The 117,047-nt window shown below is 41.8% G+C and overlaps 2 protein-coding genes across 11 annotated transcripts; one reads left to right on the forward strand and one right to left on the reverse strand.

The window, feature by feature from the left end:
* Positions 1–23,350: 23,350 nt before the first annotated feature.
* On the reverse strand, positions 23,351–115,652 carry NMT2 (N-myristoyltransferase 2). 3 transcript variants are annotated; one of them, XM_053665749.1, is made up of 18 exons: positions 115,474–115,594; positions 90,863–90,998; positions 90,444–90,486; positions 86,453–86,597; positions 79,436–79,554; positions 79,248–79,339; positions 79,024–79,140; positions 78,210–78,380; positions 76,734–76,842; positions 68,607–68,777; positions 53,770–53,937; positions 51,764–51,901; positions 46,389–46,489; positions 31,674–31,812; positions 31,119–31,319; positions 24,119–24,236; positions 23,949–24,011; positions 23,351–23,863 (listed from the first exon to the last, which is right to left on the reverse strand). In XM_053665749.1, the coding sequence occupies exons 1-18, from the start codon at positions 115,499–115,501 to the stop codon at positions 23,790–23,792; spliced, it is 2,133 nt and encodes a 710-aa protein (XP_053521724.1). In that variant the 5' UTR covers positions 115,502–115,594; the 3' UTR covers positions 23,351–23,789. The 3 variants fall into 3 exon arrangements, with proteins under 3 accessions (XP_053521724.1, XP_053521723.1, XP_036997180.1); XM_053665748.1 differs by lacking the exon at positions 90,444–90,486 and having other exon boundaries at positions 115,474–115,652; XM_037141285.2 differs by lacking the exons at positions 23,351–23,863; positions 23,949–24,011; positions 24,119–24,236; ... (2 more) ...; positions 46,389–46,489; positions 90,444–90,486 and adding an exon at positions 49,448–51,583 and having other exon boundaries at positions 115,474–115,649.
* Positions 43,278–48,314, forward strand: RPP38 (ribonuclease P/MRP subunit p38). Of its 8 annotated transcripts, none has more exons than XM_053665750.1 (3): positions 43,280–43,424; positions 46,862–46,934; positions 47,369–48,314. In XM_053665750.1, exons 1-3 carry the CDS (start codon positions 43,413–43,415, stop codon positions 48,226–48,228), a joined length of 945 nt encoding a protein of 314 aa, XP_053521725.1. In that variant the 5' UTR covers positions 43,280–43,412; the 3' UTR covers positions 48,229–48,314. The 8 variants fall into 8 exon arrangements, with proteins under 8 accessions (XP_036997184.2, XP_053521725.1, XP_036997183.2 ...); XM_053665751.1 differs by having other exon boundaries at positions 43,288–43,365; XM_053665752.1 differs by lacking the exon at positions 43,280–43,424 and adding an exon at positions 43,496–43,510.
* Positions 115,653–117,047: the final 1,395 nt, after the last annotated feature.

A 117,047-nucleotide genomic window follows, 5' to 3' on the forward strand; every position in this document is an offset into this window, starting at 1 on the left:
TCTTGGGATTGACAATGAGCTTGAATCACAGTGTGACATTTTTTACCCTAGAACACAACTTATTACAGATAAAGGTGTGGTACATATATACAATGGAATGTTACTCACTCATAAAAAAGGATGAAATCTTGTCATTTGTGAGAGCATGAATGGACCTAGAGGGTATCATGCTAAGTGAAATAAGTTCAACAGAGAAAGACAAATACCACATGATTTCACTTCTATGTGGAATCTAGTAAACAAAATAAATGAACAAAAAAAACAGAAACAAACTCATAGAAAAATTTGATGGTTGCCAGATGGGAGTGGGATTGGGGGGAAATAATGAAAAAGGTGAAGGGATTAAAAAGTACACATTGCCTGTTTAGCCCTCCCCCTAGCGACAAAAGGCAACCATACATTGATGTTTCTCTCCCTCTCTTCTTCCCTTCCCCTCTAAAGATAAATAAATAAAATATTAAAAAATAATAAAATAAAAGCAGTCATGGGGATGTAAAGTACAGCATAGGGAATATAGTCAATAATATTGTAATAAATCTGTATGGTGTCGGGGGGTACTAGACTGGGCTGATCACTTCATAAATTATATAAATATCTAATTACTATGTTATACACCTGAAACTAATATAATATGGTATGTCAACTGTAATCGTAAGGTAAAAAAAAGAGAAAGAAATGAAGCATCAAGTCCTGAAAAGACATGGAGGAAACATAGATGCGTATTACTAAGTGAAAGAAGCCGCAGCAAAACTATATAGTCAGCAAAAGAATCAGTGGTTGCCAGGAGCTGGGGAGGATGGAAGGAAAAAGAGGCAGAAAAAGAGGCAGGGTAGAGAGGATTTTTCTTATGGCATACAGTGACACCACTGTATGAAACTGTAATGGTGGGGACATGTTATTATACACTTGTCATAACCCATTGAATGTAAACACCAAGAGTGAACCTCATATAAACGATAAATGTTGGGTGACAATGAGGCATCAATATAGGCTCGCTGATTGCAACACTGTGTGTACCCCTGTGTTGAGGGGTACTGATAGTGGGGGGAGCTGTGCTTGTGGGGGGGCCGGGGGTGTATGTTAACTCTGTGCCTTCTGCTCAATACTGTTATAATATAAAACTACTCCAAAAATAGTCAACTAAGAAAACTATGCACCTAAAACGAAGGAAATGAGCACATGCTTGCTAACTGTGCATTTGCCCAAGGTGAATGGTTTTCACACCTGGCTGCACACTGAAATGGCACAAGGAACTTTCAGTGTTAATGCTGATGCCTGAGCCCCCCACCGCATTCCAGTTCAACCAAAATCTCTGGGAATGGGACACGGGCATTGGTTTTTCTTTTTAAGAAGCCAGAGCGAAAACTCCCCAGGTGGTTTTATCATGTGATCAAGGTTGAAAACTATTACCCTAGATTCTTGCTTTCCACACAATTCGGACCCAACTTTCAACCATCTCCGGACTGCCAGTGTCAAGCCTGGATCCCAGACGAGCACTTGGCACACGGAGGTATTTTCAGGTACGGCTGTGGAAGAGCTTCCGTGACATGTGAGGCTGCAATTCACCCTGAGCAACATTTCGTTGCCTGAAGGACAAATCAAAGTGGGGCTCACCAGGGCACCAAAGTAGCAACAACTTCACTCTTTGAGACCGGGCCAGTTAGAGGGGACTCTAGGAACCCTTAAACACTGCGGCTTTGCCCTGGCCAGTTCAGTTCTCAACAAGTTTTTCTTCTTAAAAATTCTTCTTAAAAAATTGCAGGTATTATATATATTTTATAAAGTGCATAATTTTCAGTATAGTAGTATGTGCATATAGTGTACAAAATAATATATACATTTATATATGAGGAAGAGTGCTCAGAAACTTTTTAATGAGTTTATGATAAGAAATTGTGGAGGCAACTGGTACTAAAACATTGCTCATGATATAGGAACCACACCCACTTACCCCGTTGCCCATCATATGATACGTCCTCAATATGGTTTTTAAATAAATGAATGCAGATGATTTACCATTTATTGAGCACATATTATATTCTCTAGTCATTAAGCTCTTATTATACAATATTTTCTTCAATAATATTTTAAAATTAAAATTACAGTTGACATACAATATTAGCTTCAGATGTATAACATAGTAATTAGATAGTTATATAACATATGAAGTGATCACCCTAGTAAGTCTAGTAGCCATCTGACACCAGACATGGTTATTATAATAGTATGGACTGTATTCCCTATGTTGTTCTTCACATCCCCGTGACTGGTTTTGTAACTGCCAATTTGCACATCCTAATTCCTCCCCCTTTCCCACCCATCCACACCAGCCCCCCTCCCACCTGGCAATCATCAAAATGTTCTCTGTATCTATCATTTTATTTCCATTCTGTCTGTTCATTCATTAAACTTTTTAGATTCCACATGTAAGTGAAATCAAGTGGTACTTGTCTTTCCCTGACACATTTTAGTTGAAGGAGAAAAATGATCACCCTCTCTGCACAGATCCTCCTCACTGCTTCAGCCGGTGCTCTGTCTGGTACCCCATGGCAGTCCCCCTCAGCGTGCAGTGGAGTGCCTGACTGTGTGGCAGGAGAGGGGCTGTGAGCTCTTCACAGTCTGGTTCCCTAAAGACGCTCTCAGCAAGAAGAGTGATTGTAGAAGCCCCCATCTACACCCTGAGTGGGTCGGATGCCTACTTCCAGCATGCCCTGGGGCCCTCGGCCCCCTTGTCAGGGGAAAGAATTTAGAGCTAGGAGGAGAAGATACCAGGTTCAGGCTGGTGACTCTAAGAGCCCCTATCTAACTCCACCAAGAGTAGAAACATATCATACACTCCCCAGATCTGGGAATTTCTTCTGGCTCCACCTCCTACTTTTTGCTTTGCATTGTCTCCCTTTCCCCCGGGTTTGATCCCACATTCTTCATCTCTGCACTGATGACCTTTTGGACTATGGGTCAGGCTCTTTTACTCAGAGTATCTTTTTTCCCTTTATGATACTGCTTCTCAGATTGCCCCATGGCTCCATGCACTCACTGCAGCCTGAGAGCTGAGATGGTCCCAAACCCTGAACATTACCAGGTCCTCTGATACCATGATGGAGCCTAGGCCTTACCTGTCCAGGGGGAAGAAGGGGAACTAGACCCTAAGCCCATGGCATGTAAGGTCATGCTGCTGAAGAAAGGGGAATCACCGGTAGACCCTGTGATGCCTAATTTTACGGTTAGCTATGGGTGCCCAGATATTTGGTCACACTTTACTCTGGTGTGTCTGAGAGGCTGTTTTTAGATGACATTAACTACCATATGAAATGGTAGACCGAATAAAGCAGATTGCCCTCCCTAATGTGGGTGGGCCTCACCCAATCACTTGAATGCTTAAATCAAATAAAAAGGCTGCTCTCCTCTGAGGAGGAAGGAACTCTCCCGCCTGACTTCTTGAGCTGGCACATCAGTCTTTTCCTTTCTTCAGGATGGAACTAGACCTTCGGCTCCCCCAGCTTTGCTGTCTGCACACTGTGGGACCGTCAGCTGCCATAAAGGCCTGAGACAATTCCTTGTATCTCCTGATGGTTCTTTTCTCTGGAGAACCCTGACTAATGCAGCCCTCCCAGGGCCACAGTCCAGTTAAGAAGATAATAAACTCATGTTGAAGGGAGTAACAGAGCCCAGCAGCACAAATAAAAAAAACATGAATTTTATAGACTGGAGAAGTTAGGGAAAGCTTTTCGGAAAGTTTTGGATGTGGGCCGAATCTCGAAGTACAAAATCTGAGCAGATTAAAACTAGTCATAGATGCAGAACTTCCTAGGTCTTACCAAGTAAATCTTAAACCAGCTGTATGGTCCCTTGGAGGCCAGGCGGCATACGGTTCAGCCGTGTTTGCGTCCAGTGCCCAACACAGAGCCTAATGTGGGTGGGCCTCATACGCACGGTAAGTGCCTGGTAAATGTCTGTTGAGTGAATCAAGGAAGGAAGATGCTGACTTTGCTGCTGCATTGAAAAATGCCACAGAAAGCTTTAGATTGTTAAAATATTTTGTAGATAAATCAAACAGGGTCTATTAATCTACAGGAGAACATGCAACCAGATTGCACAGTAGCCATATCGGTGATACATATGCAAGACTGACAAAGAGACACTTTTCTGAGTCAAAGGCTGTTCCAACAGTCACTCAGCTGTGGATGATACAAGTCGTAGATCACCACTGGGTTCCTAGAAGTGTCATTGCCTCCTTCTATCTCCAGCCGAAGTCTCCTGGAGCATTTCTGCATGTACCTTGTCAATAGTGCTGGCAAGCACCTCACCTGGACCAGGTGCACATCTTCCATTCTACATCTCTGCACATCCATACAACCTCAGCCCTGCCCAAGGTCATTGCTGAACTCATAGCTGAGACTGTGGCCCTTTCCTTGAACAGTAACTCTAGGCCTGCTGTCGAGCTCTAAGAGGAGCCCTGGGACTCATCTGCATCATGAAATCACCTCAAAGCTTTATCAAGGGCACAAGAAAAATCCTAATGACAAACAGAAAGGATCTTTGAGGGCCCAGGGAGTCTTCTTGTTGTTTAGTTATAGAAGAACCTCTTTATTATTATGTTAATTGAAAAGGAATAAAAAACAAGGTCAAGTTCTTTTGCCTTGGTATGAGTAGCTCTTCAAGGGCTTGTTAATACATCATTTGAATGTTACCTCAAATTTGTTTCCTCTTTGCCCTCGGAAACATTCAGTTGCCCACGCCCCAAGTCTGAGGGTCAGTTTGGATTCTGTACTCTTCCTTGTCCCCCAAGTCCTGGGGGAAGTGGGTAACTATCTCTCCAAGCTCCCCACAGTGTCCATCCCCACTACTGTCACCCCAGGCCAGGCTGCACCTCTTCCTTTGTACACAATCACACTAATGGCCACCCTGGTTTTCCAAGTCTCCACTCCTTTCCCTTCCAGTCCATTGTCCTCATTGCAGCCACAGCGAGTGTCCAAAGTACAATTCTGAAACTTGACCCATTTAAAACACTCCTCCCAAGACCCTATCACTCTTAAAATGAAGCTTAAATGCTATCCAGATGTCTTGTGTGGTTCTTTGTGACCTTGTCACTGTTTTTTCCCTTGGGTCTCTTTTCTGAGAGCCTCTTACCCCAGATGCTGCAAGGATTTCAGATTCTTATACCATCTGGCTTTCTCTCACCAACCACTTTTCTCATTGGCTGGCTCCACTCTCTCCACAAACTCTCTGTTCTTTTCCTGGCTAGGTCCCACTCTTGCTTCTCTACTTCACCTGGAGTTACCTCAGAAGAAGCCTTTCCTTATTTTCTCCAAGTCCTTCCCCTGACATGTTGTCAGAGCACTTTTATTTCAGCACTTATCACATGCTCTGTTGTAAAAATCTGTGTTCTTCTGTTCCCCGCCCCCGCCCCACCACAAAGTCTATGAGTTTGTGGAGGCAGAAACCTACAGTGTCCATCTGCCTGCATCTCTTGGCACTGTAGTTCTGGCGTGGATGGGTGGATAGGCAAATGAATAATAGGAATGCTAAAAAAACAAGTAATAATGTCACTAATGACTAACAAAATGTGATTCTATTATAAAAACTTTGATAGGGCCCTATGCTATAACGGTAGAAATAATTTATTACTGGGAAAAATTTGGTACATTGGAAAATGAAATCCAAGTAGATTCCAAAAGGGAAACATTGCATAAATGTTTTGTTTTGTTTTGTTTTCTATTTAAAAAATGGTGCACACTTTTTAAAGAACATTTAGGAAATTATCCTGAGTAGAAAAATTTAAAATCACCTTCGGTTCCATGCCCAAACACAAAATGTATTACAATTTTGATACATATCTTTCTGATCAAACTGACTATGGCTAAAATTTGAGGCTCACAAATTCTCGCAGTAACCCACTAGGGGTTCAGCACCTGCCTCCAGGGCACAGAACCAGCTTGACATGAGAGCCAGGTTATGGGCCAGATGTCTTGGGTTCAAAGCCCTCACTATGCCCTTTCTGTTTATTCTAAACTATAGCCAACTACACATTTTGCGTGGAGGAAATGTATTTTAATAATGCTTAATTAATTTTGTTATGTCTTTTGCAGAATGATTTTTATCAGTTTACCAAATTTCCTCTTATTATTGCACATAATTAATGAAAACCCCCCAACAGAGTCATCGGAGACCCATTGCTGACAGCTGCCCAGCACCTTTGTTCTATGGCCTATTGCCCTGCAGGTAATAGGCAGCTGGGGAGTGTCCTAGTATGAGACTTCTTGACCAGGCACAAATAAAACACACAAATGAAATCCACCCCACAGAGAATTTTGTGACTTGCTGATCGAAGTGCTAGATGCACAAGGTTTCCCAAAATCGCCATTCCTGGCACAGGAAGTGATTTCTGAAGTGGTCCTCAGAGGGCATGAAAATCAACATGTTCTTAAATTCAGACAGGTGGCAACTAAATCTTGCCCTTCATTTCTGCCTTGGGAAAAACAGCTTCCTTCCTTCCTACCTCCATCAAGGAAGGTAAGTATTGAACTCAGCAGTTTTACATCCTGTAATATTATATCTGTAGCAGGAATATTGCTAGAGATCAGTGGTTTTCTCATTTTTAAGATTTAGAAATTTGAATTTCCAGGCCAATTTAATCAAGATTATGTGTTAAATAATCTTGGTCAAAGATTAGTAAAGGTCAAATCCTTTTATGACTTCGAATTTAAACATATAAGCATGACTGATTCCTCTGTGTCTTTATCATTATTAGCGTATATATAGTAACAAAGGGGTAGGGAGTGAGGGAAAAGGAAGAGAAGAGGAAGAGGAAGAGGAGGAGGAGATACATGAAAGGAGAAAGGGAGGGAGAGACACGGAGAGGGAGACACACAGAGAACAGCAAGGTGGGGCTTGAGAAGTTCCTCGAGTTCCCAAAGTTGAGGTAGAAGCCAGTTGGCTGCTTGATGAGAACCGGAATGTCCCCAACCTCTTAAGTCAGGTGGAGGCAGAGACACCCGTGGCCCTAAGGGGAATATAGACCTTTCATAACCGCAGCAAGGCTGCCTTTCCCACTTAGCCCTCAGTGTGTGTAACTACCAGCGGAGAAAGAGGTGTTGAAATTCTTATATGATCCAAGGAGCCTCCCAGGAGAAAAGGTCAGGCTCCATATTTTCTGAAGTTCGACATTAGAATTTTTCTGATGGGCAAGAAAGGACACCAAGGAGCTCTAAAAGGAAATGCAGTGTTGGGGGGAAGCGCAGGGCTATGCTGGGGTCTAAGAATGGTGAGGGAAGACTAGCCCATGTCAGAGTGTGCAGGGGTGGAAGTAGCCTGCAGCCCGCCGTCCTAGTCCTGCAGCTGTGTTCCATGATGAACTAGTGAGTAATCACCTTGGGAGCCTACACTGGGCACCACTGTGGCCTTGACTAAAATCCCAGGGTGTCTCAGACTGCAGGGCCAGTTTTCCAAAGTGAAGCACTGATTGTTAAAAAGCTGGGGTTGCCCTGGCTGGTGTGGCTCAGTGGATTGAGTGCCAGGCTGCAAACCAAAGGGTCACCGGTTCAATCCTCAGTCAGGGCACATGCCTGGGTTTTGGGCCAGGCCCCCAGTAGGGGGTGCACAAGAGGCAACCACACATTGATGTTTCTCTCTCTCTTTTTTTCCCTCCTTTTCTCTCTCTCTAAAAAGTAAATAAATAAAATCCTGGGGGGGGGGGACCCAAAGCATGAATGTTTATTAAAGCCTACCTTTAATAAAACCTCTAAGATAATAATATAAGGATCTTTCTTTACTTGCTCTAGCATACATCATTTTTCTCTGGTATTTGAATTCTATATACATTTAAAAGCCCGTGAGACATTACTACTTCATGCAATCAATGATTTACACTTGTTCAAACATTTACCACTGTCTTCATTTTTTATTCCTTCCGACATCTCAAATCTTCCATCTGGGATCATTTATTTTCTGCCCAAAGTATTTTTTTTTAATTGCATTTAGACAGTATCTTCTGTGACAAACTTCATTTCCACTTGTCTGAAAATGTCTTTAGTTTACCCTGTAGCTTAGACGTTGTTGTGAAGCCTGGCTGGGTGGGGCAGTTGGTTGGAGCGTTGTCCTGTATACACCATGAGCTTGCAGGTTCAATCCCCAGTCAGGGGCATAGGGGAGGCAACCAACTGACGATTCCCTCTCACATTGATATTCCTCTCTCTCACTAAAATCAATTTTTAAAAAATCCTTGGGTGAGTATAAAAAAGTTGGGAATTCTAATTTAGCAATTTTCCTTTTAACACTTGAAGATGCCATTGTACACTCTTCTAACTTTTTACATTTCTGTCTAACTGCCATTCTCTCCGAGAACAGTCCATCCCCACTTCCTCACCACCTGGCTGCTTTGAATATTTTTTCTTTACAGAAGGTGCTCACAGAAGGTGGGGAATCTATCTGGCAGAAACTTCTTTCTCTGTTTTGCAGTTTTATTATAATGCATCTATATATAGATTACTTTTTTGAAAAGCTATTCTTCTTGGAATTCACTGGGCATCTTCTATTTTTGGACTGATATCATGCTGCAGTTCTGGAAAAATCTAAGCCATTTCCTCTTGAAGATCGATTCTCCTTGAATCCCTCTCTTCTCTCCTCTGGGACTCCAATCAAATAAATGCCTGTAGCAGTTTTCTCTTGAGAGGAGAGTCAATATTATTTTTGCATGAAGATACTTCTAATGTTGAGAAATGGAAGTATCTTCCATTTCCTGAGGCTCATAGGCCCTTAGGAAATGACTGTTAAATAAATTTGAACACTGAATAGCATTTTAATCTTCCTAGGTATAATTAATAACAAAATGTGCCAGGCAAACATAAACTGACATCAGAGAGATCTTATGGGTTTTACCTAATTCAGTTGGAAAGAATGGGAGGTAGCCTAATTTTATTGAAGCTTTGTGACTCAATAAGAGCCCTCCATTGAAAACACTGAGAGTGTATCGCTGCTGACTGCCTACTTTCCTTGCTAGAGGTAGACACCTTTCTCTGTATTTCGTATTATTCCCTAAGAAGGACGTACATCCAAAGTCAGCAAAAGCCTAATGAGTCACCCTGGTGGTTCTGGGCCATTATTACTAAGTTTCTGCCAGATAGATTCCCCGCCTTCTGTGAGCCTCTTCCTCTATTTAAGCAAGTGTGTCTTTCTGTCACTCCCAGTGTCCTGCACTGTGCCCTAAGGACTGTGGTACGCTGAGGGATCTGACTGGGTTCTTAGGCACAGTTGTGAGATTCACAGCTAAGTACTGAGACACGATTACTTCTTGGGATTTGAGGAGCTCCTAGGGTGTAAAGAGCTAAAAGCCTTTACAAATAGCAGAACTTCCTAGATATTTTCTTTTCTTTTCTGAATATTCTCAGCTCACAAAGTTGGAAATCTGGCACAGTAGTGAAGTATTTCTTGGGCTTGTTAGCTCTTCCTTAAGATTAAAATATACATGTAAATATTTAGGAAACCAAAGCATTCATATTTTAAAAACAAACTTCCCCCTCCTAGTGCAATTTTCTTGCCTGCAGCATTGCTTAGTTGCCGGTGGAAACCGATAGAAATTGAGTTGAATGGAAGTCTGACAACTACAGAATTAAAGAAACCATATCCATTCAGACTGGTAGCAAGGGCGAAGATGTGGAATGGGCTGGTCCCACATTCACATGTACTGGATAAAAATTCAGAAGGCATATCTCAGGAGTGAGGAGTTCCAGCCCCACACCAGGCCCCACAGCCCAGGGTTCCAGTGCCAGGAAGATAAGTCCCCACAACTTCTGGCTGCAAAAACTAAGGTGGGGGGATTATGAAGCCTCTGGCCAAGATGGATGTGTAGACAGAAACACTTTGCCTCTTTGCACAACCAATATAAAAACAAAAACAACCAGAACTTCCAGAAAACTGAACTGTATAGAAGTGCGACAACCAAGGAGTTAAACAAAAAACATTCATCCAGACTGTTAGGAGGGGCAGAGACAGGCAGCTGGGTGGAGAGGACCTGCAGTGAGGTGGCGGCTGGTGGACTGGGCAGTCCCGCATTCTTGTGCAGATAAACTGGGAGGAACAATAGGGGAGTGGGCAATCCCAGCCCAGGGCAGACTGCACAACCCAGGGTTCCAGCACTGGGAAATAATGCCTCAGAACCTCTAGCTGTAGAAACTTTCTGGGGGTTGCAGGGGCAGAAGAAACTGCCAGTCTCTCAGGAGAGTCCTTTTGAGGGGACCACAGGGTCCTAGACCGTACACAAGCCCATTCACCCCAGGAGTCAGCGCCAGGGCAGCACCTGGAGGGTGCCATTCACTTGTGGGAAGAGGAGGAAGTAACTGAAATTGGCCAAGTGCTGAGCAGGCAGCATTGTTCCCTCTTTGATCCCTCTCCCACATACAGCACCACAGTGTGGCAAAGTGAGTGGCCTTGCCCAGGCAACTACCTAAGGCTCCTCCCCTTACAACATAACAGGTGTGCTGAGACAAAGAAATATGGCCCAAATGAAAGAACAAATTAAAAATTCCAGAGAAAGAACTAAACAACATGGAGATAGCCTACTTATCAGATGCGGAAGTTCAAAACACTGGTAATAGGATGCTCAGAGAAATGACTGAGTATGGCCTCAAAATAAAGGAAGAAGTGAAGGCTATACAAGTGAAATAAAAATATACACAGGGAACCAATAGTGAACAGAAGGAAGCCAGGACTCAAATAAATGATTTGCAACAAAAGGAAGAAATAAACATTCAACTGGAACAGAAAGAAGAAGCAAGTATTTTTAAAAAATGAGGAGAGGCTTAGGAACCTCCAGGACAACTTCAAATATTCCAACATCTGAATCATAGGGGTGCTGGAAGGAGAAGAGGAAGAGCAAGAAATTGAAAACTTATTTGAAAAATAATGAAACAAGACATCCCCAATTTGGAGAAGAAAATAGACATACAAGTCCAGGAAGCTCAGAGAATCCCAAACAGGTTGGATCCAAAGAGGTGCATTCCAAGACACATCATAATTAAAAGGCCAAAAGTTAAAGATAAATAGAGAATCTTAAAAGCAGTAAGAGAAAAAAAAATTACTTACCTAGAGGGGAGTTCCCATTAGACTATCAGTTGATTTCTCAAAAGAAACTTTGCAGGCTACAAGGAATAGGAAAGAAATATTCAATCATGAAAAGCAGGGACCTATAGCCAAGATTGCTCTATCCAGCAAAGCTGTCATTTAGAATTAAAGGGCAGATAAAAAGCTTCCCAGTTGAGAAAAAACTAAAGAGGTTCATTATCACCAAACCATTTATTATATGAAATGTTAAAGGTACTTATCTAAAAATAAGATAAAAACTATGAACAATAAACACATGTTTATCAACGGTTGACTCTAAAAAACAAACAAAGCAAACAAGAAGAACAGAGACAGAATCATGGACATGAAGAACATTTTGATGTTCGCCGAATGGGAGGGAGATGTGGGGGAACTAGGTGAAGAGATGAGGGGATTAAGAAGTACAAATAGGTAGTCACAGACTAGCTCTGGAGATGTAAAGCACAGTATAGGAACTGGAGTAGCCTTAGAACTTATTTACGAGACCTGTGGTCATGAACAATGACTGCCTGGGGGAGTGCGGGGTGCTGGGTGGAGGGGGGCAAAAGTGCAAACATTGGAACAACTGTGATAGCACAATTGGAACAACTGTGATAGCACAATTCAAAATATAATATGAATAAGAAAATGAAATGAAATGCCAAGAAAAGCATCGAGGACCTTATAGAACTTTGTTTATGTGTCATATAATGTCCATAATTACTATATTAGAAATTAAAACTAAGAAATTTTAAATATATTTAAATTATGTTAGAATAATATTAATCAACCCATTTTGTATTGATATAAATGTTTTTTAGTAAAAGACTGTATTTCCCTCCCAAAGTAGCATTGTTTTATACTTTTGCAAGTCTTTTTAATGACTGGCTGGATAGAAAGCAGATGGATTCTCAGTCCTGCTTCTGCATTCAAACTGCCTACTATCCCAGGTCACATGGCCTCTGGAAGACTCGCCCAGGCACTCAGGAGACAGTGAAGGTAAAAGGGCATATAACATTTTGATGTTATCATGGAAATAGCTTTAACCTCATAGACCACCTGAAAAAGTCTCAGGAGTTCCCAGTGGACCCCAGACCATACTTTGAGGACTGCTACTAAATATTATCAAAGACAAAGTGATAGAGATCTGAAGAGAGAAAATTAGAGTTAAGTAAATTTCGAGACACTGTGGAAAGAAGTACTAAATCTTAGACTGAAAAAGTGTCTTAAAACACTTTTTTAAAAATGCTCACCTGAGCACATTCTTACTGATTTTAGAGAGAGGAAGAGAGGGAGAGAGAGAAGGAGAGAAACATCGATGTGAGAGAGAAGCATTGCATCTGTTGGACAACTGGACCAGGGACCAAGACCTGCAACCCAGGACACGTCCTGACCAGGAATCAAAGCTGCAATCCTTTGGTGCATGGGACGATGCTCCAACCAACCAAGCCACACCAGCCAGAGCTTAATACACTTTTTATGCTGTTATGAATCATTAACAGTATACCCTTTGTAAATACGTTTCTCATTCAATTAACTCCTGCTTTCCTTTGCCTATGCCATGATCATTGCCATGTTTATGGTCCTTGTTCTTATTGACTTTCAATGGATTATCATGACTTTTTTGAACAGTTATTATCATGTTTTCTTTCCAAAATTTAGTACAGGGTCCTATATTGCTTTTATGACTGCACTGCACCTATAAGAAAAACATAAGCTAGAAATGCACATAAATGATACATTTATTTGTGTACAGTATAGATGTTCCTCATGTAAGTAATTTCACTTTTTTCTAGGGTGGGGGGTGAGGAGGAGGGAATGGGGGAGGGGCCATGTTGTTATTTCCCTGTCTGGTGAATTCTGGCCCAGCATGAGGACAGTGGTGGGGGTCCTACTGGCTAATGAGGAGACTCTCAAATCTCTTCCAATATCATCTCCCCACTTCTCTGAAGTGCACCTTATCTGTTTCTTGGTCAGAGTCTGCAATGTCCCTGGTATCTCTAAGCTAATATCGATCCAAAGTATTCATTCTTCCATTCTGGGTCAGCTGGGAACTTAATCAACTTTCAGCAAGGTAACTGGATCAGAGCCAGGAAAGAATATGTGAACTCTCCAAAGGTGAAAATGACATGAACCTTTCTGAACCACTCACGCTTTTGATGTCAGTGCGGCTGTTCCTGCCAACCACGCTCCTGCCCTTTGCTCTCCCTTCCCAGCCAAAGACCCTGATTGCCATTCTGGTGGCATTATGACACTGGAATTACTAGTGTAGAGGACCTTTCTGTAGAAGTAAAGATCCTCTTCTTTTTAAAGGATCTTTTTGCAGAGGTCCTTTCTGCTTTTAAAAAGAAACAGGTCTCCTCCTGACACCTGTGGATGAGGAAGTCCACTCCCAAACCTGGACTTAATAAATTTCCTTTAGATAGGGAGCTTTCATTTTATGGACAAGTACATTATATTGAAATATTAGACTTATGTTTTTAAGGCCATGGTTCGCCATCAAGAAGAGAAAGAATTGTCAGACAAACAGCTTCATTCATTCCTTTTGAAATTCAGAGGCACACAGATGGATATTCTTAATGGCAAGGACTTCTCTGAATACTATATTCACATTATAAAGGCAGATGTACACATTCTTACAAATTACATGTAAGTAACTAAGTAATTTTTTTGGAAATAATTAAAAATATGTAGATCGGCATCCTCTGAGACTGCTCATACAGGAGGACAACATTCTAAGGGTTTGATATGATTTCCTTTGGGGCCACCAGTGATATTTTTAGTGGCTTAAAATGGAGCCTGGTAAGGTAAAAATGGTATCACTATAAGATGTAAAGGGCATATTTTTGTTTTAAACATGTTATGTATGTGTGAATATGTGGTTCAACATACATGTTTCATCACATAACAAATATTTGTTGAGTAAGTGGATGCCAAAGCATTCCCATCTCAGAGGGCTCAGAGGGGCAGAGCCGCAGGACGTGAGTTGCGTGGAGGTGAGCCAGGCCCGGAGGGGGGGGTTGGCTTTTCTGTGAATTGTGTTCCAGGTCATCTGGCTCCGTGGCATGTGACTGCTGCTCTGTCTCCTGAGATGTGTGTCCCGATGCCCGATTCTTCTGGTAGGACCAAAGTCCTCACATTCTGTAAAGCTCCCCAGTAAACTAAACCTAGCCATGGCTCTTCTTAGTCTAGTGTCCCCATAGCAGTGACTGTGGGGCCAGCCTTTTACCCTTAGTCACCATTAGAGTCTGTTACTTATGCGTCTAATGTTGCCTCGGCTTCGTCTCCCCCACATACATTCCTAGAGGCAGCTGCTGGGCCCTATGTCTCTTTTAGTTCCTCCACTAAGGCTGGAACGAGGTGTAGGGCCGCCACGGGCAGTGTGTGACAAGAAGTTTACACAAATAGCTCCACAAAGTGGAGCCTACTTGAAGCACCTTGAAGATAGACAGCCCTGCTCACTCACCTGCGGCACGTCCCTCAGTCGCTGCCCATCTCCAGTCTATCACTAGGTCCTCCGGCTGGGGCCCGAGTCCATTCACCTTTTGCCGTTTCTGCCCCGACCATCTTTGCCCAAGTGTGACTCTCACAGGGGTAAGTTGTCTGTATCGCTGGCGTAGCAGAGAGTCAGAATCCAAGAAACACCAGTCTGACCTCACCCCCCAAAATTGGAAAATTAATTCGAGTCCCTGTGGACATTCCGTGGAATGACAGAGTCCGCGAAAGCCTCGCACAGTGGTTAAAGGTGCCATCCGTGACCTCTACCTACCAGGACCAAAGCCCTCTGCCGGGGACTCGCCCACCGGGAGATTCAGAGCAAGTGCCTTGAGCAGTTTGTGTCAGAAGAGGGGTGAGAAAAAAACCCTCCAGGTGCTGTGGTGAGGACTAAATGAGGTCAGGTCGGCAACTAACCACCACAATTTTTAAAAGCAAAACTACCACTGGGTTATGACGCTGCTGTACGTGGAGGCGGGGTCAGAGCAGGGAAATGGCGGCGCGCTGTGCTGCCACTCACCGTGGGGCCTGCTCAGTCCCGTAGTCTCACTGCCCACTCCCTCGCTTGTCTATCTGTGCAGGAAAGCGCGACCACAGTCAACCCGCAGCCCTGCTCCCTCGCTGTTTCCCGTGGTCGCTCGCTGAGTCGCTTACTAGGTCCAACCCTGCACCTGGGTTCCACACACCCGAGTCCGTCCGACCGAGTTTTCCTGTGCAACCCCGCTCCGACAGCTGCTGGTTTCGCCCCTCTTACCGGTCAGGCTGAAGAATTTGTTGTTATCAGACTTCCGAAAAGTTCAATTTTCTGTGTTTTGGCTATGTTTTCTGTTGCTAATATTTAGTTGTCTCTAAACTTGGTTGTGAGAGAAGGCACAGCGTTTCCACCTATGCCTCCATCTTGGCGGAAGGGGTACCAGAAGGGGGAAAGGAACAGCCACCAGTGGAAAACTTATTTGAACAAATAATAAAGGAGAACTTCCCCAATCTGGCAAAAGAAATAGACTTCCAGGAAATCCAGGAAGCTCAGAGAGTCCCAAAGAAGTTCGACCCAAGAAGAAACACACCAAGGCACATCATAATTACATTCGCCAAGATTAAAATGAAAGAGAGAATCCTAGAAGCAGCAAGAGCTAAGGGGACAGTCACCTACAAAGGAGTCCCCATCAGACTGTCAGCTGATTTCTCAAAAGAGACCTTACAGGCAAGAAGGGGCTGGAAAGAGGTATTCCAAGTCATGAAATCCAAAGACCTACAACCAAGATTGCTCTATCCAGCAAAACTTTCATTTAGAATGGAAGGACAGATAAAGTGCTTCTCAGATAAGATCAAATTCAAGGAGTTCATCATCACCAAGCCCTTATTATATGACATGTTAAAGGGACTTATCTAAGAAAAAGAAGTTTAAAAAACATGAATAGTGAAAGCACAACAAACTCACAGTTATTAACAACCACACCTAAAACAAAAGAAAACTAAAAGGACAGCTAGATCAGGAGCAGAAACATAGAAATGAATATCTCAAGGAGGGTTGGCAATAGGGGAGTGGGAGGAGGAGAAAGGGAGAGAAGGTACAGAAAATAAGTAGCATAGACAGTAGATAAAAAATAGATGGGGGGGCAAGAATAGTATGGGAAATATAGAATCTAAAGAACTTGAGACACATGGTCATAAACTAAAGGGGGGAATGGTGGGGACGGGGGGGTAGGGTGGAGGGGAATGAAGGGGGGAATAGATCAACTGTAATGGCATAATCAATAAAAAAAGAAATTAAAAAAATAAAATAAAATAAAAAATAAAAGCAAAACTACTGAAGGCTGTTGCTGTGGCGTTGTTAACATTTGTTAGTACAGCTTCAGGGTGTTGATGGTGGATGGAGTTCAACAATAGTCCACCACAGACACTCAAAGAGAGGAGGTCCATGGCGCATCCAGAGGGCCCCAGAAGGGCAGGGCAGGGCAGGGCGTGGGCGGGAATGCAGCGGGACCCAGGGCACCTAGTGGCTGTGAGGGGAGGACTTTGGGGTCTCTGGGATAAGGCCAGGTAGGTCAATTCAAACCCAAAAGAGTGAGTTTGGGTGAGCTTCAGAGGGGTCTTCTCCTAGGGACAGACGAGGGGAAGGCTGCGGGAGTCGGAGAGATTGCTTCTCAGGAGGTGTTGGGGGAGTGGCATCAGGGAGTTACCGTGTTTGTGACTCTGCGACTGTCATCTAGCATATGCGCTCGCGCTAGTGGCAGTTCAAGCAGCCCCATAGGCTGTGTGGCCACACGGTGTGGATGGTGAGGCAGCAGTGGTCCACAGGAGCTTAGTTACATTCTCAAGAGCTCTCAGAAGAAAACTCCCCAGTGTGAAAATAAAAAAGAAATCACTCACAGGGAGGCTGCCTGTCTGCAACACAGACATTCTTCCTAACACTCCTCCTCCCGCCCCCAGTGAACCAAGTGCAGTAGCCACAGCTATGGGCTTCCTCTCTCCAGATTCAAATATTCTCCCCAAACCCTGCTCTCTAGATTCTTCTCCCCTCTTCACTCCTGCTCCTTCCACACTCTCAGCCTGTTCTCCCTTCTGGTCTCTGTGGCTCTCAGTTTCCAATTTAAATCAAACCAGGCCTACAGAGCACCTCTCAGTCCTCTCTGCTTCACCACCACCCAAGTCTGGGACCCTGGTGGCCAAAATGAAGATCGTCAACAGGCGGGAAAGCTTGCCTGCTCCCGACCCACGCAGGCTGCCCTCCGCCTCCCCTGCCCACACGTTGGTGCTGGTCTCCACTGTCCTCGCATCACCTTGGTCACACACATGCTGGGCTGTCAGAGTCTGTCCCACGGCACTAAGGTGGTCTGCCTTTTCAAACTTTTCTTCCTTTGCGTTTCGGTTTGGGTAACTCCTACCGGCCATCTTCAGGTTCACTGACTCTTTCCTCAGCTGTCTCCAGTCTACTGATGGGCCTGTCAGAGGAATTCCTCATTTGGGTTGCTGTTTGTTCATACAACTCCTATTTGACTCTTTCTTGTAATTTTCACTTCTCTAATGAACTCTCCCATTTGCGCATGCACGTTGTCCACCTTTTCCACAAAACCGTTAGACGTCTCATACGTAGGTGTTCGAAGTCCCTGTCTGACAGCTCCAACGTCTGGGTCCTATCGGAGTTGAGCCTGTTGGTTGCTTTGCCTCTTGACAATGGAGTTATTTCATATAACTATATATCCATTTTCATATATATATATATATATATATATATATATATATATATCCATTCAGATATGCATGAAGCAGAGAGTGCAGTACGAATTTTCTACACCTGGATTGGAGCACATCTCACCTGCTGCCAGGCCATCACCAGGGGGAGCTGCTGAGTCGATCCAGACTGGAAATGACCTGTGTCTGGCTTTTGTTGTTATCATTGTTACTTCTGGGCAATGGCAGCTTCCAAGTCCCCTGTGCTACTATGTGCTCAGCAAGAAGACTGGGTCACTGCACTCAATGTTTCCGTCTTTCCTGTGCCTTACAGAACACTCACTCTCCACTGACAAAGAGCTGCTGCTTGTTACCCGATGTGTGGGGTCAGCCTAAGACGGGGAGCTCTTAGATGCCCTGGGCCTCGTGGATGGGACTCTCCCCACATGCCTGCCCTGTCTCCCTGTGGTTGGTCCTATGCAGAAGTCCCTGCCCTTCCCAGAAGTTAGGAAATGTTGGTATAGACTTGCTTGGCTCTCACCCCACTTTCAGTCACTTCTCTCACTACACACAAGCAAATCAGGCCCTTCTGGTGCTCATTCCTGGGTGGATGGGTTTGTGTAGGTTCTTGGACCTTGTGGGTCTCTCCAACAAACTCTCCTGAGGCTGGGAGTTTCTCCCACTGCCATAACCCCCACAGGTCTTTGCAGAGATTTTGAGGCTTTCTTCTCCCACTCTGGAACCCTGGGTAGTGCAGTCTGCCTCACTCTCCAGTTATTCCTCCCAGTTTATCCGCACACAAATATGGGACCTCCCAGTCCTCTAGCCGCTGCCTTGCTGTGCATCCTCTGTGCCAGTCTCTGCCCCTCTTACTGGCCTGGAGGAATGTTTCTTCTCTAACTGTTTGGTTGTTGGACTTCCATACAGTTCGATTTTCTGGCAGTTCTGGTTGGTTTTTGTTTTTAAACTTGTTGTTGTCTTTTGGTTGTATGAGGAGGCACGGTGTGTCTACCTACGTCTCCATCTTGGTGGAAGTTCTTCCTGCCATCTTAAGGATGACCGAAATCCTAAGGATGGCCTTCATGAGGCCTAGACTTGGCCCTCATCTACCTCTTTTACTTCAATTTGTCCCAGTTCCTGCTTCACTCTCAGAAAGCCTCTGGTTTGTGCTCATTTTCTTTCCTCTTCTGCTGACTCCTGCCCCCCCCCCCCTTGCCAAATGTTGTCCTATTCACTCAGATCTCAGATCCAACTTTTTCCCCAGGGAGACTTTGCTTGACGCTGCCCCGCCCATTCTGTCAACTGTTCACAGGTCCCCTTGAACTCCAGCTGTCTGATCACCTCACTCATGTCTGTCTCCCCAGCCAGTCTCTAAGGAGCAGGAGGAAAGAGACAGTGCTTATCCGTGGGTTCCCAGTGGTGAACACGGCAGCCAGCACCAGCTCAGTAAATGTATGTTGTTTTGGGGATTAAAATGAGAACAGGTGGAGCCACCTCAAAGGACCTGCTCGTGTGAACCTGCTTTTATTCTGTTGGTTGTAACCATCTCTGGACCATGGATTGCTGGTCATTTCTGGGAATGGCAGTTAAAGGGACTAGTTGTAATCGGCCTCGCCCTGAATTGGACTGGGGGCCCAGGTGCCACCCAACTGTCACCTGCACTGCTCTAGAAGTTAGATGACCTTGGAAAATGGCCTGGACACAGAGGGGCTCACATGTAGAAGGACCTCTGGTTAAAAAAAAAGTTTGGATTGCTGGAAATAGCAAAAAAGAAAGAAGTGAGGACATACCATGTTTTATTCAAGCGACTCTAGTGACAGGAAAAGATCCTTGGAAAAGTAACTGACTGGTTCTTTTCTGTTTACAGCTTCAATGCAACACCTGAGCCTGTTCTATCTTGTGACTTCACATGCTTTCTTGGATCTGAAGACATAGCAAAGGATGTGAAAGATGAAATGACTTTGATAATTTTGAGTGTTTTATTGAGATATTTGTCTGATAGTTTTTCAGCTAAAGTTCAATCAGAAGTTACTGCAATAAGTAGAAAATGGGCCCAAGTTTTACTGAACGTAAATGGAGAGACGTCAGTCATGTATAAAATGAGAGAACGCAGGTAAGGCTCCTGGATACTGATAGGCCTTAAAGAAATAAAAAATACATGACGTATAGAATATGAGACCTTGAAAGGAACTCTGCTTCTGGTGCCAGATCTTCAAAAGGTAGTATCTGGAAGTAAACCTTTTGTTTTCAGTAAGTATCATTGTTATTAAACTTATCATTTTGTTTATTTTTAGCCAGGAAAGATGTAATCAGCTAAAGTCTTGATATTCTCGTGCATCCAGGAAATCACTTCCGTATCCAGGAGCCTGCCCACGAGACCTTCACCAGGAACCACATAACCAAGCGTCTGAAGCTGTCGATGTTCACCTAATTTTAGAGAATTTTCCTTTTGGTTCTAAAAAAGTCAAAACGATTACATGATACTCTTTTTAATTTTTCAGAAGTAGATTGTTAGTTTTATTCTGAAATTGGAAAGTTACGCATTTGCCGGTCAAGTGATCTGTTAGCCATGAACGCACGGCTCCTGGAGCGTGGATGTGCCTGGGGACAAGCGCCAATGGACCCTGCACTCTTCTGGAAGGGTCCTTCGTGTTTGCATTCAAATCTCACTTGAGTGTCCTCTGTGGGAAGTCTGTCAGCAAAGTTCCTGCTTGGTGAATAACCCACTATTCCTTCCTTCAGTTATTTTAACAGTGAAAATGACAGGGGACATGATTGAAATTACTGTTTCATCTGCACACTGGGGCTCAAAGCTTGACGTAACCTTCTGAAATACAAGGTTACCCCATTTAATAAGAAAATGTAACCTACTGCTTGGTTAAAACAAGGCAGTCCTAAACGATCACTGCTGTCTGTTCTGCTCTGTCCTGAGAGTGACTGCCTCTACGTCCTGGCCTCTTCCGGTGGGTCCCTCCTCTACTGGTTGCCTGTTGGCTCTTTGTGGCCTTGCTGCTGTGCGGGCAGTGACTGTCTTTGGCTCGGGGGGAGGGGGGAGTCCTCCCATGGACAACCAATCCAGAATCGGCATTTGGAGTGGCCAAGAATACAAACGCCACATCCCATAGGCTACCTCTAAAGGGCCAGCCTTACCTGCGGTCTGGGAACGTTCTGTGTCTTGACTGCGTGAATGGCAATGCCCTGGATGAGTTTTGTGCACTGTTACTATGAGGGGGAAAATGGGTATTCTGTATTATTTCTTGCAAACACATGTAAATTTACAATTATCTAAAAATAAAAAGTGTAACAACAAATCCAGCTTGATTTTCTAACCTGGAAAACTGGGGAAGTAACAATGATTCCCATTTCTTCTAAGTGTTCTGTAAGGAAGCCTTTTTCAGTGACCACTTGATGTGGACACGGGGAGGGAGCAGGACAGCTGGAAACAAGCAGGGGCTAAGAGGGCAAAGCAGCAGAAATGGGGAAGAAACGAGCTGGGCAGGCAACTAAGAACGCGACCAATGGGATCCACAGGTGCCTCCACAAGAATGAAGACGCACCTTGTCTCCCAGCCGTGTGCACCCTGCTGTCTCCGGCAGCACCCACACTGTCCATCTCTTGGAACCCTGGCTATTCTGTCTGACACCCCGGTTTCCTTACTTATTGTGGGTCTTCACAATAAACTCTCCCACTTGACTGATGTAACCAATGTCTGCTTTTTACAGCTTGAACTGCTTAGCCCAGTTTTATTGTGCATTAAAACATTAACTTGTAAAGCGCTGATATGTTTATGATCACATAATATGAGTTTGTTTTTGTTAAGAATTTTTAAATAGTATATAAAGAGTTTTAGTAAATAAGAGCAAGGGAAATGCATACAAGTATTTTTCAGAATTTACCATTTCTTTTTAACAAAGTGCAAATAATATAAAACCCATTATGAAGAAAGGGCTTTGACTTAGAATTCACATAATAAATGTGGGCTACAAATAGCCTCAAGCAAATGAAGTTAAATGTTTAGTACATGCTGTGTTGTGCTCTCCTCATTGGTATATGACTTCCAGGTTTCCTTACAGAATGATGGCTACTAAAGTAATTCAGATTCTCAATGAACAATTTTCAGTTAATATAGTACACAAGACCTCATGATGAAGCCAATGCCAGGCTTTTGAGGGGGGCTGTCTCCCCGGCCTCTCCCTGTGGCAGAGGTAAGGTCCACATGGGAACAGCTCTGAGAGTTTCCAAGCCTTGACTGGAAGGAAGAACCAGGCCTCTCACTGCTGACCGACGGTTCTTCTCACTGTTGGATTTGGATGTCAACTTCATTGTGAAGCCTTCTGACTGTCTTTAGGTAAAACGTAGTAGAAATGAGAATCACTGTTACCCTGATTTTCCAAGTTAGAATTCAAGCTGGATTTGTTGTTATACTTTTTATTTTGAGATAATTGTAGATTCACATGTGGTTGCAAGAAATAATACAGAGATACCCACTTTTCACCTTGTAGTTAACAGTGTACACAATTCGACCAGGGCATGGCCATTTGCACCGTCGAGACGCAGAACGTTCCCGGACCGCAGGACCCCTCCTGCTGCCCTTGTGGAACTGCACCCTTGTCCCTCCACCCCCCGGTCCCTGTTCTGTCCTCTAGGTCTATATCAAGAATGTTAGAGAAATGGGGTCGTCCAGTTCGTAAGCTTTTGGGATTGGCTTTTTTCACTGAAATTCATCTAGTGAGTCTAGTTTTTTTTAAATCCCATGAAATCAGCCTATCCCTCTGGTCATAACACACCTGAACCCCCACGCAGGTATAGAGGTACACTGCTTTGGGGAGGTTTGTAGCCTATGAAACTTCAAACAGATTTTCGAACTATTAATATGGGACTATCTTCTTTCAGAAGCTTGCACACCAGCAGGAAGGACAGTACTGAGCCAACGAGATGTTTCAGCTCTACACTCTCACTCTGATAAGACTCAACAGAAGAGTCCAGTGAGTCACACTGTTGACCACCACTAGACAATTTGATTTTCTGATCTGTCTTAAACATAAAAATTTAAAGAAAAATAGCTGTTAGTCCCATGATGGCTTTTTTTTCCCTTTGAAGAGCTATAGACTCATAAGCTTATTTTTTTGAAAATTAGCTTCTTTATTGTTAGGTTTTATGTAGCATAAGCTTTAAAGTACAAGTAGAATCATCAAAGTTATCTCACCCACTTCTCAACACCCTTCGAGACCCGTGTTTTTCTCCCATCTGTACAGATGAGGCTTAGCAAGGTGAAGTGCTTGCCTAGGTGAACCAGTAGCTGCCTCACAGGGTGAGGAAGGACTGCAACCAGGACTGGAACCAGGACTGGAGTCAGGCCCTGCGTTAGCGTGAACCCCACAGCCACACGGTGCAACGAAGGGACAGCTGCTATTGGTTCTTTAAAAACTGTTCATTACACCAGTAATACTAACCCCCAGTAGAAAAAGACAGACCAAAAGAACAAACACTTGTTAATGCTGCGTGCACGCACTACCAGATCAATAACTTTTTCAAAGAATATTGAAAATCACCTTGTTATGTTGATTAGTCTTTGATACGTGTGATGAATCCAAAAACTAAATAAAGATAGATTTTTAAAGATTTTATTTATTTTTAGAGAGAGGGGAAGGGAGAGAGAAAGAGAGGGAGAGCAACATCAATGTGCGAAAGAAACACCAATCTGCTGCCTCTTACACGCCCCCAACTGGGAACTTGGCCTGCAACCCAGGCATGTGCCTGACTGGGAATTGAACCAGCGGCTTTTTGGTTCACAGGCCAGCACTCAATCCACTAAGCCACACCAGCCAGGGCTAAAGATAATTTTTTAAATGTGAAAAAAATTTACCTTGTTTTAACAAGTAACATTTCCTTAAACATAGTTTCATTATACCTCTTAATTAAGGACTATAATTCATGTTACTAGCAAACACGTTCATGATATGTAGAGTTAACAGTGCATTTCTCCACTAATGTTAGGTCATGATACCATTACGAAGGCTTTGGAAAGTTTTTTCATAGGCTGGATTCTAAATTCCATATTTTTCTATGAGCTCTTTTGCTTTAGAAATATAGGCATTCATGGCATCTTCCTTCGATAATCCTGGAAAGATACAAATAGATTATCTCACTAATGGGTATACTGGGAAGCTAAGAAAATGTGTTGAACTTATTTAAGAATTCACGACCTTTTTGGAGGTTCCATGCTTCCCATTTAGCCTTGCCTTTCAAATCTAACATGCCTGGACACTCTGCCAAAAGAAGGGTAGACATATTTTCAGGATTGCTTTTTACTCTACACTTCTGTACACATTGCTCAAACAAAGTATATCACTATTTTTAGGATGACAGTAAATACCAATATTGATGTCTCCAATCACAGATTGTTTGTAGAGCCCGTACAGTTCTTTCAGTTCTTCATCATCCGGCCTTGCTTTCAGCTTCCTTACATCTTCAGCCGCCTGATCAAAATCAGCCTAAAGCAAAGGGGGGAACGGCACACAGTGTAATCACTAAGTTTGTGAAGACCTGTCTGTCTGGGGGCTTTTACCACCAAGCAGTGCCAGCTCACTGAGCAGCAAGGGAGTTTCAAGTAGTAATAAACTACCACTGCTCTGGCTCCACTGGAATGATTGTTAACTTACTCACGGACACACTCCTGGTACTTCCCTGATATACAGACAAGACATGGAGAATGAAGCATAATTCTGAATATTGAAACTGTTCAATTTATCTATGTTTAAAAATTGAAGGATGCACAAGAAAATGGAAAGATATCCTGTGTTCTTGGATTGGAAGAATTAATATTGTTAAAACATACACACTACCCCAAGCAACCAGGGAGCCTACAGATTTGATGCAATCCTTATCAAAATTCCTGTGGCATTTTTCATGGAAACAGAAAAACAATCCTAAAATTTTTATGAAACCATAAAAATGCCAAATACCCAAAGCAATCCTGAGAAAGAAAATTAAACCTGGAGGCATCACGCTTTCTGCCTTCAAACTATATTACAAAGCTATAGTATTCAAAACAGCATGGTACTATGATAAAAACAGGCACCTAGGTCAATAATGGAATAGAGAGCCGAGAAGAAACCCATACATATATGGTCCATTTAATTTATAACAAACTAGCCAAGAACATACAATGAAGGGAAGACAGTCTCCTCAATAAATGGTGTTGGAAAAACCAGACAGCTACATGCAAAAGGATGAAACTGGAGCACTATCTTACATCATATACAAAAATCAACAAAATGGATCAAAGGCTTGAACATAAGACTGGCAACCATAAAACTCCAAAAAAAATGTAGGTGGTAAGCTCCTTGACACTAGTCTTGGAGATAATTATTTTGGATTCCACACCCAAAGCACAAGCAACAAAAGTAAAAGTAAACATTATAAGCATTATATCAAACTAAAAATCATTATATCAAACTAAAAAGGTTTTCCACATCAAAGGCAACCATCAATAAAATGAAAAGACAATCTACCAAATGGAAGAAAATATTTGAAAATCATATAGCTGATGGGGGGTTATATCCAAAATATAAACAAAGAACTCATACAATTCAATAACAAAAAACAAACAACCCAATTAAAAAGTGGGAGGTTGCCCTGGCTGGTGTGGCTCAGCTGGTTGGAGCAGCATCCGGTAACCAAAGGGTTGCAGGTTCGATTCCAGTCAGAGCACATACCTGAGTTGTAGGTTAGTTCCCTGGTCCAGGTGCAAATGGGAGGCAACCAACTAATGCTTCTGCCTCAAACTGATATTTCTCTCTCTTCTTTCCTCTCTCTAACAAGTGTCCTCGGGTGAGGATTAAAAAAAGGGGGGGATGGATCTGAACAGACTTTCTTTACAGAAAAGACATACAGACAGCCAACAGACACGTGAAAAGGTTCTCAACATCACTAAGCATCAGGGAACTGCAAATCAAAAGCACACTGAGATATTACCTTGCGATCCTTAGAATAGCTTTGATCAAAGAGACAAGAGATTCTGTGCTGGTGAGGATGTGGAGAAAAGGGAACCCTTAAAGTATGTTGGTGGGAATGTGAACTAGTATAGCCACTATGCAAAACAGAATGGAGGTTCCTAAAAAAATTAAAAATAGAATGACCATATGATCCAGCAATCTCATTTTGGGAATTTATCTAAAAGCAGCAAAACTGCTATTGTGAAAAGACCCCTGCACCTTCATTTTCACTGCAGCACTATTTACAATAGTCAGGACATGGAACCAGCCAAATGCCTATCAGCAGATGAATGGTAAAGAAGATAAACACAACGAAGTATTATTCAGCCATAAAAAAGAGACAATCCTGCCATTGTGAAAATATTATGTACGCCGAGGGCCTTGTACTATGTGAAATAACCCCGACAAAGACAAATCCCATACACTCCAACTTACACGCTAATAGAAAAAAACAGAACTCAGAGAAACCAAGAACAGACTGGTGGTTATGAGAAGCAGGGGGTTGGGGAAGGGAGAAATCAGTGCAGGTGGTCAAAAGATTAGAGAAAAATGATAACACATATTTTTCCTGTAAGTGAAAAGCACATAAATAAGCTTCTATTACACTCAGTGCCCCTTTCTTCACTTCTTCCCAAACCTACACTTTACTGCACATAACAGCTTTGCTACCAATTGATACTTTGTTCAGGGTGTACCCCTCCCACATTCTTTAGACCTGGTTAGTGGACTAGCTAGTTTCTGAGGTCAGCATCCCTGATTTCATCGTGTAGGTTCCTGAAAACAAAACTTTTAAGACTTTTTCCAGTTGGTTCACAGAAAAGAGTTGTTCAGCCAATTTAGAGCTGACTAGTGGAAAGAAACGAGCTTCCTGGAAAGTCTGCACATAGGTATTCTCAGTAATAAACTGTCCTCCCCCCACGACTTAACTCTGAAAACTCTGACCTGCCTCACTCCCCTAGACCCTCAGGCTGGCCTGGGCCCCTCAGCTCAGGGCTGGCCAGCAGCCGCCCCTTGGCATATTCTTCGCAGAGACAGAGTGCTCCTACAAACTTGGTTCCTGTCCCCTCTTTAACTCCTTAGTGTACATACAAAGGCCATGGTGATTGTTTTCCTTAGTAGAATTTTTCCATTCTTTTTTAGTAGACTGTATTTTACCTAACGTTCTTTGTTTTAAACCATGGGTAAAAAGGAATTGTGGGGTATCAAACAAGACAGTCTCAGTGAGGTGTTCCAGCTGACCTCGTATTTTCTTTCTCCACAGCCAGAGCTCCCTTTTGACCCAGAGATCCAAATGCCTAGTAGAGAAAGCAGATAGCCCCACTGTAATTTCAGAGCCCCAGTGACCTTAGCAGAGTTGCCGGATAAAGTTTCCACCCAGTGCCAAAGACTTCAGTAACACAACTGAACAGTTGTTTTGTAACGAACAAAAATCACTTGCAAATGGGAGACCAGACTCCCACCTAAATAACCTTGAAAATGGCCCCACTTCCTAATTTATTCCCTACAGGAGTCTGAGAAGTATGGGTGCATGTGATGAGGGACAAACCCTCAGCTCATGTGAGTCTTTTTAGAAAATAGCTGCTTTGTACATAATGTCATGGTTAAGAACATAGGTTTTGGAGCTAGACTGCCCTGGTTCGAATCTCAGCTTCACCACTTCAGAGCTGTGTGACCTTGGGCAACTTACTTAACCTCTCTGTTTCTTCATCCAGACTACGGGCCAATGACAACACCTATCTACCAGGTTGTTGGGTGGATTTAAATGAACCAACACATGTTAAATATTTAAAATAGTGCCTGTCACATAGTGAGTGGTCAATAAAGTTTAACTACTATTATTTTTTATTATAAGGCTCTTTGAGAAAAAATAGTTCTAGAAAAAACTGAAAAAAGTATTCACAATAAAGTAAGACATGAAAAATACTTTTCTGTAATTTAACAAAGAATACAAAATTGTTTTTAAAAACTCAGCTTTGCAAATAATAAAAGAAGAATAGAAAGAAATATACTAAAATATACGAAAATTACCTTTGATTATTGGTAAGTTTTCTGTTTATTTAATACTTTCTATACTCTCCACATCTTCTACAATGTACATGAACTGTGTCTGTAACAAGGACAAAATAACAAGGAAAATGCTACATTACTGGCGGGGCTTCCTCAGGGCAAGGCAGGGCAGGGCTATTGGGAGAGGCGGCAGTGTCCTCCCCTTTGGTCTGTCAGGCATCTGGGGTGTTCCTGGTTCGTGTAAAGCCTCACGCCACTGTCTAGCGACAGCAACTCAATTCCTCTTGGCAAGCTAAGCCTTGATTAGAATTCTATGGCTTCTCAAAAACCACACTAGGTTACTGCCCTCCAAGAAGGAGTTTTGGGAAAGTTGTCCTCAGACCCTCTGCACAAAGGAGTCCAGCTCCACACAGCTTCACAGGCAGTGTCAGGGCTCCCGGTCCCTCCTCCCTCCCCAGACCAGTCCCTCTCCAGCTCGTCCTTCCCTGGCACCTTGATTTGGTGTGTTCCTGCTCTGCGGGGTGGTTCCCAGGTGCTGTCCTCTGTGAGGACTTCCCCATCCAACCATGATGAGCTCCAGGGGAAGAACACGCCCTGCGTCAGGATGCTGGATTTGAATTCCATCTCTGAGATCCACTACCAAGGGGTTCTGGGCAAGCACCTAGCTCCTCTGAGGCTGAGGTTCTGCTGAAAAAGACCCTATCGACCTGTGAGAAGGTGTAGCATTAAACACAATTAAGAATGTAAATTTAAAATTTTTATCCTGTTGACTCTGCCCACCCAGGGCTCATCACTTGCATCGAACTGTTTAACAGACACATTGGCTGGGCAGCCAGGGATGATGAGGGCAGCCAACACTCAAGGAGCTCAAAGTTTCCTGGGAGATGAGCAGACTGACAACGATCATGTGATATCTGGGTGCTCTGGGAACAAAGAGGAGGGAGCGGCCACAGATGCAGAAGATACGTTCCCAGAGGAGACAGAGCTTAGCTCAGCTGGAGGCCAGCACTTTTGGGATGGGCAGGAGCAGGAAAGGGTTCCTGGCAGCATGGACGGCCTTCAGAGGGCTCATCATCGATGGGGGACTGTATTTGTTGTTTCCCCATATATCCACGATAGAGGGCAGGCATAAATATCTTGGTAGTGGGAGTCGTACCTTACAGAGTGCTAGCAGGTGGTACAGCCTATGTAAGCCCCTTGTTGAATAAAGGAGTATGTGAATGGATATGAAGTTATCATAGATGAGGAGCAGCTTCAAAAGTACAGCTGTTTACATTTACTCCCAAAGCATTCTTGGCAAAAAGGAATGTTCTGTAATGTTCTTGTGCTACCGCAGAGCTGGGCTCACTGCTGGTGGTGAGGGGTTTCTACCTCTTTGGAGCTGGCTGTCCTGGAGCCAGGTCCCCAACACCCTGGCTGAATGTATGTGTGCATCATTCCCTGGCAACTGTGGTGGATTCTTCAAAACAAACTGCCTCCAGGCCCCTTTCCAGACCCTTACCTGTCCATGTGTATGCCGCAAGGACACCTGGCTACACCGCCGGGGTAGCAATGACCTCAGCATCTCCACTATCACTCATAGCGGGCAAGTCCTGCCTTCCTGGAGATGGAATCTATCTCTTAACCCCTAGGAGTGCTGACCACCCTGGCCTCTGTGTAGCTTTCCTTTCAAATTTCACCACAGCTGAAGGCAGCCCCTGATGGTGACTCTCGCCTATTCTAGCTTGACTCTCTGCAGCCAAAGAATGTGGTCATCCACACATGCAGCTGATGACACCTTTGTGAGCAATCCTTTCCCTCCAAGAAATTGGTTTAGGAAGATCATAAATTCTCACACTTGGGAACTGCAGTTCTTAGGTCAAAAAGAGATGTGTGTAGAGGGTAAGGGGTTCGTTAGGTCCCAACTGTAAAATCGCAAATTCCCTGGCCTCAAAAAGATGTGTTTTCTTGAAGAAGTAGTCTGCCTTTTATTATCATCATCTAAAAGAAATACATCCAGTTTACATGACTGTCAGCTGGCCTAAAAGCTTTGCTGTGGGAGTAAACACATTATAACTTTAAAATAAAATTTGGAGATTATAGCTGAATTAGAAATCTCATTTCTAATGAGATTAGAAACAAAATGAAAACAAACAAAATACTAAGCTAAAAAGGAAGAATGTTCTGACCTTGAAATATTTATTTGGGGGGAAAGTTCAATATGAATTATGTCAAACATAAGAGGAAAATGCAGACAACTGTAATTGAACAATAAAGAGTTTTTTTTTTTTAAAGAAAAATATCTAAAGGTTCCAGGACATGCTTATCCTTATTGGACAGTTAGCACGTGCCAGGCAGTTTTAAATGCTCCACACACGCAGCTCATTTAATCTTAGTCCCTCAATTCCATTTTCAGATCAGGAACCTGAGGGGTTAAGTATGTCACAGGCTAAGGGTTTTAAGTACAGAGGGGTTAAGTATGTCACAGGCTAAGAAGGGATGAGTTTGGATTTGAAACCTGCAGGCTCTGGAGTATGTGCGTTCGCCCATCATAACATTTTCCTTAAAGAATGCTCAATGAAGTGAGACGTGCTCATTCCATGAAAATTGTATGCAGATATTTTTTAAATTATATTTTAGAGTAATATTTAATGGTGAGAAAATACTGATAAAGTAGTATTACGTAAAGGAACCCAAGTATACATACATAATAGCTTCATCGGTGTGCCTATATATGCCCGCATATTTGCACAAGAACATGCCTGCGAGCGCACACACATGCGCAGGTACACATTTCTGGCACAGAGGAGACAGTAACCCATTATGTCAGTGGTGGTTATCACCTCATTGAAGGAATTCCTGATGGTTTTCATTCACTTTATGTTTGTTCGCCTTCGCAAAAAGTTCCACCCTCAACATACATATTTTTCACATATCAGAAAAACAGTATTTTTTTAAATCATATTTTACAGATACCTGTCCCTGCCCGGACGTGGCAAGAGCAAAGAGGCGCGAGTGGGGCCCGAGACGCCCTCGTCTGGGTCTCCAAGACGGAAAGAGCGGCGGCGCAGGGCCGCGTCGTCCTCCCGGAGTCCCCCCGCGTTCCCCCTCCCGAGGGCCTCCCTAATCTGCGGTTAACCAGTCCCCGGGGTTCACACGAGTTGTCACGGAGAGCCCCGGCTCTGCGTCAACAAATGGCACCTGTGCGGTCTCCCCTGCAATACGGGGGCGCCGCCGAAGGCGTGGGAACGTCCTCGGGGTCAGCGCGGACAGCTCGTGGGTGGCGAGGACAGCGGGCAGCCGCCGCCCCGGGGACGACACGCCCGTCCCACGCCCCCTCGAGCACTACCCTCCGGGGAGCAAATCTCCTGCGCCGCCCGCCCTCTGGCTCACCTGCAGGGTCATAGCAGCGCCAGCCTCCGACACCGCACTCCGATCACCGGTTTCCGAACGGCCCGCGGCCCGCCGGTCTTTAAAGCGCGGCGCTCCCCGCCCGCGGACTCCCATTGGCTGTGGGACCCCGGCGCCCCGCCCCGGGCGTTGCGGTGATTGGCACCCGCCGCGGGGCGTTGTGGGCGGCCAGGGTGGCTGCAACTGGACCAGCGAAGGGAAAGGAGTGTAAATGAGTTCCTCTCCGCTCTTGGCTCGCTCCCGAATTCATTCTCAAAAAGTTGCTCGCAGGAAATCCAAAGAGGTCGCCCCTGGTCACTGACCTCACTTGAAATTCTTTAAAATATATATATAAAATGTATACTTACTATATATATAATAATACATAATATATATATAATAATGTGTGTATATGTATACACACATTACACACACACCCACCCACCCACCACCACCACCACCACCCCCCCCCCCGTCCTCTCCATAATTCCCAGAAACCTGGGAGGCAGACAGCGTTTGTTCAGACCTCTCCCGTCTCCCCACCGACCCGAGACACACTTCATCAGTTGTGAAAAAGGCTGGTAGTGTGGGTCCTTCCTCCTCTCTGCAAAGCGAAGACACCTTCTGAACACGCGCTGCAACCACCCCAGCTAGTTTCCAAAGGCACAGGACTCGCCCATCCAATGTCACTCCAAGCCTGCAGGCACAGAATGGGAGGCTGTGACTCACATTTGATTAAATTTTCAAAGAACTAGAACTGCATTTCTCGGCCATGTGAGGAGTTCATTTGGCTCTTCACTTAAATAGAAACATTGTGCAGCAAGGTGACTGGAAAAGCCCACAAAGTTAGTGTCAAGAAGTTACTGATTCACTGGGATGGGAGAAACAGACAAAAAAACTGTACTTGAAAAATAACTAACTAAATTTTTTTTAATTTTTAATTAATTTTATTTAGTTATTTTCCAAGTACAGTTTTTTGTCTATTTCTCCCATCCCAGCCTTCCCCGCCCCTTGTCCCCTAAATAAAATTTTTAAAAAATTAAAAAAAACCCCAACCAAACAAAAAAATGTCAACAATAAAATTTTAAGAATATGGGTTCTGGAAAAAAAAAAGAAAAGAAAGTTACTGATTCGAAACGTCTAACGATTCAACAATGCTTCACAATGCCAGGGAGAGAGAGGCCCCAAAACATTTTACCTTGTTTTTCCACAAAACTACATTTAAAATTTTTTGCTACTTTTTTTCACATAAATCCCTTGGTTTCTTATTTTCTCCTCAAAAATATTTTCATAGTGATATAAGTGAATTTCTAGGAAAAGGACAGAAAAGCAAATGTTAGGAAAATGTACTGGGCATGATTTTTTCATTTTTATATTTTGATATTTTATATTCCTGGGCAACGGGCGATGCACACTGGGTTCAAAGACAAACGGCGGCTTCTCAACAGTGAGCATTCCTCTGCTGGGGAGAGCCCTGTCTCTGTCTGCACCAACAGGGAGGGACAACCATGAGGGCCGATATCCGTGTCCATATGCAACAGAGGCATTTCAGCTTCACAGTCATTTTAAGAAAATCAGGAGGAGAAGAGAGGGCAGGTACTCTTCTCTGTTGTATGCTTTAAGTCTAGAATGTCCTTTCAAGAACTCAGTTCAAAGCATGTTCTTCTCTTGAGTTGTCATTCCTAGACAGAATGTCAGAGCTATGGGTGTCTTATCTCCAGGAGCAAGAAGGAAGGAGAAAGAATGAAAATATTATCCTGTGTCCAAACAAAAAAATGTCAACAATAAAATTTTAAGAATATGGGTTCTGGGAGAAAAGAAAAGAAAAGAAAAGAAAGTTACTGATTCGAAACGTCTAACGATTCAGCAACGCTTCACAATGCCAGGGAGAGAGAGTGATAATAGTATACTAGGTACAGTGGAAACTGAGCTTTCTGGAACCCTGAGGAGTGAGTCAGTTTGGACAGAAAAATCAAGATTTTTTTTACCATTTTATTAAATGTTAATTTAAAACCAATATAGATATATGTATGATAAAATGTTACAATTATAGGGCATATTCCTGAAGCAACCCCCAGTTTAAGAAATAGCATATTACTTTTACCTTCATGACTCTCCCGATTCCATTCCATCCTATCTTCCTAGCCACTCATTAACTCAACAATGCATTAATTCCATTCTTTCATTCAAATAATAGTGCCTAATATAAGCCTGGCACTGTTCTAGATTCTTGAGAAACAGTCATCAAAATTGCAATAACCCCTATTCTCGTGTTACATTCTGGTAGGAAGTTAAAGATAACAAATGATATAACAAACAAATCATATAGTTTATTAAAAGACGTTTGGTGATCAGTGTTATTTTTTAAAAGAACAGAGCAGAAGGGATGGAAAGTCTCGGGTATATGAGGTGGAGCAGGTGACTTGGATTATAAATAGGGTGACCGGGGGTCTCTTTGAGAATATGACATTTGAGTAAAAACTAGTAGGTAAAGAGCTGACCAGGAAGATCCCTGAGGAAGAGTTTGCCCTTGCAAAGGCGGCATCCAGCACAAGGGCCCAAAGGAATGAGCTTCTCAATCCAGTGAGAGGACAGCACGGAGCCAGTGTGGCCGGAGCAAAGGTGGAATATGAAGGTCATATTCTCTTCTCAAGTAAGAGAAGAGGTCAGAGAACAGGAAAAGGAGACCAGGTAGTTCGAGGTGTTCTTGCACAAAGGCATTTGGTTTTATTTTTCATTTTAAAATTTTAATTTAATGATGAGAGAGAGGTCAAAGAGATCAAGTTGTTGTTGCACCAGTTCAGGCATTCATTGGTTGATTCTCACCTGTGCCCTGACTGGGGGACCAAACCTGCAACCTTGGCATATCAGGGCAATGTAACCCAGCCAGGGCACAAAGGCATTTATTTGGTTTTAGTGTGAGTAAAACAAAACTACTGATGGGCTTTGAACAAAGACTGACATAATCTGACTTACTTTTTAAGAGAATCAGTCTCATTGATGTATTGAAACAGACTACAGGGGAACAGGTTGGAAGCAAGATCTTTACTGCCATAAATGTCCAGGGAAGAACTTAAGGTTGTCCCACACTCGGGTGGCAGCAGTGGGGGTAGTGAGAAGTGGTTTAGATTCTAGGTGTATTTTGAAGGTAGAGTCAACAAGGGTCCCTGACAGAGTCTGCATGGGATGTGAAAGAAGAGTCAGGACCACTGTAAGATTTTTTGACCTGAGTTACTGGAAGGACTATAGGTTAAGTTAGTTCGGTTGGTGGCAAAGATCAAAAGTATAAATAACTGACTACAATGACAAATAACTGATCAGAAGTTCAGTTCTGGACTTGCTGCTTTTGGGATATCAGACATCCAAGTGGAGATGTCAAGTAGGTAGTTTGGTGTCCAAGTCCGGTCTGGGTTGAGTACATAAATTTGGGCATGAAGATGGTATTTAGAACCTTGAGGATGGATGGCCCTAAAAAATGGATGTACATAGAGGAGAAAAGGGAGGAGGACTAAGACTGAGCCATGGAAAATTCTAGCATTAAGAGTTTAGGTGAGCACACCACACACACACACACCAAAAACAAACAAACAAAGAGTTGAGGGAGAATAAGCAAAGAAGACAGAGAAGTGACCATTGAGGTAACAGGAAAACCAAGAGAATGTGGTGTCCCAGAAACCAAATCAAGAAAAAATAGCAAGTGAGAAAGTGTATTAGGTTAGATGAGGACTGAAAATGATTGGATCTAGGCCATTGTCAAGATCATTGATGACCTGAACACAAGTTTCAGTGCTGTGTTGGCTGGGGGGCAGGGGGGTGGGGTGTAAAGCCTGAGTGGAGTGGGTTTGAGAGAAAACATGAAGAGAAATTATGGAATAATGTTGGGGGGCTATTTGTTAGCCCTCCATCTACACACACTGTCTTAATTATTAAATCCTCCCCATTTTGTTCTTCTTCAAGAAGAGTCATTTTGGGCACTTAGCTCTTGCATGTAAATTTTAATATCCATGAGTCAACTTCCACAAAAGAAAAATATTTTTTAACTTTATTTTTATCATTGACACCATTACAGATGTCCCCATTTCCCCCCAACTTTGCCTAACTCCACCTGGCCATTCTCTCTGGCCACCACCACACTGTTCTCTATGTCTGTGGGTTACACATATACATTAAAAGAGAATTCTTGATTTTTTCTTGGAATTGCATTGAAACTCCACATCAGCTGGGTGGGGGGAGAAAGGTTGATACCTGTGTGGCAAAGAGCTTACTATTCATGGCTCATGCATCCTGTTCAATTTGTCTTATGTAATATTTTCAGATAAAGTTTTCTCATTTTCTCCACTGATGGTCATGCACATCTCCTGTAGATTTAATTTTAAGTACCTTTATAATTTTTGATGATGTTGATGGACTTTTAAAAAAGATTTCATCATTTATCTATTTGCAACTGGGATATAGAAAGGGAATTGATTTCTGTATACTGACTTTCCAGCAACCTAAATAAATCTTTTAAGTTTTAATTATTTTTTAGTAAATTATTTTGGATTTCCTACATAACAAGCATAGTCTATGAACCATGACAGCTGCATTTCCTCCTTTTTCTCGCTTTGCTGCACTAGCTGGGACGTCCAGTATGATGGTGAACAGGAGTAGTGACAGTGTGCACCCCCCTCTTGTTTCTCAGATGCAGTGATTTCAGCGACCCATTCTTAAATGTGATGTTTACTGCAGTGGTTCCTTCATTATTTGTAATTTGGTAAAAAATTGTTTTCATGAATGGATGTAGAATTTCATCAGAAGGTTTTTATGTCTCTATTGGGATAATCTCATGGCGTTTCTCCTTTAATCTTTTAAAGAGATGGCTTACATTACTGATTTTCAGTTGTTAAACCAACCTTACATTCCCTGTTAAATCCAACTGGATCCTGATGAAATTTCTTATCTAAAATACACTGCTGCCTCCCTGACCGGCTGGGTTGGCTGGGCATCAACCCATAAAGTGAAAGGTCACCAGTCTGATTCCCAATCACATCCATGTTCCTCTCCCTCTCTCTCTCCTTTTTGTAATTTTCCTTCTTGAAACTGTGTTTTTTAAAAAAAATGTTCATATCACCATTATGCCAGCACATAAACAAGTTGGGAAATCATCCTCCAGTTTCTATATTCTGGAAACAATTACAAATGACAGAAAATCATACAGCAGCCAATGACACTTCAGCTGATTTTCTCTTACTGCCTCTCATTGAACTGAGGTTAAAACCCACTTTCAAAGTACAAGGGAAGCCTAACTACTTATCTCATCCAATCTCCAACTTGCAGCCAGAATAAGTGCCCTACAATACCAATGGCCCCATTCAGTCTTGGTTCAGTCCACAGATCAGTGCTACCCAGCCCTCATATGGTAAACTGAAAACTCCCTTTGGCATCAGAGGTGGTTTTAATGCTGATGAAGCCCTAGTAAAAGTCACCTATGAGATTTTCCCCAGAAGAACCTGTTAAAGGTTCTAAAATGTTACCAAACTGCCATCTAGGAACACCCATGCCCCTCCCCATAAGCGCGGAATAGCCAGCACAGCAGAGCACAAACAATAGTCAAGGGGCCTCGGCAGTTTTGCCCAGGTTGGGGCACAGTGGCTGCCCGTCCTCTTGTCTCCCTGGAGGCTCTTAGCAGCCTCTTAAAGGTTGAGCTGAGGTGATTTTGGAAGCCACGCTTTTGAAGGTCGGAACAGTGCAGACTGTCCTCTTAAATGGAACTCCACTGAGAGATGGCTGTGACCCTTTGGACCCCTCGACCCCCCCAGTCAGTGAGGCTGGGTGCCCTGTGTACACAGCAGTGCAAGTTTCTTGCTCAGCTTATAATGCCACTGTCTGGTTCCAGCACCTAGCTGATCTCCTGCACCTTCTCACTGGGCTTTGTGAAGTTCATGACCTTCATATTCCACCTCAAGTGCAATGAGCGTGACTTGACCTCACCACGTCTTTTAACACTGACTGAGCTTCCATTCAGTGAGGTTTGAGTGTCTCCCCCCAGTCTCTGCTTTCAGATTCCTTCTGGCAAACCGGGAACACAGATGTGTCAGTATAAACTTGAACCTGAACCTGCTACAGAAGCTTCTCGTGGCCCTTTCTGGCCCAGGCTCTTGTCAGAGGGAGAGGCTGGGGTGGCTCATCTGTCCGAGATTGCCCAGGTGGATGGAGCAGCCTTTGGAACCCCCCGGGAGAAGTGTGGTAGGGGCGCGGGTTTCTTCTGTGGCTCTGCCAGTGCTTCTGATGTGTGGGCTAAAAAGGGGGTCAAAGGGACACAGCTGGGAGGCTGGGCTGGGCCGGGTGGGGGCATCTCACACATCCACTCTGTGAGGCATTCCACAGTCCACCTGATGGACTGGTCTTTATAACAGAATCAAAACACAATGCCAGCCAAATATATAAATAACAACAAATACTGACAATCCAAATAAAAGGGAAAAATGAGAAAAAAGATAGAAAAATAAAGAAAAAATGAAAATGAAAAAATAGTAAAGCAAAATGAGGGAAAAAGAGTAAAAATGAAGGAAACAGAGAAAAATAGAGTAAAAGTAAAAATAACAAAATGCACAAAAACCACACGATGTCAAGAGGAAACTTGGGTCTGAGTTTTTTGAAAACCAGGTTCCTGAGCCAGAAGAACCAAAAATGTAGGCCTAGCCAGGGACTTAAATAGAGGCCTGAAATTTCATGATAATGAAATTTATAAGGCCGGGCTAAGAAATTGACCTATCAAAGCTGGGATCATCCACTACAGATTTCTTACTTTTTGGATTCCAGAACACTTTACTCTTTTAAACAAATTACTGAGGATCCCACAGGATTTTTGGTCAGATGGGTTTTGGCTACCAGTATTTACTGTCTTAGAAATGCAAACCTATAGGATGCTTCAGTAGCCTTTTCTAGTTTGAAAAGCTATAATAATTTTTTGGCTTTGAAGATCTCATAATGTCTACATTTTTAAAAGTTCTATATAGGGGCAGACAAAAGCCCCTATCGAATTACCACTTTCAGTTCAGTAGAATGCTTTGTTACCTGCAGACTGAAAGCATCATCATCCTTAAAGCTGGATGAAAACGCCTGCACCTTTAGACTGTATTTAATACAAACAGCACATGTGGGTATGAAGAGGCACATTCTTTGCAACGAAGTGTTCCTCACTTTCCTCCAAGGCACGTGGGGCCTTTCCTGTGCTCCAGCCCCGGGCTTCTCATCAGGTGAGGGGCAGGCCACATCTGAGACCTCTGACAAGCACTGTTTTGTGTGTGTGGCAGAATGTATACGGAACACAAAGTTTATCATTCTAACCATTCTTAAGGGTACAATTCAGCGGAATTAAGTATGTTCACAATACTGCGTTACTACCACAGCTATCTACATCCTTTGCCCATTTTTGAATTGGGCTTTTATTGTTGAGTTGTAGGAGTTATTTTTATATCCCGAGTATTAATCTCTTACCAAACTATGATTTGCAAATATTTTATTCATTCTGAGGGTCATCTTTTACTCTAGATGATAATGCATGAAAGGTTTCAATTTTGATGAAGATCCAGTTTATATTTTTTCTTTTGTTATCTGTGTTTATAGTGTTGTATCCAAGATATCATTGCCAAATGTAATGTCATGAAGATTTTTCCCTGCTTTAAGAATTTTACAATTTTAGCCCTTATGTCTAGGTCTTTGATTCATTTTGAGATAATTTTTGTATCAGGTGTAAATGAGGGTTCAACTTTCTTTGGTTCGTGGTTGTCCAGTTTTCCCAGCACCACTGGTTGAAAAGACAGTCCTTTCCCCATTAGCCCCCTTGTTAAAATCAATTGACCGGATATGTAAGGGCTTATTTCTGGGTTCAACTGACAAATTTTCCTGTTGAGACTTCCAAAATTGGCTAATAACATAACTTATCACCAGGTATCTTCAACCACTCTTACATCATGCCAAATATATAAATCTAATAGCAGTCCAATTCTAGAATTAATATAAAAAATGCTTTGTTATTCAAAAACCAAACTGAAGCTTTCCATGGTAAAATTGTTAGGTAGCAGCTAGGAATGAGTGTCCAGGGGGGAAATAAAGGCACGGTCCTCACCATTACAACCTAACAAAGAACTCAATACAGGAGGCTAGAAGCAAAAGGAAGACGTGTCTCACCAACTGACTCAGCAGTCCTGACTGAGCTCAGTCTAATAAAACTGCTGGGTGTCCCGAGCATTACAAGCAAAAAGAGCACAGGGGAAGCAGAGTCCTTGAGCCTGTGCAGAGAAAAGGGGGGCTTCCATAACAATCTCATGAAGATTGCCTGGTACAGGAAGGGGGCCAGACTGTTGGGAACCACCCTGCCTGGTTTCAGAAGCTGTAACCACCCCCCCACACCACCCCAATGGCTAAGGCTGAGTGAGTGACCTTCGGACCATAAGCCACTGAGGAGACAAAGCTTATCTCCCTGGCAGGAGTGCTGCTTCTGCTCCTTTCACTTTATCCATGACTGGCCCCCAATGCTTGATCAGTTAGCCAATGACAGGTAAGATTCCTCAAGGGGGAAACAACCTAAGACAGGCACGATCACAGGGAGGCCCCATGGAAGGATGGAGAAAGGGGGTGATGGACCCTCGCCCCTGGGCTTTGACATAGCCTGAGTCCTCATTCTGTCTTTGAGAAGTCTCCTAATTTCTTGGCTATCTTGCCTCCTCTGCCTGACTTAAGCCTGAAACAATTACAGAGGGTGGGCTCCCTGAGAGATCAGGCCTGAGAAAAAATATGTAAAATCCTGTAAAACCTGCTTTGCTAAGAATGCTCTTAATTAAATGATAAGGGTCCTAGAAGGAAATGAATTTGTTTCCCAAAGTTTTGTAGCCCTTTAGCTAACAGACCCTGACTCAGAATAGGCCCTCAGAGTTCTTTGTATGCTATCTATTGTTTGATCCTTACTGCCTGACAATGATTAATGAACTTTACCTGTATTCCTATGCTACTTGAATCCAATAAAAGCCTGTCCAGGCAAGGTTCGGTGCACTCTCCCCTTGAGAGAGTGGCTAGGCCACTCCAAGTTGCTCCCCCCTTGAGGGAGTAACCGTGCCGCCCCTTTTCCTCCACAGGACTCAGTAGTCTGTGTGAATTTGTCTCATGTCTATAATGCTGTGGACACTGCGGGCTGGTGTCCGCATCACCAGTCCTTGAGATTCAGTGCTGGGAAAGGAAGCTCCTGTAACAACTTCACAAACTAAAACAAAGAGCCTTTACCAAGTGAGAAAGAAGGCCTTTGTAGCTGTACATTATTCCCAAGGAGGAAGGAGGGGAACCAAGAAGCCAGCTAAGGCACATAACCACTTGTAGGCCAAGTGAAGCAGTCTGGCTTTCTCCCCTGGGTGTCTGGGTAACTAAGGGAAGCAGGGGTCTCATAGCCTTGAGACCAGGTCCGATAAAACTGTTCCCATAACATGAAGTGAGCTCACATGTGCAGAGTTATGTTATGTTATGTAATGTTCCAGCAGTTTTCCGACTTTGTTCCCCTCTAGTACTTAAACAGGTAAAGACTCCCTGCTGGGGGCAATGATGGGAGACATGCAAGTGGACAGGTGCCATGATGGGTGACATGCTGGGGAGCAAGGACCATGACGTGTGACATGCAGGGAGACACGCAGCTTGCAGCGTGCGTGGCTCACCCACCCAAGAATAAAGGCATGCCAGACATCCCATGGCTCCACGAATATTTTTCTGTCTGCACAAATACCATGAACCTGCCTGGCCTTGAAGGGTCACAACACACCCCTAAACCTCAAGTGCCGGCATGCTTAGATTAACTAAGTATCTACTTGTAGCCTCAGCTCAAGTGTATAGAACACACTCACTAACTTACTCACAACTTTATTTTCTCTATACCTGCAACATTCACACTAGCTGGGTGGCTGCTTGCGGCTTTGTGCTTGTGTGTGTTTCATCAGTAAACTTACTGTCTCCTTTCCACTGTATATGTTGTTGCTCACTTGGATTCATCTCTTGTGGAGAGACAAGAACCAAGAACCAAGGCAGGGAAAGAAGCCTCCTGACCCGCGTCTCTTTCTCTACATCCGTCACAAAATACTGTAACAGCTGCCACTGAAAAGTAAAACAAATCATTCGATACAGGACACCAGGAAATAAGAGTTAGAGTGATAATTTGAAGACTCTGAAAAACATGGAAAATGTTATATATGAAACAAAATCGGAACACAAAATTGTACCTACATTATTATCATTTTAACAATGTAAATGTATGCATAAATATGAAACAAATGAGAAGGGAACACTGAAAGGAAATGTGTTTTGAGGTAATTGAGTCATGGGAATATTTTTTCCTTTTTACTTTTTTGTCATGTTTGCATGATACAAATAGGAGAGAATGTAGTCATTAATTTTAGCAAAAATTCTTGTGGAAATTATATGATTAGTCTTAAACGAGAACACAAGCACTAAAATCATAGAGGTACAGTTAATTTTTATTAACTTAATTTTTAATTCAGCTTGGCACTAGAGTCAGCATAATTATCGTAATCAAGCACTTTTTATGTGCCAGGGACTGTACTAAGCATCTAACACAGACAGGTTCTTCTAATGCTCGCAACAGGGACTATTCTGATCACTTCATAGAGGGTTAACTAGGTTGCTTTATGGTTGCAGGCTTACTCAGTCATAGAGTCAGGGTTTCAGTCTAGCCAGCCTGGCTCTACAGCTGAGGGAGGTAATGGCTGGTACGGTAATCTTCACCCAGCAAACATAAACTGGGATGACATTATAACTCTAAAACCTGGAACCTTAAGGAGGCAAAACATTATACACATTTCCTCCTTATTACTCTAGTACAGCAATTTTCAACCTTTTTCGTGGCGTACATAGACTAATTACTAAAATTCTGTGGCACACCAAAAATTTATTTTTTGCCAATCTGACAAAAATAGGTATAATTTTGGTTCATTCACACTGGACAGCTATTGTTGTATTGACTGTTGTCATATTTTTTATTTGACAATCTAAGGGAAAAGAGGTCAGTGCCCCGTACTAAACAGTCAGGCATTGCATGCTTTAAAATGCTTGTAGGCAGTTGAAAATCACTGCTTCACCATTGCAATTAGACATGGCGTCTGTTTGTTTTAAAGCTTCAAAGTAGAGATCTATGTCTACTTTAGAAGTGCATGTTTACAGTTGATCATGATGAAGTAAGATAATTCATTTTATTAAACAGGGTCTGTTGTTACACTCAGACTCGCCGTAACTTAGTTCTTTCTGATCTTTCTAATTATTTCTAAAGATCACATTGTACTCTACCCTGTGCTCAATAATCTTTGACAAAGGGCAACGCAGCTCTTTGTTTTGTTTAGTTTACAGCCAGTTAGGTACATGTAGGTGATGAAAACTGAATATACAGAAACTAGAACAAAAGAAGTAGGGGGAGGGGAACAAAACGAGCAGTTAAGGGACTGAGAAAAACAGGAGGAAACGGAAGAGGGGGCTAAATTAAACTGGAAAAGAAAAGAGTGCCTGAGTAGGAAAGAGGCTCGTTAGATCAGAATCTGCCTGTTTTCCTGAATTGTTGACCTTGAAAATATTCTCAGCTGGTTTACAATCGTCCGTACCTTCCACGCGACTCCATTTCTAACCATTCATCTCCATTGTTCGGAGTAGCCACAGCAGACATTTGGAGTTACCGAATTGCTGTCGCAGAACTCAAAGCAGCCTTTACTCCCTTTCTTTGGGTGTGGGGTGGCGGGGAAGGAGGGCTCAAGATTGCCTGTAGGAATGTTATTTCCTCAAACCGCTCCCCATCCTCCATTTATCTCGACTTTTATGGCTCTGGGATTTTCTCGGGGATTCCACGAAGATGGGGGCTGGGTGGGGCTAGGGTTTTGCGTTCCTTAGGCAAGCCAAATGTAGAAAAGCAGGAAAAGAGAGCGGGTCGCTAAGTCCGCCAGGCTGAAAGGTAGAAACTGAGTCAGAAGGGAAAGGGTGCCAAGCGAGAGGGCGAGGTTTCAAGAAACGTAGCGGTCTGACAGCTTCGCAGACCTTGCATGCCAGCCAGCTTACAGCTGGTTACCGTGGTAACTGCGAGATCCCGCGAGACACTCTGCGCCTGCGCACTGCTGCCAAAGGGCCCTGAGAGACTCCTCCCCACCCGCCAGTGCGTAACCCAGACGCTCAGGTCTGAAGGGTCTTTCGGATCCGTCCAGTTTGTGTAGCTTCCGCCATCCGCGAAGCAGTAAGCAGACTTTTTCTGTTGTGAGTGAACAAACGCAGAAGGATGAAATGTCAACTTTTGTGAGCATTTAGGAGGCGGGGCCGGGAGGGCGGGGGCTGTGCGCACGCGCGTGGCGGCTCACGTGGACCCGGCGCCTGTGACAATCGTGAGTGGATGGGGGTAGGGTGGCGGAGAGACTGGAGGGTCCACGCGGGTGGAATTGTGGCTGGGACTCGCGGGGTGCCGAGGTCGGGGGACACACAAGGTCTCCCAGGCCTAGTCGCCCCTGCCCGGCCGGCGTGTTTTCCCGTCTCTTTAGTTCATGCTCTGTGCTCTGTTTAGCGTCTTTGGGTGCCAAAGATACTAAGATAAAGCCCCATCTTGGCCCTTCAGTATTCCACAGCCCGGAAGTGGAGCCGGACAACAAAATAACTACATCCCGTATGTTCAATAATAAAGTACTGAAGGTCCTAGATACCAGCGCGGTATCCAAAGAGAGGGATTAACCCTGGGTCAGGACTGCAGCCTCTGGGAACTGGGCCTGTTCACCTTTTGCTGCTGGATCTAGAAACCGGAAGGCATCCCTGAGTCCATTCTCTGCTTTACTCCCAGTTGATCGCTATGTTCAGGAGATTTTACCTGCACTTATTTTAACTAGCCTGTATTTCTGTCCATCCCCTCTGCAGTTACTCTACCATCATTTCTTACCAGCACTTCTTCGGAGCCTGTTGTTTCCACTCCTGGCAGATGATCCTTACACTCCCAAATCCATAAGGATCTGCCATGCTTTCCTCATCCTGCCTCTCCTCTGCCTTATAAGGCAGTTGCTTCCCATTTAAGGTCTTCAAAGACCTTCACCATGTGGTTTTTACCTATCTTTCCTAATTTCTCACCACTCTCTAGCCTCTGCCCCAGTGAGTTGACTTCCTTTAATGCTGTTCCCTGGGCATTGTACTTGGGGTTCCGTTTGGTAGGCATTCTTCAGATATTTAGTTAAAGGCCACCTCTACCAGGAGGCCCTTCCTGACTCCCTCAACTAAGTCAGGCCATATGTTCCTTTAGTATCCTGTAATTCCCTGAACTGAGTGTTTTATTATGTTGTTACTGGGTTGGCCAAAAAGTTCATTTGGTTGTTTCCATAAGATGGCTCTAGAAGTGCTTAGTTGTCTTTTAACTTCATTCGAAACAGTTCTGTCAGATTGTATGGTGACAACTGTCATATCAGCATGCATTTAAAAAATTTATCAAAATTGGTGATTTTTGTGTAGTCATTTTAATATTGAAGATGGAAGAAAGCACACAACATTTTTGGCATATTATGCTGTATGATTTCAAGAAAAGTAAACGTGCAACTGAAATGCAAAAAAAGATTTGTGCAGTGTGTGGAGAAGGTGTTGTGACTGATCGAATGTGTCAAATGTGGTTTGTGAAGTTTCATGCTGAAGATGTCTTCCTGGAGATGCTCCACAGTCCAGTAGACCAGTCAAAGTTGACAGTGATCCAACTGACACCTTAATTGAACAAGCAACGTGATACCACTCAGGAGATAGCTGACATACTCAAAATATCCAAATCAAAAAAGGTATTTGTGAAAATGAAAAATGTGTCTTTTATTTTACAGAAAGTAGATGGACTTTTTTGCTAACCCAGTACCTACTTATATGCCTTCCTCATAGATTCACTGCTCAGTGAGGTCAATGAATTTTTTTCTGTAATACTTTACTGGTTGATACATTGTGGATAATCCAGAAATACTTGTTCAAGTGAGAAGCGGGGTCAGGAGGCTGAGGGTGGGAGTAATATTCCAGGCAAAGGGAATAGTATGCATGAGGACATTGAGATGAGAAACTGGTTCAGTGGTGGGGTGTAACGTGTGGCGGGGCATATTAAGGAGAAAGGCTGGTGGAGAGATGGGGACAGAGTGTGGTGGGCCTTCTGTGTCACCTTAAAGAGTTTGCACTTGATCCTATAGGCAGTAGAGGCCTTCAAGGCATAGCTCAAAAGGTATCTCAGCAAGAGCTTCCTTTTTCTCTTTTCCAAAGTCCTTATTTCTCCTGTACTAGTGAGTACTTTGTTTCTGGATTATAGGGCATGGAGATTTTGCTTATCTGAATTTTTTGGTTCTCGTCTCCCCCAGCTGACTCTGAAGATAGGAGGAGTTAATGCACACCGTGCTTTCTCTGCAGAGCACAGACTGTATTTACTGTGTTGTTTGAATGCTGACACACTGACTTGTAGTTTGGCAAGAGCTCTGTCAGATCATTTTTGTCTTGTCTCCTGAGCACCTTCAGTCTGATGCCAGCCTCTGCCAGTCACCCTTGGGTTTGCATGAGCTACTTCCTGATTCCCTGAGCTTGAGGGGAACATGGAGATAATGGGGTATGGGGAGGGCTGTGCAGTGGGGCTGGATCAAAGGCCGCAGATACTGAGTCTCCCTATCTCACAGATACTGTGATATGGACAGAAATGAGGTCTGACCTTTCACCTCATGGAGCTGTGGAGAAGAGGAGAGGTCCTGAGGCCATTTTTTAGGTCCAGTGTGGGAAGGCCTCCTGTCCCACACCTGCAGTTGCTAGTTCCAGTTCTGTATCACATTCACCCAGGCAACTTTTTGCAAGTCCAGATGCTATAGGCCTGTTCTCAGTGATTCCAGTTGAGTAGCTCGGATATAAGGACCAACTGTCTGATGTTTTAAAGGCTACAGATTATTTATGAGGTGCAGCCAGGATTGGGAGAGGCTAAAAACTTAGATTTAGAAACCAGCTGTGACTTGGAGCAAGATATTTGACCCGATGCTGTTTCCTCATCCACACATTGGGCAATTATACAGTTCTTTTGTGAGACTGAAGTTAATAGATGGAGAAAGTGCTGTATAAATTCTGACATTCCACAGGGACACTTGATTGTCAACATCAATAGACAGCCCAGTAAGTGGGTGTTTAATTGGAGAGGACTTAATTCTTAATCCTGCATGGGGCCTTTCAGAGGGGGGCAGGCATCAGTGGAGTGAATGAGGGCATATCTAGAATGAGAGCTCTGGTTACCTGAAAATAAGGACAGTTCCGATTCCAGACTTCTCCTGGGCTGCCTTATTTACCTTGAGTTTTGCCACATGGGTCCTTATGGTGGAACATGAGGAAGAAAACTGAGAGAAGAGAAAGGAATATGCAGTTAGCTCTGGGAAAGAGAAGCAGAATATGCCCCCAGACTACTATTTTATAACATTTTCCCAGAAAGGCTCCTTCTGGTTATTGTTCCTTAGTAGAATAGTGTCTTTAAATTTCATGACAAAATTTCCCTAGTTTTCATCCATTCCTAGCTGGAGGAGCAGTTGGCTAATTTAGGAAAGGGACTGTCCACCTGCATATGTATTGAATGTTTTAGGAAGGAAACACAAGAAGCTCAGGGTCCAGAGAAGGGGAGAGTACTTACAAGAGGACATAAAATGAAAGTGTCATTTGAACTTTAAATCATGTACATATGTTACTGTTCATTTTTTTTTTTAAATCACATCTAGTTAATTATAAAAGCAGAGGCTTCCAGGGCCCTCATGGATTGTGAGCTCTGTGTAGACAGACACAGGGACTCAGGTGAGTGGGTTGGGGACTTTTCACTGCTGACCCCAATGCCTACAACACTGCATGCATGTCGAATATTTGTTGAATGCACGAATGGAGGCCTAACTAGAGAGGAATTTGGGAAATGGTAACAAATCTATAAGATTAATACAATACAGTCATCAAAAGGGTCATTTTGAACAAGTAGAAATGTGGAACAATTTTAAGAAATAAAATTTCACTGTGATTGCAGTAATGCAAAACATTCATTGTATTGCCTATATATAAATAAAGACAGTCATATGAAAAAATGGGGAAAATTATTTAATCTTAAAAGACAGATTAAATGTATGGTCACATAATTGGTTCTCTATAATTAGGCTTGCTCTGGCCTATCAAGAACCAGGATGTTCTTAAGACATGCATTGCCAGTTAGCACTAACTTTCCTTTGTCATTTGCATCTTAGGAAGGATTTTCAGAATGGCTGCGGCTCCTCAGGCACCAGGGAGGGGCTCTGTTCGGAAGACAAGACCTTTAACTGTAAAGACGTCGTTGAACAACCCATATACTATCTGCTGGAGTGCTCTGGAGAGAGAGGATATGCACTTCATCTTACAAACACTTGAAGATAGATTTAAATCTGTTGGGCTTGAGAAGATTGAGGATAAGAGGAGAAATAAAAAGCAGCATTTTTCAAAAAAACAAGGCAGAGAGAAATGTAGAATAGATGTCGGTATGAGTGAGGATCTGGAGGAAAAACCAGAAGATAACCAACAAGTGTCAGGGTGGACTTCTGTCCACGTCAGGAAGCAGCTTGCCATTGGCGTTAATGAAGTGACCAGGGCTCTGGAAAGGAACGAACTGCTTTTAGTTCTAGTGTGTAAGTCAGTCAAGCCCACAATCATCACCTCACACCTGATTCAGTTAAGTGTAAGCAGAATGGTTCCTGCTTGTCAGGTTCCCCGTCTCAGTGAGAGAATTGCACCTGTCATTGGCTTAAAATGTGTCCTGGCCTTGGGATTCAAACGGAACACCACTGACTTTGTCGATGCAGTAAAAGCTATAATCCCCAGAGTACCCAGTTTAAATGTACCATGGCTTCAAGACATAACTGCGGACTCCAAGGAACATTCAGAGTCTGACTCTTTGGAAAATGAAGACAAAGAGATTTTGGACACCTCCTTTGAAGACCTCTCTAAACGTAGGAGAAAGCCAGTGGAAGGTCAGCAGGCTGTAGTGCTGCAACCCCTTAAAATAAAGAAACTGATTCCAAACCCTAATAAAAAGAGGAAACCACCCAAAAGTAAAAAAATGACTTCAAAGTAATCTTGTGTAAACTTGTCACTTCATACAATTGGAAAATGACACCTTGTAAAAAAAAAACCTTGAATAAATTGTTACTTTTACATAGATTCACGGAAGATTGGTAATGTTCCTTTCAAATGTGTAAGACTTTTTAGCACAGAGATGCTGAAGCTTAAAAACACTTAAATGCAGAAAATAGGAGTATGCATATCAAAAGTTTATTGCAACCAGTTTCTACGCTTGTGTAAATTCACTTTTTAAAAGGCAGCCACAGTGCTTGTGAACCAGAACATCTTTCTTTCAAACTTGGAAAATGTACCACAGTAAACATGATTATAGTTAGTAGGGTAGATGAAACTGGATTGCAGATATGTCATCAGTTTAAAGAAAAGATAGTAAATGCCAAGTAATGCCAAATTGTCTTTAGAAATAATACATCAGTTTTTATTTCCTGCCTGTTTGACTTTCTTTGGGTGGGTATATTGCATGGGCCTGAGAGAAAGGCTTGATAATTACCGAAGAAGACAGTTAAGGTTTGACGGGTTAGAATTCACCCTTTTACATGGTTAACATTTCCTTAGAAATTTAACATGTATAAAAAGTGTGACGGTAAGCCCTGGCTGGTGTAGCTCAGTGGATTGAGCACAGGCCTCCGAACCAGAGAATCGCGGTTCAATTCCCAGTCAGGGCACATGCCTGGGTTGCAAGCCAGTTCCCTGACACACGAGAAGCAACCATACATTGGTGTTTCTCTCCCTCTCTCCTAAATAAATATTTTTTTAAAAAAGTGTGATGGTGATCAGATGAAATGAGGCAGGAACAGAATTCAAAAACTGAAGAGCTTGGATTCTCAGAGGTGGGTCTGCAATGATGGGTGCCCCCCATGTTGGGAAATGGGTATAGTTAACACTGTGGTGATGTTACAGTGGCTGCTACTCACAGTGTGTTTGGAAAAGTTACTTTCTCTAATTTAGGGGAAAGGCTGGCCAAGTTTATTTTCAGCTTAAATTCTGGCTGACACTTGGATTATGCTGCTTCCACTCATTTAAATTTTACTGAATGCCATCCTGGCCCCTTCCCCCCCCCCCCAGAAGAAACAAAACACTTATGAAATAGAGCATTTCCATTTTTGAAAAAAGGATGCAGGGCGAAGACAAATGCAGTTTTTTAAAATATATGAAACACTGCATGTTACACTGAAATTTAGTTCTAGTAGCTCTTTAAAAAACAACCAGTTTTACTGATTATTTTAAAATGTTTATTAATAACCTTAAATTACAGAGGCAACTGCTATTTTTAAATGAGAAAAAAAATAGGACTTCTATAACAATTGGGATTTTATAAACGAATAAAGGAACAATGCCACAGTTTCATCATGAGGTAAGCTCGTGACAAGATTTCTGACTGGCAATTCGATTACTTGAAAACCTACTTCATATGACTTCCATAAAAAACTAAACATAAATCCCAACTGAGCCTTGACTCCAGATTAAATTAAAATTTCATTTAATGCTAGTTTCTTTAAAAAGTTTGAGTGAATTGGTTCAGTTTTCCTTCTTGAAGTTTTCATCTTCTATTAAGAAATATAGTTATACCATTGGGTTGAATCATCCTGAGAGGAGTCTTTCCCAGCTAAGAAAGTACATGGTGCTGTCCTAAGTGGCACTGGTACATGTGCGCCCTCTACTGGTAGCCTCAGGGATAGCACAATCCTTGGGTTGGTTTTTAGGGTAATGAATGGCAGGCTGCAGAAAGTGGCTTTTGGCTTATTAGTGTAAATCAGGATCAACAAAATTTTTTTGTAAGGGTCAGACAGCAAATATGTTAGGCCTTTTGGTCTAAATTGAAACAACTCTGCCTTTTGTAGCATGAAGCAGCCACTGGCAGTGGATAAATGAAGGAGTGTGGCTGTGTTCCAGTAAAACTTTATTCATTCATGGATGCTGAAATTTGAATTTCATACAATTTTAACATGTTACAAAATGTTATTTCCCCCCAACAACTCAAAAACTAAAAGCCATCCTTAGCTTGTGGGTTGCACAAAACAGGTGATGGGCTGGATTTAGCTGCTAGCTGGATTTAGTTTGCTAGCTCTTGCCTGTTATAAGACGTGACCGGTTTTACTTAACTATTCATAACATGAAGGAAAAGGCATAATGTCTGAAACAATTACATTTTTCTGGATTAAACAGCCTAGGCACTGGAAGAGGGAAGTCAGGAAGAAGTATCTACTTTGTGATATTTGAGTCAAGGCCAGTCTATGTGGCCTCATTTAGCATCTTTTCCCCCTTGGACTATTGACAATATATGTATATATGTACACTGTGAAACTTGGTTTTTCAATTCTGGATAAAAACACCATCAGTAACAAAATTATGAATACTTATTTACAAATAAGACATTTTCCATTAGCATGACAGCTTTCATGATAAATTAAAGTCAGCATAAAGGAATATGTGCAATTTTGCATAAGTAATAAAAACATTCAAACTACCAATATCCTGATAGCACTAATAAAATCCACTAGGCATTTCCTTTGACTTTAGCGCTTCCATTTCTCACCTATCCTTGCCGTGGCTGAGAGGAAATGAATTTGTGCAGCAGCAGAAGTCTAATCAGTTACGGTGCACATACTTTCAGAGAACACAGTTCATGTTTGCACAAAACTTTGTTTCTGAACTAATCCACTGACATGTTGAAAATTAAAATACAAATTTATGTGTCTATTGATTTGGGAACTTTGCTTCTGGAGAAATAAGTGTACTAGTCACCAGTACATTTTTATCTTGCTCTACAAGTAAACATCCACCACTCATCACTGAGTTATGGAAGTGCTGATTTCAGAACTCTTCCCAATGATAGCGTGGAAGGTGATACAAGGACAAATTTCTCAAATGGATCCTTTATTCTGTTACACAGACAGACCACCACTTGATAAAAAGAAATGCAGCAGTTTATCTCCACACCTTAGCAAAGATTTTCTTATATGAGTCTGTGACTTCTGTTCCAACTATTAAAAGGGTCTCTTTCTAGAGAATGGAAAAACAGCTTCTCTTCATCAAGAGACAGCTGAAAGTTTGAAAATTAAAGGAATGTGCTCTTTGTACCCTTTCATCCCTCCTTCAAATGGGCAAGCCATGGAAAAAAAGGAAGAATGTTAACATTCTAGTTGGAAATACATAGTACTGCTTATGTATGGATGCTTTTTCATCTTCTCCAATTGTTACCGACTACATCGATTTCACTGAGGTTGTGCTTTTATTCTTCTTTGGAAAGAAGTTCCAGGAATCATTAAGTAGAATATTAACAAATGATGGTGTCAGAGTGTCAGAGTTCTAGAAATGGAAATATTCACCTATTGTAATACAAGTCCAACCTAAAGGGAGGGAAGAAATGGAATAGTAAGAACAGGTAAGCAAGAGGAATTAAATTATAATGTGGTACGATAGATCTGTATTTTTAAAAAGCTACTAAAAAACTTCACAATCCTAAGGGCAGTATGGAATTTCCTAAGTAAATTTATTAAGTTTACAAAGGGTATATCAACTTCTCTTACCTTTTCAGAATCTGTTCCTGGACACCTCCAATTGTACAAGTAATACTGTAAATTGCCATCTCCTATACCAAACTTGAGCTTTTCCAAGAATGTCTTATTTTCCATCAAATCTAGTGCATTGAATACATCAAATCCTTTCTGCCAATGTAAAAAGGATTTAAAATTGAAAATTTGAAAAGACTAGAGTGTTTTCTGTATTATGTACTTCAGGGTAACATTGAATTCTTCTAATAACCTGAATATGCATTTATAATAAGATTCAGTGTCTCTCACATATGGGTTAAGAATTCAGTTCAAAACTGTCTCATACAACTAGCAGTGAATCTGATGGAGTCAGCAAGATTGTTCAGAAATGCTGAATCAAAATGCAGTGCACTGCTAACAATGACATAACAAAATCTATGAAGAGTTCCGAAAATATTCTCTTCCTGTTTTAAAAGGAACTGTTGCCTAGATGTTTCCATCTCCAGAGCTATTAGTTACTAGTCTTTCTAAATTCTGACTTATCTTAAGTTACAGCCAAGAAACCAAAGCTGTAAAACCTTTAAATAGTATATTTGTCTTTGGCTGATAGTGGGAAATAAATTTAGTGAAATTTAATAGTAAAAATCTAATGCCTTTAAAATGTTAGATAATACTATGCAAAGTAATATATTGAGTTGGCCAAAAAAGTCCTTTTTTTTTGGTAAAATGAAAGACACACTTTTTTTTTCACCAATAACTTCATTGATTTTGATATTTTGAGAATGCTGGCTGTCTCCTGTGTGGTAGAACAATGATTTCTCTCAATGTCTCGATTTGATCACATCAACTTCAACTGGTCTGACTGTGGAGCCTTGTCCCGTGAGAAATCTCCAGCATGAAACTTCACAAACCACTTCTGACACATTCGATCAGTCACAGCACCTTCTCTATACACTGCACAAAACATTTTTTTTATTTTAGTTGTGTTTTAACCTTTCTTGAAATAATAAGGCATAAAAAGGTTGAAAATGTTCATATTTATCCATATTAAGTATTAAGATGGACACACAAAAATTTGCCAATTTTGAAAAGTTTTCTTTTTAAATGCGTGCTGATATGACAGCTGTAACAAAAAAGATTAACAAAATTGTTTCAAATGAAATTAAAGACAACTAGGGCTACTAGAGCCATCTTACAGAAAAAAAACCAAATCAACTTTCTGGCCAACCCATTAGATGAAGCACCTAAATTTCTATTTCTCAAGCTTTTTACCTTAAATAATTTATAGGACTTTATTGGGAAGTAGTTGAAAATGAGTAGTAGGATCAAAGAATCAGGATAATGTTGATTATAGGATCCACTAGTTAATTAAATTTTTTTTTTAAAAAATCAATGATCAAGTACTAGATAAATGAAAGGAAGACACTTTTGATGTGGTTTTCCCAATTTCTCATGAATGATATTTTCTCATATTTAGTAAAGTGCATCTGTTTACTGATTTCAATTTATTTTTCAAAGAAAATGTTTATTTGTAGCAAGAATTTAACAATTATCCTAACTACTACACCAAAGAAATAAAAAATAATATAAATATAGTAAGGCATATTATGAACTTAATTCCTTTTAAATTATTTTAATTTGACCAGTAATCCCCTTAATTTTAAAAATACAATCCTTTATTTTTACAATTCAGAGGCCATTTATTTAAATCAGAAATCTTACTGTTGCTAATTATTGACTGTAAAACAAACACTCATGTATTTTCCTTATGTCATGGGGTCATATATTCCTTATGGGTTTTATATATTTTTATGTAAGTGTTTAAATTATCTACTTTATACAAAATGTCTTTTTGGTTAAGTTGTAATAGAATTAATGATGAAAAGAGCCACTAAATTCTTCTTTTGACTGATGGTGGAAAGTAAACAAACAAAAAACTCAAATGATTCCTTCCTGTGTACAAGAAAATACAGTGATGCTTTATATACTTTGACACGCATACTTGCAAAAATACATAGGACAAAAAGCAGTGAATCACTTACCAATTTAGCTATAATGAGCGCATCGTTCATGAGGTCTAGCAGGGGCGTCTCTGTGTGAATGTTGTAGAAGGAGTAGGCAGCTTTGAGGCTCTTGTGAGCAGGGTGGTGCATGACTGTGGAGGGGAGTGTGTAGAAGCTCAGGAAGTCAGTAAGTTTACCACTGGAGTTCTAAAGAACAAAGGGAACATCAGGTAAATACCCCCTAGAAGAAATTTTATCCATGCATTTAAGCTCACTTTTTGACTTACACCATAACTTTCTGTTAGAACAAAAAAAGCAACAATTCATACTCCTCCCTCGGCAGTCTGATTTGGAGGCCTGTAGGGCATGCTATGAGGATGCTGAGAAGGGCATGGCGTTGCGACCTTAGGCTAAGTGCTAGTTTGTGATTTGAATAAAGATGTTGATCAGCAGAAGGTTTAAAAGGAAAGCTTCCAGTGGGATGACTAATGAGTCTCTCTGGACTTATGGAAAAGTGATCAGAGTAGAATCATTGTTTTTGCAGAAATAAGAGAGAGCTAAGGATTTGAAGGCTGCCTTTTCCAAGTAACAGACACTACATAATGGTTCACATCATCTTGGCACAAAGTGAGAATTTTATTAGCTTAAAGCAAAGTTTGATACAGTTTGAAGCTGTTTTTAGAAGCTTGCAAAAGGCACTGGTACTTCACCAAAATATACATATGTGAGTAACTGAGAAAATCCAATGCTATCAAAAATCAGAAGGGATGCAAAAAGTGGTATTGATTTCATTATCTCTGGTACACTTTTCAATACAACAGATTAGCCAGTATTATTGGGCTGTTTTGGCCTGCACAGGTTGCATATAATTCAAACATATCACAGTTTGAATTATACAGCTGAGGCAGCTAGTCCAAATGCATGCTATTGTTACTGTTTCTTTCAGCAGAAAACACAATTCCATAGGGATGGATGACTGGCTTTTGAGTGTTTCTGACTCATTAAAACATCCTTTAGACATTAAATTAGAGACATTAAGCTAAAGTGATTGTTTATTGCACAAGTGGCAAACACAAAGCCAGGGGGCTGAATCCGGTCCTCCACCTTGTTTTATCTGACTGGCACCTTGTTTCTACCTGGCAGCAGCGCTGAGCTCCTTGCCCCTAGTTAAGGAGCAGTTACATTTCTACAGTCCTAAAGTTACATTCAGCCCTTTGTAGGCAACCAGGAGGCTGATGTGGCCCCTGGTGAAAATAAGTTTGACACCCCTGGTATATTGTCTTGTATTAGCAGCTCAGTATTAGAGATGAGTGAAAAACCTACCTTTCAGCATTAATAAAGATTTTTAAATTAAAAAATAATACAACAAATTAAAAAACTCACTGGATGGGCTTAATAATAGAGTGGAGATGACAGAAGACAGAATCACTGAACTTGAAGAATTCAGTAGAATTTACCCAATCTGAACAAAAAAAGAGAAAACAGACTGAAAAAAATATGAATGAAGTCTCAGGGATCTCTGGGACAGTAACAAAAGAGCCAACACTTATTGTCACTGGAGTCCCAGGAAGAAAAGGAATGTGTGGAGCTGAAAGAGTATTTGAAGAAATAATGGCTGACAATGTCCCAAATTTGACAAAATACATACAACGGGTTCAAGAAGCTGAGTGAGTCTTAACAAGATAAGTGCAAATAAATCCACTCCAAGGTGCATCATAGTTGAACTTCCAAAAAGACAAAAGAAAAATCTCAGAAGTAGCCATAGAGAAATAATGCACTACCTATAGAATACCAATTCAACTGACAGAAGATTTTGCAACTGAAATCATGGAAGCCAGATGAACTGACATTAATTTTTAAGTGCTGAAAGAAAAGAACCATTAACCATAAATTCTGTATCTGGTGAAACTATCCTTCAGGAATGAAGGATAAATAAGGACATTTCAGACAAATGATAACTAGAAGAATTTGATGCTAGTAAACATACCTCTAATATTGGCCAAAGGAAATTCTTCAAATAGAAAGTAAATAATAAGGAATCTCGGTGCATCAAGAAGGAAGAACAAACAACAGAAATAGCAGAGCCCTGACCAGTGTGGCTCAGTTGGTGGGGTGGCATCCCGTAAAGCAAAAGGCTGCCAGTTCTACTCCTGTTCAGGGCACATATTTAGGCTGCAGGTTTGGTACCCAGTTGGGGCATGCACCAGAAGCAACTGATCAATGTTTCTCTCTCACATCAATGTTTCTCTCCCTTCCTTTTCCCCTCCCTTCGCCTCTCTGAAAGAAAGAAGAAACGAAAGGAAAAAAAGAAATACCAGAAATTTTGTTTACAGTTGACCTTTGGACAACGTGGGATTTAGGGACGCCAATTCCCTGGGCAGTTGAAAATCTGCATGTAACTTTTGACTCCCCCGAAACTTAACTACTAATAGCCTATTGTTGACTGAAAGCCTTATTAATGACAGAGTCAGTTATATATTTTGTATGTTATATCCTATATCCTTATAAATTTTAAGTATTATATCCTATATCCTTACAATGAAGTCAGCTAGAAAAAAGAAAATGCTATTAAAATCATTAAAAATACATTTATAGTACTGTATGTATGTATTGAAAAAAATCTGCATGTAAGTGGGCCCACACACTTCAAACCTGTGTTGTTCAAGGGTCAGATGTATACTACAAATTATGCTTCAACTCTTAAGTTTTACAAATTTACTTTATGATGGAAACAAAAACTGTAACACCATCTGATACTCAAGACCCTGATATTTAAAAGTTGAGAATGTAGAGGGACCTTAATGGAAATGAAGTCACTGGAAGTGGTAAAATGTTGGTGATACCAGCAGACTCTGAGCAGTCCCACGTATGTATGTAATATACCCATCATGAAAACTATACAAATACACTGCGTGTGCTAAAAGTAAATCAAGACAATCCTAAAAAATTCTTCAAATAATGCACAGGAAGGCAAGGAAAAAGAAACAGAGTAACAATACCAGAGGGATCACCTAGAAACAAATAATAAAATGGCAGAGTTAAGCTCTAACACATTAATAATCAAATGTAAATGGTCTAAATATACCAATCGAAAAAAGACTGGTAGCCCTGATAGGATGGGTCAGTTGGTTGGAGCATCATTCCATACACCAAAAAGGCTGCAGTTTCAATCCCCGATCAGGGCATATACCTCGGTTGCAGGTTCGATCCCTGGTAGGGGCGTGTATGGGAGGCATCCAGTCAAGGTTTCTCTTTCACATCCATATCTGTCTGCCTGTCTGTCTCTGTCTCCCTTCCTCTCTGAAGTCAATAAACATATCCACAGTGATGGTTAAAAAAACAAAGACTGGCAGAGTGGATAAAGAAACATGGCCCAACTACATGCTGTTTGTAAGAAACTCGTTTCAAACTCAATGACATGGATAGATTGGAAGTAAAAGGACTATAAAAAGATGTATGCAAACATTAATGTTTAAAAGTAGGAATGGCTATATTAGTATCCAATAAAATGAAGAGCAAAGAAATTACTAGAGACCAAGAGGGATATTATATGATGATAAAAAGATTGATCCACTAAGTAGACATAAAGGTCTGAAAGGTGTAAGTACCAAAAAGACCTCTGAATACATCAAGAAAAACTGACAGAGCTGCAAGGAGAAACACACAATACACGATTGTAGTTGGGAACTTTTACACCTCTTTCATCAAATAGAACTACTAGAAAGAAAATCAGTAAGAATATTTAAAATCTGAACATAATCAACAGAATCTAACTGGCATATATGGAACATTCCACCTAAAAGCAGCAGAATATACATTTCATTAGCACATGGAACATATTAGGTCCATAAACCAAATGGGCCTAAAAGAAACCTCAAGAAGCCCAAGAGAATAGAAATCATACAGCCAATTTTCTCCAACCATAATGGAATAAAACTAGAAATCAACTGGAATTCCCTAAGCACATCAAAATTGAACAATGGAATTTAAGTAATCCATGAGTCAAAGAGTCTCAAAGGAAATTTAAAAATAGACAGATGTGAACAAAAATGAAAATAGAAGATACCAAAATATGTAGGATTAAGGGATTAAGTTAAAGCAGTACAGAGAGGGACACTCACAGAAATAAATGCTTAGATCGTATTAGGGGAAGGTCTGAATAATCTAGTCTCTCCCTCAAGGTATGAGGAGAAGAGGGAAACCGCCCCCCTCAAAATCCAAAGCATGTAGAAGAAAATAATCAAAGAATCAGAAACCAATGACACTGAAAATAGGAAAATAATAGAGAAAATCGATAAAACAAAAGCCTGCTTCTTGGAAAAAATATCAGTAAAATCGACCGAATGCTAGTAAGACTAATAAAAATAAAGAAAAACTATAAAGCATCAACAGAAAGAATGAAATAAGAATTACCACTATAGATCTGGCAGCCATTAAAATAATAACAAAAGACTAGTATGAATAAGTTTACTCTAATTTGACACTTTTGAAGAAATGGACCAATTCTTCAAGAACCGCCAACTATTAAAACTCAATCAAGATGAAACAGATTATCTGAATAGTCCTTATTTTAACAAAACACACTCCCTAAGGTTAGATGGTTTTAGCTGGAGAATTCTAGCAAAAGCATTTAAGGAAATATCATCAATTCTACACAATCTCTTCTTGAAAACATAAGAGGAGGCAATACTTCCTAGCTCATCTTATTAGGCCAGTATTATCCTGATGCCTAAACCACATAACCAGAGTAGCAAAAAACAAACAAACAACCCTCAAAACCCCAGTAGACCAACTATCTCTCATGAACTCAAAAAATACTCAATAAAATATCAATAATCCAAATTCAAAAATGTATAGAAAGTACTATACACCATAATCAAGTGAATTTTTTTCTAGTAATGTAAGGGTGGGCAAAAATTTGAAAATCAATCAATGTAATATATCAACAGACTAAAGAAGAAAACTCATGATCATAGCAATTGAAGAGTGAAATGCACTGGAGAAAATTCAACACCCATTCATGATAAGAGCTCTCAGGAAGTTAGGAGTAGAGGGGGATAATTGCAAACTGGTAAGGTGCATCAACAAAAATTCTACAGCTAACATCATACCGAATGGTGGAAGTCTGAATGCTTTCTGCCTAATATGAAGATCAAGGCAAGGGTGTCAACCTTCACCACTCTTATTCAACAAAGTATTGGAAGACCCAGACTCTAAATAAGGCAAGAAAAATGAATAAAAGGAATACAGATGAAAAAAACATAAAACTGTTCTAATTTGCAGTTGACATGATTGTGTATGTAGAAATCCCAAAAAATCTACCAATTGATGTCTGCCAAGATGGAGGTGTAGGTGGAAACACAATGCCTTCTCACACAACCAAGTTTAAAGACAACAAAGTTTTAGTAACAAAATACACAGCCAAAACACAGAAAATTGAACTATACGGAAGTCCGACAACAACGAACCTTTCAGCCAAACCTGTAAGAGGGGCGAAGCCAGCAGCAGAGCAGGGTTGGGCAGGAAAGATCCACTGGACCAACCTAAGTGCACGACCCAGGCGCGAAGGCAGCTGTGGGCAGATCGCAAGTGTGGAGTACCAACGGGCGGACCCACTGAGGGCACAAGGCAGCAGGCTGACCGCAGTCACACATTCGTGCGCAGATAAACCAGCAAAGGAGCGAGCAGTGAGACTGTGCAGGCCCCAGCGGCGGGAAGCAGCAGAGGGAACCTCTATTGCCCCCACTTTGACCCTGCGCCCACCTACAGCATCACAACCCAGCAACCTGGGTGGTCCCACCCTGGTGAACACCTAAGGCTCTGCCTCATACATAACAGGCACGAACAGATAAAAACATGGCTCAAGAACAACTCAGAGCCCCAGAGTCCATAACTCTAAATGACCAAGAAATAGCCAATCTATCATATGCACAGTTCAAAACACTGGTGATCAGGACGCTCACAGAACTGGTTGATTTTAGTCACAAATTACAGGAACAAATGAAGGCTAAACTAATTGAAATGATAGGAAATGCACAGGAAACCAATAGTGATGGAAAGGAAACTGGGACTCAAATCAAGGGAGTGAACCAGAAGGAAGGAAAAAATGACCAGACAGGAAAATATGAAGAAACAAGAATTCAAAAAAATGAGGAGAGGCTTGGGAACCTCCAGGACATCTTTAAACGCTCCAACATCCAAATTATAGGGGTACCAGAAGGGGCAAAGAAACAGCCACCAGTGGAAAACTTATTTGAACAAATAATAAAAGAGAACTTCCTCGTTCTGGCAAAGGAAAGAGACTTCTGGGAAATCCAGGAAGCTCAGAGAGTCCCAAAGAAGTTGGACCCAAGAAGGAACACACCAAGGCACATCATCATTATATTAGCCAAGATTAAAATGGAAGAGAGAATTCTAGAATCAGCAAGAGATAAGGGGGCAGTCACCTACAAAGGAGTTCCCATCAGACTGTCAGCTGATTTCTCAAAAGAGACCTTACAGGCCAGAAGGGGCTGGAAAGAAGTATTCCAAGTCATGAAATCCAAAGACCTACATCCAAGATTGCTCTATCCAGCAAAGCTTTCATTTAGAATGGAAGGACAGATAAAGTGCTTCTCAGATAAGGCCAAGTTCAAGGAGTTCATCATCACCAAGCCCTTATTATGTGAAATGTTAAAGGGACTTACCTAAGAAAAAGAAGATAAAAAAGATGAACAGTGAAAGGACAGCAAACTCACAGTTATTAACAACAGTTATTAAATGGAATATATTGTCTAAATCCACAAACCCTCTAAATCCAGGTAGCATTCCTTTTGTTGTTACATTCTGTCCCAGAGATAAATAATTTACAATTCTTTACAAATGCTGAGGAAACATCTCTCACAGCTGCTAATTTGTCCACTTTCAGGAGTTCTAAGCAGGTAAGTTTGTCATCAAACTTGATATAATTATGAATAAATCTAAATCTCTATAAAGATATCATAAGTCTAAAAAGTTCAATCCCACTACCATCTGTAACCCATAAATTCTGTAAATTTAGCCAACTGCTGCTATATAAACCAGCTAGAGATGAGCCTAAAAATGCTTTCAATTTGATTTTGTCTATTCATTTAGCATCTCTTTTTCATGAAAACCAGCTCAGGATAGAATCAATGTATTTATTTGTATATACTAAGATTAGATCTAAAATATCAATTGTGATAAAGCAGTTCCAAGTTCAAGTTCTGTCCTGGCTTTTTTTTTTTGTGTGTGTGTGTGTTTGGCGAAACTAATGGGAGCTGACACAAAATATTCTGTGACTATTTTCTAATTTGTCGTCTTATCAGATTTTCCCTCCATTTTTAATCTTTTTCCTTTCCAAAAAAATACTTGTCATTCACGTCTAATTAATCTTTACTTTCTACACTAAAAATATCTTGCTCAGTATCTAAATCTTCTGAACAAACTTCCACATAAACTTCATCTTCTAAATCACTTTCACTTTAACATTCAATTTTTACCATTCTCATCATCAGACTCGAGTAGCATTTGCCGAAGTTCTTAAACATCTCTTGGATTATAGAGTCAATAGATTTTTCCAGCCATTTTCAACAGTAAATAATTTTAAAAAAAAAAAAAACACTACTTCAAAGCTCATTTTTAAAAAAACCACACCAATACTGACTTTGAAGTTTGTGGTATCTTTCAGATACAATTTACCATCAAATATCACATGCTTTTTTACAAAACATGTGTTATAACCAAACTGATGGCTTAAATGTATGGCTTAACGTTAGTCACGTACAAATGTGCAGCTACTCATGACCTTAAACTTATGCACCTAATATATGTAATAATATTTAAGACAAGAGTTTGTATCTCTTACATCAGCTGCATCCTTTGCAGGGTTAAAAACAGAATGCCATCATACTCACTCCAAGGAAAATGAAGCACTTAGGTATACACTTAAGAAAATATGGGGGATGGAAATGGGAGGGAGGGGTAAGGGGTGGGTGGGTGGGTGCGCTGGGATGGGAGTAAAAAGACAGAAAACTGTACTTGAACAACAATTAAAAATTGTTTTTAAAAGAAAAGAAAATATGAAGCCTACACCAAGACACATTATAATTAAAATGGTGAAAGTTAAAGGGAAAGAGTCTTAAAAGCAGCAAGAGACTTCTGGTCACGATGGAGGTATAGGTAGACACACTCTGCCTCCCTGTGCAACCACAAAAAGAATCATACCTAAATCTCAAATAATACCCAAAACTGTGAGAAAATTGAACTGTATGGAAGTCTGACAACCAAGAATTTAAAGAAGCCGTATCCAATCAGATGGGTAGGAGGGGTGAAGACACAGAGACAGGGCAGGGAGGCTAGTAGACGCAGTGTGGTTTGGACAGGTGGTGGTGAAATGGCCACAGGTGATCTCACATTCACATGTGGGAGATAAAAATTGGGAGGGACACCTTGTGAGTGAGCGATCCCAGCCCCAGGACAGACCACAGAGCCCAGGGTTCCAGCACCAGGAGATAAATCCCCATCATTTTTAGATGTAAAAACCAGTGAAGCGGAAGAAACTGCTGGATTTTTAGGAAACTCAATTCAAAGAACCCACACAGTCTTAAAATATATGTAAACCCACGCACTGTGGAATTCAACACCATGGCAACAGTTGGAAGGGCACCAGTTGCATATGGGGAGTGGGTGAAGTGACTGGGAACAGGGTGAATGCCGGGCAAACCTCCAGAAGCCAGGTAGCAGCACAGTCCTCTTTCCAAGTCCTCTTCCCACACAGAGCACCAAAGTGGTAAAGTGGGTTGCCCCACCTGGTGAATACCTCAGACTCTGCCCCATCCAATTATAGGTGCCTTTTTTGTAATAGGCTGTGCTACTAAGATGGGGACTCAAAGCAGCTTTACCTAATACATGGAGACAAACACAGGGAGGCTGTGAAATTGAGAAGGCAAGGAAATGTGGCCCAAATTAAAGAGCAGAACAAGATCCTGGGAAAATAACGAATTAAAACAGAGATGGCCAACTGATCAGATGCAGAATTCAAAACACTGGTGATCAGGATGCTCAGAGAATTCATTGAGTACAGCCACAACATAAAGGAAGAAATGAAGGCTACATTAAGTGAAACTAAGAAAAATCTATAGGGAACCAATGGTGAAGGGAAAGAAGCTGGGATTCAGATCAATGACTTGGAACATGAGGAAGTAATAAACATTCAACCAGAACAGAAAGAAGGAACAAGAATTCAAGAAAACGAGGATGGTGTAAGAAGACTCTGGGATATCTATACATGCCAACATCTGAGTCATAGGGATGCCAGAGGAAGAAGAGCAAGAACAAGAAATGAAAAACTTATTTGAAAAGATAATGAGGGAAGGCTTCCCTAGTTTTGCGAAGGAAATGGGCATGCAGGCCCAGAAAGCACAGAGTGTCCCAAAAAAGTTGGACCCAAGAAGGACCACACCAAGACACATCATGGTTAAAATGACAAGGGTTACAGGTAAGGTAAGGAGAGAATCTTGGAAAGAGAAAAGCAGAGAGTTACCTACACAGGAGTACCCAGAGGACTGTTGGCTGTTTTCTTGGGAGAAATACTGTAGGGAGAAAGGGACTGGCAAGAAGTATTCAGGTGATGAAAGGCAGAGATCTGTAGCCTAGATTGCTCCATCCAGCAAAGCTATCATCTGGAGTGGAGGGACAGATTGAGTGCTTCCTAGACAGGGTAAAGCTGAAGAAGTTCATCATCACCAAGCTATTGTTACAGGGGATATTGAGGGGACTTATTTATGAAAAAGAAAAAGATCAAAACGATGAACATTAAAAAGGCAAAAAATTCACAACTATCAACAACTGAATCTAAAAAAACCCCCAAACCAAACTAGGCAAACAACTAGAAAAGGAACAGAATCATAAGTATGAAGATTGTTTGGTGGGTTATCAGCTGGGAAGGGGAATTTGGGAAAAGGTGCAGGGGTTAAAAAGTGTAATTGGCCCTGGCTGGTGTAGCTCAGTGGATTGAGCATGGGCCTATGAAGCCAAAAGTCGCCGGTTCAATTCCCAGTCGGGGCACATGCCTGGGTTGCAGGCCAGGTCCCCATTAGGGGACATATGAGAGGCAACCACACATTGATGTTTCTCTCCCACTCTTTCTCCTTCCCTTCCCCTCTCTCTAAAAATAAATAAATAAAATATCGTGTAACTGTTAGGTACAGAATAAACCAGGGGATGTTAAAAATGGTATAGTAAGTGAAGAAGCCAAATGGCTTATTTGCATGATCCATGGACATGAACTGAGGGGTGTGCTGCTGGAGAGAAGGGTGTACCAGGTGGAGGGCTGCAAAGGAAGAAAAATTGGGACAACTGTAAAAACATAATCAATAAAATGAACTTTAAAAATAGCAGTAAGAGAAAGATGGTTAGTTACCTATAAGGGAGCTCCCATAAGACTTCCAGCTGATTTCTTAACAGAAAGATTTCAGGCCAGAAGAGACTGGTATGAAATATTCAAAGTAAAAAGGAAGGACCTACAACTAAGGCTACTTTACCCAACAGGGCTATCATTTAAAATTGAAGGGTACATAAAAAGCTCCCCAGACAAAAACAGTCTAAAGGAGTTTGTTATCACCAAACCATCATGACAAGAAATGGTAAAGAAAGAAGAGAAAGAAGAAGGAAGGAGGAAAAAAAAAGGAGAAGGGGAAGGAAAAGAAGATGAAAGAGGAAAATACTTAAAAGAATAAAATGGCAATAAATATATATCTCTCAAGATCACTTTAAATGTAAACGCCTAAATGCTCCAATGAAAAGACATAGGGCAGCTGAATGGATTAGAAAACAAGACCCATACATTTGCTGTCTACAAAAGACCCAACTCAGAAGGAAAGATATAGACAGAATAAAAGCAAAGCTAGGGTAGCAATACTTATATCTGACAAAACAGACTTTAAAACAAAGGATATAGTAAGAGACAAAGAAGGACACCTCATTATCATAAAGGGAGCAATCCAACAAGAGGATATAACACTTACAAATATTTATGCGCAAAACACAGGAGCACCTATATATGTAAAGCAAATACTGATGGACATAAAGGGAAAGGCTGACAGGAACACGGCCATAGTAGAAGATTTTTAACATCCATAAACAAATAGAAAATTTTCCAGACAGAAAATCAACAGCAGCCTTAAAATGACACACTAGACCAGATGGATTTAATTGATATCTTTGGAGCATTTCATCCCAAAGAAGCAGAATACACATACTTTTCAAGTACTCAAAGGATGTATTCTAGAATAGAGTGCATTAGGACACAAAAACAAGTCAATAAATTTAGCAAGATTGAAATCATATCAAACATCTTTGCTGACCATTATGGTATAAAACTAGAAATCAATCGCAAACAAAAATGAAAAACACACAAACACTTGAGAGCTAAATACATGTTACTAAACAATAAGTGGGTTAACAGAACAAGGAAGAAACCAAAAGATACTTTGAAACAAATAAAAATGACAACACAACAACCCCAAAATCTATGGGACACAGCAAAAGAAGTCCTTAGAGGAAAATTCGTAGCATTACAGGCCTAATTCAAGAAACAAGAAAAATCTCAAATAAACAATGCAACTATACAACTAAAGGAACCAGAAAGGGAACAAAGCCCAGGGTCAGTAGAAGAAACAAAATAATAAAGATCATAGCAGAAATAAACAAAGTTTTAAAAAAATAGTACAAAAAAATCAATGAAATCAAGAGCTGGTTCTTTGAAAGATAAACAAAATTGACAAACCTTTAACCGAATCATCATGAAAAAGAAAAAAAACAGAACCCAAATAAATAACATCAGAAATGAAAGAGAAAGAGTAACAACTGATATCACAGAAATACAAAGGTTTGTAAGAAAATACTAGGAATAATTATATGTTAACAAATAGAACAATCTGTATGAAGTAGATAAATTCCTAGAAACATACAATCTTCCAAAACTGAATCAGGAAGAGAGAGTATTTAAATAAAATACAACTCATGAAACTGAAGCAATAATCAAAGACTCCAATGAACAAAAGTCCTGGACCAGATGTCTTCACAGGAAAATTTTACCTAACATTCAAAGAGGAACCAACACCTCTCCTTAAACTATTTCAAAAAATTCAAGAGGAGGAAAGACTCCCAAGCTCATCTTATGAGGCCATCATTATTCCAATTCCAAAACCAAATACACTACAAAGAACATTACAGGCTGATACCCCTGATGAATATAGATACTAAAATTCTCCAAAAAAAATCAGCAAACTGGATCCAGCGATACATTAAAAAGATCATACACCACGATCAAGTGGGATTTATCCCTGGGATGCAAGGTTTGTACAATATCCTCAAATTAATGAATGTAATACACCACATAAACAAAATAAAGGATAAAAACCATATGCTCATATTGATAGGTGCAGAGAAAGCATTTTTAAAATCCAGCACCCATTTATGATAAAAACTTTCAGCAAAGTGGAAACAAAGGGAACATACCTAACCATGATCAAGGATATATATGGCAAACCCACAGCCAACGTCATACTCAAAGGGCAAAAGATGGATGTCCGCTTTCACCTCTCTTATTCAACATAGTACTGGAAGTCCTAGCCACAGCAATGGCTAGGGATGAGCTGAACCAGCCATTGTTCCCTGCGACTTCACCATGGGACTGGCACACCGGTCACTCAGACATGGCTGTCTGGCACATCCTGAAAGTCAATGATGCCGAGTCTTGCACTTCAGGGGAAGGACTGGCAGAATTTGTTGCCAATGATAACATCTGAGCTTACAGGTGCAAGTTAAAGTTTGGAAAAACCAGTACCCTCCACCAGGAGGTAGAGTTTGTGTTTTCTGATGATGACAATGGTGGTAATATCAATGAACGTGATTTTTTTTATTACCTAATGAAATGTCAGTCTTTGGAGACCTATGTAACTCAGTGAACCAATATTTTCTAAGTGACTGATATATGATGTTCCAAACTCACTGGTAAAAGAGTCATTCAAAAAATAAGATAGGCCTGTGGATTTTAATCTAACAGAGTATGAAAATTCATTAATATGATTTCAGATACCCACAACTATCTGAAGAGGCTATTAAAATACTCATTTCTTTTCCATACTCCAATACTCTATGTGAAGGATTTTTTTCATATACTTCAACCAAAACAATATATCACAATAGATTGACTGCAGAAGATGTGAGAACGTAGTTGTCTTCTATTAAGTTGTACATTTAAGAGATTTGCAAAAAGGTAAAACAATACCATTCTTTTAACTAATTTTGTTACTTTAGAAAATAGTTATTTTTCATATAACATATGTCATTTAGATAAAATGTAATGGGCTTATTGTTGTTATATGCTTATTAAGTAATATATATTTTCCAATTATTTTTTTTAACTGAGCTGTAATTGACACATAACATTACATTAGTTTCCTGTGAACAAAATAACTTGGTATTATGTGTACACTGTGAAATGATCACCACAGGAAGTCTACTTAACGTGCATCACCTCACAGGGTTGAGTGTTTTTCTTGTGATGAGAACTTTTAAGGTCCACTCTCTCAGCAAATTTCAAATGTACGACACAGTATTGTTAACTAAAGTCACCACGCTGTACATCACATCCCCATGGCTCCCTTATTTGATAACGGAGAGTTTACACCTTTGACCATCTTCACACACAGATCACCCCCAATCCCCACTTCTCGTCTCTGGCAACCGCCAATCTATTTTCTGTATCTATGAGGATTTTTTTGTTAAGATTCCCCATAAGTGAGATCATATGGTAGTGGCTTTGTCTAACTTACAAAATAACATTTTAAAATTTCTGTTTTAAGTTTGAATACAGTAAACATATGTAGGTATAATCCACAAAAATAAAAAGTTCTTTGGGGTCCTCAATAATGCCTAAAAGGATGATGGAGTCCTGAGATCAAAAACTTTGGGAACTGTTACTCTGGAGAAACTTACACAAGTGCATACTGATTTGTACACAAAGATATCCACTCCAGCACTGTTTCAGAAATAAAAGTTAAAAAATAAAGACTGCTCAAACGTTTTTCAGAAATGCTGTCTGAATTCACGCTGTCTGCTCCCACCATCACTGCCTCCCTCGGCCACCACCTTGCATCCAGGCACTGCCTGACGACGCTGAAAACACACCTGCAGCTCAGTTCTCACAGCTGCAGAGTGAATGGGCCTCTGCGGCAGCGTCTACCTGACCGCCTGGCTCCTTGCTCCCTTCCAGGTACTTACCAGTTTAAATTCTAACTTCTCGACTCAACCCAACTTCAACCGAAAGAGCTTCTAAGTGAAACTTAATTTGTACAACAAATTCTAAGCTTTTTAAAAAATGATTTACAAAGACTCTACTTTCAGGGATCATTTCTATAGTTCGTTAAAAAATGGTTTACAAATCACTATGTTAAACTCATCCCACCAACAATCAGGAGTGGTAAACTGTTACTTTCCTTCCTTCCTCTAAACAGGGTTAAGTAGTTGAGTCTGAGACAAAGGCAGTTCAGTTCCAGTTTTGCAAAACCAAAGGAGTATTAAACTTTGGCCTGTATCCAGACTGGATATTTTCAAAACTAAGAAAAGCAATTAATCACAGAGCAACAGAAAAGTATCATGATTTCCCATTCACAAGCAGTAGAAGTAAGCTTTTATCCAGGCATGGAAATTGTAAGAAAACTTGGTTCCAGAAGGGTGAGCAGAAATCCAGTAGAGAAGCAGTAATTCATGGAGGAAGAGGAAAGAGATGGCACTCTGATCTTTCTGAAAAAGAGACTCAATGGCACAGTCTTTTCACACTTCTCTGCACTATCATATCACCTTATCTTTACCTCCACTACAAATGTGTCAATAATGTGCTCCTTGGGGAGGAACCAGTGGGCTACTTCTTCTTCATCCATCACTGGAGCAAGATGAAACCGCTTCAGGTAACTGTTGGTTAATTCTCGAACTGCTTTGATATCTCTTGGTTCCATTGGTCTTAAGCCTGAAGTCTTTGTCACCTTGTCAGAATGAAAACAAAACAAATTGAAAGTTTAAATATGGAGGAGTAAAACATACTTTACACTAAAGTGTGGTCTGCAGACCTGGCTGGTCTGCTTGTTAGAATTGCGGACTATGGGATCTGTGCCAGACTTACCAAGTCATAATCTGCTGGTTAGCAAGATTCCCTGGTGATTCGTACACACACTGAAGTTTGAGAAGCACTGAGTTAGAATATATGCTAGACAACATGTTGTGTCTTATCTTTGTGTGCCAGGTCTTTGGTGAATATTGCCCATGACCCAGACGAAATCAAAGGAACACTCCAAGTTGATCTATATACTTAATGGCAAGAATTCTAACAGCCTACATGACAGGGCAGAGCAATCTCACATGTGTTCTGGGCACTGTGCTTTACAACCGCCTTGTCTGACATTCTGAAAGCACAATGGAAAAAGTTCACACACTTATTTCAATGGTCTGTGAAAAGGATATAGCTGTTTGTTCTCATAAGCAACAAAAGTGAAATCCTATTATCAGAATGGGAAGGCAAGTGTTTAAATAGCCAAGATTTTTCTAAAGACAAGTGGCTGGCTCCCAAGAACTGGCCCTGGCCTCTCATGCTATCTTTTAAATAAAGGTGATTGGAATAGGTATTTGAGTTCATTCTTCCAAAGCATCACAATTTTTTCATTAAGTCACAGGAATAAAATAACCTAAAGGCCAGGACATTTGGATTTGCCCAACCTCCTGTCCTGAAAAGAGTTCCAGACACCACTTAGCTCTCTAGGCACTGCCTACACACCAGCACACCAGAAGTGAGGAAACCCCCTCCATGTGCTTGTTTGTACAAACAAAATACCAAAACCTTAGAAATGCAATTTCATTTTCCCAGTTAATTTGATTTTTTAAAGAAATATTAGATACATTTAAGTGGAAACTTGTATATAAACACTGCTACTCTACCTTTTCTGTCCTAATTATTTCTAAATATATTAAAAGCTGCGTCTGAAATTAGATCATTATGATCCCTGCATACTCAAGACTAGTAGAAAATAGGTTTTCATCTTGTGTGCTAGCTCTGCTTGATGATGGCAATTGTGCTGAGGTTTCCAAGGTTCTGTGACAAAGAATGCTGACTGATTATTGACTGGTGAGGGGAAGGAGATGGGAAATATGTTCTTTGCGTCTACAGACCCAGCAGTTCTTAGTTAAGTATTTACTAAGTAAAACTCAGTTGTGACTTAAGCAATCTATAAAGACACAGTTATGCAGCCAAAATAGTTTTATGGTCTAAATTGAGAGAATCTAAGTTCTTAACATTTATAATAATAGAGAAATCATAGTTTAGCTTTTGTGGATCTCAAAGTGAAAGGATAAGAAATCTCCAGGTCTTTGTTTCCATCCTAGGCTAACCCTTCAGGCAAGCAGGGCAATACCATCCTGAGTATGTATTGAATGAATGCCTGTGTTTTGTTCCACGATCATTTATAAAGTGAGGTGAAGGCTACAGACATGGAAAAAAGTCACTGTGGGCTATGAAAAGATGCTGCTTCTGTGGCTTGACATTTATATGCAAGCCAGGCGTGAAATTGCAATTTTATTCTGTTTCTCCTGAGTCAGTTTTAGTATTGGTAGAATTTTTATACTGCATTTCATGGGAAGAGGGAACCTACGTGTTTCTAAATACTGTTAAATGTAATGAACATGAATTTTGGAATGCTACTCAGAAGACCCAAAACCATATATGTTGCATACTGGAGTCATTAAAAAAGACTGTTTTTTTGCTATGAGGATAATCTTGATAAATTTTAAATAGCTTTTCTGAATGTTAGATTTTTTTCTTTTGTTACTGGCTCTGTAACAATCAACAATATCAAGCTATTAGATTAATCAATGAAAGCAATAGGATACACAATGTGTTAATACAAAAAATTCAGAAATGGAGAAAAGTCTTGCCAACTTCCTTCTAAAGCAAAAAAAAAATATATATATATATATATATATAATTTATATTTTATATTTTTAGAGAGAAGGGAAGGGAGGGAGATAGAGGAGGAGAGAAACATTGATGTGAGAAACACTGATTGATTTGCAGCTTCCTGACCGGGAACCGAACCTGCAACCCAGGCATGTGCCCCAACCTGGAGCCGAACTGGTGAGACCCTCTGCCCCCTGGCCTCGGTGTGGGGGACGATGCCCAACAAGCCGAGCTGCACCACCCAGGACTAAAGCAAACTATTCTTCTGCAGCACAGTTCCCATGAAGTCAATACTCGTAATACTGCCCAGTCACCAAACCAATGTACTGAAAGCAGCTGTTCTCAAGCTCAAATACTAGGCTCTGAAAAGTCATCGAGTACTTCCAGGGAGCTTTGCTAATGTGCTTATAGCCATCCACACTTGTCATGTTAGAAATTAGACATTTAAAACAAAAGAATATATATATCTATATATATATTGTACTCATACACACACACACATGAACACAAATGTCACACAGCCTGTGGGAAGACTTCATAGTACATTTGTAAGGTAATGAAAGTAAAAAGTGAAAACTATGTTTTAGTATTATTGTAAAAAGTGGGGACTTCTTGCAGTGCCTGAAAGGGCCTCAGGGACTCTGAGAGCTGCTATATCAAGTCTCCGAAGGCCGCAGACACAGGCAGTGGGATGCAGAGGAGGAACACTTGGGGAAATGTGTGTTTGGGCAAACAGACAGGGAGAAAATATATAAACTTAGCAATGTACAAGCACTTTGAGTTTTTACAGAAGCATTAAAGCAGAAAAGAACAACAGACAATGCCTACTATAAAAAATATAAGGCCCTAGAAAACAAGGGACAAATATTTACTTTACTGACCGACAATGGCTTATGTATCTTGGGGCCTAAACTTGCTTCTTTTTGACACCGTGAAGTCACATACTTTTCAAAAAGTCTGCAGAAGCATGAAGTAAATTTTAAAATGTAAAACAGAGACACTCAAATTATAGCTGTTGTCTTCAGAAGGTGATGGGAAGAACCTAAAACTTAGGTAAAAATGGTAACTTTGGCATAATCTGGAGTGAAGTGGTAATGTGCTCTGAGTATTCAATAAAAAGCAAAAAAAAATTTTCCAACAACTGAGAAAAATCTTAAATTTCATAAGCAAACTCTGTATCTCGATGAGACTTACTTTCCCACAGTCCAACTAGAATGCGTTCCTCACTGGACTCCATGTATATGGAAATGTGTGTGCAATCTGTGAATAAGGTCATCAGGGAACAGAGCTCAGAGTGCACCAAAAACAGAAGCAGTGCTGTGTGTCCAACTATGTGGCATGAATGTTGCAGGGGTGTCCAGCCTTTGGCATCTCTGGGCCACACGGGAAGAAGAGGAGTTGTCTTGGGCCACACATTAAATACACAAACAGCCCTGGCTGGCGCAGCTCAGTGGATGGAGCACGGGCCTGCGAACCACACAATCGAGGTTCGATTTCCAGTGAGGGCACATGCCTGGGTTGCAGGCCAGTTCCCAGCAGGGGACTCATGAGAGGCAACCATACATTGATGTTTCTCTCCTTCTCTTCCTCTCTAAAGATAAATAAATAAAATCTAACAAACAAATAAATACACAAACACTAACAAAAACTGATGAGCAAAGAAAAGGTTTTAAGTCAATGTACAGTTTTGTGTCGGCCGCATTCACAGCCATCCCGGGCCGCATGCAGCCCACGGGCCGTGGACTGGACACCCCTGTAAGCCAAGGTTCCAGAGTGAAGATGTAAGCAATGATTACAGTTATTTATTTGATTTTAAAAAGGAGCAGCAGGACAATAAACACTAAAAAAAATCATCTACGGCCAGTAAACCTAGAATACGTCATGTGTCTTAGCAAACCTTCATAAGCAGCACAGCAGGAATGCTGGGAGATTCATCTGACTCCTGCTCTTTGTCTGATTCCAATTTTCCCACTTTTAAGAGCATTGACCAAAAATCCCCCAACTTTCTTTTGAAATGCTCAACACCAAGTTAAAAACAAACCAACGTTAGGGTTGAGAAACACATTACTCTTGGAAAAAACCCTAGTATCTTAGATAGCAGTAGCCAATGGTGTGGGCTTTGGCTGTTCTTCCTGATGTTAATTTAAACCTCTGGGTAAATGAGCCTGGTGTTTCCACATCCTCTTCTGTGAAGTGGGGAAAATGACCTGCCCATCTATGATTGTTATGAATAATAAATGAGGCCAAGGAGGCACAATGTCTAGCATGATGCTGGCCACAATAAGGGTTATCTCATATTTAGGAGTTCACAAAGAAGGTAGAAAGCAAGCACAAGAAGCAAAAACAAGAATAATGAATCATAAAATAAGACATGCACAGAGCAAAAGTTGCATCCACTGAGGTTCTTCTCTTTGTGCTTAAAGACACAAAACTGTTCTAAAAAGACTTGACTGCTAGAGATGGCATCACCCCTCTGGGCTGCCATGGGAGGAGCAGGTGGCCTGGAGGAGCCGCAGTGTCCAGCTCCTAACTCAAGAGGTTGCCGTCGGCACCTTCCAATTTTCCGGTACAGTGGGACCTCAGTTCTCGCAATTAATTTGCTCTGGAAAACTGTTCCAGAAGTGCTTTGTTTGAAAACTGAATGTCCTTTGTTTGTCACCTGAGAGATGCATGACTGGTCATACAGGTATCAGCATGAAAGGGTTGTCAGGTAGAGAACCTGGACCCGAAGTTTTGTTAGACAATGGAGGCATTTTTCTTCTGTGAACAACTTAGAAGAGAATGGAATTGTTCAAGACCCAAGATGTTTGAAGTTTGACTGTATCTGTACCTTCATCTCTTCTACTCTTTTTTATTTCTAATTTATTCTTTATCTTTCTTCCCTTCTCTATGACTTAAAAGGGGGAGGGTAACTGGAACACGCCAACGAGAGCTGTCTGGACCCTAACATTGTCCTTTCCTATCTTAGCCTGAGCTCTAATGACTGTGCAGCAAGACAGTTGCTGGGCCTGGGCCATGACGCCCGCCCAACAGGTGTGTTAAGAGTTGATGGCAGAAGCAAAGGAATCTAACAAGCAAAACCTGGGATCTGGGGCCTGCATCCCAAGACCTCCACTTATGAATGACAGGCCCCACCTAAGTGTCAAATTCACAAGCATTAGTCTTTTCATATGAAAAATTAGGATAAGAAGTGCCAAATTCAAAAGGTTATTTTAAGAACATACTGAATAACATGTGTGGGAGTACTTTATAAACTTTAGTTCATTGGGGAAATAAAAACCAATGCCTGACCAGTGCCTTATTACCAACTGTTACCTCCCTGGACTGGTTCTTGTACAAAAACATAAAGGTTGATGGATACGGTCAAGCCAAAAATACTTTTAGCAGCTCTGATTCTAATTATCCTGAATAAACCAGTGATAAGTACTAAAACTCCTTATTCTTCATTCCATTTTGGGCAAGGTACATGTAAGTGGATACTTTCCTTAGCTACGGGCTAGACTGCCTTAGGTTCAACATGGTAAAACCTGGGGAGGCCAAATCAGAACAGCACTGGGCTCTAGTGAGGAAGGCAGGCATGCTTGAAGTTTCTAATTCAACTCACAGAAAGCAAAGCAGCTAACAACTGGTAAGGAAGACACTGAGAATAAACAGTGCCTACACAGGGCGTATTTCATCTCAGCGGTGCTGTGCCCTGTTTTTCTCACTGCCGTTTGTGCCCCTGTGACTCTGTCCCTCTTGACTGCTCTGGGTCTTGGCCATTAGCAGAAATTGTTTCTGGCTTCGACAGAACCCATACCTAATGACTGGCATGATGACAGTGTGACCTCTCTGAACATTTTCCTATTTTTTCATTTCAGAGCCCTGCCTTGAGAGGACTGCTGCTTCTTCCCCAGATTGTGTGGAGGCTCCTTCTTCATATCACTGCACTTTCTATATTACCATCTGCTCTGCTCTACGTTCCCCCTCCCTCCCTGGCCTCCCAGAGGGGCAGGGAGCTGATCAGTTTGAGCCCCCACTTCTGCAACAACAGCTAAGACAGAAGGGAAGAACGTTCCTACCGTTCCATTGGCCAGGTGGCGAAGCCCAAGAATGATGACCCCAGCACCTCCAACATCTGTTTCCTTCCCCTCCACTTCTCTCCTTATTAAATTCTGTCTCCAGTCAGACATAAGGTGATTCTCATTTATTATCAGAAAAACACCTCAATTCATGTAGCTACTGATTACACTCATTTGACAAACATACAACTGGCCAAAAGACAAAAGGAGCTGGAGTGTGCTGCACCCAGAACGGCCACAGGTGGGGCTGCCACCGCGTTCGAGAGGAGCATGGCTCCATTCTACCTGTCTCCCTCAACCAAGCTGAAGTGTGTACTAAGACTATGTTGTAAATATCCTCCAAGTAAAATAATTCTGAAGCAACCAAAACTCCAAATATCTCCTCTGTGGTGGACACACTCTAAGCTGGCCCCCAGTGAGGTCCACCTCCTTGTGACCCACTCTTCCAAATGAGGGTGGGACCCGTGACTTGTATGTAACTGATGAGATATGGTGACTGGACGTCACTTTCGTGAATTGGGAATAAGGTTCTAACGTCTCTCTTGCCAGGAGATTCTCTCTAGGACTCTCTCCTCATCGGCTTTGATGAAGCAAGCTGCCATGTTGTAAGCAGCCCCACGGAGAATCCCGTGTGGTGAAGAACTGAGGTCGGCTTCGCCTGACAGCCCAGAAGGAACTGAGGCCCTCAGTCCAGCTGCCCACAAGGAACTCAAACCTGACAATGGCCATGTGCACTTGGCAGTGGATCCATCCCTGTCAAGTTTGCAGATGAGACATGGCTGACACCTTGATGGCAGCTTCACGAGAGACCCTGAATCAGAGGCCTCGGCTAAGCTGTGCCTTCATTCTTGACAGATAGAATCTGGGAGACGGTGAATGTGTCATTTTAAACTGCTACATTTGCAATCACTTGTTACAGAGCAATAGATAACTAATACACTATCCAAACCAAGAATGGTAAACACATTTAAATTTTCACAATAGAATACTACTCTGCAATAAAAAAGAATGAATAACAAAGTAAAAAATATCTTCCTATTTACAACAACATGGATGGACCTAGAGAGTATTACACTAAGTGAAATAAGTCTGAGAAAGACAAATGTCATATGATTTCACTTATATGTGGAGTCTACAAACAAAAACAAATGGAAAAACAAAACAGAAACAGACCCACAGATACAGAGAACAGGCTGATGGTTGCCAAAGGGGACGGTGTTGAGGGAATGGGTAAAATAAAAAATATTTTTTTAAATGATAGAAACAAATGCATTTTCCCCTATTAAAACAGAGACAATTTTTTATATTGGGAATTTGCTACTTTAAAAAGGTGGTAACTTGGATTGAGCGCGGGCCTGCGAACCAGACAATTGAAGTTCGATTCCCAGTCAGGGCACATGCCTGGGTTGCAGACCAGTTCCCTGCAGGCCAGTTCCCAGCAGGGGACGCACGAAAGGCAACCATACATTGAAGTTTCTCTCCCTCTCTCCTTCCCTTCCCCTCTAAAGATAAATAAATAAAATATTTTTTTAAAAAGGTGATAACTTATTAAGACCTTATTTCCTCTCCCAGGTCTCTCCTCTAAACTTTACGCCTTAGTTCTATTGAGTTAAGATTTCATCAGAAGCCTGAAACTTTTCTTCCCTCTTCCTTAACAGACCATAAATACTCAAAATTCCAAAACTTATGTGTCTTGAGATCAAGCCCAAGCAACCCAAACTGAAGAACTTAAAAAGTCTTCAAAACAAACAAACTGGTATTTCCCAGTGAACTCCCTTACTTCTCCGAGCCCCTCAGTTCTATGCAGACCTTGCAGCTACCCAGTCATATCTTTAGACACATAAGTCAGTTTTTAAGACCCCTGCAAGTAATTCTTTTCTACATTAAAAGCTTCAGTTGTTAGTCTTGAAAAACTGAAAATCATTTTTACTTACATCTGGAAGTCTGTACAGCTTCATTGTTCTCTGTAAAGTCATGTTTCTACTCAAGTGAGAAAATTTCACTTCTACCAATTTTCTGGGGTTTAGCGATCGATGCCAGTATCTGGAATACAATAAAGGTTTGAAAATCAAACTGATTTCTAACTCTCCAAATCTTTACTCTGTCTTAGCTCAGCTGTGGTAGGACATTTAATGAACACTTACATTGTGTCTGGCCCATTGCTGGATGCTGGCTGGCTCTCTTCCAATGCAGTTATTTTATAAGGCCTTTTTACCTCTACAATATATCCTACATTCCTAATTATGTTTCTTTGCAGTTTGTGATCTTTCATCTTTCAGTAAAGAGGTATCTTAAAATTATAAGTCATAGTAATAATAAGCAACTTGCAAGTATTTAATAACCATTGCTGATTCTACAGAAAGCAAACCAAAAAGTTTAAAAACCTGAAAGTAGCCCTGGCCAGTGTGGCTCAGTTGGTTGAAGCATCATCTCATAAACCAAAAGGTCCTGGATTTGATTCCCAGTCAGGGCACATACCTCGGTCGGTCCCCGGTCAGGGCATGTATGAGAGGCAATGGATGTTTCTCTGCCGCTCTGCTGCCCTTCGCCCCTCTCTAAAATCAGTAAGCATGTCCTCAGGTGAGGGAAAAAACCCAAACATAAAAATATTCTCCCTAAAGTAGTAGCCTTCATGTTTATAACACAAACCCCCAAAAAACAGCTTTTTGAGAAACTAGCTTGAATTTCTTAAGTGACTCTAATTTATGTACTGTGATGAATGATTTCTATTAATATGTACTTGTGAAATTTTATTTACTATTTATTAATAATTTAATAGGACATAGTAATTTTACAGATTTATTTTTAATACTATGTCTACCTGATGTTTCATTTTACTTGAATCAATAAAAACAGTGGAGGGAGAGAAACTCTGATTCCTCAGAAATAGATTATCCAAGTGACAACCTGATAAACAACTTTCTCACTGGCTTAACCTTTGAAAGCTTGATAAGAGCAGAGAGAGTCATAAAAACAGAGCTTAAGCCTCTTGAACAAGCATGTCTGGGCTTTTCAACTGATGTTTATCAAACTTTTGGAATAGCACCGTAGAGCTCGGTATAAGACTGAGTGTTTAGAGAAGTGGAAAATGGTACCACTCTGGATATCTCCACCTCACGATGCCCTGGGTTTCCCCGAGGTGGAGACAGCACTGGTCTTGCACAGGGAGGACACTGCAATGCAGCTCCAGACCACTGGGGTACAAGTGGCTGCATGGCGCTGAAAAGACTGGGCTCACTGGTTCTTGCTTCTAGTCCCCATCTCTGCTACCAGCCAACTACATGACCACGGGTAAGCCAAAATCCCTCTGGCCAACATGTGAGGAGAATAATATTGTACTTCTAGCAACAGGGCAGGGAGGCTCAATGCTTAGGTGCAGGTAAGATGCAAGGTAAGGGTGTTGCTATTACCTGCATGTGGCCACTGGCTTAGGGAGAACCACACCAGCGGTATAAACAGCCTGGAAAATTCCTTCCAGGTTCACTCTTCTAGTTATTTCTCGAATTAACACTGGGGCAACCCGTTTGGATCTCAATTTCTTATGAACACAAAGAAAGTTGATTTCAACCATCTTCTTCACACTAAGAAATAAAGATGTCAAAAATCAGAGCAAATATAAGATGAAAACATCTTTAAATATAAAACAATACACATAAAATTTCAAAGAATAAGAAACTGAAAGTCCTCCTTAAATATAATATTTAAGAAAAGTATTAAGAAAAACATTCTATCATGTAGACATTTCACAAGTTCAGATCAATACACTATTTCCCATACACGTCTGACGAAATGATTATAACTCTAGATCACGGAGATACAATGTCCCTTTTCCCCCCAGAAATAAATCTGAAGCACCTATTTATAACTTTATTTATTCTGCTATACACACATATGCATGTATATATAATGTGTGAATATATACACAAAACATATCTGTGTGTGTGCATGTATGAGACTAAGAGACACAGGAAAAAAGAGAGAGTTGTCTTTTTTTGTTGTTCACAGGCCAATGTTTTTAAAAACTAATGAACTTTATTTCTTGGAGCAGTTTTAAGTTCACAGCAAAACCAGGCGAATGCACAGAGTTCCCATTTGCCTGTGGCGCCCCCCCCACTCTCTCTCTCTAGCAACAGCCCGCAGGAAGTACTTTTAAAAACCTATTATAATGACAATTCTTGAAAAAGCAACACACCAAAACTGACATGGGCGAGCTTTAATACGTACCTGTCATAAATCCGAATGTTGGCTGGAATGGCACTTATGAATCCTACCAGTTTTTTGTTTGAAGACACTCTGACTCCACAGTGCCACTGCAAAAGCCAGCCCGGGGGACGCAGAGCCCTGAAGGCAAGGAAAACAGGTGCCAGTTAGCGCCCTGGAACACAGCGACAGACGGGGCCATGCCAACCCCCACACTCTGCGGCTCTCCTGGCCCGCCCCAGACTCACCACAGCAGGAACTCCGGCGAATAGTCAAAGCGGAACATGTTGTCGTCATCCTCCACGTAATTCTCGTTTAACAAGGTGTACAACTCCTTGAGCTACAAGACCAAAAGGGCGTCCTGTCTATGGTGCTCAGAACCAACTCAGAAGCAATCCGCATGAACGCGGGTGTTGAATTTAAGACTTTTACTCACCACTTCCGCATTACCCAGATCTAAAGTGTCCCACATAAAACCCTGTGGCAAGGAATATGGTTCTTGACGCACGTTGTCTTTATCTGCTTCAATTGCACCATGAGACGTTATCACTTCATCTGCAGAGAAAGAGAAAAGGCAAAAAGAGGATATTCAGTTACAAAGCACTCCGACAACCCAAAATGGTCCATTACATACAACATAATCATATTTGGGGTCCACGGGTTTAATATAATCTTTAAACAATTCCTCACACCACAGTTCACACCTAGTCTTTAAAAATAGACTATTATTTCAGCTACCCGTAGAGTGAAAAAGGGTCGCTAGGTAGTGGTGGAGAGTAACTGCTACTTTCACCACTAAAAGGAGAAATACTCTGTCATGCAGTGACGAAGTGTATCGTGAATTGGTAGTGGTTTCCCAGTCTCAACCCTGAAATTACAGCACCATGGGAGACAATACAAGTCTGACAACAGACTTAGAGATGCTCCCTTTGTATTCTGCACTTCAACAAGCCAGGGGTGGGGGGTGAAAGGGGAGCTGGGGAGGAGGGCTGCAGGGATCTCTGACCCCTTCCAGCAAAATAAAAAATTTTAGTTTTGCTCATTCCCTCCACCCCTTAACCCCGCCCCCTGCCCGCTAGCTGTCACCTGATCTCCATCTATAAGCCTGTCTCCATTTTCCTCGTTAGACAGTTTGGAGAAAAAACACTCATGGACATGGACCACAGAGTGGTCCCTGCTGGGGGAAGTGGGGCACAGGGGGACTAGATGGTAATGAAAAAATGAAATAAAGATTAAATAAAAAAATATAAAACAGACACTATCTAAACTGAAGATGAGGCTTATCCATTAGGACTAAGATACTTTAAAATTAAACTACCTATTATTCCCTAGATGCATCTTCCCAGAAGCTGCTAATCTTTGCTACCATAATATTGTGACAAACTAGCAGTCATAAAGGCAAAGTTTAAAAAAATAAAACTGGAGAGTATAACTATGAGTGTGTGTTTACACAGTGAACCATGGATTCATGACCAAACATACTAAATTAGGAATTAAGTCTAAAATGTGTTGAACTATTCTAGAAACATAATAAACAATGAACCAAGAATATAGCTGAATAATCTGACACTATAATATGAAACCTTAAAAGTTCTATAACCTTATTTTTTAAAGATACTCAAAATATTCTATTTAACACTGAGTTTTCTTTCTAAAGAAAACAGGAGGCTCAAATATATGATACTCTCAGAAGTCAAGAACTATTGGTGCAAAATAAATGCCAAATTGTTGGCTAGTCAAATAACAAGTACCACTCATAGATTTTTAAAACTCATTCCTGCATTACTTTTAGCAATGGTACATGCAGAAATTACAAGGTGAACTAGAGGAATCATAAATTATATTTGGCCACAAAAACACAATTAAATAGTTGTGATCAAGGACTGAAAACATAATTATAGTTCAATACCAGAAACAAAAAAAGGTCCCACAATAAAAATTAAATTGTCTCTCCACCTGGATTGCTGGCAGAGGAGTTCAAGTCATCAACGTCTCTAGCAATTTTCCACAAAGGTGCACTTTTTCAATTTCTTCTCTGCAGCTTCCCAGTGTGGCTGGGATAAAACCCAGACACACCCGCTCTACCCAGCTCCCCAGGCTTAGCCACACTGACCGCCCTCAGGCTGGCCCCAGCTCAGGGTTGTGGCGAGGCCCTCCCCATGCTCATCAAGGGGCTGGCCACTTGAGTTTTTTTCAGGTACAAGCTTCCATGTATCTTGCCCTGACTAAAGCTTTTTCCTACCTAGAGAACATCCTCTCCTCCAACCCCTACCTGGCCACCACTATCCTACTTTCAGACCAGTTTCACCAGTACGTACCTCAGCATCTGGCACTTAATAACAGACACTCAACAAATCTCTCCTAAATATAACTCAGACAAGGAAAATGAAGGAAACCCTGCCATGTGCATAGCATGGCTGGACCATGAGGGCACTATCCTAAGTGAGATTAGTTGCACAGAGAAAGACAAATATATGATCTCATATGAGGAATCTTAAAAAAAAAAACAGAAAGAAAAAAAAGATGGAGAAAATAGATGGCTCTGGTGGCCATCAGAGGCAGGAGGTGGAGGGTAGGGAAGTGGGTGAAGGAAGTCAAAAGGTACAAACTTTTGGTTATGGTAAGTAAGTCCCGTAACGTACAGCATGGTCACTATCATTAATAAAACTGTATTGCATATTTGAAAGTTGCTAGACAATAAATTTTAAAAGTTCTCATCACGAAAAAATTCTGTAACTGTGGTGACAGATGTTAACTAGACTTACTATGGTGATCATTTTGCAATATAGACACATATTGGAACATTATGTTATAAAACTGGAACTAACATAATGTTGTATGTCATTTGTACAGATAATAAAACAAACAAAAAAATAAAACCAGGAGGAGGGGGAGCCCTGGTCTCTGCTGATTACAAACAACCCTCAGGTTCTTACCATCACAGACCTTTTGATAGATGGAAATCATGGTGTTTGTACCAGCTCCAAGGGGTTTCCTTTTCTCTTCTTTCTAAACCCTGACTTTGTTTCATTCACCTTATCTCCACTCTACTAGCTCATCTCCATAGGAATGCCTTAGGCTTCCTTAAGTCGACCCAAGTGGCAGATTCCCAGCTGCTCCCTTAGACTCCCTTCAGACCTTTGCTTAGGGCTTCCCCATCCACAGGGGACTGTCCCATTCAAGCAGCTGCAAAGAGCTGATTGTGTTTAGACTGAACTGGGACATAGCTCTGAGAGAAACAGTCTCCCTGACTTTCACACATTCTCCCCTACCTCAGGCTCCCTCTTCAGTACCAGGGGTTCTAGGAACAAGAGAACCCTGCGAGGATTTAGGGGAGCGGACCCAGGCTACCTTCCCAAAGAGGTGTACTGGGGTTAGGGGCCCTGCAGATGGCTTTCTTCTCCCCAAGGCAGTGACCTAAAAGCTACCAACAGCTTGCCAAGCAGCATTCAGCCAAACCCATACATTCAGATCAATAAAACACATCCTTTTAGCTAACAGTCACTCAATTCAATGTCATTTAAAATCCTGTAAATTCATTTCAAGAGAGTCTTCCTCCATTACCATATACACTTCTAGAGCCTCAAAGAAAAGGGAAGGAAGAAAATTTCCTTCCTTCACACTCTGAAACTATTCTTTTTAAGCTGCTTGCGGTGGGCATGGGTGGGAGACAAATGGTAACTTCAAAAAACTTTGCAAACCATTATTTGAAGGCACAGAGAAGAATTCTTCCCTAATTCATAGAATAAAACAGATCATTTGTACATAACTGGGCAATTAAGAATTTTAGATGGCAATTAATCATTTATATTACACGGATTCTGGAACCCAAACCAACCAGAAAGAAAAAAATAGAAATAACTGAGACTCCTGGTCAAGGTGGTAGCATAGATAAACACAGCTCACCTCCTCACACAACCACATCAAAATTATAACTAAATTATAGAACTACCATTATTCAGAAGTGGCAGAAACTGAGATGAATGGAAGTCTGACAACTACAGAAGTAAGGAGACCACAACCATCCAGACGGGTAGGAGGGGCTGAGATGCAGAACAGGCTGGTCCCACATATGCATGTGGTGGATAAAAATTTGGGAGGGATATCTTAAGAGTCAGGAGTCCCAGCCCCACACCAGACACCCCAGGCCAGGGTTTGAGTGTCAGGGAGATAAGTCCCCATAACTTCTGGCGGCAAAAACTAGTAGAGATGGAGTTGGTGGTAGAAACTTCTGGAGCTTTAAGCAGTTCCTCTTAAAAGAACCCACACATGAACTTACTCGGACTCTTTCCCTCTGAGCTCCAGCACTGGGGTAGCAGCTTAAAAGGCACCAGCACCAGTGGCAGACAGGGAGGAACTGAAGTGTCTGGCATCAAGGAGACAGCTGGGGGACAGCTTTCTTCCAGACAGAAAGGTAGGAAGAACCAGAGCCAGCAGGTAGGTACCATATCTGAGACTCCACCAACCTGATTAACACTGCCCAACCCTGGAGATCCCCTGAGACTCTGTCCCACCCAACTTACAGCTGGTAACAGAATCTTTTCCATATGAATGGCTAGTCTTGGCTTAACTACACAACTTCCTAAATCCTCTCAAATAAGCAACAGCTGGCCTCAGTGAGCCCAGATCCCCCAGCTCCTGTACTTCTTGCTAAGTGGCCCCAGGCACAGCACTAGCAGCAGTCAACCTACATTCATAGTTTGGCTTCGCATGGGAATCTCCAAGCACAGCACAAGTAGCAGCCATCCCAGATTGCTTAATTATAGCTCAAGCAGGGTGCCCCAGGCAAAACACAGGTGGGGGATGACCTTGGCCTATACCACCTGGGAAACCCTAGGACTTGTGCACCCAGCAGCCAGCCACAGACCATGTCAAGCACCACCACCCTGCCCCTACACAGCTGATCCTCCACAAAGAGCGGAGATTGGTAGTCGGTGGTCACAGCCAATCTTTGCAGCTGAATGGCCTGGCTAAGTCCCTCCCATTGATCTGCCAGCAGCAACCAAGACTTAACTACAAGAGAAGGGTGTATTCAGCCCACATGAAGGGCACTCCCTGAGTACCCAACTTAGGTGATAGGGGAGGCCGTGCCACTGGACCACACTACTGAACCACATAAGGCCACACTACCAAGACAGGGAGTCACAGTAGCTCTACCTAATACACAGAAACAAACACAGGGAGACTGACAAAACAAGAAGACAAAAAAACATGGCCCAAATGAAAGAACAGATCAAAACTCCAGAAAAAGAATTAAACAAAATGGTGATAAGCAATCTATCATATGCAGAGCTCAAAACATTGGTTATAAGGATGCTCAAGGAACTTAGTAAGGACCTTGAAAGCATAAAAAAGAGCCAGTCAGAATCCAAGCATACACTAATTGAAATAAAGAACAATTTACAAGGAAACAGAGTGGATGAAGCTGAGAATCAGATCAATGATTCGGAACACAATGAAGCAAAATACAACAAATCAGAACAAGAAGAAGAAGAAAAAAGATTCCAAAAAACAAGGTTAGTATAAGCAGCCTCTGGGACAACTTCAAGAGGTCCAACATTTGCATCACAGGAATACCAGAGAAGAAGAGAAAAAGCAAGAAACTGGAAATCTATTTGAAAAAATAATGAAACGAAACTTCCCTAATTTGTTGAAGGAAACAGACATGCAAGTCCAAGGAACACAGAGAGCCCCACACAAGATGGATGCAAAGAGGCCACTCCGAGACACATCATAATTAAAATGACAAAGGTTAAAGATAAAGAGAGAATCTTAAAAGCAGCAAGAGAAAAGCAGCTAATTACCTACAAAGAAGTTCCCATAAGACTGTCAGCTGATTTCTCAAAAGAAACTTTGCAGGCTAGAAGGGATTGGCAAAAAATATTCAAAGTCATGAAAAGCCTGGACCTATAGCCAAGATTGCTCTACCCAACGAAGCTATCATTTAGAATCAAAGGGCAGATAAGGAGCTTTCCAGATAAGAAAAAACTAAAGGAGTTCATCATCACCAAACCATTATTATATGAAATGTTAAAGGGACTTATTTAAGAAAAGAAGATCAAAACAATGAAAAACAAAATAGCAATAAATATACATCATCAACAATTGAATCTGAAAAACAAACTAAGCAAACAAGAAGAACAGAGACAGAATCACAGATAGAGAACATTTTGATGGTTGCCAGATGGGAGGTAAGTACAAGAAAATGGGTGAAGAGGTAAGGGAATGAAGAAGTACAAATAGGTAGTTACAGAACAGTCCTATATAAAGTACAGTGTAAGAAATAAAGTAGCCAAAGAACTTATATGACCCATGGACATGAACAGTGGTGTGGTGATTGCCTGAGGGAGTGGGGGATGCTGGATGGAGGGGGACCAAGGGGGAAAAATTGGAACAAGTGTGACAGAATAATCAATAAAATACAATAACATTTTTTTAAAAGTAGAAATAATTATATAATGAGATATCATTGTTTAAAAATAAAGCAAAGCAGCAGATTTAGCTTTAATATATTTATAAACATTTATGTGGCATTCATATCATCCTTTTTTTTTTTTGCATAATGTGAAAGGGGAACAATTAAATGGCATTTATTGAAACTGAAGCAGTAAAAGTCTAAGTGAAATGTCCCAGGGTAGGCAAAGTGCTGAGGAAAGAGGCCTATTATAAAGGTTCTTTCCTAACCCAAAGTCCTTCATGAGGTGCCCAATTCTCTTGTTATAATGGAATACTATCACACTGGTTATAGTCAACACCACTAGTGAGTGTTTAGGGTCTTGGTGTTAAATTGTGCAAAATTTTCCATTTTGGTAAGATTTCATAGGTCAAATTTTCTGTCTTTGAGAATAACCGAGATGTGAGACTGCTAAAAATTCATGTATAGGAAAAACAGCTCCATGAAGCTCAGAATAAAAAAAACAGGGTGTGGGGGAGATGCCTTCTTTTATAGGTTTTTTAAAGATGCTAATGCTTCAAGTAAGAGAAAACTGGATTTTTTTATAGGGGTAGAAATTGGATTAAAATTGCTCTTACTGAAGGCCCTGGCTGGTGTAACTCAGTGGATTGAGCGCGGGCCTGCAAACCAGACAATCGTGGTTCAATTCCCGGTCAGGGCACATACTGGGGTTGCAGGCTGGTTCCCTGCAGGCCAGTTCCCAGCAGGGGATGCATGAAAGGCAACCATACATTGATGTTTCTCTCCCTCTCTCCTTCCCTTCCCCTCTAAAGATAAATAAATTAAAATAAAAAAAATAAATAAATAAATTGCTCTTACTGAAAACCAATGTCACTACCCAATACATATCTATATTTTAAGAAGGAAAGTATTATGTTTGTGTAAAGTTCTAATTGTGGTCTGAAACAAGTTATAAAAGAGAAGTAAAGCCTCTTTCGTATTTTTTGTTTGTTGTTAACCCAGCTTTGTTTGGGGAGGTGGGGAGGCAGAAAAGCTTACTTAGTTTGGGTACCGGCTGTGTGTCCCAAAACTGGTATCTGTGTTTGGCAGCCTCATCGATGTTCCTGGCGGGGCCCTGGCACGCCGATAACAGCTCCATTGCTCTCTGGATATCCTGCAACTTCTGCATTGGAATGGCAGGATTCTATAACAGCAAAGACACACAGACACGAACTATGAGGAAGCTGCCACCGCTCCAAAACCTGGGGCGGAGACATGTGCATCTATCTGCCTTAGAGACTACAGCACCAAAAATTGAACAGTCCTCCTCTAAGCCTGGTCAGGGCCTTGGGTTCATGTATGCTAACACATTAAAATATAAGCAAACATATGATGTTAAAGATAACCATAACTCTATAGTTTTTCTGGGGCTGTGATAGTTCAGAGAATTTAAGGTAAATCGAACTACCCTTTGCTTTAGTTTCCCACCCATAGGCAAATGGTCTCCACCATGACTCATCTGAGCGGAGCAGCAAAAGGAAGTGACATGCAAAGCATGCATACTGTCGCACCAGCCAGTTAGCCACTAGCCTCAGTTTCATTGTTAGGGTTATGCTCTGCAGTAGCAATGTGGGGACAAGGGAAATAACTTCCAGGATGGGAACTAGGCAGACAAGGGAAATTTCAGTTCATTAAGAAGAAAGAAAGAAATCTGAATTTAGTGCTGAGCTGGGAAGGCAGTGGATCAGGAAAGGAAACCTCTAAGGATGCCTTCCTCTGGGGCCACCTCCTCTGTCTCCTAACCCGGGCCCCCCCCCCCCCCCCCAAGAAATAAACCTTCCAACAGGGACCAGCAGTTCCCTCTGAGCTCAACTCCTTGGCAGCCCTGGCCTGTTCTCCCCAACCCAAGTGTTCAAAACTAACTTCCTTTTTAAAATAAAATACATTCTCACTCTATAAAATTGAGACTACCTTTTAATTTATAAAGTTCCTTCCTCAAAGCCAATATTCCTGTCATCAGTGATGATTCCCCAGCTCTTTTTTCTTTTTAAATCCCTCAAATTAGGTCATACTGCATGGAAAATGAAACTATCCTGGAAATGAGGGACTGAAACTGAAAAATGGTGAGTTTTTTCAATACACAAAATTACTGATTAGTGTTAGCATGTTGATGCCATCCAAAGAATGCTCTTCACGGCGGTTCAAAGTGGTCAGAAGGAATCTCAGAGCCCTCGCGCTTCCTGCAGCCAGCACACCATGGGCAGTGAGGAGAAGGGCCATCGGCCCTCGACAGTCTCTAAGCAGCAGCTCTGAACTTCTCAACTTGGACCCTTAATAGTGTGATCTGGGGCAAATCTTTTAACCTGGAAGCTCAACTTGTTTGGCCAGGTACAAAACAGAGTTATTTAACACAGACTGTCCTGTGGATGCTTTACTCACTGGGCTCCCTGAGGATTCTTGCCACTAAAATGATTCAAGGAAACAAAGCGCTGGAGTTCAACCAGGGGTAGGTTAAAGTCTACTGTCTCCCCTCACAAGTCCAGCAGAATCACCCGGGGCTGCCGCAATTTCTGTAAGCTGTTTATCTCCTATTTTGATTGAAGTCCAAATTGTAAGGGTCATATCTCCATTACACATACTCAATTAACAAAATACTTCTGCTGTTCTAAAAAGGCTAGTGCATTTTTAAATTTCCATTTGTGTCTCTTTTGAACCTCCAACATAAAATTAACTGGTTTCTAGCAAAATGAAACTTACATCCAATTGGAGCCCCCCAACACCATCTGTTAGGACACCTACACCTCGAACAGGAAGCATATTCCCACTAATCACGTTTGAACCCTCATCCGCCAATCTTGAAAAATGGAAAGCAGAACCCACTCTCTCAGAAATACCCCTACAGTGTCTGCACTGAATGTGTCATGGTAATTCTTCTTCCCTAACAGGCGTTAAGTCCTCTAACACTAATATCTCGAAACTAAACTATTTTGTAACAAACACAAATCAGCTTGGTGCCAAAGGAGCCAATGACATCCCAATCCGAGGAAGGGGCACGCAGAGCGCTTTCTGCTTGACTTCCTTAGCCTTGACAGGTTGACCAGCAATGTTTACACAAAATCACCATTTATACACTTACATCCCACTGGGACTAGTTTATATCCCAATAGCATATAACTAATTTAAATGCTTTCTAGAAGTAGTTTTGAGTAAGCAGAATTTTCAAATCCATGTTGACAAGGCAGAAGGAAAACTCAGCTATGATAAATTCTTAAACCTATCCATCCACCTTCAGTAGTAGCACCACCTGGGGAGAAACAGATAGTGTTAGGAAAGGTGAGAATGTACACCAGCTCGGCACGAGCTTCCCACTACATATTCCTATTAAAGAGTCAGGCAGGCCTCTTTTCTTCCATATCTGCCACTTGTGATCTAAGTACCTCAGCTGTTCTCTTTACTCATCATTTCCCAAATTTAATACTTTGGAAATCCACAAGAGTCCAGACAAATACTTCATTTTGGTTTTTTATTGTACACTAGAATATTCTCTAAACAGTGTCCACTATAGCCTGGCTGGGTGGCTCAGTTGGTTGGAGTGTCATCCTGCACACCAAAAGGCTGCGGGCTTGACTCCCGGCTGGGGCACATACCTAGGTTGTGGGTTTGATCCACCCACTGGGGTGCACGCAGGAGGCAACCTAGCGATGTTTCCCTCTCACGTTGATGTTTCTTTCCCTGTTTCTCTCTCTCTCTCTCACTCCCCCCTGCTTCCTCTCTCTCTAAAATTAATAAACATATCCTCAGGTGAGGATAAAAAAAGCAATAAACAGGGATCACTATAATATATGGTGTTATCTAGAGCTGGCATCAGCTTAAAAGAAAGGAGCTTAAGTTTTTAAAAAATATGACAGAGAATAGCCCATATTAAAACTATTTTAACTTATTCTTAATAAAAAAAGAAAATAATTTTTCTACCACATAACACTAACAGTTTCTCCAGCCTTGCTTGGCTCTAGTTTCTTGTAAGTGCCCAGAAATGGGAGGGGTTAAAAATCACCAGGTGTTACAAAGACAGCAGAAGCTGAGGGTGACAGCAGAAGCAATAAGGAAATGGCCACAACGGAATGTAAGTGACACCTCACTTATCTGATGAAGCAACGTTTAGAAATGGAGAAAGAAAATCTTGCAAGCTTATGGTGTACCTTATATGAGTTACCTTGGAAATTATGTCCGGTGGATAGAATATTTATTACCTGAGAACCAAGGTGAAAAGCTAAGGAGGAAGACTCCATTTTCTTCTCACCCCACAAAGGCAGTCAAGGGAAAATTGGGGCAAGTAATTTTCCTTCTCAGTGATTCCTGGTCCTTATGTGTAAAACAGGCGACAATAACAAAACTACCTGCAAGATTCACTTCATGCGATACATACAATGCAAACTTTGTACAAGAAAAAATTTTAATTCCACGAAACTTGCATAATAGTTATAACTGCCATGTAGACAGAGTGCTTTACAATACAAAAACCATTTAATAAGAATGATCTAATTGTAGACTCATAACAACCCTGCAAGTTGGGGAGAAGGCATCGTCCCCACTTTGCAGAAGGGGACACAGGCTTAGAAAGGCAGAATCCTGTGCAAAGGCCAAGCTCGAGAGCCATGGGGCCAGGTGAGAGCCCAGGTTCCCCACCCCACCTCCTGAGCCCTTCACGTGACACATACTACAAGCATCAGAACAACTCTATTTCATTAAACTTCTACTTCAAACCCTTTTTGCTGTGAGTGTTGTTGCACGAAGTAGGCTCTGTGCTTCCCTGGGCCCAGCACACAAGGCCTGTGCCCACAGCTGGGGTGACTGGGGTTGGCCCTACAGAAAAGGGGCGCCTGCCGTCTGCTCCACCAATCTACCAACAGTGCCCAGCCAGATAACTTCTGGTTTGGTTTAAATGGGTGTTTCTTCAGGGGAAACATCAGGAGCTAATTCCCACCCCTGGCAATGGAATTAAGAATGGCCACCGAAGACTGGACTGATTCAAAGTCAATGTAAGACTTACCCGTGGCTGCTCCCGCTGAAATCTGCTGCCAGATGGTGTTGTGCTATTCAGATAATTAGACAGACACCCAGAAAAATTAAAATGTGAATATCTTCTAAACTAAAAGTCATCAAATATTAAGTGTAACTTCAAAAAAACCCCTAATAACTCACATTGAAACTTGGTTCTATGATTACAATCTGCATACTAACTTACTGAGAAATACACAGGTGGCGTCCTAGCACACCCAAAGGCACAGCATGTACCTCTTAGTTACTGGGTGCTGACGTCGACCTAAGGCTGTAAGTACCCTCCGGTTACTATCAGTGCGGTCACAGCAAAACCCTAACTACTCCGCTGATCCGACAAGGGCTAAACTGCACAGGCCTGCTCTCACATGCATGAGCAACCACACGGACTGAAATAAACACGGCTCTCACTTTTGAAGGCTGTTGAATCTTGATCTCCTGGGAATCAGATGCAGAATCTGACTTGGTGCCTCCAGAATTCGGTTTCTCCTTTTTTCTCTTCTGTTTCTTCTTTTTCTTTTTGGCACCCAAGTCGCCTCTGGGACTTCTGTTAGGGAATTCACAAAGGGTAAAACAACAACAAATCATTATATAAAATTAATCATTTAGAACAAAGTGTGCCACACATAGAAAAAACACTATGTTAGGATGTATGATACTGTGATTTATAAGAAACATATATATTTGATCATACAGATGACCAAGTACATATTTCTAATATATATTTGGTTTTCATTAATGGTTCCTGGCTGACAGCTCCTGAATCCCTTGGAATTTCCTACATGATAAGAGCTTAAAGATGTCTCTTATGTCAATGAGGTGACTTTTGGAAGCACCTGAGGGATGGCTGCCAGTAGAACCAACCATGTGAATAGACGGTTGGAACTTTCAGTGTCAACCCCCAACCTCTGGGGATGCGAGAGGGGCAGGAGAACAGCTAGTGATTTCATCGCTCAGGCCTGTATGAAGAAACTGTCATAAAAACCCGTAAGGACAGGGTGTGAGGAGCTCTCAGGGTGGCGGGGGCGCTGGGGTGGGAGGGGCGTGCCTGGAGAGAAAATGGGAGCTCTGTTTGCTTCCCCGTGCCTCACCCAGTGCATCTCTTCCACCTGACGAGCCTGAGTTACTGTATTTTGCCATGTACAATGCACACTTTTTTGCCCAAATTTTTGAGGGGAAAATAAGGATGCACATTATACATGGGTAGTACTAATCTGTATCCATATAAATGTTTTTATCTCTTCTATTTGTGCTTATGCATTAAAAGTGTAACTCTAGAAAGCAATAATGGCATCTGTATGCAAAATATCCTGGAATATGATAATCAGTTTTATTTCTAAACATAAATACATTTAAAAAGTGAATTAAAAAATTAAAAGAAAAAATTTGCGTCCTGAAAGTTTGGGCCAAAAACATGGGTGTGTATTATACATGGCAAAATGCAGTATACCCTCTGATAATACACTAACGGTCTAGTAAGTAAAAGGTTCCCTGAGGTGTGTGAGCCACTCCAGTAAATTAATCTAACTTAAGGAGAGGGGATCTTAGGAACCTCTGGTCTGGCAGAAGTGGGTGTAAAAACCTGGGCTTGGGACTTGTCTGAACCCTTACCCTGGGAGATCTGAGGCTGTCTCTGGGTAGACAGAGTCAGAATTGAGCGGAATTCTCAGATACTCTACTGCTGCCTGAGAACTGCTTGGTGTTGTATGGGAGGCGCCCCGCCGCCACACGGTCACATCCGAATTGGGTCCAGGAACCCAGAATAGGTGTAAGTGGGAAATGAACTTCAGTCAGACTAGGAAATTAACAGGACAAGTAACTCGGGAGAGTATTAGTCTGCATGCAGTCATCTTGCAGGATGCTTAGATGTCATCTCAGCAGGAAAATCGTAGATATAAACCACATTTTATGACAGAAGTCAAATTGCTTTCACAGTCATCACTGCTGCACTGATCTACTTCTCAGTCAGCTTTTTAAAGGGAGAGATATATGTTGTAAAAATTCCATTATAAATATCTCTTGGGTAAAACAAACCACTAATCTTGATACAATAGAACCAAAGAAACTGCTTCTGCGCAGAGGGGGCAATTTTTCTTGAATAAAACTTTTACTAAATGGATTAGCAATAAAAAAACTCTACAGGAAAGAAAAAAACATTCACTGGTAAAACACTTCTGTTTGGAACCCTGCCATCTCCTGACGAGCAAACAAAACATGAGATTTTTTAAACTTCCACTCATTGGGGCCTGTCCTTGCCTATGCTTAGGAGGTAAATTAAAATTTAGAGTCAGACTATTTTTGAACTTCTGCCTGATGTAGGGGAAGGTGATAGAAATAATCAGATCCATTCCATGGTTCTCAATTAGCTATACTGGTCCATTATCCTTCTTGAATTTTTACCTAATTATAAAAATACATATTCATTATAGAAGATACACATGTCATTAATATTTTAACATCCTTCATATAGCATTGTCCCTTAAAGACAAATCAATAGTTGTTCTGGTATATATTCTAACTTTGTCTTTCTTCTCTAAGGATGCTTTCATTTTTATTATAAATAAGTTTTAAGCAAATGGTGAATCCTAAACATACCATTTTGAAACTTCTTTTTTTCTCCTTCCACTTCACAATATAACTTCTTTTCATGTCACAATATATTGAGCCACCTCATTTCTTTTTAGCTACTGGGTGGTATTCCATCGTGTAAATATATCATACTTCATTCCTATATTAAAAGTGCTCCAGCCCAAAAATATTCTGGTACTTACATCTTTGTTCATTCATGATAGTATGTCTGAAGGTAGACATGCTAGGTTAAGGGGCGTGTACAGTTTTGGTTTTCGTAGACAATTGAGACTGCTTTAATGAATACTGTACCAATTTCCACTCCACCAACAGTAAATTGGACAGTTTCTGGCTCTGCATGGAAGGAGCTCGAAGTCATCATTTCATCCTAACAGACTGAAAAATCAACATTCTTTAACGTGTAGAAAGGTGGCACAGGAAAACTGCTGCCCCAAAGGCTGCAGGGACGGAGAGGCAAACAGAGTCACAGTCCCAGCAGCGGAGACTCGCCAGCTGAAACCAGCACAGGAGCCACTACCTGGGCATGAACACCTCGACTGCACCTGCAAGACTGCACGTGGACAAGCCTGAGAGTAAAGCAGTCCAGGGGGGCCCACCAGAGGGGTCTCCCACCCTTTTTTGAGTTTTACTTTCAGGAGCCCAAGAAGGTTCCCATAGTAAAGATTGGAGAAAAGTCCCCTTGGGCTTCCACCAAGGGACAGGGAAAGAGAATCATTTGGAAATAGCCAGAGTACTCTGTTCTTCCTGACAAGGTTTGCCCTCAGGAGAGACCAGCCAACCACAGCTTAGCTGGCTGGCGGATTATCAGAGCCTAACTGACCTGGGGAAGGAAAATACCCAACTCCAGCCCATTCTAGCCATTCTGTGCCAGTTAAGGGGGCTGGAGAAAACTGAGAAATGCTTTAGTGAGGCACAGCCTCACTAAAGGCTAGGGCCTGATCACAGAACTATAGAACACGTCCCCTCCCCCCACACCTCACCACCACTAAAAACCTATTTATAGTAGTTCCTTTACTCAGTATATCATGTCCAGCTAACAAGAAAAAATTACAAGGCATACTCAGAGACCAACAATACAACTGGAAAAGACAAAGCAAGCATAAGAACCAGACATGGCAAGGATGTTGAAATTATCAGACCAGGAATTTAAAACATCTATGATTAATATGCTAAGGGCTCAAATGGACAAAGTAGACAGCATAAAAGAATAGATGGGCAAGGTTAACACAGAGATGGAAATTCTAAGAAAAAACCAAAGAGAAATGCTAACGATCAAACAAACTGTAACCGAAATGAAGAATGCCTTCGACAGGCTTGTTAGCAAACTGGGCACAGCTGAAGAAAGAATTTCTGACTTACAGGACACAGCAATGGACATCTTCACAGAAAACTCCCAAACTAAAAAGCAAAGAGAACAAGGACCGAAAAAACAAAACAGAATATCTAAGGACCATGGGATACCTAAAAAGGTATAACATACATGTAATAGGAATAACTGATGGAGAAGAAAGAGAAAGTACAGGTAAAATATTTGAAGCAGTAATAACTGAGAATTTCCCAAAATTAATGTAAAACATCAAAACACAGATCCACAAAGCTCAGAGAACCCCAGACAGGATAAATGCCAGAAAAAAATCCCCCCAAACAATCAAACAAACGAACAAACAAAAACAACAACCCTACACCTAGGCATATAATTTGAGACTACAAAAAAATCAAAGATTAAAAAACATCCTGAAATAAGCCCAAGGGGAAACTAGAGGAGGCAGAAAACACTTTGCCTAAATAAAGGAACAAAGAACAGTAAATACAAATGTCAATTTCCCTACTTCTTTGCCAGCACTGAAATATTACCATTCTTTTTACCTCCTGCCCACAAGTCTTTTTTCTTCTCCCCTCAAGTCTTTGGGTAGGGAATAAACTTGTAGCTTTAATTTTCTCTATTTAATCAGGTGTGAGGGTACACATGCTTATCGACCATTTATGTTTGTCCATGAATTGCTCAGTCTTATCCTTTTTCTCTCAGCCATCTTTTAAAAAATTGATCTGTAGGTGCTCTTTATTAAAAGCATGAATAGAATCTATCATGTATTAGGTGTTTTTACTTTGGGCACTTTAAACTCATTCAACCCTTGCAACAGCCCTTGGAGATACTACTTTTTGCTTATATTACATTGTCTAGTTTGTTGTGTATTACTGAGATTACAAATACTTTACCCAGTTTATTTTTTAGCTTTCAGCTTTACTTATGATATCTTTTCCTGTACAGACATTTAAAATTCTTATAGAGTCTAACACTTACATACTTCCCCTTGTGGCTTCTTGGCATTTAAATCTTGCTTAGAAAGGCCTTCCCTATTCCAAAATTACATAAGCACCCTTCTGTACATTCCTTTCTATATGACTTTTGGAAAAAATATTTCACCTCCTAATTCACTTAGAGTAAAGGGTATATAATGTGAGGTATCGTGTCATTTTTTTTTCTTTTATTGATTCCAGAGAGAGGAGAAGGGGGGAGAAAAAGAGGGAGGGAAACATCACTGTGAGAAACACTGACCAGTTGCCTAGTGAAGAGACCCTGGCCAGGAACCGAACCCACAACCCAGGCATGTGTCCTGACTGGGACTCAAACCTGAGACCTTTTGGTTTGTGGGATGGCCCAACTAACTGAGCCACACTGGCCAGGGCTCGGGTCTGTATTGCCCAGAGACAGATATAATAAGAGAGGAAAACATGCCTACTTCGTAGATGCAATTACAAAGTGAGGTTCTCTTTCTGCCTGGCATGGCTCTAAGTCCAAGAACTTTCAAAATGTCTAAAAATTCTTTGATACTTCTCCCAACAAGAGGTCAGATCCCTTCCCCTCCCCTTAAATCTGGGCAGGGTTGTCACTTTGCTCTTAACACAGAAGAAATGACACTATGTGACTTCTGTGGCTAGGTCACAGAACACAGTTTCCACCTGGCTACTTTGGGATGTTCACCCTTGGGGCAGCCTGGAGCCATGGGAGAGGTCCAACTGCCCCAACCAGCAGGCCGACAGTGCTGCTGAGCATCCAGGCAGCAGCTGGCACCAGCGAGCGGCCATGGGAGGGAGGACTCCTGGACGATCAGCGTGGTGTGGAAGACTCCCCAAGGCCATGTCTGCACCTGCACAAGAGGCCCCAAGTGAGAAACTGCTTTTACAGTGTCCTTACCTATGAAATCCTCAAGCATGATAAAAAAGTGTTTTAAGTCACCAGATTGGAAATAAAAACCAGAACAGAAATTGGGAACCTGAAAATGGAGTGCTGCTCTAACAAAACCCTGGAACACAAGGCAGCGGCACCAACACCAGGTGGAGAGACCCTGAGGAGACTGTGGGCAGAAGTCTAACGGCCTCGAGGAGGCTACTGGAGAGGGCTTGAAGAAAATAGAGAAAATGTTTCAGTTCATGTTTATTTCAATGACTTCTTCATTTTCAAATAGAGGAAAGACTGAGGAAAATGACCCTTGTTACGCAGTAGAGGGGCATTTATAAAACTGTTGCAGGCAATAATGTGGAAAACAGAAGATATTCCTAACGAACTTTAACTAAAGGGACCTCTGGGCAGAGGGCGGAAAGTGCTGACTCGCTGACCATTGCCGGCGGAAAGCCTGGCAGGTTTCTGGGGGAAGTGCCTTGTATATCCTCTCTGAACCACACGGCTCCCAGGCACCTTTGTGTCAGGGCAGCTTCACCGGGAGCCCAAGGAAGGCAAAAACCTACCTGGAAGAGATCTGTGAGTAACTCTCATCTGAGGGAGTGGGTTCAAAATGGAATCACAGAGAGCTCATGACGTTTTTAAAAGTTACATTGGCTTGGCAGACACGGAACAGAAGAAAATGAAAAGAGGACTTTGGACCCTCTGTTTTTTACAAAGCGGGAAGCAGACAGAGGGGGTCACTCACTCAGATGCAAAGTCAGTTTTGTTTTGGAAGGATGTCGTAAAGGGCACAACTAAGAGCCCAGAGGACAGTGGTCAGAGCCAGCGAGGACAGCTCCCAGAGAACAGGGCTGAATTTGAGTCAAGGAACTGGCAACACACCACTAAATAGATTTCGGAGCTGCTATGAACCAGACTGGGGTGTGCTCCCTATTTCCCCCTTTCAGAATAGTGGCTCTCCTACCTCTGTGCGCCATTTCAGGATGGGTGTGTGGAGAGCAGACGACGTATCTGCTCAGTTCACAGGTACTCAAATTGACTAGGAGAGGGGCCTCGCCCACACCTGGACTTGGTTTAGATGATGAGAGCCTCTACTTGAAGCCTGAGCCTGATACATAGGCTAAAACACAATATGATTTTGGAGAGGGCCTTAGGGAGGGTAAATGTATGCTGCATGTAGGGAAATGTAAATAACTTCCAGCCAGAAGGACTTGTGGCTCCTACTTTTCAACACGTACTCAAAATTGTTAAGACGACTCCCAATGAAAAATGGAATCTAGACCCCCTCCCTTTGAAGGTGACTCACAGCGAATCATTCACAACAAACGCATCAATACATGACTTCTGAGTCTAGGTGAGAAAAGGCAACAAAGCTCCTACCCAGTTCCCATGAGATCATGTTCTTTCCATCAGATGACCCCGAGATCCACCAGGCTGGTGAGACCACAGGCAGCCCTGCCGGGTGAGAAACCAGCGGGTCTCTGGCCGAGGGCCAGCCCCGTGAGAGAGCCACTGCAGAGGTCCAGGCCAGTGCAGCCCTGGGCTGACTGTGGCCCTGGCCAAAATCTAACCACCACCACAAGAGAAACCCCCCAGTGAGAACTCCCTTGAACTGTGCCTTTCCAAATTTCTAACCCATAGGATGTGTGAGTATAATAAACCAGGCATTGGTTTGTTATACAGCAATAGTTACTGGAGCATAAAGATCCCACAGTAAGCAAACTGAAGTCCCATCTTGTGAAACATACATTCTTAGGTAACAGACGCACAAAGGGGAGGCCTTCGGGGAGTGAACAGGACAGGGCCTGTGAGTATGCGGCCTGATGGATGGTGGGGAGTCAGTCTTTCAATAAATACGGAGAACTGCTATTATTCCACATTTAAACACATTGTTTCCCCTACTAGGACACTTTTCTACCCTTCATTTCCTGGCAAATTGCTTGTCACTCAAAATGCAGGCCCCAAACCACCTCTTCTGAGAAACCTTGCTCCTTCCCTAATCTGAATCAGATGCCCCCCCAGCTCAAAGAGGCCCCTGCCATCTGAGCATCATTTCATCTGGCACACTCTACACCTGGTGTTCTCATCCGCTCTTCCCACTAGAATATGAGCTCCTTCAGAAAAGAAAGTCTCTCATTTCTCTATAAAATGTGTGAATAAGAGAAAAAATATATATTGCTCTCTTCCCCCAGTTCCTGGCATAGAGCTCCTAAAACCCTTGCTGTTTCCTGGGTGGAAAGGAGTGTCTTTCGTTCTACTGAGGTGACCTGGTGGCTTGCTGGATGGGAGCCAGTCACCAGAAAGACCAAGCACCCTGATTAGAAGCTTGGTATTTTCAGCCCCACCCTTCCATTCTCCAGAGAGGGGAGAGGGGCTACAAACGGGATCAGTGATCAGTCGTGCCCACTCATGAAGCCTCCATACAAGTCCCGACAGCGCAGGGTCAGGGAGCTTCTGGCGAACACGTGGAGGTGTGGGATGGTGCCACCGAGGGCACAGAGGTTCTGCACCCTTCTCACATGCCTTGCCCTGCACACCCCTTCCATCTGGGTGTTCATCTGTATTATAATGAACTGGTCAACAATAAGTAAATGATCTTCCTGAATTCTGTGAATTTAAATTAACCAAACCTGAGGAGCTGCTCAGTCAGAAGCACAGGTGACCACCTGGACTTGGGATTGCCATTTGAAGTAGGGAAGTGGCAGTCAGGCAAAATTGAACCCTCACCCTGTCTGCCGGTAAACAGTGTTGGAACTGAGCTGATCTGTGGGATGCCCAGCTGGTGTAAGAGCCGCCCTCTGCACCTACACACACTGGTGTCACAAGTGCTGTGTGTGTGACAGTAGCATGACAACAAGAGAGAAGCAAAAAAAAGAGAAACTCAGTTCTCTGAGTGGAGAACTGGGTTTTCCCCACTCAGCTGTGTGGTAAACATCATTCTTGCTCACCACTAGTTTGAATTCCCTCTCCTGCAGGCAAATGAGAGGGTGCCGCATACACTTCCTGCCCCTTGAAATGAGGCACGGTGGGCAGTTTGCCTAGTTGGTGGAAGATGAGTCATTCAAAGACTTTTCAGGCTTTGCTCCCTCAATGTTCCCATGGCTGGCATGTTGTAAAGTGTTGCTCCCATGTGAAAGTGTGGAGAGCCTTTCCAGGGATGTCCAACCCACGGCCCACGGCCCAGATGTAGCCCAAATCATAGCCTTTTAAAATGTAAAATGGATAATTTGTTCCCCTACAAGGCCAAAATATGAAAGGTATGTTCAATATTGAGAAAAACTGTTTAAGAGACAAGTGCTTGGGCTAGAGCTTCGTACTTCCCTGTTCCAAGTCCTACAATAGAAAGTGCTCATTTTTGGAGACAGATTGAGACCCCGCCAAATGGCACCCCAGGGGTCTAAAAATAGTAATGCATTCCCACCTCAAAATGAGCAGTTTATTTTCTTCAGTAGAATCAAATCTGTATTATTGTGATGTTTATATTTAAAATCATCTGGTGGCTAAGGACTCCCATAAATATCTGACTAAAAACTGGGCTAAACAAACATATCACAGCCAAATACTGGAGCTCAAAATACGCCATGGATAAGTACGTCAAATTCTCTGATTCGGGAGTCTGAATATTTCAGGCTTTGCTCCCTCAATGTTCCCATGGCTGGCACCTTGTGAAGCAGTGAACTTGCTGTATTGTGAACACATGGTTAACAAATGTATGCATTTGTTAGTGGTGGGGGGTGGAGTTACAAAAGAAGGCTATTTATATTTGTCTCCCTAAGGCCTCTAATGCTTCTATGCCCAAAACACGTAGATTTTTATAACGAAGGCTTGTTGAATGAATGATTAATTCTGGCTCTTGAGTTGGCTCCAATTACAGGTGGTAAAACACCTCAGAAGGCTAAAATTCTCCCTACCTGGACAGTAAAATCAAAGGCAGACGCATTCACTGAGCATCTACCATGTGCTCGGCACTGTGTTGAGGGGAAGGTGGTAACTGAGATCATCCAGAACATGGCCTTGGCTTCACAACCCAGAGAATTATCCCTCCCCTGCCTCATCCTTTCACTACTGCTGGTTATGGCTCTTCTAGAAGTCACTAGGAGCCCAGGATCTCACAGCTTTTCTGTTCAATCCACCCAGTTAAAAGTATCTCCACATTTCCAAGAAGCTTTCATGCAAACGGACACAGGCTGAGAAGTGATGGCTGGCACAGGTGCCTACCCAGCTGGATGGACGCAGCCCTACCAATGAAGAATCCGGAAATGTTTGTCCTGCATGTGAATTCATTTTTTCTAAAACAAATAAATTAAACTCATGGAAACTTATATGAATATAGAGACATAAAAGATGAAAATAGATAATTTCACCGAAAATTTCTTAAATACGATTACATCACATGTTCTATAATTTATAGGACACTCGTGAAAAGAAGTTTTCTGTTAAGGTACATTTTGGTAGCTAATTAATAGTATGTACAAATGGTATTGTTAAAATTGTACTGTTATTTTGATATAATGAAGAAAGTAGAATTATTTTTGTTAACTCTAGTTTGTCAAAGTTTTATTTTTCACTCCCAAATATAAATTGACAGGGACCAAGAGAAAGTGGCACTCAATTAGCCATTCCCTGCTCCAAACTTCCAGACGTATCTGGTGATATTTACACAGTAATGAGAAGCAGAGCTGCCCAACCCTTAAGTTAGAGCTACTTTCCATGCCCCAGAAGCTTCAAGGAGACAATTTGAGAATAAGAGCTGATAAATGCACCACCTCACCACACTCATTTGAATAACTATAATCAAAAAAGGTAATTTTTTTTGTTGGCAAAGATGTGGTGGGAATATAAAATGGGCCAAGCAAGAACTTTTGACAAACAGTCTGGCAGTTCCTCAACATGCTAAACAGAGTTACAACAGGACCCAGCAATTCCACAGCCAGGAATATATAGCCAAGAGAAATGAATATATATCTACACAGAAATCTGTACACGCATATTCAAAGCAGTACAGGCAAAAAGTGGAAACCACCCAAATGTCCATCAACTGCTAAATAAAGAAAATATGGTATATCCACACAATGGAATATTACTGAGCCAAAAAAAATGAAGTATGACACATGCTACAGCATGGATACCTTGAAAACATTATGCTAAGTGAAAGAAGCTAATCACAAAAGACACACAGTATATGCTTTCATTTATATAAAAACTTCCAGACTAGGCAGATCTACAGAAATAGAAAATAGATTAGCAGTTGCCAAGGGCTGAGAGGATGAGGGGGGTTGGAAGGTGTCAGCTAAGGGATGCAGGGTTTCTTCTGAGGACAATACAGATGTTCCGAAGTTGGCTGTGTTGATGGCTGCACACTCAGTAAATATACTAAACACCACTGAATTGTAGAGTCTGTGAATTATACACCAACAAAGCTGTTTTAAAAATTGGGAAGTGAAATTCTTGTCTCTGGGGGTGGTAAGATATTGCTAAGGCCTCAGGACAATAAAGGAAAATACCTGCTTGTAAAGATTCTTTTTGGAAATCCAATGAAGAAAAACTGACTCAGATCCCCAGTACTTAAGGCTGGTTATTAAATACAGAAGTTTAGCCATGGATATCATGCAGCCCTTTTATAGATTTCTACTGGCACTTTAAGGACAGGCAGTCCATTTCCCATTTCCCCAGCAATTCATATGAAAGATCCACAATGAAAGCCTCTGAATTTTGCTGCCCCAGAAAGGACAAATACTTTGGTCTATGTCTAGAGAGAATCTCTGGCATATTCAAACCCCAAGCCTAAGCCAATAAACTCCTCATCCATGCAGATGTCAAATATTCAATAAGCACACCCAGCAATTCCCTCCAAAGAAGTATTCAAGGATTCTACGGAGAGGGCTTAATGGAATGAACAAAAACCACATTTTCTAATAAAGTGTAAACATATTACAGTTACTCCAGTAGAAACAAGAGAGGCAGAGACTACTGGCCGCCCCCCAAATCCACCTCCCTCCCTTTCTCCCTAGCTCACAGTGGGATAGCACTTCCCAGCTCCTCGCACTGAGGTATGGCCATGTGACTGAGTTCTGGCCGATGGGACAGGAGTAAAAGTGACGTCTGCCTCTTTGCTGGCCCAGAAACCCTCCTGGGCGTGCTCCTCCACACACACTCCTTCCCTGTGCTGACCTGACTCAGGTGCAGGGTGAGACATTAGAGGAGGGCACAGCCACCTGATGGGGAAAGCCAGACTCTGACTGACAGAACAAGGGGAAGTCCCTGGCCATCCCTCTGAACACCTGGCCCAGGACCGGCCCATGAATAAGAAGAAAACCTCTACTGTGCAGAGCAATTACACATTAGGGTCTACTTGCTATAGTGGCTTAGTCTATCGTAACTAACACATTACTTTTAAGGGTGACATGCCTAGTCAATTTATGTGAATGCCAAAGGTAAGAAACAAGTTTAGATTTGATAGGATTCTAAGAGGGAGATCGTTGAGCTCCTCCCCACAAGAACCATTAGTTAATCTGATGTTATAATTATTTCACAATTGTCCCCCTTGATTTACAGTTTCCTGCATAGAAAATGGTGGGATTATGAGTGATTTCAATCTTCATTGTATTTTCATGCATTTTCTAAATTGTCTATGATGATCACAACCCTTCTGCAACTAAAACATTATTAAAATACAACTCAGTTCAGGAAGAAATAAACATATCAGGGAAACAACACAGATGGCCCAGTAACAGCCATGCTATACAGGGACTTGAGATATGATAACAATTGCATCATGGATTGGTGGTGAAAAATGAATTTTTCAATAAATAGTATCAGAAAAACTGACTTCCTATATGGAGAAAAATTTAATCAGTTTGCTACTTCCCATGAATGATAAAAATAAGTTCCAAAGGAGTTACAAACCCAAACTTGAAAAACAAAACCTTAAGATTGAAGGCAATGATTTTAGTTGGTTCAGTTAACATCTATCCAGTGCCTAGAACAGCGTCTGGCATATAGTAGATGCTGAAGTAAATATCTGTTGAATGGATAACTGAAAGAATAAGAAAATAACTTCATAATGCCAGTGAAGGAAAGAACTGCTTAACCAAGGACCCAGGGTATAAACCAACAGCTAAAAGGGGATAACCCAACTATATCAAAGTTAAGCATTTTGCAGCAAAGTGATTATAAACCAAATTTTAAAGCTACAGTATGAGGCAAGATTTTTTTTAAAAACATATGATAAAGTGTTACTAGTCAGAACATGTAAGAAGCTCTTTCCCCATTCACATTCTGTCTCCAGCACAACATAAAGAGGCATCATTACACGCTCACTAGGACTGCAAGCATTAGTGAGAGTCTGACCACCTGGTTTTGAATCCTGGCACTGCTACTTCCTAGCTGTGACAGCTTATTACTTAATTTATCTGTGCCTCTGTTTCCATACCTGTAAAAGGATGATGTCTTCAATAAACAATGTTATAAAAATTATGATGACTTAATACATTAGTATTAGTAGTTGGCACACAGAACTCACACAACAAATGTTACATATTATTATAAATAATCTGCTCTACTTTTCTTCATATAACTTATGGTTAGCTAAACATGTATTATTTATTCATTTGCCTCCCTCTAACTAGAACGTAAGATCCGTAAAACAGAATTTTCCATTGTATTCTCAGCACTTAAAACAGGGTCTAACATATAAAAAGTCCTCAATAGATATTTGCTGGATGAATGAGAAATCAATGTAAAAATCAATAAGAAGGCAAGAGACTGACAGAAGAATGGGCTGAGGATATGAATAAGCAACTCACAATAGAGGAAACTAACAGCCAATGAATTATGAAAAGATGCTCAACCTCACCAGGAGTAAGGAAAATGAAAATACCTCAGATTCTACTTTTTATCCACTTATTTGCTAAACATTTTGAAGTCTAGTGCTAACAGAAAAATGTGAGGGAAGGGAACATTCATATATTGCTGGCAAAATGTAAGCTGATGTAACCACTTTGGAGAATAAGCTGGTGCTGCCACCATCACCAGCATCATCACTGTCACGGTCACAGCAGCTAACATTTAGCACACGATGTGTCAGGCACTGTACTAAGCACCTTACAGACATCGCCTCTGTAAACTGTCACAACGAGTTTGTGTGGTATGTCCTCTGTATTGATCATTTCCATTTTATAGAAGAGGAAACTGAAACACAGAGAAGTTAAGTAACTTGTGAAGGTCACCTGGCAAATAATGGCAGAGCCAGGACTTGATCCAGCCGACCTGGCTTCAGAATCCATGTCGTTCCTACATCTACTCTTGTTTATGCATTTCCACTGGCTGAACATGTTTTTTGATATTTGTTAGCAATTTTTAGGTCTTCTTTTATGCACTGCCTATCTAGCATCACTGACAAATTTGTATTAGCCTATTTGTGTTATACTGAATTGTAACAGACCTTTATTACTGTGTGTGCGTGCGTGTGTGTGTGTGTGTGTGTGTGTGTGTTCGGAAAACCAAGTCACTTTACTAGAGGAAAAGGCAGTACAAGGGAGAAAACATGAGAAGGTTTTGGTGCAGTTTATGGAAAACAGCCAAGGTAACTCAAAGGCACACCACAGTGCCCTGCTGATGGAAGAGAATTCACACACAGCTATGGAAGTCTGCCAAGGCAGAGTCAAATTCTCCCACGTACCAGCCACAAGCCTGTCCTCATTCTGGGTCAGGGCACCCATCTTACACAAGTTGATCATGTGGCCACCCAGTTCAATAATGGATTCCGCCTGTAGTTCCGGTTCTTGAAGACATTATATGAGTGAGTCTGTTTCTTGTCAGAGGCTCATCTATGCAATTCCACTAATGGCTTCTTTAGCCTTCTTCTCCCCAGGTGTAATGCACAACCCAGAGCTAGAAGCACATCTTCCACCTGCCAGCATCTGGCTTCAGTATGGCCAGACCTAAAGTAAGACTTCAACTGTCTCATTGGTTAGGTAGCTTCATCTCCTGCTCAACAAGTCCTTCTCCCCTTGGGATTGATGTAAGAGAAAACAAAAACATCTGTCGGAGTCTCTTCAAAGCCTCATCATCTCTTGTCAAAGCAAAAGGACCTAAAGAAGCCCTTGGAAGGTTCAGAACTCAAAGCTCTTCCAAAGTTTATGGCCAGTGAGGGGCAGAACATAATAATGATCTTTATCATTATAAAGATGAACCAAGGAGGTAGGTGGCTGCAGCTACTGAGGCTGAAGCACTGGGCAGAGGTCACTGTGGGCCCAGCCAACCACTGCTGTGTTTACATGGGTGTCAGCAGCAGGGGGTGACTGCTTGGGGCAGTGGCTAAACCAGAAGCCCTGGATGCAGTGCAGGCCTGGCTGGCGCAGAACCCCGAGGACTCCCTGGGCTAGCTTCTGCTCTGCTCCTTGTCAACTAATCCCCCTCTCTGAGAGATGGAATTGTTCCCAAGTTTTCAATTCTTTCCACTCTCACCATCATCTAATGTGGGAACATATGTCATATCTCATTAGACTTCTCTTTCCATAAGTATTACATTACCAGCAAACAAATCTGGGGCCCCTACCCCCAAAAAACCAATTCTAAAGAGTGAACATTTAAATCATAATAAAATTTAAACAAGATTCATTGGCCAGAAACTAGTCTAGTGTGAAGTTTAGTTTGTCAAGTAAGACCTGTCTTTGCAGATTGTCCATGATCAAAATAAAGGACATTTAAAATGCTAAAATGATGTTTTACAAATCTTTTACATCATTACATATCATTGAATGACTGAATACAAATTGTTCAGCTATTTGACAAATAAATTTCTTAAAGGCTTACTTCTTTGCCTCTTAGTTGAAACTGTTTCTAAAGATGAAATGATGAACAAGAAAGTAGAAAAATCAATTTTTAAAAAAAAGCTTGAAAGAGTTGGCAGAGTATATCCTTCATGATAGTCCAAATTAGTAAAAAAAATCACCCTATTTCCTACACCTTTAATCGCCCATGTTCACAAACTGTTTTTCTGATAGAATAGCTGACATACACTAGCTCCTACTTATATGACTTTTGTCATTTCTGGGTCTTTCAGAGTTTATTAAGAGAAGATAATAAGTCACAAAAATCTTTTTTCTAGCTGAGATTCATTTTAGTATTGTGTTAGTATTTTATATTCAATAATACTAATTTGTGTCAGCAAAGTTAATAATTTCCTGTGCTTTTCAAATTATATTTCTATTTCTAAATTCCCTTGCATACCTAATTTTAATTCCTTTCTCTTTTCTACATCCCAATGCTGATCATAGGCCTAGCCAATTCTTTCATTAAAGGAATGTTCCATATTAGATTAAAATTCTTGTCATTACAGAGTGTGGCAAACGATTATGCTTTCCCCTCCCGGAAAAATCTTGTGAGGAAGTGGGGGCAAGCTGTGAGTGGTAATGGAAAACTGCCATCGTTGGCGGTTAGGTCTGTGAGGCAGAGCAGTGAGGCTGTGACGGCGGTGAGACAATGGTCAGTCCTGACCTGGAACAGATCCCTGGCACACGCAGGCTAAGGGATTCCAGGGACAGATGGCTCAGGGGTAGAGAATGACTAGAGAAAACAGGATAGTGCCATTGAGTAGAAGGGCTGAGAGATAAGTCTGTGACATGTGATCAAGAACAAAGGCCAGAAATGAGATGGAAAACAGGACCTGCATGGGCACAGTGAAGGGTCACAGGCAAAGGTGAGGCTCTGCACAGGGCACTTCTCCCCAGCAATCTCAGAGATGCATGTGATGTTCTCAAATACAGAAGAAAATGATCTCCTGAATCCAGAAGAGAGCTAAAGGTCATGAACTGCTTTGGGGCAGTACAGGAAAGAGACAGAAACATCCCAGAGCTCAGAGAAAAGGAACAACTGATGGTGCCTCCAAGGACAGCTTCAAGTTGGGACAAGCCAGGAGAGAAGGCAGGAATGGGGTCTCTCTTTTGCCAATACTTACCTTTTCCCTCTTACCCTGAGGCTGTGGCAGCAGAGAATTCACCCATGAAGAGCAATGGGACATGGTGGGAGCCAGAGACTCAAGGTGTACGATCCACCCACAGGCCTGTGTAGTACTGACCGTTCAACCCAGTTTCCTCCCGGCCTGTTATCCCTGAGGGTAGGGACCAAGCCCAGGACAAAGTAAGTACTTGTTAAATCATAAGACTTTGAGAGACTCTTCAATTCACCAGTGAAGACACACCTGCCCAGAGAGTGACTATTCTAAAATCAAACTGAAGGTTAGTGGCAAGAGGCTCCTGCCTCCTGGCTTAATACTTATTTCAACACACCACACTGCCTCCCTAAAACTTGTTAGCTGAAAAAAGGTTTTAAAATATTAAGAAATATTTTGAAACAAAAAATATTCTGGAGAAGTGCTATACATTCAAGGATACTAATTTCAGCAGTTTGGTAGCACAAAATACTGGAAATAACCTTATGATCTATGAACAGGGCAGATTAAAAATAATGATACAACCATTCAACATCAAAATATACATCCTTTTAAAAAATGAGGTTTATCTATATGGTTTGATATATATGGTGACTTCCAATATATACTGTTAAGTGGAAAATTGAAGAGCAGCAATGGAACGGCATGTTACCATTTGCAGGGAATGCATGTGTGTGCACACACGTGTACAAAACAGCACCAGAAGGCCAGTCAGAAACTGGCAAGAGTAACTGCTCATGGGAGGGAAGCTCAGTGCTGAGAGAATGAGACTCACTTTGCACTGGATACTCTTTTGTGCCTTTTGAATTTTGTATCATAGGCTCAAACTACCTATTCAAAATACCAATTAAAAAATTAAGGCATCTATAAAGCCAAAGCTAATGTACAGATGTAATATTAGTTAGCATACAGGTTGGGCTGTGTTGGATGGAGTCCCAAAATCACTGTAGCGTCTGACACAGGGGCTCAATTTCAATTCTATTTCATGGGAAAGTCTCAGCTTCCCTCATTGGGTGGGTGGGGAGTGGGGGTCTGACAGGAAGAAGATGGGCCAGGCTCCCTTTACTTTGCTCTCAGCCATCCCCAGGATGTCTGCTGGGCTTACCTGGCCCAAGATGACTTCCCACCACATGCACACTCCAGCCAGTGGGAGGGAAGAGAAAGACATCCCATGTTCCAGGAAAAAATGGGGTTGCTTTGGAGAAGGGGCCCAACAATAGTGGCCTAAGCAAATTATGATCCTCTCTATAGAGCCACGAGATGGACTGGCTGGCAATTTCACATGATCAGGAGAGGGCTTTGCAATGCCTTGGAAAGAAGTTCAAGGTACAGACTGACAGGATCTTCCAGGATAATAAATATGGCCTTTTTCCATTTTTGTAAACACATGTGAATAGGAAAATGTACAAATGAACATACACCATGGCACTGCTTTTTCCTTGATGATACAGTCTAACATTTTATATTAATCATGGTATGCTTTTGCAAAAATAAATTTTTTAAACAACTTCATTTGGAAAAACAAAACAAAACTCTGCTTTTACTGGCTCTTTCTTCAGTTTCCATAAAATGTTAATAAGTTCCCAGAGGGTGGTGAAGAACAAATATTACTGTCACCCTCCCCACAGCGCCCCAAAAAACAAATAAGAAACTCTGGGAAATTATCATATTAACTAAATCACAATCTTTCTCCAGGAAAGTACTACCTGAGCTTGAACACTAAGTGAACACAGCGGTAGGAATAAAGGGGCCCATCCGTGGTGTGTGTACTAAACCAGTAACAGAAGCACGACATGCTAACAAAACAGAAACTATTAAAGCTAAAATCCCAAGTTGGTAAGGGACACCCACCAGATCACTTTTGCACTGGGTTTCTTCCTGTGGCTGGGGGAGCATAGCACGTCACTAACTTGCAGGAGCTCAAAGCAGCCATAAAAGCATGCCGTAATACTGTAATAACTCAATAATACCGTAATACAGGTGAGTGTGTGAAATATCAGGGGCATCACTTTGTAAAGTATGTGACTGTCTAACCACTATGCTGTACACCTGAAACTAATATAATATTGAATGTCAACTGTAACTGAAAAATAAAATTTAAAAAGAAAAGAAAAACACTGCCCGCCCATCTCAAGTGCCAAATGGGACGGGCAGGAAAGCTGGTCCCTGCTTGCTGCACGGGGTTCCTCCAGTGGTGCTGTCATCCAGAGGTGCTCATACCATGTCCCACAGCCCACCTGCTGCCTCTCACAGGAAACCGACTCTGTGGAGGCCTGACCGACTACAGTGCAGAGGGCAGGGTTATGGGGGCACCTGGAAAAAGACGCTGATATGTATGAGGCTACACTGGGGCAGCTACTAAACCTTATAGAAAGGAGACGAGAGAGCCGTGAAAAAAAATAAAAGAAAAAAGATCTCAGTGCAAATTATATTGATGCCATAATTAAAAGCAAGCCTTTGGCCCTGGCCCAGTGGCTCCGTTAGTTGGAGCGTCATCCCTGTGCACCAAAAGGTTGAGGGTTCGATCCCTGGTCAGCATACTCCTATGGGAAGCAACCAATCGATGCCCCTCTCTTTCTCTAAAAATCAGTGAACATATCCCTCAGGTGAGGATTAAAAAACTAAATAATCCTTTCAGAGACTCAAAGAGACACTTAAAAGGGTTCTCTGTAATCAAGCTGCAATATATTTTTAAACAAGTAAATGCATTCAATTTTTTAAAAATTCATTGATATTAGTGTACCCATAACACTGGTGAATTTTGACTCCAGAGGCACTCAGGTTGGTAATCTAGGAGTTATGGAAAGATAACCTTGACACATTATCAAACAAATTACTCTATTTTGTTTATTTATGGTCCATGAGACCATGCAGTTTACTGAAAAGGCAAGAGTTTGCAGTCAGTGAAAGGCCCAAGACCTTGGTTTGAATCTGAGGTGTGGCCTGCATAAGTTATTGAGCCTCAGTCTCCTCTTCTGTTGTAACGATGCAATAAGAAAAACTGTACACACAAAGTAGGAGGCACCAACAAAAATTAGCTGCTATTCTACCATGTTGGGTCCTGTACAGCATGGACACCTACCACAAAAAACACTACGGTCCAAGTCCTTTCAACTAGAATTGGAAAAAGAAATCCTTCATATATTAATATTCCTAATGCCCAAAGGGAACATTTTTTTAAATGAGAAATTAATTTGTCAACAGGGACTAAGAACACCTGGGATACATTCAATAAACCTTTATTAAGCTACCAATGTGTACATGTATTGGATTGGCCAAAAAACCCATGTTTTTTTCCGTAAAAATAAAAAAAGGACACATTTTTTATTTTCACTAGTACCTTTACTGATGTGGATATTCTGAGTATGCTATCTCCCTCTATTGCTTTCTAGTGGGTAGAGGCCAGAGTTGCTGCTAAGCATCTTCTAATGCATAAGACAGCCCCACAGCAAGAATTATTCTACCAAAATGTCAATAAGTACCAAGAAACTCCACAAACCACTTTCGACACATTCAATCAGTCACAGCACCTTGCACCTTCTCCATACACTGCATGAATCTTTCTTTTGCATTTCGATTGTGTTTCTACCTTCCTTGAAATAATAAAACATAATATGCCAAAAATGTTGTGTATTTTTCCATTTTCAATATTAAAATGGCTGCACAAAAATTCACCAATTTTGATTTTTTTTTAAAAGTACGATGATATGATAGCTGTCACAATGTAATCTAACAAAATTGTTTCAAATGAACTTAAAGATAACTAAGCAGTACTGGTGTCAAAGTACAGAAAAACTAAACAAACTTTTTGGCCAACCTAATAACACCAGCTATGGCAAGGATGGGAGACTGTGAATGCTGTCTCCATGCTCATAGTCTACCTGCAGGCAGATAGGTAGACAAAGACTCATGTTCTAAGGTGCCAGCCTCAATTATTATCTCCTTCTGTGATAACTACTTTGACTGCAGACTTCTCTAAAGGTGTGGCCCTGAGTGGCCTTTGCAAAGGTGTACCGTGTGATAATCCCCTCCCTCCACCTTCCCACCTTCTCCCACAGCTGCTGGACCAAGCCTTGCTGTCCAGAAACCAATGTATAAAAATAATCTTTGTATAAATAATCTTTGTATAAATAATCTCGTGTGCTGTAAGGCAATGAGATCCTTTCTGCAGAATGTGAATCAAGACACTGAGTTTTCAGGCAGTTAGTAGTTGACTAATGGAAGGAGGAAGGCTAGAGAGATAGGTAGACCCTGAATTTGTGAACTGCTGATCCTCAACTTTAATTCTAATATAGTTTTCCCATACTTTATTTTGAGGTAACCTACTGCGTGTTTAAAATAAAACTTTCCTTAATTTGAGTCAGTTTCTAGACAATGTTATACACACACCTTCAACAATGGACATAAAGAACTCTGTTGTCCACTTACCAGCCATGTGACCCTGGACAAGTCACTTACCTCTATGAGCCACAGATTCTTCTGCAGTAAAACAATGACCTGCCTGAGAAGATGACTGGGGATATAGGGGCAGGGGAATGTGACTGGTGGAAAGGCACCACATGAAGGATATACTGAGTAAAGGCTATAGGGCTTTTGGTTATAATGACCATGGAAGGCTTCATAAAAGAAAGGACAGTGGAGCTGGACCCTGAATTTGGTGAACAGCTGGAGTTCTCACAGCCCATCTCAACAGTGTAGAGAAGTAACCGCATACTGCACAGAGTCACTTAAATTTTTTGGAGAAATGAGCAGTGTTTTGAACAATTAAGAGACTACTCTCAGAAGGAGAGAGGACTCCCAAGAATAACTACAGGAAATGATACAAAAAGGAACAACAAAGGAACACAGGCAGTAATAAATCCCTTTGGTGAACAATGATGTCTGGTATTGAACTGGAAGTTGTTTTCTGCCCTATGCTATAATCAAACACTCCCTCATTATTTATAAAACCATCAGTAAATGATGTGCACCAGCAAACGCTTTATATTAGTGGTTCTAGGGGTGAATGACAGCTAACTATATTAGGCAGGGTCAAGTGTTTGAGGAGAAATACTATAGGGGCCCAAAACATTAGGAGCTAGTGATGGGGAAGCTGGCAGCAGCCTGGATGTGCCAGAGGGCCATGAAAACCTCAGTCCCCAAGAAATCCTCAACCATATGTATGACCCAAGCCATTTTGTTTATCTATTAAAGAAAAGAATTATCCTACAAGGGAAAAGGATGTGGAAACCCTTGGGTTATACAAAGATGGAGAGAAAATCCTAGAGGCTTCTAGATTAAAAACATGTCCAAACCAAAAAAGAATAAGGTTTCCCATGTAAGAAATGGAAGCAGATTGGCAAAGAAACAACATCTGTGCCACTAAATGCTAGAAGATAATAAAACAATTTTATGGAGATTGAAGGAAAATGATTATCATAGAATTACATGCACACCAGACTGTGGCTTACTCATGAGAGCAAACGAAAGGCATCTTCAAACATGTAAGAATTCAGAAAAATAAGCTATAAAGAGAGTGAGATGCAACTGTTTTATCAGACATAAACCATTGCTTTCAATGAACATAAATCATATTTCATTCATGGACTTCCATCATTACCCATAAAATGAAATAATCTTTTTAGTTCATAAAGAAAATTCTATGAAAATGAAAGAAAAGCACATACAGTAATATCTACACCGGGAGCAAAATAATCTAATGTGGTAGTTACCTTTTATCTGAGGCTCTAGTTCGAACTTGGTATGTCTGAAACAACTAGTAAATACATTATACTCAATTGTGGGGGTAAATTAATTGTTTCAGGCCACAAGGATATTATTTAGTAAATTACTGCTTTGTGCACTGACCCATTCCTAACTGTCTCAGTGATAATTCACCTTTAAAAGGTAAAGCATTTACCTATACATTCCACCAAAAGTTTTTTATTTGTCACTTAATTTAAATTGGCAGAGAATGAAGAAGCTAAGTGTAGAAAAGGAGAGTCAGTTTTCTTAACTAAAAAATTTTTCCCTTAATCTTCACCCAAGGATATGTCTTTTATTGATTTTACAGAGAGTGGAAGGGAAAGACAGAATGACAGAGAAACATTGATCAGTTGCCTCCCACACACACCCTGACCAGGGATGGAACCTACAACTTAGTTATGTGCCCTGATCAGGATGGAACCACAAACTTTTGGTGTATGGAACGATGCTCCAACCAACCTAGCCACCTGTCCAGGTTGCTCAAATTTTCACATTACACACATGAGCCAGTTAAGAAAAAAATATATAGGTTTATACTGATCCATTGGTGCAGTACCTGTAAGTACTAACCCAAATTTGGCAGACATTATCTAAATTTAAACCCAAAAAAGCAGTCCAACAAGCAGAGCAACTTGGATTTTTACTACTCTCTTTATATCTTAAGAGGCTATAATGAATCCATGACATCAATCTCTACCACTAGGGCCTGTGTTATCTGCTCTGGGTTAAGACATTTCAGTTCACTGGGCATTCTTAAATTTTGAGTGAGCATGTTATCATATATTTAATGTGCTGATGTACAAAACTAAACACTGAAGAGGGCGTGGAGATGACTTTGGGTGCTAATCTGGGAACTTCATACAGCCTATAGCAAGGTTGCTGGGGACAGGCCCAGATCAATGGCACAAAGATGAATAATTCTTTGTACTGTGGGCATTCTTAACTGTGTAAGCAAAGAAGTACTAACCAAATCTTCAAAACAAAGCAAAATAGAACTATAGGGGAGGAGGGAAAGTTCTAGGTTTTCTCTAGAAAGATAATGGACAGGCACTGAAGTTTTGGGGTAATCTATCACAGTTGGATCCAGGCCCATTTCTGGCTATTGCTATTGTTTCAAAAACATATCTATCACAGGTAAATTTCTATCACTGCATAAACAAAACTCAGTCTCAAGATTTCTGTAGAATTTCCTTTCCTATCTTTAAAAATAAAAGCATTCTAGACTTGAATTATAACACTAGGTATTGGCAGCTGCCACTGAAATATTCACTGCAAAAATAATTTCTTTAAAAAGTGACTCACAAATAGTATATACATTTACTCAGCTTTTCTTTTTCTTGATCTTTTAATATTTTATAACACATTAAAGCTCAGTAAAAGTTTCTTCCTTAAATAAATCTTCCAGAGGACGTTAAATAGAACATAAATGATTTACACTTCAAATCACCAGTCACTTAAAGAATCCTCTGCATGAACTAAATAAATAAGCCATCTGTGACTAAGGCCTCCCGTATTATGGTTTTTAAGTTGACCCAGTTCTTCATCAGTCACCAGGGTTTGCAAAATCTCACTTCTAAGGGGCATCATGAAATGCTCTGTGCCTGCGCACAGTTTGAATACAACAGGGAAAGGGGTAATGTGAACACCACCTTTAAGGGCGCCAGTGTTTATGTAAAATAACCCCCGTATCCCCTGCTACTAAAAGAACTTCTATAGCCCCCTTAACCGGAAGCAATCTTTTCTCCAACGGAGAGCAAGTCAAGTCTGCGGGAGAGAAAAGGGAGCCCGTGAAAAGGCAGGAGAAAGCCGATCAGGTGTGAAAACGCACTGAGTGCCCTTTGGCCTTGAAGATCAAAAGCCGGCCCTGTAAGCCGGTCAGGGCTGCGCGAGCGGACCCCCAAACCTGCAGTAAACCGGGGGATGGGACCTACTCTTCAGAGCTTTGCAGACACGTTCTGCGGACGCAAGGCAACCCTGCGCGTCACCAAGGGCGGCGGGGCCGGGACCCCCTGGGCGCCCCCAGTCCGACTGGGCTCGAGGCGGGGGCCACGACCGGGGTAACTCAACTTTCCGCAGTTCTCGGCCCGCAGGATCAGGGGCAAATGTAAACCACTCCCCTGCTAGCAGCTTCCCTTTTTTTCTGGTGGTGGCGGTAGCTGGAGGAGGGGTGGGTGGGTTTGCAGGTACTTCAGGAGAGGACGACAATGAGCGAAGAGAGGACGACGACTCCCCACAAGCCCAGCCAGCCATAAAAGGAAGGGGACCGCGCCTCCCCTAGGTCCCACCGAGTCATACTCGGGCCGAGACCGGGGCGGGAATACGCGAGGGCCCGCGGGCCGCACGGCAGGTGACAGCAGTGTTGCTGGTCCCCGCTCTGGGGCCTCCCGCCTCCCCGCCCACCACGGGGCCTCGCCGCCCCGGCGCCACAGAGCCCCGCAGCCGCGCGACCCGACCCACGCGGGGACCCCCGCCCCCTCGGAGCGGCCGCCGGGCGCCTCCCGAACCCCGGGACCCGCGTCCGAGCGGAGCCCGAGGTGCCCGTGCGCCTACCCCTTGGCGTGCTCGGTCTCCTCCTCATTGTCCCCGTCTATCCCGCAAGTGTCCTGGTCGTCGAGCTCCAGACTCTGCTGGCTGGCCGCAGACTCGCTGTCCTCCGCCATCGCGGCGGCGCGGGCTGCGGAGGCGGCACTGGGGCCGGCGGCGACGGCGGCGCGAGCAGCTCCCTCTAGCGCCGCCCACCGTCTTTTCAGAGCCGAGTCGGAGGCTCCAGTCAGGCCTGGGCCCGCCCACCGCGCGGAGGGGCGGGGCTGGGGGTCCGCGCGCAGCCAGGCGGAAGGGTAAGGGGGCTGGAACGGGCGGTGCGGGGGAGACCTGCCGGCTGTGGCAGAAAGCTGTCGGTCGGGCGCTAGGGGCGAAACCTGGAACCCAAGCCTGTCCCGCGTCCCAGCCTTGGGCCCGTCTCTGAATGCCGCAACCTGAATGCAGATGTCAAATCTTGCAGTCTTCATTTTTGGATCACAGATCACACGATTTCACATCTCTACATGTCAGCGAGCCCTCTTCACCATTGCAGAGATTTTTGACTCAGGAGCCGACGTAGCAAGGACAGAGATTTTTAGAAGCCTTCCCCACCCCATCCCCCATGTACATTTTTTAAAAATTCCATTGTATGTCTATAGGTAAATTTCCAATGCCATAGCAAATTTAAGTCAAAGTCAAAACAGGGCTCCCAGCCTTTCCCTCTCCTCTTTCCAACCAGGCTCTCAGCCCTGAACTCTTGACAGAAAAACTCTGGAGCTGTCCCTGTTTTCTCTGTGAAACAGGTAGAATAAAATGTTCCCCAAAACTGCCAGACAAATTGTTCCATCAAGTTAAGCCTGCCAGAATAATGGTAGTTACCAATAGGTAGTTACAAAACAATGGTCCAGAAACTAAGCTGCATTCTTTTAAGTTTGTTTTTCAGATCTAAAGCCAAGCCATCAATCATAGGGTCCAGCTCAATACCTGATGGGGAAAGTGCCTTCCTGCATGCCATAATAAGAACTATACAATCTCAGAGTGCTTAGCTTTGCTGACATACGGGGTCATAAGTGTTCCAAAGAAGGAAAAGCCTGCTAACCTACTGCCTGATTGGTTAACCCCAGCAACTTCCATGTGCCCAAGCTGTAAACACTCTTAAGCCCCACATTTGGGGAGCAGAACCTTGGCCCCTATCTCAGTGTTTTTGCCCTCAGCAGAGTCTCAATAAACCTGCTTTTGTTTTTATCAGTGTCCCTGGTCTAAATTCTTTTACATCAGGAGACAAGAACTCAAACTTGTTGGTAAGAGTTGGATACCACAGACTGTTGGCTCAGACATCTCATGGTGGGGCAGGGGTGAGGAATGGGGATGTTGTCCATGATGCTGGGAAAATATGCTAGAGGACTGGACAGTTTCAGACAGACCAATTGGGCTTTCACTAGTCAAGTTCATGACCTAGACCTCCAAACAAAAGTCAGTGGCTTTCTAGGTTGAACTGATCTCTTCCCGTAAACATGGGTTGGAAAGGGGGTGCTCCGTGGATTGCCACATAAAAGACAGGTGCAGTTGAGACTTCTATTTGCTGTTGCTCTCTGTACACAGCA

The sequence above is a fragment of the Artibeus jamaicensis genome, unplaced genomic scaffold (assembly GCF_021234435.1).
Source record: "Artibeus jamaicensis isolate MK-2021 breed Jamaican fruit bat unplaced genomic scaffold, CSHL_Jam_final contig_426, whole genome shotgun sequence".
Lineage (NCBI taxonomy): Eukaryota > Metazoa > Chordata > Mammalia > Chiroptera > Phyllostomidae > Artibeus > Artibeus jamaicensis.

What these genes read in the sequence shown, in the direction of transcription:
- RPP38 (XM_053665750.1), top strand. An exon ending in AGACAGACACAGGGACTCAG is followed by an intron (nt 46,935 to 47,368) that starts GTGAGTGGGTTG and finishes TTTGCATCTTAG; the next exon opens with GAAGGATTTTCAGAATGGCT.
- NMT2 (XM_053665748.1), bottom strand. Translation starts at nt 115,583, where the DNA reads ATGGCGGAGGACAGCGAGTCTGCGGCCAGCCAGCAGAGTCTGGAGCTC. An exon ending in AAGCCAGTGGCCACATGCAG is followed by an intron (nt 76,843 to 78,209) that starts GTAATAGCAACA and finishes ATTGTATTCCAG; the next exon opens with ATACTGGCATCGATCGCTAA. An exon ending in GATTGGAGACATCAATATTG is followed by an intron (nt 24,012 to 24,118) that starts GTATTTACTGTC and finishes TTCTTTTGGCAG; the next exon opens with AGTGTCCAGGCATGTTAGAT.